This window comes from Salvelinus fontinalis, chromosome 2, assembly GCF_029448725.1.
Source record: "Salvelinus fontinalis isolate EN_2023a chromosome 2, ASM2944872v1, whole genome shotgun sequence".
In the NCBI taxonomy this organism is placed as follows: Eukaryota; Metazoa; Chordata; class Actinopteri; order Salmoniformes; family Salmonidae; genus Salvelinus; species Salvelinus fontinalis.
In genome coordinates, this window is record NC_074666.1 from 76,341,160 (window position 1) to 76,452,452 (window position 111,293).

At 43.7% G+C, this 111,293-nt stretch overlaps 5 protein-coding genes, 1 long non-coding RNA gene and 1 other non-coding gene across 9 annotated transcripts; 2 read left to right on the forward strand and 5 right to left on the reverse strand.

The window, feature by feature from the left end:
• Positions 1-22,970: 22,970 nt before the first annotated feature.
• On the reverse strand, positions 22,971-35,235 carry LOC129826456 (uncharacterized protein DDB_G0283357-like). The gene is made up of 2 exons (XM_055887199.1): positions 34,896-35,235; positions 22,971-27,201 (listed from the first exon to the last, which is right to left on the reverse strand). The coding sequence occupies exon 2, from the start codon at positions 26,698-26,700 to the stop codon at positions 24,976-24,978; it is 1,725 nt and encodes a 574-aa protein (XP_055743174.1). The 5' UTR covers positions 26,701-27,201; positions 34,896-35,235; the 3' UTR covers positions 22,971-24,975.
• Positions 35,236-43,673: 8,438 nt separating this feature from the next.
• Positions 43,674-47,959, reverse strand: LOC129826460 (uncharacterized). The gene is made up of 2 exons (XM_055887214.1): positions 47,457-47,959; positions 43,674-46,081 (listed from the first exon to the last, which is right to left on the reverse strand). The coding sequence occupies exon 2, from the start codon at positions 45,985-45,987 to the stop codon at positions 44,821-44,823; it is 1,167 nt and encodes a 388-aa protein (XP_055743189.1). The 5' UTR covers positions 45,988-46,081; positions 47,457-47,959; the 3' UTR covers positions 43,674-44,820.
• A 16,208-nt stretch (positions 47,960-64,167) lies between these two features.
• Positions 64,168-65,892, forward strand: LOC129826465 (uncharacterized). The gene is made up of 2 exons (XR_008755038.1): positions 64,168-64,204; positions 64,399-65,892. It is a non-coding gene; the product is annotated as an uncharacterized LOC129826465 (long non-coding RNA).
• A 406-nt stretch (positions 65,893-66,298) lies between these two features.
• On the forward strand, positions 66,299-68,557 carry LOC129867418 (anoctamin-10-like). The gene has a single exon (XM_055940811.1). It carries the CDS (start codon positions 66,299-66,301, stop codon positions 68,555-68,557), a length of 2,259 nt encoding a protein of 752 aa, XP_055796786.1.
• Positions 68,558-70,083: 1,526 nt separating this feature from the next.
• Positions 70,084-74,215, reverse strand: LOC129826470 (uncharacterized). Of its 2 annotated transcripts, none has more exons than XM_055887243.1 (3): positions 72,058-74,215; positions 70,900-70,988; positions 70,084-70,565 (listed from the first exon to the last, which is right to left on the reverse strand). In XM_055887243.1, the coding sequence occupies exons 1-3, from the start codon at positions 74,201-74,203 to the stop codon at positions 70,470-70,472; spliced, it is 2,331 nt and encodes a 776-aa protein (XP_055743218.1). In that variant the 5' UTR covers positions 74,204-74,215; the 3' UTR covers positions 70,084-70,469. The 2 variants fall into 2 exon arrangements, with proteins under 2 accessions (XP_055743218.1, XP_055743211.1); XM_055887236.1 differs by having other exon boundaries at positions 70,900-70,991.
• Positions 74,216-76,567: 2,352 nt separating this feature from the next.
• Positions 76,568-102,931, reverse strand: LOC129826480 (paralemmin-2-like). Of its 2 annotated transcripts, none has more exons than XM_055887265.1 (8): positions 102,686-102,931; positions 85,990-86,041; positions 84,025-84,105; positions 82,325-82,404; positions 82,002-82,080; positions 79,301-79,328; positions 78,949-79,032; positions 76,568-78,326 (listed from the first exon to the last, which is right to left on the reverse strand). In XM_055887265.1, the coding sequence occupies exons 2-8, from the start codon at positions 86,032-86,034 to the stop codon at positions 77,485-77,487; spliced, it is 1,239 nt and encodes a 412-aa protein (XP_055743240.1). In that variant the 5' UTR covers positions 86,035-86,041; positions 102,686-102,931; the 3' UTR covers positions 76,568-77,484. The 2 variants fall into 2 exon arrangements, with proteins under 2 accessions (XP_055743240.1, XP_055743230.1); XM_055887255.1 differs by lacking the exon at positions 102,686-102,931 and adding an exon at positions 89,418-89,527.
• On the reverse strand, positions 94,534-94,609 carry trnaa-ugc (transfer RNA alanine (anticodon UGC)). Its single transcript has one exon. It is a non-coding gene; the product is annotated as a tRNA-Ala (tRNA).
• Positions 102,932-111,293: the final 8,362 nt, after the last annotated feature.

The window sequence follows — 111,293 nt, forward strand, 5'->3', positions numbered from 1 at the left end:
GCTGTGTTGTCTGCTCTGTATGCTTCCGATTAGCAGAGGCTGGTTCCCTATTCTGAGAAGAGGAAGCTTGGGGTTTTAGAGAATAGCCAGACATGCACTGACCCAACCATGCACACATGAGCCTACACTCTTAGAAAAAAGTGTGTTATCTAGAACCTAAAAGTGTTCTTCAGCAATCTACATAGGAGAACCCTTGGAAGAACCCATTTTGGCTCCAGGGAGAACCTTTTCGGTTCCATGTAGAACCCTTTCCACAGAGGGTTCTACATGGAACCAAAAAGGTTTTCCTTTTTTCTAAGAGTGTAACATACATTACACACAATATGCACTACACTGTGCATGCAACCCCACTTTGATATGCACCCCTCATATATTGCCAGAAGATACCGACCCTACCCTTACGCTTGTTTACACTGAGCTGCACTGAGGTCGGAACGCAATCCTGGTTACATTAAAACACTGTTCCATTGAAGATTAAAATGTTGCTAGTTTTCCTGGAAAACTGCCCTTTTGTCCTCATGCTAGCTATCAGTAGCCACCGCAGACATTTTGGAATGGCAGTGTCAGCCAATCAGCTCCTTTGTTGTTCAACATGAAGTGTTATTCCAAAATGGCTGAGGTGGCTACTGCTTTTCTGGGAAAACTAAAAACTAAAGTATTTTAATCTTCTCGATGGAGCAGTGTGAATAAAGGTCAAATTTGGAGTACATTGGCATATTCTATCCGTGCATTGAGGTATGTTTTCCGACCCATATCTCGCGCCGGCTCCACGGTGTCTTAATGCAACCATGATTGTGTTCCAACTTCAGTGCAGCTCAGTGTAAACAAACATAACGGTAGGGTCGGTATCTTCTGGCAACGCTCATATAAAGCTTTGAATATGGATACATTTAGAATCCATATGTACATTAATACATACTATTCATATAGTGTACATAGTTACACACTAGCCAAATGTTCAGCCTTCCACACTCTCAACTAAGTTATTCCTTGTTTCTCCACTACCAGGTGAGCGATGATGATGTTTCTCAACTGAGCTCCTCCGTTTCTATCTCTGCCTCTCTGTTGTGGAGGCAGTGATGGAGCTCAGACTGACAGTAGTGAGGAGAATATAAATAGTTCTGTAGTGATGCAGGTATGGGGGCTTTGATGAGGAGCCACATCTGAGAAGACACAGGGGAACTGTCAATATTGGCACTGCACACACATCAGTAAATGTAAATTCCATAAAACCTCACCCTTTTGTTGTGTACATACAGGTAACTGCCAAAATAAAGGAAACACCACCAACATGAAGTGTCTTAATAGGGCTATCGGCCACCACGAGCCAGAACAGCTTCAATACACCTTGACATAGATTCTACAAATGTCTGGAACTCTATTGGAGCGACCCCATTCTTCCATGAGAAATTGGATCATTTGATGTTTTGTTGATGGGGGTGGAAAATGCTCTATCAGGCACTGCTCCAGAATCTCCCATAAGTGTTCAATTAGTTTGAGATCTGGTGACTGACACACACACACACATACACACACAAAACACATAATCCTACTCATTACTCCAACTGACTAACCTACGTCCCTTTTGTTTTGAGCCGACTTCGCCGTCGGACAGAATGGGGCATCTGGCTCACACCCGGTTACAAATTGAATGCAATTAACGCTAACCCGTTCACGCCCTGGGCATTAATAGAATCCCCTCATTGGCACACACACACCCTTTAAACCCCTTATGCTCCTTTGACACGCCCCTGTCAAAGTCAGATCTCTTCTTCTAGCCTTAGCATCCAAAATAATGGGCAACTGGGCATTTTTAAATATGACCCTAAGCATGATGGGATGTTAATTGCTTAATTAACTCAGGAACCACACCTGTGTGGAACCACCTGCTTTCAATAAACCTTCTTTCATTTACTCAAGTGTTTCCTTTATTTTGGCAGCTACCTGTACCTTTTACATTCACTTTTACACCTCAGTGGTGCAAAGAAGGTAAGACAAAGTGAGGCACTCAGTTGTCATAAGTGTTGGGAATTCTCATCCATATTTCCAAAGCAGTTTTGCTGCCATTGGGACTGTGCCTCCTTTACCATGGCGTAACTGCAGACCGTTAACTCACCCACTGTTCCTTTCTCAGCCAATGCATCTTTTGCCATTCAAGCCTCTGCTGCTGCCACTGGTTGTACAACCCCGCTGCTACATTTTGCCCTTCTGTGCACCGTTGTGAATTTTACCCCAGTGGCCTAAAGGAGGTCTTGCTGTTCCCGTGACAATGCTTCAAATCAGGCTATTCCCCTTCTCTAATCCAGTATAGAGCATGTTCCCTTTCCTCGGTTTTTGTCATTGAAGAGTTACATGGAAATGTTTCCTATCATTATTCTGTCATTTGGCCCGGTGTGTTAATGTTTTCCATTCCCTGACTTCTCTAACTGTGTGTGTGTGTGAATGGAGGTGCAGTGGCTCCTCCAGCATGACTCATGCTCTGATGTTCACAGCTCCACTTACTTAAAGGCTTGGCCTAAGCACATGGCTCCCAGACAACACACAATCTGACTTCATGTGCTGGCCTTCTCTCCTACTCACTCACTCTCTCTCTCTCTTTAGCTCCTTCTCTCTCTCTCTTTATTTTCTCCCTAGCAACCCACCCATATGCCCCTTTTTCTTTCTCTCTGTTGGTTTGAGGACAATAGCAGTCTTTTTCCCCCTGTAACTTATTAGTTCATAACCCATATTTGCTGAAACAGTGAACAAAGAGCAGGATTACTTTAAAGCTCCCTTCTGTCTTCTTTCTGTCACATTGTTTATCTCTCTCACACACACTTTGGAAGTATTTACAGTACAGAGGAAATATTTGTGGTTGAGATACTTTAACTTGGGATTCCTTACTTTTTTGCATCAAGATTTTCAGTAAAAATGCTTAGATACTATAAAGATTAAATCAATTTGAATGAAACAGTAAAGATAATATAATGGAACTAAAAAGATAGTATGGTGGTGTGGATTAGGATGCATTACTACGTCCCAGAAGAATAAGCCAGATGAGATAGGCCTATTAGTGGAAAGATGAATATCAAGTTATCGTTGGAAATGAATGAGTATGAGGACGAGCTTGGAGTCTAAAATACATCTACAGTGCAGTGAGTGTACTCAACTCAATCCAATAGCAACTCGGCAGCACAGCTACATAACACAGATCTGTTTACGACAGAGCATGTTAAAGTTGTCAACCTGAACTTCAGAAGCCATGCTCACTTTTCTCTTTCACTCTAATGGTGAGGACACCACATCCTCTCACCACAGAGATGGGCCTGATACGCTCCCAAGCGTTTACAAAATAATCTCTAGTTTTGCTTACTTGGTGTTTATTTGCCCATGGCTGAACCTTCACAAGGTCAAGTAAAAGCAGTGTGTTTTGACAAGAACTGAGATTATCATCTGAAGAACCTGGGTTTACAGGTTTAGTGGACCTCATACTCTCTGCCTTAACTCCTGCTTAACCCCTCTCCCTGACTTGTGAAAGCCCCCCAGAAATGTGTTGTGTGTTTCCCCTGTGCTGTTGACTCTGCCCTTCTGTGCACCATTGTGAACTTTACCCAGCGCAGATCCTCTCCCTGTCCTCACTGAACCCATGCCTCTGGAGCTGGAGGACAGAGGCTTTTCTAAAAATAGAAATGTTCAATGTTCAAGTTGAATGGTTTCAAAGGCCTTATTTTGCCTTATCTGTTATGGTTATTTATTGGCTTGTAAAGTCGCACAATATCTTAGCCTTATGTTGTACCACAGTAACAACCAGTGAAATATCCCTATGTAATTATTACCCTATAGTAAAGACTGGCAGTTATGCAGTACTTCCTACTTAAGCCTAAACCATAGTGTTTTCTTACCAAACAACATTGTTTAAGAATGCTACATAAGTTATTCATTTATAGTTACCTTGGACTCTTGCCTACCTACAGACAATTCCACAGTAACAGAGTGATGATGAGACGCCGATTCTTTTCCTTTAAAATGTATGCCAAACAAAAAAACAATGATTGCAAAGTTTAAAAAAAAACACAACTCTATGCAAAAGGACTACTTTTAACAATTTCCACAAAAAAAGTTTACAATTACTGGTTTTTGGTTGACATGCATTTTAAAGTGAAAGTTTGAGATTCACCATCGCTCTGTTACCATGGAATCCCCCTAAGTAATGTAACGTTTTCCTAGTCTTGCGTTTTATTTGTGTAAATATGATTTGTGAATATCACAAGTTAATGATTGATGCAGCTTATGATGGTGATCTGTATAACTAATTTCTACTCCTAGTTCCACAATCAGTCAGCAATGTCACTAACAAAATTATTACAAAGTTCAGCTAATGTACAGTACTACTATTTTTGAGAACACAAAGCAAGTTGTTTGATTCTTACAACCGAATATGGTGGCACACACCAGCTGATACATGACTTCTTTGACTTGATGTCACCCCACCAGCTGGCCCGCCGCCCCCTCCCGTGCCCTTGGCAGAGTGTGCCGAGCAGGCCCTGCTTTACTTAACCTCCCTGGCTCCAGTCAAGGTGTTACAGTAACACGTTGCGTAACGCTGCATGTGAGCTCCCAGTCACATGGGGCAGTCTCTTCCCCCTCCTCCCTGCCCTCCAGGTGTTTGGATTAGTGGAGTAAGGCAAGAGAAGAACAGAGGAGAGGGAGGAGGGCTGGCCTGTAAACTGGCTCTTCTCCTGTCCATTTATAGGCCCCTCCTCCCTCACTACTCAAAGGTCCTCACACTTTATTGCTCTGTTTTTGTTAATGTTAACTTTTTCTTCTCTGTCCAGCGATGAGAGTGGCTGTTTGCACTTGGGGCTGCTGTCTCTCTTAATGCAAGGTGAGACAGCTGCCGAGTCCTACTGACGATCTGTCAAAGCTAAAACTGGCGAGTATAGAGATATTGTTATCCACGTCGGCACCAACGATGTTAGGATGTAACAGTCAGAGGTCGCCAAGCGCAACATAGCTTCAGCGTGTAAATCAGCTAGAAAGATGTGTCGGCATCGAGTAATTGTCTCTGGCCCCCTCCCAGTTAGGGGGAGTAATGAGCTCTACAGCAGTCTCACAACTCAATCGCTGGTTGAAAACTGTTTTCTGCCCCTCCCAAAAGATAGAATTTGTAGATAATTGGCCTTCTTTCTGGGACTCACCCACAAACAGGACCAAGCCTGGCCTGTTGAGGAGTGATGGACTCCATCCTAGCTGGAGGGGTGCTCTCATCTTATCTACGAACATAGACAGGGCTCTAACTCCCCTAGCTCCACAATGAAATAGGGTGCAGACCAGGCAGCAGGCTGTTAGCCAGCCTGCCAGCTTAGTGGAGTCTGCCACTAGCACAGTCAGTGTAGTCAGCTCAGCTATCCCCATTGAGACCGTGTCTGTGCCTTGACCTAGGTTGGGCAAAACTAAACATGGCGGTGTTCGCCTTAGCAATCTCACTAGAATAAAGACCTCCTCCATTCCTGCCATTTTTGAAAGAGATCGTGATACCTCACATCTCAAAATAGGGCTACTTAATGTTAGATCTCTCACTTCAAAGGCAGTTATAGTCAATGAACTAATCACTGATCATAATCTTGATGTGATTGGCCTGACTGAAACATGGCTTAAGCCTGATGAATTTACTGTGTTAAATGAGGCCTCACCTCCTGGTTACACTAGTGACCATATCCCCCGTGCATCCCGCAAAGGCGGAGGTGTTGCGTTTTTGTCTTTTGAGCTTCTAGTCATGAAATCTATGTAGCCTACCCAATCACTTTTTATAGCTACTGTTTACAGGCCTCCTGGGCCATATACAGCGTTCCTCACTGAGTTCCCTGAATTCCTATCGGACCTTGTAGTCATAGCAGATAATATTCACATTTTTGGTGACTTTATTAATATTCACATGGAAAAGGCCACAGACCCACTCCAAAAGGCTTTCGGAGCCATCATCGACTCTGGGTTTTGTCCAACATGTTTCTGGACCTACTCCCTGTCACAGTCATACTCTGGACCTAGTTTTGTCTCATGGAATAAATGTTATGGATCTTAATGTTTTTCCTCATAACCCTGGACTATCGGACCACCATTTTATTACGTTTGCAATTGCAACAAATAATCTGCTCAGACCCCAACCAAGGAGCATCAAAAGTCGTGCCATAAATTCTCAGACTACCCAAAGATTCCTTGATGCCCTTCCAGAATCCCTCTGCCTACCCAAGGACTTCAGAGGACAAAAATCAGTTAACCACCTAACTGAGGAACTCAATTTAACCTTGCGCAATACCCTAGATGCAGTTGCACCCCTAAAAACTAAAAGCATTTGTCATAAGAAACTAGCTCCCTGGTATACAGAAAATACCCGAGCCTCTGAAGCAAGCTTCCAGAAAATTGGAACGGAAATGGAGCAACACCAAACTGGAAGTCTTCCGACTAGCTTGGAAAGACAGTACCGTGCAGTATCGAAGAGCCCTCACTGCTGCTCGATCATCCTATTTTTCCAACTTAATTGAGGAAAATAAGAACTTTTTTTTAATACTATCACAAAGCTAACTAAAAAGCAGCATTCCCCAAGAGAGGATGGCTTTCACTTCAGCAGTATTAATTTCATGAACTTCTTTGAGGAAAAGATCATGATCATTAGAAAGCAAATTACGGACTCCTCTTTAAATCTGCGTATTCCTCCAAACCTCAATTGTCCTGAGTCTGCACAACTCTGCCAGGACCTAGGATCAAGGGAGACAAGTGTTTTAGTACTATATTTCTTGACACAATGATGAAAATAATCATGGCCTCTAAACCTTCAAGCTGCATACTGGACCCTATTCCAACTAAACTACTGAAAGAGCTGCTTCCTGTGCTTGGCCCTCCTATGTTGAACATAATAAACGTCTCTCTGGTACACATCCGGTGGATATACTCAGTAAAAGTGGCAGTAATAAAGCCTCTCTTGAAAAAGCCAAACATTGACCCAGAAAAAAAAATAAATAATTTAATCTTCCATTCCTCTCTAAAATGTTAGAAAAAGCTGTTGCACTGCAACTCACTGCTTTCCTGAAGATGAACAATGTATACGAAATGCTTCAGTCTGGTTTTAGACCCCATCATAGCACTGAGACTGCACTTGTGAAGGTGGTAAATGACCGTTTAATAGCGTCCGATCGAGGCTCTGCATCTGTCCTCGTGCTCCTAGTCCTTAGTGCTGCTTTTGATACCATCGATCACCACATTTTTTGGGAGAGATTGGAAACCCAAATTGGTCTACACGGACAAGTTCTGGCCTGGTTTAGATCTTATCTGTCGGAAAGATATCAATTTGTCTCTGTGAATGGTTTGTCCTCTGACAAATCAACTGTAAATGTTGGTGTTCCTCAAGGTTCCGTTTTGGGACCACTATTGTTTTCACTATATATTTTACCTCTTGGGGATGTTATTTGAAAACATAATGTTAACTTTCACTGCTATGCGGATGACACACACCTGTACATTTCAATGAAACATGGTGAAGCCCCAAAATTGCCTCCCTAGAAGCCTGTGTTTCAGGCATTAGGAAGTGGATGGCTGCAAACTTTCTACTTTTAAACTCAGACAAAACAGAGATGCTTGTTCTAGGTCCCAAGAAACAAAGAGATCTTCTGTTGAATCTGACAATTAATCTTGATGGTTGTACAGTCGTCTTAAATAAAACTGAAGGACCTCGGCGTTACTCTGGACCCTGATCTCTCTTTTGACAAACATATCAAGACTGTTTCAAGGACAGCTTTTTTCCATCTACGTAATATTGCAAAAATCAAAAACTTTCTGTCCAAAAATGATGCAGAAAAATTAATCCATGCTTTTGTTACTTCTAGGTTAGACTACTGCAATGCTATACTTTCCGGCTACCCGGATAAAGCACGAAAGCACTTCAGTTAGTGCTAAATACGGCTGGTAGAATCCTGACTAGAACCAAAAAATTTGATCATATTACTCCAGTGCTAGCCTCCCTACACTGGCTTCCTGTTAAGGCAAGGGCTGATTTCAAGGTTTTACTGCTAACCTACAAAGCATTACATGGGCTTGCTACTACCTTTCTTTCTGATTTGGTCCTGCCGTACATACCTACACGTACACTACGGTCACAAGACGCAGGCCTCCTAATTGTCCCTGGAATTTCTAAGCAAACAGCTGGAGGCAGGGCTTTCTCCTATAGAGCTCCATTTTTATGGAATGGTCTGCCTACCCATGTGAGAGACGCAGACTCGGTCTCAACCTTTAAGTCTTTACTGAAGACTCATCTCTTCAGTAGGTCATATGATTGAGTGTAGTCTGGCCCAGGAGTGTGAAGGTGAACGGAAAGGCTCTGGAGCAACGAACCGACCTTGCTGTCTCTGCCTGGCCGGTTCCCCTCTCTCCACTGGGATTCTTTGCCTCTAACCCTATTCAAGGGGCTGAGTCACTGGCTTACTGGTGCTCTTCCATGCCGTTCCTAGGAGGGGTGCGTCACTTGAGTGGGTTGAGTCGCTGACTTGGTCTTCCTGTCTGGGTTGGCGCCCCCCCTTGGGTTGTGCCGTGGCGGAGATCTTTGTGGGCTATACTCGGCCTTGTCTCAGGATGGTAAGTTGGTGGTTGAAGTTATCCCTCTAGTGGTGTGGGGGCTGTGCTTTGGCAAAGTGGGTGGGGTTATACCCTGCCTGTTTGGCCCTGTCCGGGGGTGTGTCTCCTGACCCCTCCTGTCTCAGCCTCCAGTATTTATGCTGCAGTAGTTTGTGTCAGGGGGCTAGGGTCAGTCTGTTATATCTGGAGTATTTCTCCTGTCTTATCCGGTGTCCTGTGTGAATTGAAGTATGCTCTCTCTAATTCTCTCCTTTTTCTTTCTTTCTTTTTCTCTCTTCCTCGGAGGACCTGAGATCTTTGTGGGCTATACTCGGCCTTGTCTCAGGATGGTAAGTTGGTGGTTGAAGTTATCCCTCTAGTGGTGTGGGGGCTGTGCTTTGGCAAAGTGGGTGGGGTTATACCCTGCCTGTTTGGCCCTGTCCGGGGGTGTGTCTCCTGACCCCTCCTGTCTCAGCCTCCAGTATTTATGCTGCAGTAGTTTGTGTCAGGGGGCTAGGGTCAGTCTGTTATATCTGGAGTATTTCTCCTGTCTTATCCAGTGTCCTGTGTGAATTGAAGTATGCTCTCTCTAATTCTCTCCTTTTTCTTTCTTTCTTTCTTTTTCTCTCTCTCTCGGAGGACCTGAGCCCTAGGACCATGCCTCAGGACTACCTGGCATGATGACTCCTTGCTGTCCCCAGTCCACCTGGCCGTGCTGCTGCTCCAGTTTCAACTGTTCTGCCTGCGGCTATGGAACCCTGACCTGTTCACCGAACGTGCTACCTGTCCCAGACCTGCTGTTTTCAACTCTCTAGAGACAGCAGGAGCTGTAGAGATACTCTCAATGATTGGCTATGAAAAGCCAACTGAGGTGCTGACTTGTTGCACCCTCGACAACTACTGTGATTATTATTATTTCACCATGCTGGTCATTTATGAACATTTGACCATCTTGGCCATGTTCTGTTATAATCTCCATCCGGCACAGCCAGAAGAGGACTGGCCACCCCTCATAGCCTGGTTCCTCTCTAGGTTTCTTCCTAGGTTTTGGCCTTTCTAGGGAGTTTTTCCTAGCCACCATGCTTCTACACCTGCATTGCTTGCTGTTTGGGGTTTTAGGCTGGGTTTCTGAACAGCACTTTGATATATCAGCTGATGTAAGAAGGGCTTTATAAATACATTTGATTTGGCCTGTAATCTGTTGAGAATAACTGATATTTCACTATACAGCACAGTGAAGGGTCTCTCTGTGAATCAGGCTAGCTATAACTTGTCAAATCTTGTACGTGCACAGGGAAGCAAACTCTAGTCAGTGTTGTGTGACTGTTAGGGAGATGAATATACAGTGGTCCGGTGGAGTAGCTGCTCTGCTCCAGACAGAGATATTTGAAGTTGCAGTGACCTCTAACCTTTAGAGGAAATGGCAAAAGGTCTGTGTGGGTTTGTCCTGACATCTGACTCCTGTAATCAGACTAACACAAGGTTGAGTGCTCTGGAATTTCACCACTTTTTCTCAGGTCTCATTCACCTGCATGCATTTATTAATGTGCATGCACAGAGGCATTACGGAGAACACTTTGCTACTCATTTACAGATGTACAAGTTGTAGTAGTTACAACCGGTCTCTCCTCGGGCAGAAGTAGTGGACTGGTCACACTAACTAGATGTACAATGCCTGGTTGATTTGGTGGTGTTAAAGCACCAAGCTCTACTGTAATGACCATCTGCTGGATCAGTATAGGCTTCCTCTTTTCACACACAAAACATTTTAATTAAAAAAAAATATTACATAACATGAGATTGACTTTCAGTCAAGCCTCTCCAGTTTCATACTGGTATCTCACTATGGGATTATATTCTCCATTGAGGTAGGCCTATCTTGAGATCCTCCTTCTTCCCAGGGTATCGTATTCCATATGTAAACCACGGCTGTGCTGGTGTCTGCTGCTTTGTATGGCACTTCTGTCATCACTTCAATATGATTAATGCTTGTTTTTATTGCCATTTGGCTGAAATTAGACACTTTGTTTTGAGTGATGAACAGTACATCGATGAGCTCAGGTCCTAGACAGGTCCTAAATCACCCTCACGTGACTGAATCATAAAATATAGCTTTTGTTGCACCCTTCTGTTTTAAAAAAAAATACTGATCTCCTATGCCTCTGCCTTTGCTTTATCCTTGTCAATCTTGAACTGCAAGAATTATTTAGAATTTGAGAATCACATCACATCTCATTGAAATGCAAGTCATTTTTCACAATTCCTCAACTGTAAATATTTCAATATCTGATGAAGCATACTATCAGCAATGTGTTGCTTTCCTGATTTTGTGTGTGTGTGTGTGTGTGTGTGTGTGTGGACAATTGTGGTCAACTTCTGGTCCCCACAAGAATAGTAAACAAACAAAATTTTGATTAACTGGGGACATTTTGTTGGTCCCCACAAAGTCAAAAATCTATTTCTAGGAGGTTTAGGGTTAAGGTCAGAATTAGTGTTAGGATTGGCATTAGGTTTAGGAGCTAGGATTAGTTTTAGGGTTAGGATTAGGAGCTAGTGTTAGGGTTAAGATTAAGGTTTTGGGTTAGGGTAAGAGTACGGGCTAGTTTAGAGGTTAGGGAAAATAGGATTTTGAATGAGTCTGAATTGTGTGTCCCCACAAGGTTAGATGTACAAGACTGTGTGTGTTTGTGTATTTTATCAGTAAGATGGAGACAACCGTTGACCAGCGTATAGTCATACAGCATTTCTTGCGGCCTGCCATTTATATGATGGTGTGTGTGTTTTCCCAGTACCTATGATGGTCTGTGTCTGTATATGAAACTGTTTGACCTGGCCTCATAGTGGAAGTCATTCACCAACTCCGACAGTCAGCTGCCAGCAACCCAAAAGTGGCCTGCTCACATTCCACCCTTGGTGAGGGATGTTGATTTTCTCCTCTTCTGACTCACCCCTCCCCTTCAATAAACCAGACTCAAACGCCCCCTTTGTTTTTGTCTCCTTAAAAGGTTACCTTGTTTTACCACTTTCGCATTCCCAAAAGACAAACAGTTATGGCACAGTATCAACACAACGGAAAAATGAAACACTGTTGAGAGATAATGGGTGCCTTGCCTGAGAGAGGCCACGACAACACATTCTTCTAGTACACAGAACATGCATATCGTTAAGCCTGTAATCCGAGGGCTGTATATGGTCAGGGTTCCTGGAGAAGGGAGACAAGAGACCAGTTCCTCAGAAGTGAAGAAGACAAATCGGAGGGGGTGCAGGCATTGTGGGTAGTGTCTGTCGTGGCCTATTTTGCATGGAACTCTTCCCCCCCTCCTTTTACCCCCAGCTAGACAGCTGCATTGCCATGGGGAGCGGGTTCACTCAAGGTTCTGCTGGTGAAAACTTGTTTTGTGGTGGCATGAGAGGTGTGGCCTGGGACAGGGAGGGTGGGGCTGACCTACATTCTGCCTGGGCCTGCAGCAGCACTGTACTGTACTGTAGCAGATACTCAGAAAAACCCCAGAGAGAGCAGGGCTTCCCTTAACAGAAAGTCTCTGGAATATATGTGGACTTGACGTCTGTGCCCAGTGGGTCAACACTGTCAGAGCCAGGGATGGGCAAAAATGACAAAATACAATTACAAAATACAGAATACCATAAAGATCAATGTATCAAAATAACCACAAAATACTTGCAAGTAGCCGGCCCAAACAGCAACAATATTCTCAGTAATGGTTACAAAAAGTTTTATTGCTGTTAATGTTATATGTTGTTGTTTATCTACCTTAGTTGAGCAAGTCACTCTGGATAAGCGTTTCAGGTCGGAACTCATTAGAATAATACTCAGCATGCTTTGCAATTGTTAGTTTTTACATATACATTTATATTTCGTTCATTTGGCAGATGCTTTTATCACACCATAGTGCGATCAGACTTCTGATACCAACGCAGGGTGAAAGGGGGGCAACAAAATGTGAACCGCTATGAACAAATGTATGGAAAAGTTTTTTGTATTTTGAAAATACAAATTACAGTATTTTGAAAATACTAAATATATTGGAGTGTAGTTCAGCCCAGTGCAGTCTCTCTCTCTCTCTCTCTCTCTCTCTCTCTCTCTCTCTCTCTCTCTCTCTCTCTCTCTCTCTCTCTCTCTCTCTCTCTCTCTCTCTCTCTCTCTCTCTCTCTCTCTCTCTCTCTCTCATATACACATTACACATTACATTACACAGTACATCCTTAGAGCCCTTGTGAGACCATATGCTGACACATGCACATTTGTGGCCTGCTGGAGGTCATTTTGCAGGGCTCTGGCAGTGCTACTCCTTGCACAAAGGCGGAGGTAGCGGTCCTGCTGCTGGGTTGTTGCCCTCCTACGGCCTCCTCCACGTCTCCTGATGTACTGGCCTGTCCCCTGGTAGCGCCTCCATGCTCTGGACACTACGCTGACAGACACAACAAACCTTCTTGCCACAGCTCGCATTGATGTGCCATCCTGGATGAGCTGCACTACCTGAGCCACTTGTGTGGGTTGTAGACTCCGTCTCATGCTACCACTATAGTGAGAGCACCGACAGCATTCAAAAGTGACCAAAACAGCAGCCAGGAAGCATAGGAACTGAGAAGTGGTCTGTGGTCACCACCTGCAGAATCACTCCTTTATTGGGGGTGTCTCAGTGTTGCTTCCTAAGTGGACAGTTTAATTTCACAGAAGTGTGATTGACTAGGAGTTACATTGTGTTGTTTAAGTGTTCCCTTTATTTTTTTGAGCAGTGTATATCTACTTGAATATAAAATTGAATCCCCCTTCTCCTAAAATGTAATGTATTAAGACAATTATGACGATTTGTTATACGATAATTGTGTCGTTTGCTAATAGCAGTTGTTTTGCCTGTTAAACAAAGTTTAGCAATGTGTTGTGTAAAGATTTGCGCTGGAGGGGATGGCTGCTGTTTTATGGGCTCTTAATTTTGTTCGTTTTTTTCGCATTGTTTGTAACTTATTTTGTACATAATGTTGCTGCTAAATAACATACAGCTAGCGGGTTATACACTGTATCGGCAGGATAGAACAGCAGCCTCTCTTATGACCGAAAAGAGCTTCTGAACATCAGAACAGTGATTACTCACCTTGAACTGGACAAATCATTTTTCTTTAACTAGTCGGACGAGAGGGATTTACTCCAAACACCTGAACAGGCCCTCATCCCCGTCATTCGCAGGAGACGGCGGTATTGCCGGTAGACGCTGCTAGGTAAAGTCCCCCCTTATCTCAGCTCGCTGGTCACCATAGCAACGCCCACCCGTAGCACGCGCTCCAGCAGGTATATCTCTCTGGTCACCCCCAAAACCAATTCTTCCTTTGGCCGCCTCTCCTTCAAGTTCTCTGCTGCCAATGACTGGAACGAACTACAAAAATCTCTGAAACTGGAAACACTTATCTCCCTCACTAGCTTTAAGCACCAGCTGTCAGAGCAGCTCATAGATTACTGCACCTGTACATAGCCCATCTATAATTTAGCCCAAACAACTACCTCTTTACCTACTGTATTTATTTATTTTGCTCCTTTGCACCCCATTATTTCTATCTCTACTTTGCACCTTCTTCCACTGCAAACCAACCATTCCAGTGTTATTTTTTTTACTTGCTATATTGTATTTACTTCGCCACCATGGCCTTTTTATATATTTTTTTATTTATTTATATATATATTTTGTTTGCCTTCACCTCCCTTATCTCACCTCACTTGCTCATATTGTATATAGACTTATTTTCACTGTATTATTGACTGTATGTTTGTTTTACTCCATGTGTAACTATGTGTTGTTGTATGTGTCGAACTGCTTTGCTTTATCTTGGCCAGGTCGCAATTGTAAATGAGAACGTGTTCTCAATTTGCCTACCTGGTTAAATAAAGGTGAAATAAATAAAAAATAAAATTGCGGAAGGCGATCGGGGTGCCTTGTGAGGACCCGGCGATGAGTGGCTAATCTGCCTTTGCAATCGATACTATTGGCCAACGTACAATCGCTGGCTAATAAAGTGGACGAACTACAAGCACGTATATCCTACCAACGGGACAGAAAAAACTGTAATATCCTATGTTTCACCAAGTCGTGGCTGAACAACGACATGAATAACATACAGCTAGCGGGTTATACACTGTATCGGCAGGATAGAGCATCAGCCTCTGGTAAGACAAGGGATGGCGGTCTACGAATATTTCTAAATAACAGCTGGTCCACGATATCTAAGAAAGTCTTAAGGTTTTGCTCGCCTGAGGTAGAGTATCTCATGATAAGCTGTAGACCGCACTACCTAGGGCGTAGCTGTCTATTTACCACCACAAACCGATGCTGGCACTAAGACCACACTCAATTAGCTATATACAGCCATAAGCAAACAGGAAAACGTTTATCCAGAAGCGACGCTCCTAGTGGCCAGGGACTTTAATGCAAGAAAGAAAACTTAAATCCGTTTGACCTCATTTCTACCAGCATGTTAAATGTGCAACCAGAGGGGAAAAAAACTCTAGACCACCTTTACTCCACACACAGAGACACGTATAAAGCTCTCCCTCGCCCTCCATTTGGCAAATCTGACCATAATTCTATCCTCCTGAATCCTGCTTAAAAGCAAAAATTAAAGCTGGACGCATCAGTGACTCGGTCAAAAAAAGTGGTCAGATGAAGCAAATGCTAAGCTACAGGTCAGATGAAGCAAATGCTAAGCTTCTTCCGATGGCATTGAAGAGTACACCACATCAGTCACTGGCTTCATCAATAAGTGCATCGATGACGTCGTCCCCACAGTGACTGTACGTACATACCCCAACCAGAAGCGATGGATTACAGGCAACATCCGTACTGAGCTAAAGGGTAGAGCTGCTGCTTTCAAGGAGCGGGACTCTAACCCGGAAGCTTATGAGAAATCCCGCTATGCCCTCCGACAAACCATCAAACAGGCAAAGCGTCAATACAGGATTACGATCGAATCGTACTACATCGTCTCCAACGTTCGTTGGATGTGGCAGGGCTTGCAAACTATTACAGACTACAAAGGGAAGCACAGCCGAGAGCTGCCCAGTGACACGAGCCTATCAGACGAGCTAAACTACTTCTATGCTCGCTTCGAAGCAAATAACACTGAAACATGCATGATCGCACCAGCTGTTCCGGAAGACTGTGTGATCATGCTCTCTGCAGCCGATGTGAGTAAGACCTTTAAACAGGTCAACATTCACAAGGCCGCAGGGCCAGACGGATTACCAGGGCGTGTACTCCGAGCATGCGTTAACCAACTAGCAAGCGTCTTCACTGACATTTTCAACCTCTCCCTGTCCGAGTCTGTCATACCAACATGTTTCAAGCAGACCACCATAGTCCCTGTGCCCAAGAACACTAAGGTGACCTGCCTAAATGACTACCGACCCGTAGCACTCTAGTCTGTAGCCATGAAGTGCTTTGAAAGGCTAGTCATGGCTCACATCAACACTATTATGCCAGAAACCGTAGACCCACTCCAATTTGCATACCGCCCCAACAGATCCACAGATGATGCAATCTCTATTGCACTCCACAATGCCCTTTCACACCTGGACAAAATGAACACCTATATGAGAATGCTGTTCATTGACTACAGCCCAGTGTTCAACACTATTGTGCCCTCAAAGCTCATCACTAAGCTAAGGAGCCTGGGACTAAACACCTCCCTCTGCAACTGGATCCTGGACTTCCTGACGGGTTGCCCCCAGGTGGTAAGGATAGTTAACAACACATCCGCCACGCTGATCCTCAACACGGGGGCCCCTCAGGGGTGTGTGCTCAGTCCCGTCCTGTAGACAGGAGACAAAGGAGATGATTGTGGACTACAGGAAAAGGAGGACTGAGCATACCCCATTCTCATCGACGGGGCTGTAGTGGAGCAGGTTGAGAGCTTCAAGTTCCTTGGCGTCCACATCACCAACAAACTAACGTGGTCCAAGCACACCAAGACAGTCGTGAAGAGGGAACGACAAAATCTATTCCCCCTCAGGAGACTGAAAAGATTTGCCATGGGTTCTCAGATCCTCAAAAGGTTCTACAGCTACACCATCGAGAGCATCCTGACGGGTTGCATCACTGCCTGGTATGGCAACTGCTCAGCATCTGACTGTAAGGTGCTACAGAGGGTAGTGTGTACGGCCCAGTACATCACTGGGGCCAAGCTTCCTGCCATCCAGGACCTATATACTAGACGGTGTCAGAGAAAGGCCAAAAACTTTGTCATGTCAGACTCCAGTCACCGAAGTCATAAACTGTGGCAAGCGGTACCGGAGCGCCAAGTCTAGGTCCAAGAGGCTTCTCAACAGCTTCTACCCCCAAGCCATAAGACTCGTGAACATTTAATCAAATGGCTACCCAGACTATTTGCACCCCCCCCTATTTTACGCTGCTGCTACTCTCTGTTATTATTTATGCGTAGTCACTTTAATAACTACATATTACCTCAATTACCTCGACTAACCCCCGCACATTGACTCTGTACCGGTACCCCCTGTATATAGCCTCACTATTGTTATTTTACTGCTGCTCTTTAATTATTTGCTACTTTTATTTCTTATTTTTTTAGGTATTTTTCTTAACTTCATTGTTGGTTAAGGGCTTGTAAGTAAGCATTTCACTGTAAGGTCTGTTGTATTCGGCACATGTGACAAATAAAATTTGATTTGACAAAAGTTAATATCCAAGTCAAGAAAACTTGCCAGCAGCCAGAGTACTTGCGGTTACAGCAAGTGTAATTAGCTCCAATTAGTGTCATTTGCTCAATATTAGAAGATATGCCCTTATTTTCTACTAGTCTGTTATATTTGTATTTATTATGGATCCCCATTAGCTGCTACTCTTCCTCGGGTCTGGCCAGGACCAGAAGTCCCCACAAGAATAGTAAACAAACAAATCATTTGACAAACTGGGGACATTTCAGTGGTCCCCAGTTCGTCAAATGCTATTTCTATGGGGTTTAGGGTTAAGGTTAGTGTTAGGGTTAGAATTACATTAAGTGTTAGGAGCTAGGTTTAGTTTTAGGGTTAGGTTTAGGGTTAAGGTTAGGTTTTTGGGATAAGGTTGATGTCACCTGTTAAATCCACTTCAATCAATCAGTGTAGATGAAGTGGAGAAGACATTTGAGACATGGATTGTGTATGTGTGCCATCAGCAGGTGAATGGGCAAGACAAAATATTTAAGTGCTTCTGAGTTTTTCACGCTCAACAGTGTTCTGTGTGTATCCAGAATGGTCCACCACCCAAAGGACATCCAGTCAACTTGACACAACTGTGGGAAGCATTGGAATCAACATGGTCCAACATCCCTGTGGAACTCTTTATACACCTTGTAGAGTCCATGAATAGACAAATTGAGGCGGTTCTGAGAGCAACTCAATATTAGGAAGGTGTTCCTAATATAACCGGACCTCCGGTTGAATACCCATTTTCTAAAATCTACCAACCTTGCCAGCAAGCATGCCAGCTAAAATAGATAGACAAGCTAGCTACTGTAACTTGATTGATAGCAAAATGGAAATGGTTTCTTGGTAGCTAGTTATGAGGTTTGGAAATTGGGAAGCTATCTGGGCTAGCTAAAGCCAACTTCCTAAAATTGCTAAGTGGCTAGTAGCCTAGTATTACAGAGAGAAAAAAACAAAACGTGTCCTGTTTAAAACATTTTTTACACAGGACAAATCTTAAGGGGGTACGTGCCCCTGTGCCCCCTATGGGCATGACGCCTATGCACACATGCACACACACGCTGCACACATGCACACACACGCTGCACACATGCACACACACGCTGCACACATGCACATGCACACAACCATGACCAGGCTGAGGAACTATGCTCTGGGCTCCCAAACTGAGCCATATGAATGGAAAACAACACTATGTAACACTTCACACTGAAACACAGAGCCCTGTGTTACTCAGCACACAGTAGCAGGTTTTTTAATACTCCCGTAATGTTTTCTACACCAGATCAGTAATCCATTCATAAATTGCCTGTTCACAGGCATATTGCACACATTTGTGGAGGATTGCCAAGGCCCCACCTAAACTAGGTCTGGGCAATCAGTGACAAACTTCACATCTGATTGATTGCCAGTTGTTGTTGTTGTATCTGGTTACATAATAACCCATTCTACATTACCGGTTATTCCTGACATTTTAATGTGTATCATAAACTATTAAGATGACCATAAAGTATATGTTTGAATGAGATTATCAGAGTCCTGTTTATGACTTTGATTATTTTTATAGTGCTGCTTGCCTGCTTTTGTTTTTGTCAGTTGCAAATGATCACACTTTAGACTAGGACGTGATAGTGACAGTTTTAATATTGTCTCGGAAATGTCTACTAATGTACTAATAGTATCTATTAGTGCTTTTCAAGATAACTGTTGAATGTTTTCAACCTCACATTTGTTTTTGTTGTGCATTACAAGTTGCGTCATATTGACAATGCTGTACTAGTTTATGTAGCCAAGTGTTAAGCTAGCTATCGTTTTAATCTGTGATTTCATCACATTGAAAGTGTCTGTTTGCAGTGATAAGCACATCTCCTCTGTAATTCCTCCCCAGTATAAAATGAGGCCATGGAGGAGAGAAGCCCTGTCATGAGGCCCACAATATATCCATTGTCCCCTTGCTAAGGGTAACCCAAACAGCAGAGATCACCTGGCTGAGAGGGAGGGTTGTTTGGGTGGGGCACCACCACCTGTTACGTGACGCATGGCCTCTGAGCTCATGAAGCTCTCCTCTGGTCCAACAGGAAGGAAACTCAGGGGGAAGAAACACAGCCAGCTCTTTGTTGTTACTCAGATTTATGCTCTGCTCCATTACTGTCCCTCCTTTCCCTATTTCTCTCTCTCTTTCTCTCTCTCTCTCTCTCTCTCTCTTTCTCTCTCTCTCAATTGTTTAAACCATTTCTCTTTCTCTCAATTGTTTAAACCATTTCTATCTCTTCTCTCCCTTGCTTATCCCCTGATTCCCCATGTAGGCCTCTCTCTCACCCTCCGTTTCCCACATGTTCCCCCCTCTCTGTTACATATTCTGACCTACTTTCTAATAAGAGCTACATTATATGGTTACATAAGAGCAAGACTGTCTCTGCAGTTGATACCCTGATACCACAGCTCTGCTGTGTTCTGTCTCACAGAGGGGGTGCTGGCACCGGAAGACTCCCAGCACCACAATGCCTGAGGCTACAGATTTGGGAGCCCGTAGGTCTTTAGTGAGGAATGATAGTCGAGTGTGAGCTCTTATTCCTTTGTCATATCTCCAGCCCTCACCTGCCTACCATTCAATTCCAGGACTCCGGCACTCGACTAAAGTGAAATTAAATAAATGAACACCGCAACATATCGTTGAAATACTTTTGCCCTCAGAACAGCCTCAATTCGTGGGGCACCTACAAGGTGTCGAAAGCATTCTACAGGGATGCTGGCCCATGTTGACACCAATGCTTTCACCTGGATTCACCTGGTCAGTCTACGTCTTGGAAAGAACAGATCTTAATGCTTTGTATACTCAGTGTATAAACCACATCGTTTATCTTATTTACATTACGACACTCCTCTTTATATCACGTCAATAGACACACCAATGTAAGTGAAGCTTGTGATTGGAGGTTGGCTTGTAACTGGAGAGGAGTGGGTCTGAACGCAGGGAGGGAGGGGTTAGAAGTAGACCTTGAGATGGGCCACTCCCCAGGTCTATTCACTGAGCAGCTCGGGACCAGTTTGAGGGCTGTTATAATGCATAACCATTATGTACCAGAGTTTAATGGGACACACAGCCCCTCATTCCCTCCCCCCTGCCTCCCATCTACTCATGTTTTTTGCACAACTAGATGTATGTCTATTGCAAGGAATGTTTTGAATCTTTCCATTCAATTCCAATGCTCTTTTGATTTGATGCCTAGAGGCAACCAATACCAGGATATTAAAGCATGAGCCATGTAACCTTTGAGTACTATTTTCAAAACAGAGATTTGTATAAGTGTATGTTTATTAAATAGTGATGTTTATTCCATCCATGTATGATAACAGCCATGCTAAAGTTTTTTTTTCAAATAATGAACCGCAAGGAATTGCCCCTTTTAGGTCATGTCTTGTAAAAAAAATGTGGTCTTGTCAACAGCGGAGAGGCTGTTGCATGCCATTTTTGGACTGTGTGTGTGCATGGTAGGACCTGATGGCAGTGGATGGTTTTGAATCCGGGTTGTAATTGTCCCTTACCACAGCTGAGCAGGGGTTAAGTAGTGGTTTGGTCTCAAGTTCAATAACTGTATTTTCCGCACATAACCCCCCCCAATTAACCATTAAATACATGTCTTTCATCAAACAAGTAGGTCCATACGTACTGTAAGTATCATTGTCTTTCACAACCGCAGCGTGTGGTTCAGGTGTTGCGTGCTGTAGAAGCTGGGGGAATTCCACTCTATAACATTAATATCTGACTTTGATTTGCCCCTGCTGTGAAACCCAGAGGTGTCTGCAACCTGCCCCAGAAATGTGTGAAAAGGTTGCAGCGTGTCACACTGGACGTGAGACAGGCCTGTGTAATCTTGTGGCCCCCTCCCACTCTGGCTGCTCCACTGACCCTCGTCCCCAGGCTGGGAGGGACAGCCAGGTAGCTGGAGAGCCTTGTTTGTGCTCTGTTAGATTACTCGTTGGTTATTACTGCATTGTCAGAACTAGAAGCACAAGCATTTCGCTACACTCGCATTAACATCTGCTAACCATGTGTATGTGACAAATAACATTTGATTTTGATTTTTTTTATTTGATTTTTTTGTTTGCCAGGAGGTCTATTTTGCAGGAATCATTTTGTGACACGCACATCCAGTCCCCTCCAGCCCCAACCTCTCTCTCCTCCCTCCCTCCCTCTCATCTTCTCATGTCTTCCTCCTTCTCTCGTTCCACTCTCTCACGTTGACCTACTTTTCTCCTAACCTGTTTATGCAAGCGACCACGTGCGCCAATCAAATCAGGAAAAGGTCAAACACAGCAGAATCCAGTAGACGAGTGCTGCAGTTGTCAGGGAATGTCACCATGACACTATAGCAGGGTGACATCAGTCGCACCACCCAGACCAAGCATGGGCTGAACGCAAGGCAAAAATATTTTGTGTGCGTTTGTGAAGGGCATTGAGGTGTCAGCCCTCAAAGAGCTGCTTTGTTTGCAGGCTTAGTCCAGGTCACTCGCTCCCTTTGTCTTTGTGTTGTTATGAACATAAACTCGTTGTGTGTTTTGGGAGGGCGGCAGAGAAGATAGGATGAGAAAAAGACGCTGCCCCACTGGGCTCTGCCTTGATTTACAGCCCCATGTATTCTTCTCATGACAGGTCTGCTGTGACACTGAACTTGGGCCTGGAGAGTTGGCAGCAGGAACATACTATTTCTGCACTTACTTTGTAGGTCAAAGAGCCATGGACATGCCTGCTGAGTGAGAGCCTGAGAATAGGCTGTGAGGTATGTTAGGACTGGGCTTAGAGAAGGAGAGGACGCTTGTCCAGTTTTCCCTCTGGGTAAAGTGGTTTGTGTCAGGTTGAATGAGGACTTTATAAAGTGGACTAGGGCATAAGAGAGGTCCTCTGTTCCGTTGGGGGGGGGGGGGGGGGGGGGGGGTCATAATCTGTAGGTGTATGTGTGTGCGCATACATCTGAGGGCGTTTGTGTGTTTAGTGTGGTCATCCGGGTACATCTCTGCCCTGCGTGCGTAGGTCTGCGGGCTTATAGAGAGTTAGCGACAGGAAGTAGGCCACTGTTACATCAGGGAGGTCGGACAGGCGGTCTGTCTAGAAAATGTGTGTCAGTGTGTCACTCCAAAGCTCCTCTCATTTCAAATGAATCCTGTGTGTCAGGAAAGTAAGGAGCCCAGGGAGTGACTGTGACCAAGCTATTTGTGACGACTGGAAACAGGGTGTCCCCACACCTGCTAAAAGAGATGAGGACTCAAGAGTCTGTTAAACATGCCTGTGGTTACAAACACCTAGGTTAGGCCATCATTGTGTCTTGCCTTAATTTAGATTGTGTCTGTCTAATCATTGTACCTCGCGGCTCTGCTTTGTGGTTGTGTCCAATTAGTAGGCAGTGATTTAAATGACCATAGAAGAATGTTGGTTATCAGCAACTGCTCTGGTATAAATTATAGTTTGTTTATTATGCTAGCTAGCATATGGTTATTATTATTCTTTGCAGTGTTATAACTAACCTATGAACCAGTTTGTATTCAGTATCAAGTGATAACTACAGGGAGGTTTTGGTCTTTATCTGTCTGGCATATGCACAGCTGATTTTCAAACAGACCCATCATGAACTGTGTGTAACCCCCATAGACAAGAGTAAAGAAAGGAGAAATCTGACAATATTTTTACGATATGTTGAGAATTTCAACATCCTTTTTATTGTTTACAATCTTGAAATGCATCCATCTTCCATGATGAATATTAGTGTCTTTACATACACAGCCATGTCAAAAAGAAGGGGTGGTGGCGACCTAGACACCACCTACTGCTAAACACCACACTAGTCTCGTCTGCATCTTTTTTGTCCTTTTTTAATCTTTTTCATAAAACCATCAGCAAAAACACAAGCATCACTGATTTAAAACACATTGAAAAAAGGGTGGATGGGGGTATGGCGCAAATACATCATTACGGTCAATAGGAGAAAGACACACGAAGATAATAACAGAACAACACTTATCAGAAAATAAAACAATGACATTAACATTACAGTGTTGTCTGAGAGGGAAAGCTTTACAGTTATACACAAGTGGCAAAAAAGCTAAACATGGTACATATATTTTATAAACTGTGTGGTACGGTGCAGGCTTCTCATTGTCACCCAATACGAGGAGAATAAAGGCCGGGGGTGGATGCCCCATGTATTACACTACAGAGGCACATTAGAAAAAGGGGAAATCCCTATTTCATTAACAAAGTAGAGATTGTCCTTGGTTTTTACAAAACTTAATTGCAATAGCTCTGATTATTCTAAACCAGGTTTTTCTAATGTCATGGGCTATTTGTGTAATATAGTAAATTAGCCTCCGTTTCAGAGATCCAATTACCTAGTATCTGGGTTTAACTCTGTGTCTCTAGGGCAGTGGATCGACGTCAGGTCAGAAGCCTGAGGTTCTGAGCTCAGTGCATTGTGTAGTGTGTCGATTTGCAGAGGAGACTAGGTGGCCTCACTCAGAGTTCAAATATCATACAGATATCATTTAGATTATATTACTATATTTAAAATAACTCTCTCCCCTATATGTCCCCACTTTACGGTTTTAACTTGAGCTTTTATACCTTAAAGTTTATACACATTCATATTTTAGTCTATGTTCCTATTGGCTTTTCTGCAGATGTGGGCATAGGGATAAATACATTGGGCTAAGAGTTTGGAACAGTGGAAGTCTAGACTGTTGATGATGCTCAACTTTAGGCCAGCAGCCTAGTTTTGTCTCAGATTGACTTTGATTGAATGCTGTCTAAGATCTTAAAGATCTACTGTAATAACAGGTAAGCTGCATTTCAAAAGCTATTGGCCATGTTTCTGTAAACAGAGTTAAAGTGATTACATTAAAGGCTTTTTAACTTAAGTGGAGTTTGCAACAGTAGACACAATGTGACTGTACAGTAATTCTGACAAACAGGATGATAATGTCCAAGTCTTTTCTTGCCTCAACAGTTTGTCGCATTGTGACATTTTTGTTTGTTTTCTTCAAAAATATATATTTATAAATTATTGGTATATTTACAGTAATATACAAACCAAGTGCTTGAACAAGAAAGATATGGATGGGCTGTGTGAGATCATGGAGATGGGAAGGTAAATATGGATTGGTAGAGGTAGGGTTAGGGAAGAGGGATGGAACTTCTCATTGTGTTGCATGTTTGATCAAGGGAATGTTCCCAGAATGTCGCTGCTATGTTTGTCTAACGCCAGATGTGCACCATAGGAGGGGCACTGAAAGCTGACAGTATAGTTCCAATAATGGTCAACTTATATTCTCATTTGAAATGACCAACTGTGGTTTGACGAAAAATTATATGAAAGAGTTTCATCCCTCCTCTCATTTAAAAAACAGAAGCCCTTCTGTAATTATTGAGAAGATGCAAGAACTGAAAAGTGTATATACACATAGAATACTGTTCCCCCAGAAGTCCAGCCCTGTTTTGGGCTTCAGTCCAGCTTTTTAGTCCCAGGACATGAAGGTGAGGGAGGTATAGATGGGGTAAAGGGATGATAGTGGATTGAGATTGAGGAGGGGAAAGAGAAAGAGCATATTTTGATCTAAGGCAGCATCAGACACCCCTCACAATGTAAGGAACCTCAACCATTTTCTGTTGCCCTCAAGTGTTCTATAGGCACTTAGTCTCGTCTGTTGTTACGGCGTCCGCTTGACGACTCCTTTTTCCCACTCTCCTTCCTAGACTCAGCTGAGGACGGCTGCTTATAGAACCCTGAGGGGGGCTGGCTCTCACTCTCCCTCTCTTTGCCGATCTGCTGCTGCGTGAGGGCCAGGTAAGGGTGCTGGGGCAGGATAGAGGAAGGAGGAGGGGTGGTGGGAGAGTCCTGCTGGGAGCTCATGGCTTTGTGTTTGAGACGCAGTTTGTGAGGCAGGGCAGTGCCCTTAACCTCTGCCTGGGTGTCCCCGCTTTGGCATTGGGAGGAGCCCTGCGGGGAGGGCAGAGGGGACCCTGGCTGGTGTGAGACAGACAAGTGCTGGAGGTAACTCCCGGCGTCAGAGGAGGAGGAGGACGGGGACTCGTCGTCCGTGGAGGCATCCTTGTCAGAGCTGCGGGGGTCATTGTCACTAGAGGAGGTGTCTTTGCCTGAGGTTAAGTGTTCTTGGTAGTACCCCTCACTCCTGGCCCCACCCTCATAGGTCAGTTTGGGGGGCTCCTCGTTCTGGGTGCTAAGATAGCAGTGACTAGCCTGGTTGTGGTACAGGTGGGACGTGACTGCCTCCTGTTTTTGGAGGATGTCTGGAGCGAGGCCCGCCTGGGTCTTGTGCTCCTGTTGCAGAGCTCTGTACACCTGCCTCTCTCCTGCCTCGCTGTGGCAGTCTGAGTAGTGGTACGGAGGGGAGTCTAGTGTCTTCCTCTCCATCTGCTTGGTCACCTCTGCCAGTCTCTCTGAGCTCTCCATGTGGCTCTCTCGAGCCTGGGCCAGATGGCCGACCTGAGAACTCTGCTGTTGGGCTGTCTGTTGATCTATGTCCTGCTGCCTTTGGCTCTCCCCAGGGTAGCAGGCACTACTGGAGCGGTAGAGGATGACACTCCTCTGTTGGGTGGGTGGAGGGACCTGACTGGTCTGGCTTGTGATGCTCTCCTGGTGGTGGTAGGAGTGGTGCTGTTGGCTGTGGTAGACCGACTCCATCTCTTCCTGGTGATGTGTGGAGGACAGGCTATGGTGGACGTTGAACATGCTGCTTCCAATGTCCATCTCCAGGCTGCTATCCTCCTGCTTGATCCCGTAGACCGCAGGCTCTGGGCTGTCCCGGGAGGACCCATCTGACATGTCTGAAAGGGACCCATGGGGGGAGTATGTCACCAGTTGACTATGCCCCCCCCCACTGCCTGACTGCTCAGTCTCCGAGGAGTCAGAGTTCATCATCACCTGGGAGCTGCTGGAGTAGCCGCTGGAGTAGTAATTGGATGTGGAGGATCTCCCATTGCATCCATTGCTGCCTCCACTATTGAGCTGCTGGCTCTTCTCCATGTAGGAGGCAGTGGTGATAAGGCCAAAGCGCAGCTTCAGCTGCAGCAGCTCCGTCTTCAGGCGGCAGTTCTCGTCATTCAACACCATGACGCGGTTTTCCAACACCATGTCGTTCAGTCGTCGCTTCTCCCTGGAGCGTTTGGCCGCCTCGTTGTTCTTACGGCGCTTCTCCCAATAGAATGCATCCTTCTTTTCATCAGAGATGAACTCACGCTTGCGTCTGCAACTCATGCTGGGCTTGACGAGACGCCCCTGGCGAGAGGGGGTTCCTTGAGGTGATGGGAGAGACTCTTCGTAGTTAGAGTATGTCTCTAAGCTGTCTAGGTTATTTTCTGAGCTTGCTGATTGGAGTTGTGAATTCAGGCATTCCATTGTTGCTCAGTGGAGGACAGTTTGGAATATTGCTACAACCACTGGAAAGGAAACTCAAGGAATGGGGTGATAAGGAACAGTGAGATTCAGCTATTTCTCACTGAACGAATGAGCTTATAGTTCAAGTGTCTAAACTGGCCAAGAAGATCAAGAAACGGTGGAACTCTGCGTTAATTCCCCTCATTTATCCAATGTATGTTCAGCCTTTCTCTAGGCAAGTCTCTTCAGCTTTCTCACAAAAAAAAGTGGGTCAAAGCTGCCTTGTAGAGAGAAAAAAAGAGTTCCTGGAGTGGAGAATGTGACAAGCTTCACTGAGCAATTCTCTAACCTTCTTGTCTCTGTTTTGTTTTTGAATATTTTTGCGAGAGCGCTGTGCTGAGCAGACAGAGAAGTGCTCTACTGCTCCAGGCGTGTTGCAGGATGTAGGTCACTCAGTCTATCTCGGCTTGACAGTCTCTTGGGAGGGGCGCTGCCTCCTCCAGTAGGTTGCAAGATGAAAGGCTGAGGAGACAAAGAAAGAAAAGGCAAAACTCTTAATACTTGTGGACTGCTGTCGACCACTATGCATTCAGATTGAAGGAATAATATCTTCTTTATGTCATTGTTAATTAAGTCCATTTTAGTTTTTGGCATGCCTGGTGATCAAAGAATGTTGAGGAATAATTAATAATACGCTCCTTCTCACATCCTCCTGCTTTCATCTATGTTCTGCATGTCTGGCTTTGACTGAATTGTTACACCTGGCAACCACTAGACCCTAGTAACCACTGTCTGACCTCATGGCCCTTCTATAGAGCTTCTCTGTCAGTGGTCCATGACCCCTTAAGGTATCAGCATGCTTCAGTTCGGCTGGCGCCTTGCCGAACCGAACGAGTGTGCTCGCACACTCCTTTAAAATACCTTCGCTTGGAAAACTAGGAAAAAAAGCGCCAATAGTACTTTGTCCATTTTCAGATGCCGTAGCCAGTATACACTTTCTCAAAATAGTCAGAATGAATCTATGATAAATCAAGAAATCTGTCATTAATTTTGACGTTTTTGCAGAGGAGATGTTAGTCGCACAATTTTACATATAACTGAGGTGTTTGGTGCAGTATTTCTCAATGAGAAAATGTTCATGAAAACGATTCTGTACCCTTACACAATGTATGCACAAACTCTTCCGAACTGTTTTGGCTGGGAAGCATGTGGACGCGTTTAGCCCTGCATGTTGACTTCCATGGTGTAATAAACATGAGGCCAATATAGTAGTTTCTGAGTAAGACATTACACATTTGCTATTTGTGACATTATTCCTCCGCCTTTGTAATCATAACTGCGTGTCTGGCAACCAAGTCGAGAGCACATGATTACCATGTAAACTCAGAAACAGTAATACTACCTGAAATTACATCATTCGAACACATGGAATGATTGGAAATTGAATTTGTAAGCTTTAAACATCCATTATTGACTTATTTCATGGCTGTTATAAATAGTCTTTCAGGCAGATTTATTTTAAGAGCCAGAACAGTGAATCACCCAGGTGCAGTGGGTGTAGGGTTCCCCTCATTCCATTTTAGAATTCTAGGTCAGGAACAAAGATTCCAAAACAACCATATTAAGAAACAGCCCACTACGTTTACATAGAAATTATCATGAATTGGAGAATTTACTGTAAGTGTAATAACTGTAAAGATTCATATTCTATTTGCACAACCAGTTCCTGGCGGTGAATGAAGTCAAAGGTTCCCCGCAAAGGAAAATAGGTGGAGAGGGCATGGGATTTTAAGGTAAGGGCAGATAAGGTTATGGGGGGGGTAATTAATGAATATAGGTCAAGTCTCAGGAAGGAGGGGGTGGAGAATGTGCCAAGCTCTCTTGAATTATGAAATCAGGGTGGTCAGCCTCATAACTATGAAGTGTCTGGGAACCTGCTCAACAGGGACTCTCCTGGTAATGAGGTAAACAGAGATAGATGTGTCACTAGCCAAATCTCTTAAGTATGATTTTCATGAATGAGCCAAATGGCTTTTCCAGTGTCTCTTTTCATGTTTCCAATTTGTCTCTGCTGGTTGTGTACCAGTTAGCCTATTTTATCTGTGTTGCTGACTAACTGGTTCAATATCAATTACATTCCATACAGGTGACTTGAGGCAAGCAAAGGAATTCAACAGGCATCTGAGGATGAGTCTTCCTGGAACATTTCTGAGAACTCATTCAGACAGACTATGTTCCCTTGATCCATGGTTCCATTAAGCTGGCCTGGTAGGCTTTAAATCAAATTACTTAAATCAAATTAGTTGCTGGCCAACAGGAGTTGTTTCATCCCTGCCTCATTTACTCTCATTTTCTTACTGAACAACATGAGTTGAGACACATTGATTCTCTTTGCCTCTGTAATCTCATAATCTGTCTTTTCCATATTCTCCCTGGAGTCTGGGGCAAAATGATGTATCTACCAATTGCTCTACACTTTTCAAATGTGGATTCAACACCAATTTCTCTTTCCAGGCACAATTCAGCAACAAAACAAGCCAAATCTAGAAGGGATATTACACCCCTAGTTTTTAAATTCAAAATGCTTTGCTTCCCACAAAATGATGACAAGCCTTCTAGGTATGGGTCATTTGGGTCCCAGTAGAGACTAAATAGGGAATCAGGCTACGATTATGCCTGGGAAAACGGTTGAGACAGGGCCTGATAATGCACTGCTAAATGCAGTACTTTAAGGTCCTCATTCCCAAAAGCCATTTGTGTGTGGCTCAGGGGCAGGGGGGAAAGACCACAGAAACCCGGGACCACTCAGTAAATCCTGGCTGTGACTAGTGCCTACACGGCATGCTGGAATATAGGTCAGTGGAACCACGGGTGAGGCAGGGAAAGAGAAACAGAGAATTAGAGAGTACTCTATTTATAGAGGTGAAAGATGCATGGAGAGAGGAACAAAGAGATGGAGAGAAGGGAGACAAAAGAAAGGGGGAAATGAGCTCAGATGATAGCACCTCGCAGGATGTAAACAAACGGGGTACTGTACCAGCGTTAACAACATATCACCCATGGCAACAAAAGTTTTAAAAAAGGAGGAAACTAATCATGTCAACATCAATCCCTCAACAACACACTTCCACTGCGCAAACAGATTGACTTTAAAAAAACTAAGCTGCCCATCTCCTCTGCGGGCGGCTGGAATTAGCTGGAGACATGAATGGAGCTGGAGTGTTTGCTGATTAATGCATCACAAGCTCTTAGTCTCCCACTACTCCTACAGGAATAGAGCATCATAATAAGTGTGTATCCCACCGAAGCACAGCGTGCCACCCTTACCTGTTAATCAGAACGTCTAAGCATCAAACCTATCCACTTCAATAGTGTATCTTATAACTAACCGCAGGGTACTGAGATAGTGATTGCCAATGAAAGGTTCATGTGTTATGACAAATGTAGTGTGACCTGCCAGAACAAATTGTAAGAAATTCTACTGCTTCCCTTTTCACCCATCTACTATGCTTACGAGGCTCTGTGTTTCAATGGAACACTCCTACGCTTGTGGTAGACCATAATGAATTCTATGTCCAATTTCATGATAAAAGGTGAACAAAAAGCTGCATCTCATCAGAGTATGAACCTGTTACTGATAGCACTGTTTAACATGAGCACACATCCTTGTACTTAATAAATATAAAGTCCTTCTACCACAGGAAAGGCCTTGGCTACATTTGTGAAGTCATCAAAGAGAATCTAAATGTATGCCATTTACAATTATTGGGTCCAAACAACCACACAAAGCTATATTTGGTGGGGCTTGAGTGCAAAAGCTTGTTTTTGTTGAGCTCTTAAAGTAATGGGAGCAGGTGTAAAATAAGGAGGAGGCCCCCAGACCGGGGTGCCAATTTTCAATGAGACTGAGGAACTGAACTGCCCCCACTGGGGAAGAATGCAAATAGATGGCTTTTTCCAAAATTCCAAGTAGGTTTGGGCTGATATGAGTAAATAGAATAGTGACATTTGACATTGACGATATATCGTGATGTGCTGTATCAATATGTTGAAAATGAAGTCTAAATTAATTAACTAAGCCTTATTTTGTCCCAGTCAACACTAAGATTATTTAATGAGAATGTGACTATACCATTGTAAATAAGTAAAACAATTGCACAATCTAGAATTATTTAGTCAGTAACGGTGCAGAACTATTATATCGGATATCGCGATATTTGGAGTAGCACATCGTAGAATGGGTCTCCCCAAATATCGTACATCCCTGAGTCCAAGACTGGGTTTATCTTCCCAAGAAAAAGTACACATTCTTGTACATGCAGGCGGAGTTCCAAGCCAACTCCTTGTTCCATAAACACAGCCATATCAGCCTCCGTTAAACAGGAAAAAAAAGAGTGACCCAGTGCAGTCCATGTGTTTCCCAGTCACATGTGCTCCCTTGGCCTACTTCTCTGCCTCTCCCTCCCAGCCACAGCAGCACAATAACAAAGCACCTACTCTATCCTTCATTATCTTTCATTGTGCCAGGAAACCCTGAGAATGTCAGGCGGGTCAGGATAAACCCCACTCCACATTGTTTACCATCAACTACATTAGGAAAGAAACAAGACATTGTGCACGCTGCTCTAGTGAAACAAAGGTAATCTCATGATAACTATAACCATGTTATTACCATGTTTTTACCAATAGCCTACTAATACAATAAGGAATATAGTAGCTGATCACTGCATTGCAATTACAAGCAATTTATGGAAAGGTTCATGAATCCTACAGAAAAGGGGTGTGGCACAGAAAGTGAGGATTGAAGAAAATGTATAAAGGCTAAATGAATAAGTTTCTAATTGTGTATCACTATGATATGAAGGAAACCTAAATGTATAAAGGCTAAATGAATATGTTTCTAATTGTGTATCACTACGATATGAAGGAAACCTCAATGTTTATTAGGCGCGTTTATCTGCTGCCCATCAATGTTTCTGTTCTGCATGAATTGATTGGGTGTCTTTGTTAAGCCAGCTAGGATTTATTTTGGTAGGTTTATAGTCTGGTATTATAGGGGGCCCTGCAGCACATCCCCTCACCGTTATGACTAATGTGACCTACATTTGGAGCTGGCATAGCGTTCCACCTTATGCGCCAACCAATTAGCCCTCAGAAAAGCACAATAGAGGCTATGGGTTTCCACTGATTGCGTCATCTCCCCTACCCATATCTGTTATAATTACTTAAATAATTTATTATGCAACCCGCACCATTACTAGAGCCTTCAGTGCAATGTGTTACAAAAATTTAAAGCATAACCAAATGCTTTGCGTAATTTCCCATTGTGCACAGCGCACCTGTACCACAGCGCACCTGTCCCACAGCGCACCTGTACCACAGCGCACCTGTACCACAGCGCACCTGTACCACAGCGCACCTGTACCACAGCGCACCTGTACCACAGCGCACCTGTACCACAGCGCACCTGTACCACAGCGCACCTGTCCCATAGCGCACCTGTACCACAGCGCACCTGTACCACAGCGCACCTGTACCACAGCGCACCTGTACCACAGCGCACCTGTACCACAGCGCACCTGTACCACAGCGCACCTGTACCACAGCGCACCTGTACCACAGCGCACCTGTACCACAGCGCACATGTACCATAGCGCACATGTACCACAGCGCACCTGTACCACAGCGCACCTGTACCACAGCGCACCTGTACCACAGCGCACCTGTACCACAGCGCACCTGTACCACAGCGCACCTGTACCACAGCACACCTGTACCATAGGCTATATTCTGAACTATATGGTAGTGATTAACTTTTCGTGAAAACATGAATAGCGTGTGTAGTATTAATTCTTATATGCATGTAGCCTAATAACTGCATAGGTTATACGTTGAGCAACAGTGTTGCTGATACGGAATTGTAGACTATAATGCACGTTACATAGTTGCTGTAGAGCATTACATTGTCTAAAATTGTTTCCCAATATAACTAATAGCCTACACGGCAGGCACATATCCACGTCACATCTCACGTTTTTTAGCCCTCTTCAACATATGACTACTCTTTGTGGTGTCTCTGAACATACCACTACTCTTTGTGGTGTCTCTGAACATACCACTACTCTTTGTGGTGTCTCTGAACATACTACTACTCTTTGTGGTGTCTCTGAACATACCACTACTCTTTGTGGTGTCTCTGAACATACCACTACTCTTTGTGGTGTCTCTGAACATACCACTACTCTTTGTGGTGTCTCTGAACATACCACTACTCTTTGTGGTGTCTCTGAACATACCACTACTCTTTGTGGTGTCTCTGAACATACCACTACTCTTTGTGGTGTCTCTGAACATACCACTACTCTTTGTGGTGTCTCTGAACATACCACTACTCTTTGTGGTGTCTCTGAACATACCACTACTCTTTGTGGTGTCTCTGAACATACCACTACTCTTTGTGGTGTCTCTGAACATACCACTACTCTTTGTGGTGTCTCTGAACATACCACTACTCTTTGTGGTGTCTCTGATAAATGTACCATTTGCATATTATAACAGATCCCCAGGGAAGTCATTCAAGGCAAAAGCAAGTTTCTTGCACATAGCTTGTTGCCCTGTTGCATTCGCTACCCGTAGGCTAATCCAACAACTTGTCACGACTTTGAGATAAGCTCACATTTCACCCAGCAGCCTAAATAAGGACAGAAATAAACATGCCCAGTATATCCAGCTCACCTTACAGAAACAGCCAATACTTTAGATTATCATTCATATCCAAAACAATGTTTTCAGAGATGTAGGACAGCACAATATTCCAGTAGCCTTTACTCTAGATTCAGTTTGCCCCACTGAGCAGGGGAAGGGTTAACGGGTTGGCTAACCTTCCACAAATAACTACATGTGATGGAGAGAAGTGTGACCTCAGACCATCATTGCCTCAGACTAGACGTAACATAGTAAACGTAAATCCGGGACACTCAAATAAGTGCATGTTACGCTTGGTATGGTCACAAACACAGATGGTTACTTAAGGCAAAAACAAAAGTAGTGTGGATGGGTGGGCGTATAAGGCGAACGTCTAGCAACCCAAAGGCTGCGTGTTTGAATCTCATTATGGACAACTTTAGCATTTTAGCTAATTAGCAACTACTTTCAATACTTGTCAACTACTTAGCATATTAGCTAACCTTTCCCCTAACCTTTAACCTAAAGTTAACCTTATCCACCACCTTAGGCATAACCCCTAGCTAGCTAATGTTAGCCACTTAGCTAATGTTAGCATTAGCCACCTAGCTAACAGCCACAACTAACTGCAATTCGTAACATATCATACGAATTGGAATTGTAGCTTATCATACGAAATGGATGATTGATCCACAAATGAATACATACCATACGAAACACAACATACTAATTGAAGTGTTCTGAATTTAGATTGACTATGTTTACGTCTAACCCTGAGTCCAGGTGTAGACCGACAGGGAATTTTTTCCAGTTGCCTCACATGCACTCATAGCCTTACCCAAAAGACACGTTTCGTGCCATAATGGTGCCGTTCCAAGTCTTAACAGTGTCCTTTTAACTCACAAGCATTTAAATTACAATGTTAATATTATATATATATATAGAGAGAGAGAGAGAGAGAATTGTCTTTATATCATTTACAATTGGTAAATTAATTTATGTTGCTGAAATAAATGTCCATAATTGTTACTAAAGAATAGAGGAATTAATCCAAAGAATAATAATTTTAACGTATTTCAAGTTATTGTATCTTTCAATATTTTCAAAACTCTACTATGATGGGGGGTAAACGAAGCTACTCCAAATAAGTGTTTTCTGTGGCCCCTGCCACCCAGCGTTCCTTGATCTGAAGGAATTCCATGCACCCCCTTCTCCTTATCATCCTCCTATACATTCTGCCACTAAATAGGGGGGAAACGCCTCGCCTTGACAGAACATAGATAGGGTTCAGCGTCCGTCACCAACATTATAAACACTTCGCGTTGTGCCAAAATGTTTGCAACAATGTATCAGTGAACTTGAAATTCATGCAAAACAAAAATGATGAAAAGTCTAATCGAAGTGCCACTAAGTAACACTGGAATTTGTATTATTAAACAATTGGATTGAATTGTTTTCAATAATAATAAGTCACATTATACACATAAATCGACGGGACATTTAAAGGCAATCCATATCAAATAAATGCTTACCTTGTATGTGTAAATAAAAGCCCACAGTGCGAAGTCTAATATAACAGCCACGCTTCTGTTCAACAATTCCTATTTCTGACTACTATCGAATTCAAATATACGATCGTCCTTCAAGTACAGTGCGAGCTCTGTGATTAGTGCCTGTGTGTGAGCATGAATTCTGTGTCGCTTATTTTGAATCTGTTCTCTTATTACGTTAGGGACTTGCTACAATTTCCTCCTCGCTCTCTCAATGTCTCCAATTGTATGTTAGTAGGTCAGTAGTTGCATAATAGAAGTCTTTGGGTGCCTAGTCACGTTCTGTTTCTCGCTCGCGCGCTCCGTATCTGCCCCCTCCCCTTTCTTCTCCTTCGAATTCTGTTGCAGAGAGATGGGGAAGAGGAGAGAGGGGAGGGGAGGGACTAAGCCAGACTTGCTGAGATGTAGGGTGAGATACCCCTAATTAGGTTAATAGAGTGAGAGAGAGACTTGGAAAAATGGAATGGTGGGGAGACATTTTTAGAAACAAGCCTTCAGCAGAAGATATATAAAGAAACAATTGTATCCAACAGCTGTTGTTTGGGGGAGAAATGTGTGCCCCTTTATTGAATGGATAGGCCTAATTACTCCAGACGGCTCAGTTTCGCCCTTTTAAATATAGCTTTATTTTTTCAGCTTTATTCTAATGAGCAAGCCAACATCTATTCACATTGTCCCTCATTAGCACATGAGTAGTTCTTTCTTCATATTCAGAAGATTGAATGCATAGCCTGATAGCCTAGGTTTTAGCTTAACGTGGAGCAGGTGACATGGGTTTGAATCCAGTCGGACACATTTATCAGGAGCTACAATAGTCAGTTACAATTGTGACATGGCCACATACAATTGAGACATGCATATCGCTGCAACCTGGATTCAGGGGTAGACATAATATAGTAAACGAAAATCCAGGACACTCAAATTAGCTATGTTATGTTTGGTATGGTATGTATTCATTTGTGGATCATCAAATTTATCAAATTTATTTATATAGCCCTTCTTACATCAGTCCATCGTCCATTTCGTATGATGTGTTCCGAATTACATTTCGTATGATATGTTACCAATTGCAATTCGTACAATATGTTACGAATTTGCAATAGATTTGATATGTTACAAATTCCAATTTGTTGTGGCTAACATTAGCTAGGTGGCTAACGCTAACGTTAGCTAGGTGGCTAACGTAAGCTAGGCTAGGGGTTAGAGTTAGGGGTTAAGGTTAGGGTTAAGCACAGAAGGTTGGTGGCACCTTAATTGGGGAGGACGGGCTGATAGTAATATCTGGAACGGAATTAATTGAATGGTATCGAACTCATCAAACACATGGTTTGCATGAGATTCGAACACGCGTTACATATCCACCTATCCACCCTACAATAAAAGTATTAAAATGTATGCACTCACTACTGTAAGTCGCTCTGGATAAGAGCATCAGCTAAATGACTAAAATGTAAAAAATAAATAAAATGCAACCAATCCAAACGTAACATGTCATGCTAATTTGAGTGTTCCAGATTTCCGTTTACTATTTTACGTCTGGTCTGAGACCAGGTTGATCACTCATGCCAAGCAAGAACAGGATGAAAATTAGTTTTAGTAATTTGTAGACACATTGCAGTAAGTTGTCTGATTTTGTTGTGACATTGGCTCTCATTTCCAGCAGCTGTGGCCTTGTGGTTCGATGCATCTGGTTACAGTTTTTGCATAACCACTTGAATCTCAAGAGCTCAGTACCTCATTCTCATCTGATAAAGACATTGAAACCTCTTTATACTGTAGGCTACTTTATTGGCATCCTCCCTCTTATGACACACGATTTGTCATGTTTTGCATGAAATGTACAATGCACACCATTCAGTAAAGAAAGTCTTAGTTGATCATTAAAGCCCCCTGTCGTCTTACACCATATAGAAGGTAGCACTTTACATAGTTTTAAATACACAATTGTAACACATTGGTTGAATTTGTGTGTTTTTGGTACTTCCCAAATAGTGAACTAAAATATGACTGCAATTGTATTTACTGCTGTTATTGCCAGTTCAGTAATGTGTTACCTAGTACAGTAATGACAGGTTGAAATGATTGAAATGGAGTTTAGACTTTTGTAATGTAATCTGTGACCCTTGACAAATTATTTGTCTGAAATATCCATATCCTTTTGCTCATTTAATGCATATCTTGACTTGGAATGAGCAATATATGTTAGGCCTAGGCCTATGTCCTAGCTGGATATGAAGATGCCATGTAGTTACAGCAAGGGGAAGGTTGACTGCTCATTTTCACTCTCATTCTTATTTCTTTCTGGTAAATGAACTCCTGGTGGGACAGGTTCATGGTTAGGAGGTAGACTGTGACCTCCTGTGCTTTGTGATGATTACATCCTCTTCCTCTCTCCAGTCCATCTGCACTCCACTATCTGACCTTACAACCTGTGCCTGTTCTGTCTTGCGTCACAGAGAGCCATGGAAACAACTGGAGCGATAACGGTATTATTTCATGCATTTTGTTGTGTCCACGGCAGTTTTGATTGGAACAAAAGGACTGGCTGGATGCCTAGAGGGCTGTTTCCAATTGCAGATGCTTTTATTTGATCTCTCTCATTATCTCCAAGGCCCTGGTTCCTTCTCATGTGGCCGGAGAGAGCAGCAGGGCAGGGAGGGTTGAAGTCTGACTTCAGGCTTAGTCTTTATTCAGCATATGCTCTCTGTCTCTGTTTCTCTCTCTCTCTCTTTCTCTCTTTTTTCAACTGGCCCACTTGAGCTTTCAAATGCACTTTGTGGATCTACCTGCAATGCCATGCATTTTATTGTGTATCATTGTGCTATTGAACATAGAGTCACAGACATAAGTGCGCCTCCATATGCCTTATTTGTTTCACAAAGGAGCAGGCTGACTCACCATTCGTGATAGGTTTTCTTTGTGTTTCTTTGTATTGTGGATAATGAATGGAGGTAGCGAGCATGCAGCAATACCTTCCTCATATGTGTCAATGAAAGAAACAACCTTGAGTGCAAATGCATATAGATGTTTCATTAATTTGGGTCATATAGAGGCTTAGAGGATTGGTCCTCATTTTTCTATGTCTAGTAATTGCTGTTTACCTGAAGATGCCACTCATTGCCTATTCTATGTCCATCTCATCATCTGGAGAGAACCCCAAACATGAACCAAGCACCGCCATGCTTCCATTATACCCCTCTCTCTCCCATTCCTCTTTGTTCAGAGCTGAAGCATTGGCCGTGAACTTGACGCCCCCCCCCCCCTCCCACTCCCTCTGTACCCCACCCAACCACTCCCCCTCCTAGCTACGTATGCATGGGTTCCCATGGCAACTGTCGCACTTCCTGCCTAGCAACCGGCGTTATCTCCCGCTGAAAACTAGCGGGGACAGAATGGAGAGGGGAGTAGCAGGAGGGTTGCGGTTTAAGTGGTGTGTTATTGGTGGTGGCTGTGTAGTAGTGAGCTGATGCAGTAGTATCTTCATTAACTAGCCTCACACCTCTCCTCCACCCCCACCCTTCCTCCCACTCTCACTACAGGAATCCCCAATTTGACTGAGGAACCTGTGAATCCAGCTGCAGGTTGAGGAGAACATCTCCTTTGTAATGAGATTGGAACAGCACAGGGCTCAGTGAATGGAAGATGTTCTGCACTGCTCACGACCTCTACAGAGGTCTACTGTCGGCTTGTTTTCTCTTCATCTTGATTGATTTGACTTGTCCACATTGACACACGTGCTGGTTTAGATAGGCCTATCTTTGTCACGTTCCTGACCTGTTTTCTGTTGTTTGGTATGTGTTTAATTGGTCAGGGCGTGAGTTTGGGTGGGTAGTCTATGTTATGTGTTTTCTATGTTGGGTTAATGGGTTGCCTGGTATGGCTCTCAATTAGAGGCAGGTGGTTTTCATTTCCTCTGATTGAGAGTCATATTAAGGTAGGTTGTTCTCACTGTTTGTTTGTGGGTGATTGTTCCTGTGTCTGTGTAATCCACATGGGACTGTTTCGTTTGTTTGTTCGTTTTAGGTAGTCTGTTCCTGTCCGTGCGTTCTTCGTCTATATGTAAGTTCGTTGAGTGTTATTTAGTGACATAGAAATTAAACCTTTGTGTAATTTTGCCACTACACCTGCACCAAATAAAATCTGTGACACTGAAATAAACACACAGGCTACTATGTCACGATCTATAGTGCGTGCTCTGAATGACAACAATAGCACCATCAGCTAGCCTACTCAACAAATGGTAGTCTTTGCTGCCACTTAGTGGTTTCTAAAGTTATTATGCTATTATATTTATGACCGTGCTCTGATCTGCTTTGGTTTGTCAAGGGATTTCATATGGGAAATTAATACTGTTCAGACAAATTATAGGTTTAAAAGGTCATTGGTATGACACATCTGAGACTAAGTAGGTAAAGCTCTTAGTAAAGCATCTGCATGATGAGAGAACCTATGACACATCTGAGACTAAGTAGGTAAAGCTCTTAGTAAAGCATCTGCATGATGACTGAACCTATGGGTGCCGTGCAGGGAGTGTAATTCATTTTGTTATGATGAAATCTTATTTTGTTAATGTGAATGTGTCTTCAGGCCCAGTCTAGCTCATACCACCCACATCCCCTGAAATCCCCTGTAATGATTACAATTGCAGTTTCTCTGTAGCTGTGGCCTCTAATACACATTAGCTCATGACTGGCATGCAGACTCCACCCTTCAGGACTCGTTTGCTCCTGTCTGGATAGACAAAGCTCTATAGTCTCACCTGTCCAATCTGTCTGGCACTGCTGCTCTTCCTACATACTTAACTCTGTGTAAGTTAGGTCTCAGACAGGAGAAATATGTAACCGAGGATATTCATTTAGGTTGAATATTCTAAACAGTTTACTTTTTATTTATTTTTTATTTTTATTTTTCCGTTATTTTACCAGGTAAGTTGACTGAGAACACGTTCTCATTTACAGCAACGACCTGGGGAATAGTTACAGGGGAGAGGAGGGGGATGAATGAGCCAATTGTAAGCTGGGGATGATTAGGTGGCCATGATGGTTTGAGGGCCAGATTGGGAATTTAGCCAGGACACCGGGGTTAACACCCCTACTCCCTTGTGTTTACTGATGAAATATGTTCTCAAAGGCTGCTACTTAATCCCTGAAGAAATCTTTGAGTCATTGTAGAACAATTACTCCATCTGTTAGATAATGTGAGAAAAAGCAAAATTCATTATTTTTTTAAACAGGATACATATTTCCACAGTGTAAGTGTTGACATTTAGACTGCAACATGTTGTTTTCTCATTGCCTTAATACATGGAGGAAATCTATGATAATGCATGCTTTGGTGGATATAATGGTATTCTAACAGTGGGAGGATCAAGTGCAGGGGTGGGAAATCATTTTTGCTCGAGGGTCACATTGGGATTTCAAAATTCAGCAGAGGGTCGCACACGTTTTCTTTTTACTCAAACCTCCTGCGGGCCTATGCCCATCCCTGATACTGTATGTTGCCCATCCCTGATACTGTATGTTGCCCATCCCTGATACTGTATGTTGCCCATCCCTGATACTGTATGTTGCCCATCCCTGATACTGTATGTTGCCATCCCTGATACTGTATGTTGCCCATCCCTGATACTGTATGTTGCCCATCCCTGATACTGTATGTTGCCCATCCCTGATACTGTATGTTGCCATCCCTGATACTGTATGTTGCCCATCCCTGATACTGTATGTTGCCATCCCTGATACTGTATGTTGCCCATCCCTGATACTGTATGTTGCCATCCCTGATACTGTATGTTGCCCATCCCTGATACTGTATGTTGCCCATCCCTGATACTGTATGTTGCCCATCCCTGATACTGTATGTTGCCCATCCCTGATACTGTATGTTGCCCATCCCTGATACTGTATGTTGCCCATCCCTGATACTGTATGTTGTCATCCCTGATACTGTATGTTGCCCATCCCTGATACTGTATGTTGCCATCCCTGATACTGTATGTTGCCCATCCCTGATACTGTATGTTGCCCATCCCTGATACTGTATGTTGCCCATCCCTGATACTGTATGTTGCCCATCCCTGATACTGTATGTTGCCCATCCCTGATACTGTATGTTGCCCATCCCTGATACTGTATGTTGCCCATCCCTGATACTGTATGTTGCCATCCCTGATACTGTATGTTGCCCATCGATGATACTGTATGTTGCCATTCCTGATACTGTATGTTGCCCATCCCTGATACTGTATGTTGCCCATCCCTGATACTGTATGTTGCCCATCCCTGATACTGTATGTTGCCCATCCCTGATACTGTATGTTGCCCATCCCTGATACTGTATGTTGCCATCCCTGATACTGTATGTTGCCATCCCTGATACTGTATGTTGCCATCCCTGATACTGTATGTTGCCCATCGATGATACTGTATGTTGCCATCCCTGATACTGTATGTTGCCCATCCCTGATACTGTATGTTGCCATCCCTGATACTGTATGTTGCCATCCCTGATACTGTATGTTGCCCATCCCTGATACTGTATGTTGCCCATCCCTGATACTGTATGTTGCCCATCCCTGATACTGTATGTTGCCATCCCTGATACTGTATGTTGCCATCCCTGATACTGTATGTTGCCCATCCCTGATACTGTATGTTGCCATCCCTGATACTGTATGTTGCCATCCCTGATACTGTATGTTGCCCATCCCTGATACTGTATGTTGCCATCCCTGATACTGTATGTTGCCCATCCCTGATACTGTATGTTGCCCATCCCTGATACTGTATGTTGCCCATCCCTGATACTGTATGTTGCTATCCCTGATACTGTATGTTGCCATCCCTGATACTGTATGTTGCCATCCCTGATACTGTATGTTGCCCATCCCTGATACTGTATGTTGCCCATCCCTGATACTGTATGTTGCCCATCCCTGATACTGTATGTTGCTATCCCTGATACTGTATGTTGCCATCCCTGATACTGTATGTTGCCCATCACTGATACTGTATGTTGCCATCCCTGATACTGTATGTTGCCCATCCCTGATACTGTATGTTGCCCATCCCTGATACTGTATGTTGCCCATCCCTGATACTGTATGTTGCCCATCCCTGATACTGTATGTTGCCTATCCCTGATACTGTATGTTGCCATCCCTGATACTGTATGTTGCCATCCCTGATACTGTATGTTGCCCATCCCTGATACTGTATGTTGCCCATCCCTGATACTGTATGTTGCCCATCCCTGATACTGTATGTTGCCATCCCTGATACTGTATGTTGCCATCCCTGATACTGTATGTTGCCCATCCCTGATACTGTATGTTGCCATCCCTGATACTGTATGTTGCCATCCCTGATACTGTATGTTGCCCATCCCTGATACTGTATGTTGCCATCCCTGATACTGTATGTTGCCCATCCCTGATACTGTATGTTGCCCATCCCTGATACTGTATGTTGCCCATCCCTGATACTGTATGTTGCTATCCCTGATACTGTATGTTGCCATCCCTGATACTGTATGTTGCCCATCACTGATACTGTATGTTGCCATCCCTGATACTGTATGTTGCCCATCCCTGATACTGTATGTTGCCCATCCCTGATACTGTATGTTGCCCATCCCTGATACTGTATGTTGCCCATCCCTGATACTGTATGTTGCCTATCCCTGATACTGTATGTTGCCATCCCTGATACTGTATGTTGCCCATCCCTGATACTGTATGTTGCCATCCCTGATACTGTATGTTGCTATCCCTGATACTGTACGTTGCCATCCCTGATACTGTATGTTGCCCATCCCTGATACTGTATGTTGCCATCCCTGATACTGTATGTTGCCATCCCTGATACTGTATGTTGCCATCCCTGATACTGTATGTTGCCCATCCCTGATACTGTATGTTGCCCATCCCTGATACTGTATGTTGCCCATCCCTGATACTGTATGTTGCCATCCCTGATACTGTATGTTGCCCATCCCTGATACTGTATGTTGCCCATCCCTGATACTGTATGTTGCCATCCCTGATACTGTATGTTGCTATCCCTGATACTGTATGTTGCCATCCCTGATACTGTATGTTGCCCATCCCTGATACTGTATGTTGCCATCCCTGATACTGTATGTTGCCATCCCTGATACTGTATGTTGCCATCCCTGATACTGTATGTTGCCCATCCCTGATACTGTATGTTGCCATCCCTGATACTGTATGTTGCCCATCCCTGATACTGTATGTTGCCATCCCTGATACTGTATGTTGCCATCCCTGATACTCTATGTTGCCCATCCCTGATACTGTATGTTGCCCATCCCTGATACTGTATGTTGCCCATCCCTGATACTGTATGTTACCCATCCCTGATACTGTATGTTGCCCATCCCTGATACTGTATGTTGCCCATCCCTGATACTGTATGTTGCCCATCCCTGATACTGTATGTTGCCCATCCCTGATACTGTATGTTGCCCATCCCTGATACTGTATGTTGCCCATCCCTGATACTGTATGTTGCCCATCCCTGATACTGTATGTTGCCATCCCTGATACTGTATGTTGCCCATCCCTGATACTGTATGTTGCCCATCCCTGATACTGTATGTTGCCCATCCCTGATACTGTATGTTGCCCATCCCTGATACTGTATGTTGCCATCCCTGATACTGTATGTTGCCATCCCTGATCGAGTGGCTGCTTGACTTTTAGATTATTATAAATTGTATAATCAAAACGAGACAAAAATATTTATTTCAAAGATTTATTCACAAGTACAAAAATGTATTTTCATACAGATATTCACATAACAACAAATATTTTCATCACCTAAATACAGTTTACAGTGCATGTCTAGTAAATACACAGGCCATGTATTCTTTGGACAAGGCTAACGAAAAGTATTCAACTGAGACATGAAAACACTTTCACTAGTTGCCAGACACAGTGTGTTGTCCTACATGAAGCATATCACATTTCAATGATTGACATGGTGTGTGTCTGTCCTCACAGCTATGCTGTTGACTGTGCAATGGAATGATAGAGTATTAGTTGATTTCCAATTGTCATTATCCAAAATCCATTGTGTTGCAATACTTTAAAGAGATGACAATAGTTCAAAGTTCCCATTCAGGGACTGGAGACCATCACCTTTCAGGTTATCTGTCCTCAGTGTCCTTTCTATGGTTGTGTTTACAGTTTAAAAGAATGTGGTGTTCTTTCCTCATGCATATTCAAAACCAATTAGTGCCAATACCACAGCACTAATAATGAGTTTGTTGAAGCTCCAGTTGAATTACAGTGTACATTAGTTCAGCACCAGTTCACCTCAATGTCTCAATCACTGACATTGCTTTGTCTGTGGTTGTGAGACCTTGAGAAGCAGCATTGTTGTACATGCAGAGTGGAGATTACAGTCAATAATACAGTATCCTCTGGAGAGGTGAGGCAGTGTCCTCTTGTGTCAGAGTGTTTTTGAGGGTCTCACAGTGTATGAGGCAGAGGGCCACAAGTTAACCAACACATATAGCTTTGTGCTTTCATAAGGTGATGATGGGACTTGTTACAGAAACTGTTCTCAATTGAGGCGGAGATAAGGAGTCTTGGAGTTTAGGATTTAGGAGTAGAAAATCAGGACAACTCAAAAGTAGAGGGTAAAAATACAAAGGTAAAGTTGGAATTGAGGAGTTGGGGTGGCTCATAGTCCAGTTTGCCCAGGCCATTGGTTTGTCACCCTAGCAGCTCAGTGTGCCAAGGTACTGTTGTGTTTAGAGTCTCTGTTTCCCTCTATCTCATTTTCACCATGTGTATGTGCTTATGTTAGTATGCTAGCTCAGATTGAGCTTCCTCTTCTGGGATGGGACAGTTCACCGAGCATCCACTAACCCAGTCCTGGGCTCAGTTCACTTTAGCCAGCAGCTGCTCTGAGAACAGCTTCTTGAGCTGGGCCACCTCTTCACTGAGTGAGCTGAGGTGGGACTTGAGGACATTGTTCTCTGTATGATAATGAGACTCTGTCTGGCTCTGTGGGGGTGTAGGTTGGCCATACTGAGTGGACTCTTGCTGTTGTCGCCCCCTCCGGGTCTCCTCTCCCTCCTGCTTATGTGGCCAGACTCCTGCCCCCTCAGCTCCACCCAACATGATGTGTCCGCTGGCTGCCTCCCGGGGACCGTCTCTTGCTCCCATTGACTGTATGGGGCTGTGCCTGTTGTCCTCTCCACTGCTGAGGATCTTGAAGCGCATTTTGTGAGGAAAGTTCTTTATGCCCTCCCCAGACTCCACTTTCCCCATCATCACTCTGGAGAGCTCCCCAGGGAAGTGTCCACTGTGGTGCACCTGGGCCTCTGCAGGGGAGTGGTGGAGCTCGTAGCCCAGCTCCTCTGCTCTGTGTGGGGACAGTTTGCCATGATCACTCAGTCGGTCCTCAAAGGAGAGGGGGCTCCCTAAACTGGAGCTGCCAGGGGTGGAGAACCCAGAGTCCTCTGACATGCTGGCAGCGTCCCTGGAGCCTTGCATGCTGAACTGGCCCCCGGGGGCAGCAGGGTGGCTCCCTGGTCCACTGTTCAGATAGTAGTGTGGAGCCAAGGTCTGTGGAGCACAGGGGGCTGCGGGGAGGGGCAGGATGGGTGTGTTGGAGGGATCTTTGACCAGGCCGAAGCGGAACTTGAGAGCCAGCAGCTCGGCCCTGAGACGTGCGTTCTCCTCCAGCAGCGCCAGCACGCGATTCTCCACCACCATGTCGTTGACACGGCGCTTCTCCCTGGAGCGCTTGGCCGCCTCGTTGTTCTTCTTGCGCTTGTCCCAATAGCCGTCATCCTTCTTCTCGCTGGGGATGAACTCACGCTTCCGTCTGAGGGGGTTCCCAGAGGCGGGCGGGTCATTGGTGTGCTTCAGAGCAGAGGTGCGTCCTAGCAGAGAGCGGGCCAGCAGGCTGCTGGAGGTCAGGATGGACACAGCCTCGTCTGTGAAGGACAGGGTCCCACCAGGTGCAGCACTGGATTCCCCACCACTCTGCTCCCTCATGTCTTGAGAATCTTCTTCAAACATCTCACTGGTCACACTCATGGTTTGCTGTGTTGAGATTTTCTGTTCTTCAGATAGTGTCTCAAAATCCAGTGTCGTGGAATGGTATGGCGGGAAATTGTTGCAATAGCCCCACCTAGCGTTCAAAAGAGGAAGAAGAAATGGAGAGGAGGATTTAATTGTTATGCAAGACCAGTTACAACATAATGTTATGTAACCCCATTACATCTTTCCAGTTAAACTGGAGCTACTTGCACAACAACCCCACATGACTCTTGAATAAGAACCATGATGTACTAAGTGCTAGACAGACATTTCGATCTCTTTTGAAAATGTTTACAATATAATAATCAAAGTGGGCTCCTGTCAGTCTAAAGGTTAAACGGTTAATTATAAGATTATATATATATATATATATATATATATATATATATATATACATATATATATATATATACATATTCTATATTCGTATTTCTTAAATAAAAGATTTCTTTAGAATTGGGAGGAAAAAACAATAATATTTTAGCCTTATATTATATATATTATTATCCCTGTCCTGACCCAATGACTGGAACTGAAGTCGCTTCATCAGACTAAATCAGTGTTAGCGTACATGTAGGTTAACATAGTGTTATATAACACATCGTATCAATATATAGAAAAATTCGCACAATGACTGCTTTGTCTATTTTTTATTTCACTAAAACAAAATGGCTTAACAGTTTGAGTTAACGACCAGACGTTATATCTTTCAGGAATCGAATTGCCTCAAGGACATTTATAAGAGCACTAGCCTAGTTTGCAAGTTGATAATACTCCGCGCCCTACTGCTATTCCCACCGTTCATTTACAATTGGTTCGCTGTATAGATCGAACTGTTAATTAACCTATCTGCAGTACATCCCTAAACGAAGACTGAACTGGTTCTTCTCTAAACCGTTTAGTGGATGTCATTCTACATTTCAGTCAGATATACAAAGGGAACGAAATAACGTATTTAAACAGCAATGAAAGTTTCAACAAACTATTGCAACGAAGGTCCTGTTATGCACATTTGCATACCTGTTCCACTAAATCTATTCAGATCATCTCAATTCATCATCATTTTGTGACTGTAAAGTGATCTACTGAATAGATCACTGGCGAAGCCTAATAATGACATTTGTAGAGTAGTTGTTTGTGTGTATATATATATGTAAATAAATATATATATATATATATATATATATGTATATATATACACACACACACACACACAACTACTCCACAAGATATATATATCTTTAAATGTATTTTACATCTAAAGCTGATTCAAAAGTTGTCTATAGTTTCCTTTACTTGGTATATTCTATATTATTTAACCTCAAATCATCATAGCCTTCATAATTGATAGGCTTCTGTTGTAGGCAACATTGTCACATTTCTGCTCCTTATGCGATTGCCTATTCTCTGTAGTATAATGAAGGCACTGTTGAAATACACCGCATGCGTGAAAATTGTGAAATTACCTTGAGTTGGATTCTCGTTGTCTCAGAAAAGCACCGATCTTTCAGTTAAAGAAACGTGTCAGAATGTAACAGAGCGATCGTAATAATTCAGCAGCTTCGATTCAGCACTGGGTCATCGAATACACAGGATACTTTGTTTCCTGCACGGTGTAGGCTACAGTTAGCCTACTCAATATTAGGCTACTAGTCTCTCTGACACCTTGTGTCTCTCGTTTCTGCTCCACTTGGATTGCTGCAGCTCCTATTTGTTTCTTTCCCGGTGAAGTTCAGTCGAGGACGTTTCCTATCCTCACTTGAACCAATGGGCCGCGTATGTGTGGTGCGCTCACTGAGACCGCCTCTCTCCATGCCAAGACCCACCCCGCAAGGGAAAGCTCACAACATTATCCTGCTCATCAACTGAACTCGCTAGCCCATCCTTTCGTAACAATTAAGTAATATTGCCAGCTCTGGCTTCCTCTCACTCCCCCTGCAGATTTCCAATAGACCTATGCTCTTCAACCAAACATCAGCTTTATGGACGGCATGCTCGGTATCGCGTTAAAGTGAATGACAATCAGAGTCGTTGGAATAGAATTGAGAAAGAAAATACCAGCAGTCATTATGCAAGCACTTCACAGTTTTTAAGAATATGGTGATCTCCACTGAATCCATTCTCATTATAAAGGAGACATTCCCCCCCCCCCCAAAAAACTGTAGATGTCCGGAGGGAAATACTCTCTGTTTTCCATATTGCTTCTTATGCAATGATCTGTCTGTCACAGTGTCAATGAACTCCTTAACATAAACCAAGAGATTGACCCAGCCTTGTGAAATGTTCTCAGAATCTCAGAAAAACACAGTGGAGGCCTATTACGTAACATAATGGAACATATTAAAGAAGTGTTTCAGATTTACTTACAGAATAATACAACACGAGCTTTTAGAGTGGAACATACTGTATGCATCAGTCGAATGACCACCAAGCATCTTATGAAAATATATCCTGGGTTTAAAAAAGTCTCTCTTGAATTAGTTTCAAATCCAGACTATAGGCAACAGCTTGAGACTTCATGAAATTCTTTCCCCCATGTCAGTCTTGTTCCTATAGGATTAATACATTTTTAAACCATATTATTTTTATCTGGAAATAGATAAAGACAAAGTTTTCAAATCTAAATTGGTTAAACTACACACATACACAGAGTATACCAAACATGAAAATCTTCTTAGTATTAAGTTACACCCCTCCCTTTTGCCCTCAGAACAACCTCAATTCATCGGGCAAGTAGTATACAAGGTGTGGAAAGTGTTCCACAGGGATGCTGGCCCATGTTGACTCAAATGCTTCCCATAGTTGTGTCAAATAGTCCTGACGTCCTTTGGGTGGTGGAACATTCTTGAAACACACAGAAAACTGTTGAGCATGAAAAATCCAGCAGCATTGCAGTTCTTGACAAACCGGTGCGCCTGGCACCCAGTACCATACCCTGTTCAAAGGCACTTCAATATTTAGTCTTGTTCATTCACCCCCCGAATGGCACAAATACACAAACCATGTCTCAATTGTCTCAAGGTGTAAAAATCGTTCTTTAACCTGTCTCTTCCCCTTCATCTACACCAATTTGAAGTGGATTTAACAAGTGACATCAATAAGGGATCATAGCTTTCACCTTAATTCACCTGGTCAGTCTATATCATGGAAAGAGCAGGTGTCGTTAATGTTTTGTATGCTCTGTGTATAATACTCAATGAACTGGTTGCTGACTTCATAATATGTCATATCTGTTCTTTGGCAAAACAAGATGAAATTAATTACAATGATTAAATGGATAGTGACTCATCATGTACTTTTGATGTTCATCTGTTTATGTAGCGTGTTGTCCATTGACCTCTCGGCCTACAATAGCCAGGCGCTGCAAGGCACTAGTGATGTCATTTCCCAATTATCACCCACGCTGTCCACTTGGAATGACCACAGGCATTCCTCCAGCCCTCTCCACTAACTATGCAACCACTACGCACCCACCACAACTGGCACAGTGCCTGCCTTGGTCCTCTCCCCTTCAACAATCCCTTCAACAAAGCCTGCATGAGTGCTTGCTGTTTGCGTGGGTCTTGGTTGCAGAATTTATCATTTGTGTTGGATGCAAAGCAAAGATATAAACAAACACAAGATCACGTGAATCCCTCTTTAGTGGCGGTAGTCTGAGGCCCTCTTCAAGAAGTTTAAGTTGCAAATCAATCATTGTTTTTGAAAACAGTGGACAGTCAATTAAAAATGCACTCCTGCAACAGCCTATGGAAAAAAAGTGGGGCATTTATTGCGCAATCTAATTCATGCAGATAAAAAAAAATCCATAGGCCTAATGGACCCATACTCAAACTAGCACACTTTTGATAGACTTAAAGGGGCAATCTGTAGTTGTTACATCCATTTTGGACGTATAAATTATATAGTAATTATAATAGTAGTAATATAATAGTAATAGTAATATAAAGATTTAATTTAATCGTATTATTATATGTAGTAGAAAGAAATGGGTTAGAAAAATGTAACATCCATGTATGGCCAGCTATGTAAACTTTAACATTGATTTATCCTGCAATAGAAGTTGTTCAATTGGTAACAAACATTTTTGTCTTCTTCTAATGCCTCTTAAGGGGAAAGTAAACTAAAAGTAACTGAATGTAATCAGATTACGTTACTGAGTTTGGGTATTCTAAAAGTTATGTTACTTTGGACAGGTAACTAGTAACTGTAACGGATTACATTTAGAAAGTAACATACCCAACCCTGTATCGGGTCAGGGATTAGTTGGATAACCCATTTTCTCCGGTGTTCTTCTGTACAAAACTCAATGTACATGGTGAGGTCACTGTCCTCCTCACTGTGTTTGCCATGGCTATCACAGGCCAAAGGAGATCAAACCTCATGGGGCCAGGGGCTAGTATATCTATCTATCTTACTGCACGCTGGGGTGGGGTAGGTGGGAGATAGCTGGGATGCATGCATATATTCACAGACATAATTGAACAGGTCATACTCCAATTCATATAATGGTACTCAATATCAGTGTCTTCAATTGAGTTAAAGGAACACTTTGATGTAACTGTAACTACACTGTAACACAGCCTTCTTTTTTTGCCTTATTTGCCTGAAATACACATTCACTTGAGGCATTACACACTCACATCATACAGTGATCTCTAAACATATAAATATCTCTGTCCTGCCTGCCAAGTGGGTGGTACACAGTGGCACAAAGGGACTCACAGTTAGGCTGCTTTTATCCCAGCAAGACTGAATGACAGAATTGACCACTGGGAGAGGACAGGGAGGTTTAGTGAAAGATGGTGGTACAGGGATATTGTGTAACGTCCTCTGGGACACACTGGGATCATGCCTAAAATACCAACATGAGGAGTCCACTGAGGAAAACAAAGGCCATGATCTCTATACTATACTGTACTGTACATTCTGTTCTATTGACACACATGAATGATTGCTGCAACCTGGTCTCAGAGCATTTCATATTAATCTGTATGTAAATTCGAGAGACTCCATTTGGTATGATATTCTACGTTTCGTATGGTATGTATTAATTTGTCGATGTCCACCACCCATTTTGTATGATATGTTACGAATTACATTTCGTATGATATGTTATGAATTAGAAAATCGAACAATATGTTACGAATTTGCAAAACTTACAATATGTTAGGAATTCTAGTTAGGTGGCTAACGTTAGCTAGCTGGCTAATATTACCTAGGTTAGGGGTTAGGGTTCATTTTAGGAGTTAGGTTAAAGGGTTAAGGTTAGGGTTAGGGGAAGGGGAAGGATTAGCTAAAAGGGTTAAGGTTAGGGTTAGGTGAAGGGTTAGCTAAAAGGGTTAAGGGGAAGGGTTAGTTAACATGTTAAGTAGTTGCAAAGTAGCTAAAAGTAGTAAGTAGTTGAAAGTTGCTAATTAGCTAAAATGCTATAGTTGTCCGTAATGAGATTTGAACTCGATTTGAACCTAGATGTTCGTGTTGTACGCCTACTCACTACAACCAACCACCTTAGCCTTAAGTAACCATCTGTCTTATGTAACCATATCAAATGTAACATGTCATACTAATACCAGATTTACGTTTACTATGCTACGTCTAGTCTATGAGACCAGGCTGGATTACTGCAGGAAAAGATTTCACAACACTTCCTGCACACCTGGACCACACCTTGTCAAAGTTTCTCTCTCTTTCTTTCTTTCTTTCTTTCTTTCTTTCTTTGGGTCTCTATTTTGTTGTGCCTTTCTCCCCCCTCGCACTCTCTATCTCTCGTCAAACTCCTTCAACCCTGTTGGCCTGTCTCAGATCATATCACAGCCTCATTCCAGAAGCTGAGGTTATTGTGTCTCAGTTTAGATAATGGGCTGTAACACATTGACACGTTGCACCACTTATCTGCCCTGCACTCTACAGTTAGGAATGCTCAACACCATGCTGTAGTTTCTAGTAAAACTACAACATATCAGTTATTGCCATTGAAGACACACCAACCTGAAATAAAACTGTCATGTCCCCATTTGACCCTCCTTTATAGGCTCAGCACCATCTATCCCTCCACTATCCCCTCCATACAGAGTCACATGTGTACTGTGCTGTAAAATGCTATTTTAATTCTATATAGAATTATTCCACAATCTTGCAACATTTAATTTTCCTGAATTAAAAATTAACGTCAAGCTCTGAATCAATGTCTGGAACGAATTGCAAAAATCCCTGAAGTTGGAGACATATATCTCCCTCACTAACTTTAAGCATCAGCTATCTAAGCAGCTTACCGATCGCTGCAGCTGTACACAGCCCATCTGTAAATAGCCCATCCAATCTACCTACCTCATCCCCATATTGTTTTTATTGACTTTTTTGCTCTTTTGCACACCAGTATTTCTACTTGCACATCAACCTTCACACCTATCACTCCAGTGTTTAATTTGCTAAATTGTAATTACTTCGCTACTATGGCCTATTTATTGCCTTACCTCCTCACTCCATTTGTACACACTATATATAGACTTTTCTATTGTGTTATTGACTGTACGCTTGTTTATTCCATGTGTAACTGTGTTGTTGTTTGTGTCGCACTGCTTTGCTTTATCTTGGCCAGGTCGCAGTTGCAAATGAGAACTTGTTCTCAACTGGCCTACCTGGTTAAATAAAGGTTAAATATTTTATTTTTTAAATGCTCCTCTGAGCGTTCCACACAGAAACACATTCATGTAACTCCCATTGAATCATCTATACACACAGTCACATCCACTGCTTCATAATCATAAGAATATGAGATGTATTGCGGCTCCTAAAAATAGAACACGACTCATTTTGTGTAACTTGGGGGTCTGTTTCATAACAGGGGGACTTAGCCCCCCCCTCCTCCTTAAAACTTCTCTAGGGGATTCGGAATTTTGGATGAAAAGCATGTCCAAATTAAACTGCCAGCTACTCACCCCCAGAAGATAAGATATGCATATTATTAGTCGATTTGGATAGAAAACACTCTGAAGTTTCTAAAACTGTTTGAATCATGTCTGTGAGTATAACATAACTTATTTAGCAGGCGAAACCCAGAGGACAAACCATTCAGATTTTTTTTTTTGAGGTCACTCTCTTTTCAATGGATTTTCATTGGGAATCCAGATTTCTAAGGGACCTTCTTGCAGTTCCTGCCGCTTCCACTGGATGTCAACAGTCTTTAGAAATTGGTTGAGGTTATTCCTTTGTGTAATGAAGAAGTACGGCCATCTTGAACAAGAGTCACTCGAAGTGTCCAGAATGCTAGCTACAGTTTGTTTTAATCCTGTATTGAACACAGATCATCCCGTCTTCAATTTTATCGATTATTTACGTAAAAAAATACCTAAAGTTGTATTACAAAAGTAGTTTGAAATGTTTTGCAAAGTTTACAGGTAACCTTTGAGATATTTTGTAGTCACGTTTCACAAGTTGGAACCTGTGTTCTTCTGGATCATACGCGCCAAATAAATGGACATTTTGGATATCTATTGACGGAATTATTCGAACAAAATGACTATTTGTGATGTTTATGGGACATATTGGAGTGCCAACAACAGAAGCTCATCAAAGGTAAGGCATGAATTATATTTTTATTTCTGCGTTTTGTGTCACGCCTGCAGGGTTGAAATATGCTTCTCTCTCTTTGTTTACTATGGTGCTATCCTCAGATAATAGCATCATTTGCTTTCACCGAAAAGCCTATTTGAATTCTGACATGTTGGCTGGATTCACAACCAGTGTACCTTTAATTTGGTATCTTTCATGTGTGATTTAATGAAAGTTTGATTTTTATAGTAATTTATTTGAATTTGGCGCTCTGCATTTTCTCTGGCTTTTGGCCAAGTGAGACAGTAGCGTCCCGACTAAACTCAGATTTTTGGATATAAATATGAACTTTACCGAACAAAACATACATGTATTGTGTAACATGAAGTCCTATGAGTGTCATCTGATGAAGATCATCAAAGGTCAGTGATTAATTTTATCTCTATTTCTGCTTTTTGTTACTCCTCTCTTTGGCTGGAAAAATGGCTGTCTTTTTCTGTGACTTGGCTCTGACCTAACATAATCGTTTGGTGTGCTTTCGTCGTACAACCTTTTTGAAATCGGACACGGTGGCTGGATTTGCAACAAGTGTATCTTTAAAATGGTGTAAAATACTTGTATGTTTGAGGAATTTAAATTATGGGATTTCTGTTGTTTTGAATTTGGCGCCCTGCAGTTTCACTGGCTGTTGACGACCTAGCGTCCCACATACCCTAGAGAAGTTTTAAAGGGGCAATATGCAATTGCTACATACATTTTTTGACAAATTAATTATATAAACCTGTTGAATCTTATAAATGCCTTATGAGCATATTTTAACTGCCATACCTCATTAGAACCCAAATTACAAGCTTATTTTACTCCATTGTTTGTAAACAATGCAATTGTAAACTAACACTGTATATCCTCAAAACATGGTTAAAACTATAATTTTGATATCATGGATGGTCAGTCCTTGCATCCATAGCTTTGTCTATGAATTTGAGAGTGAGTTAAATTTCTCCATCCCCCTCCCTCAGCTGTTTACCAGAACAGCAGCAGTGTTGTTATAGTTTGAACTGCAGATTGCCCCTTTAACTCTATACTGTATGTCTATCACTCTCCATCTACTAAATCCAAAGCACATGCACTAACTCACAATGAACACTCAATGAACACACAGAACTTACTCTGTGTTAACATTTTGCTTTGAGGCAAAACCGTATGCGTTTCAGTATTAACCTCTGATATACACATCAGAAAAACATGAGAAAAACAGAGCATTGTGACGAGGAACACAAGACCTCAGAACCCTTCCTTCCACATGCTTCTATTCCTGGATTCTAAAATACGTCACACAGTTGCCACAGCAACCACTGCTGGTTGCAGAGAGGAGGGGATGTGATGAAATAATCATAAAATGGGCGGGTAACAAATGGAAAATCATGTTTTCACATCCAGATCAGACCAATAAACCAGAAAAATACTTTCAGCCTAAAGTTATTTTCTTCACAATATGTTGAAAAGCACAATTGTTAATGATGCAGATGCAGACAGAGTATGAACGCCATGTCTGGTAGTTCTTATTTTAGGTTGAGCTCCGTAAGCAGTTCTCTAGCTCAGTGCCAGGTCAGCTCCAGGAAGGAGCGCAATCTGCATTATTTCCTGTAACTGGGAGGTAATGACCTTGTCACCTAATGCCATTATGTGACTCAATGTGTCACCAATCCATGTGTTGTTCAATGGGCACACTTTGACCTACAATCCTGGCTAGCTGCAGAGCGGATGTGACAGCTGTCTAGTGTGCAATTGTAAGAGGCAGTGCTCATTGAAAGTAGTCCTTTTTTCTTTGAACATAGACTCTGATAAACACTTGTATTAGTTTCAAAGAGCATAAAAGCATATGGAATATAGCCTATTAGGCAATAGAATATGTTATTGCCTTCTTCCACTCTATTGAAATACAAATTGACAAGGAACTGAATGTATTTATATTTGTTGTGCAACTACTCTACTATGACATCTGTCATGAAGTCAAACGCATTGTTAAGTTGTCATGAAATAAGATATAAATCCTCAGAGCTTGTGACGGAGGGAGTTGTGTGTGGGAGGGGGGTCTGAGTTGTATTATTATTACTGCTGGGTTGGTGTTGTTGAACAAACTACAGCACAGAGGGGTGGGGGTAGAATGAGTGCATGACTAGGGTTATGTAACCCATGCTGTGCACTTACATAATACATTCATAATCAGCCTCAAGGACAGATATAGATGGCCTAGTTTCCACCTTGTGCCTGCCAGCATACCAGTGGCACAGTGTCCTGAACACTAATTTCACTGCTGGCTGCAGAGAGGAAAGGCTTGGGATTGTTCAGCATACGTATGGTTTTACAGATTTTTTATGTCAGATACAGTGATATGTGTCTAAAGAAGACAAAAAATGCATTTGCAGTATAAATGTTGAGACAAATATGGCCACAGATGTTTTGGTGTGAGGCTGATAGACATACTTTTTTGGTTTGCTAATCCCTCCTGTAGTTGACAACACTTAGACATGACACATGTAGGCCTAACACACCGCAAGGCCCTGAGCCATGTCAAACAGATTATTTTCCAAGTGTGCATGCAAGAGCCACCCTGTCATTACTCTATTTATACTTTCACAGCTCCAGACTCTTTCAGTATGCCATGCTCGAGACATTTTGGAATGTTCCTCTACTTGTGTCACCTCTGCTCTTCCACCAACATTGCTGAGCTAATGACCAGTTCCAATACTGATTCCACCACACTACCAAAGCTAAAACAAAACTCCCTTTTTTTCCCCACTGCTAACATGACCATATCCTCACAGCCTGGCTCAGTGTAACTCTGTGTATTGCGAAACCGTTAAATGACCTGTCAATCAATATCAGTTGGTCTAGGTTTGAAATAGTTGTTGCATCATCCTCAGATAGCCGCCTCCCTCTCATTAATTTGAAGTTGAAACATGTTGTACTATCCACATTAGTTCTGTAGTGTTTGAGTGAATCCACTCAAATAAAGGAACTAGGTTACGGTTGTTATCAGAGAGGACTTCCTCCATCATACTCACTTATTCAGTTGCCAGAGACAACTAAGTACACTTCATAACACCCTCTGATGTAACATGTTTGGATCAACACTGCCAGGCACATGTTCAGATAGACAGGGGTCTTTCTATCACTGTAATTACACCAATTCATTTTCAGAGTTAGTTAGCAGAATTGACTGATTTGTGATTATTGGTTAGTTGCATGACTGGGAGTGAACCCATTAGACTCACATGGTCCTATTCTCCTCAGTTTGTCATGTCCTAAACAGCACATGTCCCCCATTTGCAGAACCTCTGAGTACAAATAGCTTTTAGGACATACTTAGGAGGAAAGGGGGGGGGGGGGGGAGTTAAAGTTAGAAGGAATGTACAAATCCCAGAGAGCACTAATAGAGGTATGTAGAGAAGCACTTTGTTACAGCCTATTCAATAGACTGCATGTAGTTTCCTGTTCCTTACTCTGTTGCTGGGCAGATTATCGAGCTAATGTAATGAAGAAAAGAGAGAGATATAAAAGCATGTAATATGCATTTAGATAAGGTAGAGTGAAAATACATCGCAATTATTAATTACAAAAATGTAAATTAAAAAACATAGACAAGGAAACTCATCTGAAACTTTGCTCCATCATTTTTTTTATAGGGCTTCACTTTAGCCTACGTTTTCAGACAAACCCTTTCGAGATTCATCAACGTGTACCAGTATTGACTTCAGTTCACATCCATGTTGTAGCTGTAATGGAAAACAGTGACTTTCACGCTGAAACTACAGCATGTCAGCTGTGTGCATGCTTTGGTCTGTATATCTAGAGAGATATGCAGCCAATACAAGTATCTGCATGTCAAACATATCTTTCCCCCTGAAAACTAAACTGGGTATTCACAGCTTCAGTGATGGAAACTCCTTGTTGGACTAATGTGTTTGTGATGTTGAGGTTTATGTAATGTCTATTGGTGTTCCAGAAAAAGATCCAAAGGCTTTCTCAAGTAAAAGTACTGCACGTACAGTCTTTCCACTAACTCCATAAATAGAGTAATGGCAGTACAGAGGAAGAACAGTGAAAAAAGGCTTTGAACAGTTGGCTGTATGAGCTTAACCCAAAGTTACTTCAGCCCCTGATCCTCTGAACAAACCCCATGCCAGAGCTAGCCGCTAAGGCTAATAACACATTCTGATTGGTCAGTGATGGGAACTGTCATCTACTGTCATCAGATATAGGCTATGTTATTGTGACATGGGGACAATAGGTTGAGCTGGGCCTCACTTGCTATCATTCTTTTCCTGGATTGAGAAACTCTGGGGTTTTTCTATTGCTCCATGCTGCTACTTTGACAATTGATAAAGGATTTATTGTGGAAGTGTACAATAATGCATACTGGTGTTGAATCACCACAGAGAAAAGATTCACAGCTGGTGGAGTGTAACTAGCCTGGTGTACACCCGACTGATTCACTGCTGTAACGATCCAGTCATGGGTCGTTCCATGTCATTTCAGCAAGCCATGACACCCACCGTCTCAGATCTGTTCTGAAATCATTTCTATAGTAAGAAGCAGATAAGATAAGCATTCCGTAAGCATTATTTTGATAAAATATAATTTGATCTCTGAGGAATTAAGCTGATTGATTGCACCCAAATTGGCAATTTTAATATATAGGATTCATATAGTCAATTATTATAGTACCTAACAGCCAATTTGGACCAAACCTTTTTGACGAGTATATAGTGTCAGTTCTCTATGGTTGACAAGTAGTATGGAGCTGTGGCTGAGAGTTTTGTTTCTTCATCCTATGTAATGTACTCTCAGTAAATTTGTGTCTCCCTGTTTTCCCCACCATCTAGTGGTCAGAACCAGGTAATATCAGGATATTGGATGGGACATAAACCCAACAACTTCAATGACAACTTTCTCTGAACATACTACACTGAACAAAAATATAAAGGCAACATCTACAGTGTTGGTTTCATGAGCTGAAATAAAAGATCCCAGAAATGTCCATACGTACAAAAAGCTTATTTCTCTCAAATGTTGTGCACAAATTTGGTTACATCCCTGTTAGTGAGCATTTCTCCTTTGCCAAGATAATCCATTCACCTGACAGGTGTGGCATATCAAGAAGCTGATTAAACAGCATGATCATTACACAGGTGCACCTTGTGCTGGGGACAATAAAATGCCACTCTAAATTGTGCAGTTTTGTCTCACAACACAATGCCACAGATGTCTCAAGTTTTGAGGGAGTATGCAATTGGCATGCTGGTTGCAGGATTGTCCACCAGAGATGTTGCTAGAGAATTTAATGTTTATATCTCTACCATAAGCCGCCCCCAACGTAATTTTAGAGTATTTGGCAGTACATTCAACCGTCCTCACAACAGCAGACAACCTGTATGGTGTCGTGTGGGTGAGCGGTTTGCTGATGTCAACATTGTGAACAGAGGGCCCTATAGCGGCGGTGGCGTTACGGTATGGGCAGGCATAAGCTACGGACAACGATCACAATTGCATTTTATCAATGGCAATTTGAAGGCACAGAGATACCGTGACAGGATCCTGAGGCCCATTGTCGTGCCATTCATCCCCGCCATCACCTTATGTCTTCCATGGCCTGCATACTTACCAGACATGTCACCCATTGAGCATGTTTGGAATGCTCACGATTGATGAGTACGAAAGCTTGTTCCAGTTCCCGACAATATTCAGCAACTTCGCACAACCATTGAAGAGGAGTGGGACAACATTCCACAGGCCACAATCAACAGCCTGATCAACTCTATGCGAAGGAGAGATGTTGGCCTGTGTGAGGTAAATGGTGAGCACACCAGATACTGACTGGTTTTCTGATCCATGCCCCTACTTTTAACTCAGGTTAACTTTAACTCAGTAAAATCTTAGAAATGTAAATATTTGTATTCATTGTTGGCGTGGGATGTGGGGGGTCTGTGGGATGTGGGGGTCCGTGGGATGTGGGGGGATCCTGGGATGTGGGTGTCCGTGGGATGTGGTGGGATCCTGGGATGTGGGGATTGTGGGATGTGGGGGGATCGTGGTATGTGGGGGTCCGTGGGATGTGGGGGGTCCGTGGGATGTGGGGGTCCGTGGGATGTGGGGTGATCTTGGGATGTGGGGGGATCCTGGGATGTGGGTGTCCGTGGGATGTGGTGGGATCCTGGGATGTGGGGATTGTGGGATGTGGGGGGATCGTGGTATGTGGGGGTCCGTGGGATGTGGGGGGTCCGTGGGATGTGGGGGTCCGTGGGATGTGGGGTGATCCTGGGATGTGGGGGGATCCTGGGATGTGGGGGGTCCGTGGGATGTGGGGGGCCGTGGGATCGTGGGTGGATCCTGGGATGTGGGGATCGTGGGATGTGGGGGGTCCGTGGGTGGTTTTTGACCATTTCTTTAATTACTCAAATCTAACTCATTGTTAGAATCAGATGTTAGGTACTATATTTAATAAATAATATATGAATCCTATAAATGAAATTGGAAAATTTGGGTGCAATTAATTAGGTAAATCTTTTAGAGATTAAGTTGTTTTCAACAAAATAATGTTGCAGTAATGCTGCAACATGATCTGTTTCTAACAATAGAAACGATTTCAGAACAATCTGAGATGGTGGGTGTTGAAATCCTCTTTCTTGGGCTTTTTGAGGTGGAACGACCCTCATGCAAGCTTGTGGGATCAGGCTAGAGTCCAACTATTCATCATCCAATTGTGACAACCTTGTCTTTGTTGTTGACCCTTGTAATGTTGTGTTATTGAATTAGACAATAGTTTTTTTTAGGGGGGGGGGGGGGAACAGGGTTTAGTGAGGACAATGGCATACCATAGTTGGGCCATTTGAGGACTGTTGGTTGTTATTACACCATGGACCCTCTTCCAATGTTGGTTTATTCATTTCAATTAATTTATTCAGATGGCAGAACAGGCAAGTCAGAATCTCCTGTAAACAGAGGTTATATATATCTTATAGTGGTGTGTAGAACAAAAAAGGTCTGCCCTCCTGGAAGTAAGGTCAAATATTTGTGCTTCCATGAATTTACATTTCAAGTTTTACAGAATATTTTCTTCTTTGAGATGCAAATGCACTAAAACTGTTTTCCAAACATAAACCTTGGACTCATTCATTACCTATGCAAAAAAAGTGATTTATTCCCTCATCAACCATTCTTCTTTTCATCCACCTCAAAGGACCTCGTAGATGTCAGTTACATTATATTGAAAGAAGAAAACAGGCTTTTAGTGGTCATGAAGTATTCATCGTTGCATATCTGTTCCGTGGAAGAAAACTTGTACACATCTATCTGGCAGACGGGCAGAGCCTGTGAGCTTCCTGGTGGACTCTGTATGATGGGGTGAGGTGAGAGTCATCCTATAGGCTTGTCTCTGCTGGCAGTTTGTTGGGCCCCATCTCATCTCAGGGTATTTGAAGGAGTGGTGATGTCAGAGCTGTCACAGCTACACTCTGCCTGAGCCCACACAGACTGCTCCTCATATTGACGAACACTGGGAGATTGAGACTGGAATGAATGGACTGTACTGTCTCTCTCTTTCACTCCTGCATCTTACCTTCCTCTCTCTCACCCTCTTCCTTCCCCACTCCCTGTTTTCTCTGCTGTTTTCTGGCTGGAGGCATGCATATTCATTTTCCTGGAAGAAATTACAAAAGTCAGCCAATGGGTTTCCAAGAAATGCTGGAACACTGTGTCAGGCTTGGCATCGCTCCAATGGCTTTTGTTAGACTCAACTGTATCAATTGCATAATAAACACTACACTGCAGGCTTTGTATACAAGCCTATGAGTCAGAGAGGGACTCATATTTCAATGGTATTTCAGAAATAGAAAAACGAATCAGTTTCGCAGGTTTGTTGAGCTGTTCTTTTTTCTTGGTGTTAACTGGTGCACATCACAGGTAGCAGTGTTCTATCACTAAGTAGGATATTAGTGACTCATAGCTGGATGAGTCACATAAATTGCATAAATTATTTTCAGTCGTCAGCAACACCCTGATTCATATTACCCTTGTAGTGACTTTGTGGAACTACTGTACTGTATAGGAAATGCTTCCTCGATTTGTAAGGGTGATATTACCATCTTCTGGTCAAAGATGGTATTACATGTCCGAATCCACCCACAGAGCCTCCTTGCTGTGCTAATTCATTAGGCCTACTTATTACGGTTAATTGGATCAACTATTTTTTACTTTTTGAAGGGGAATTGACCACTCATTTTCAGGTTAGTAAATGAATGATATTGTATGTTCTGATTACGAGAGTATGAAAACCACAGTGCCTATAGAAAGTTTACTACCCCTTGAACTTTTTCTCACATTTTGTCGTGTTACCATGTGGGATTGAAATAGATGTAATTGTAATTTTTTGCCATTAATTCGACACAAAATACTCCATAATGTCAAAGTGAAAAGAAAATTCTACACATTTTTACAACTTAATAAAACATTTATAACTAAAATATAGTCGATGCATAAGTGTTCACTCCCTTTGTTTAGGGAAGCCTAAATTAGTTCTGAAGTAAAATGTTTGCTTAACAAATCACATAGTAAGTTATATGGACTCTGTGTGAAATAATAGGGGTTGACATGACTTTTAAATGACTACCCCTTCCTCTGTCCCACAAACATTTAACATCTGTAAGGTCTCAGGCAAGTATTGAATTTCAAGAACAGATTCAACTACAAAGACCAGGGAGCTTTTCAAAAGCAGTAATTGGTAGATGGGTAACAATAACACATCAGGAATTGAATATATTGTGGTGGTTAATTTCTTTACTATCAAATGAGGAGAGACAAACATATCACACAAGTCAGAATTATACTTAAACAAAATCTTTAATCACTTATTAATAAGGGAGCAGGTCAATACAACGCACACATATAAATGTAATCAATTGAGTGCTCTACGATAATGATGGCTGGTCATGGTTGGTCGACGATTCACGCTCAGATGACTCGTTGAGAGCCCCGAGACAAAAGTACAAAGGTCTTTTATAGCCAAGATACACCCCTTTCAACCTACATGACGAACAACAGATATGTAGAATGGGTCACAAGGTTAAGATGTGTATGAAAGATACCTCTAATACATAGCAGACAGTATCTGCTGTGTCAACAGTTTTCATTGTATAGAGACCAGTGTCTGTCTCTCCGACTCCAAACTGGAACCATCTCTCCCTGGTACGGTATAGAAAAGGAACATTAACTCATGCTCTGGAATGCTCTTCAGGTTTTATCACCCAAAATACATGGTAAATCTCCTGTCAGTGTTATCTCCCAGAGGCCCATCCTCAGTAGAACACACACACAATAGTTAACAATACTCTATTCTGTTACATAAAACAACCATTTGATGCAATAAAAGTATTATAACATAGTCTTGCAATTTTTCACCATAATATCTTTAAGCATGGTCAAGTTAATAATTATGGGGTGGATGAAGCATTAAACCACCCAGACACATCAAAGATGCAGTTGTCCTTCTGAACTGAGCTGCAGGAAAGGAAGGAAACTGCTTAGGGATGTCACCATGAGGCCATTGGGCTACACAGTTCAATGGCTGTGACGCGAGAAAACTGAGGATGGATCAGCAACATTGTAGTGACTCCACGATAATGACTTACATCACAGAGTGATAAGAAGAATACAAATATAAATATATATATATATATATATTTTTTTTTAAATTTTATCCCATTTTCGTGGTATCCAATCGCTAGTAATTACTACCTTGTCTCATCGCTACAACTCCCGTACGGGCTCGGGAGAGACGAAGGTCGAAAGCCATGCGTCCTCCGAAGCACAACCCAACCAGCCGTACTGCTTCTTAACTCCAACCCGGAAGCCAGCCGCACCAATGTGTCGGAGGAAACACCGTGTACCTGGCCCCCTTGGTTGGCGCGCACTGCGCCCGGCCCGCCACAGGAGTCGCTGGAGCGCGATGAGACAAGGATATCCCTACCGGCCAAACCCTCCCCAACCCGGACGACGCTATGCCAATTGTGCATCGCCCCACGGACCTCCCGGTCACGGCCGGCTGCGACAGAGCCTGGGCGCGAACCCAGAGACTCTGATGGCGCAGTTAGCACTGCGATGCAGTGCCCTAGACCACTGCGCCACCCGGGAGGCTAAATATATATATTTTTTTATATGCATGTGTATGTAACAGGGTTGGTTATGTTTCCACTTGCCTCTAAAGAAATGTGTATTTAATGTTCAAGCATTCTTATTGGTTGGTTCAACTCTGATGACAATAAGGTGTGTTGTGATTGGCCCCGCTTGCAGATAGGGGGAGATCGCGAACGTCAGGTCTTCCCAGTATGAAAATGCGATGCAAGGGGTAGGTCACGTTCTGAATATTGTTTCATATTTTATATTTTACAATGTTTACAAGTTTGCTGTACGTTACTGATTTATACATGTGTGGGTATATGGTACTTGTTAGGGATTGAGGGGCTTTCTGGGATGTGCTTTGGCATATGATTGCTGTAAATAAGTGTGTTAGCTAGCATACACCGATGTAATGGTCACATAAGCCCACTGCTAACACAGTTGTTCTTCATGCTACAGATTTTGCCATCAACAGCCATCAATATCGGTAAGCCCTAGCCCTAAGCCCAACAACTAACGTGCTGTTTCCCATTTAACAACAGGTATTTACACATGTTATATTTTGTATTGTATTTTTGTATTTTGTTCGCCCAGTATGAAAATGCAATGCAAGGGATTTTGCCATCGACAGCCATCAATATCGTTAAGCCCTGCACAACTAACGTGCTGTTTCATCAACAGAAATAAATTATGCTCAACTGGGACCACTGGCGGATTGGAGACAACACAATGCAAGGAGAGTACGATTTCCATCTGTTACATGTATGCAACAAGGCAGTAAAGTAATACTGAAGAAAAAAAAAACATGGCAAAGGAATACTCTTTTTGGCCTAAATGCAAAGCCTTATGTTTAGAGCAAATCCAACACAACACATCACTGAATAGCTGCCTTCGTATTTTCAAGCATGGTGGTGGCTGCATCATGGTATGAGGGTAGCCTAGTGGTTAGAGTGTTGGGCCAGTAACCGAAAGGTTGCTGGATTGAATCCCTGAGCTGACAAGGTAAACCTCTGTTGTTCTGCCCCTGAACAAAGCAGTTAACCCCTGTTCCCCTTTAGGCTGTCATTGTAAATAAGACTTTTTTCTTAACTGACTTGCCTAGTTAAATAAAATAAAAAAATGCTTTACGTTGACAAAGACTGGGGTGTTTTTCAGGATGAAAAGAAATTGGATGCAGCTAATCACAGCCAAAATCCTAGAGGAAAACCACAGCAATTGACCTTTCAGCAGGACAATAACCTACAACATCAAGCCAAATCTACACTGGAGTTGCTTACTAAGAAGACAGTCAATGTTCCTGAGCGGCCAAGTTACAGTTTTGACTTAAATCTGCTTGTCAAGGTTGTGCGCTACTGGTGTAGAAGTCAGGTGCAGGAGAGCAAAAAGTTGTGATCCGGCGCACACTTTATTAGGCAGAAGCAAACAACAGCCGGACGCAACTGCGTCAAACAAATCTCCAGCCAAAACGAAAGTGTAAAGCGCGACAAAGTCACAATGAAGGAAAAGAGTTTAACAATAAACATACTACGGGTGAAATACGGTACCCGGGAAACACCGGCCTGGCGTGTCACACAAAAACACGTAACAAATAACAATTCCACACAAAGACATGGGGGGAACAGAGGGAATATATATGTAGTGTGATTAGGGAATGTAAACCAGGTGTGCGGGGAAACAAGACAAAACAAATGGAACAATAAACAGTGGAGCGGCGATGGCTAGAAGACCGGTGACGCCGAACGCCGCCCGAACAAGGAGAGGAGCCGACTTCGGCGGAAGTCGTGACACTGCTTGAAAATCTAAGACTTGAAAATGGCTGTCTAGCCATGATTCCCTACACCTTGACAGAGCTTGAAGAATTTTGAAAAGAATAATGGGCCAATACTGCACAATACAGGTGTGCAAAGTTCTTCTGAGACTTACCCAAGAAGACTCACATCTGTAATCACTGCCAAAGGTGTTTCTAACATGTATTGAATCAGAGGGTTGAATACTTATCTAATCAAGGTATATTAGTGTTATATTTAGTATTTAGTATTCTTGACATTGTCTTTCACTTTGACATAACAGAGTATTTTGTGTAGATTGTTGACAAAAAAAGACAATTAAATCCATTTCAATCCCACTTTGTAACACAATAAAATGTGAAGAAATAAAAAAAGACAATTAAATCCATTTCAATCCCACTTTGTAACACAATAAAATGTGAAGAAATCCAAGGAGGCTGTAGACTTTAAAAAAAAAGTTTTATAAAAAGGTATGCAAAATATTTTCCAGCCATCTCGATGGCATCACCTCAGTGCCAAGAATGAGATGAATGCTAATTTCATTATAGCTCAGTGTATGAGAAAACAGGACATTCTTCTAGGTTGTCACTAGTTATCACAGCCACAAAGTCAGAATTATGGTTAAACCCCACCTATTTCTACAATTTATCTTCTTAAAATCTATTTTTTAACCTAACCTTATCCCTAACCACATTGCTAACCTTATGCCTAACCCTAACCTTAAATTAAGACCAGAAAGCTCATTTTGACTTTGTGGCTGTGCTAACTAGTGACAACCATTCTTCTATGACATTATGCTGATGTCACAATGCAACCGCACTGTGTGGCCCCACTGTCAGACATTCTCACAGCTACAGCTAGTGTCATCATACATCCCTGTGGCACTGTGTGCTGAGACAATCTTGTCCATCAAAGCCCTGTCCCTGTACCCTGTGAAGAGAAGAGAGGAGGTAGGGGGCTGGCGAACACTACGCAGAACCCCCTGTCAACACCAGGAAAAAGGAACCATGACCGCCTTCCGGGACAGCATGTTTTTAGGAGGAGGGAACACACGGAGGAAAGGACTCACCAACATCACCATGGCAGCCTTCATGCTCCCCGTGCAGCACCTCAATGAGATTACCCCTCTGATTCTGCTGGAGTTCCACCCTGAGGTGGAGGCTGACACTGTGGACTGGCTTCTGGGGAAGATCCTTACACCTGAGCCCCTGGGGGGACTAGACCTTTTGGCCAGAGTGATCAGCCGGACCAGGGCCGGGGGTGCCATCATGGTGGTGGGGGCCACGCCAGAGCGGTTGCTCCTGGAGGCTGACGAGGATCTTCTGTTCAGACACAAGTCCTGCTGCCCTATAGGAGGTCAGGCACGGGAGGTGGGGGACCTGGGGAGGACGCGCCCCACGGAGGGGGTGTATGGGATGCTGTCATCGGCTGAGTGTGTGACCCTGGTGCAGCGGATCCTAGACAGGCTGAGAGTGGAGGAGGGGGAGGAAATTCAGGTGCTCCAGCGGATTACCCTCCTCCCAGGAGAACCAGTGATGGCCAGTCTGTCCCGCTTAAGAGTCCTAACTAGCATCTACCCCCTACATGAAGCCCCACTGCTTCAGAGCCTCCAGGGGAGGTGGTGGGCTGGCTGGTGTGGCCTCAAACCCTTCAGCCAGAGAGAGCATTGGCAGCTGCTGGAAGATATCAGGGCTTATTTCGGCGAGGTGGTGGCCCTCTACTTTGGGTTTGAGAGTTCGCTCGTCAGTGCTCTCCTCCTGAAATCCACCTTGTCCATGTTTCTCTCCTTCTACCCGCTCATGTTGGGGAACAACCTGGTCTTTTTCACCCTCTCTAGTGTGGTGTGGTCAGAGCTGTTCCTGCAGGGCTGGGGGGAGAATAGCAAAGCCCTGCAGAGGGACTGGGGGACTGTGGTCACTCATCCGTCACACAGTCACTCATCAACAGCAGCAGCGGTGCCCAGGGTGGCACAGGGCACAGCACCACCACAGCCCCAGATCGATGCCCACCCTTTTGGAAAGATGAGCGTGAGGAGACTGCAACACTCCGTTGCCTTCCTAACCTTCACCTTCTGCCTCTCCTCCATCCTGATCCTGATGTATTTACACCTAGATGGACTAGTGGGGGACTTCCTCCTGAGAGAAGAGCTCAGTTTCCTCTTTCACAACATCCTTGTCTACCTCCCCAAAATCGCCCTCACGGTTGCCATGGCAGGGATGGACTGTGTTACATTCCAATTGTCCCAAGGCCTCAGCCCTGATCCCGAGCCACCAGGGCAACAGTCACCAAGGCAACAGCCCCTGCTCCCTGAGGTTATCCTCTCCTGCCTCTTCAACCACTTTTCCGTCCACCTCTACAGGGCTCTGATCTTGAATGACCTCACAATGGTGCGCTTCCACCTGTCTGTGCAGCTGGCCACCCACCTGGGCATCAAGCTACTGTCCGCCACACTATTGCCCCGCCTGAGGAGGATGAGGATGCCCCCTGGCCGCGCCCACCAGGAACGTCAGTCTCCCGTTCTTAGACAGATCACAGAGCAGAACAACAGACCACCGTGTGACACCCAGACCTGGAGCTACCTGGAGCTCCTCATCTCCTACTGTTATGTCATGTTCTTCTCAGGCATCTACCCCCAGTGTGCCCTCTGGTGCCTGTTGACCATCATAGCTAAATCCTGCATGGACTTGTGGCACCTGTGTTCAGGCGCACGCCGCCCCTTCCCTAGAACATCCCCCGGGGATAACGTTTTGTGGCAGCGGGTCTTCTGTGGCTTTGAGGCCCTGGCTGTCCTGCTCAACTCCCTCCTGCTGTGGTCCTCTCTGGAGTTCAGGCTTCTCTTCCTGAGCTATACTGGGTGGGAAATGTTCAGGGCCTTCCTCCTGCTGCAGCTGTCGCTGCTGAGCCTGAGAGGGGCGGTCACCTTCCTGCTCTTCCACCTGGCCTGGTTTGTTGGCAGTAAGGCAGAGCAGCCTGAGACTCGTCAACCCCACCTCCACAGGCTCCATCGCCACCAGCACCATCAACAGCAGAAGCAGCACTCTCACATACAGTAGAGATGCAGCAGCCACTCAGCTTTAGGCTTAGTGGGAGGATCATTGTGTCCTGCAAATAAAGTGAGGAGTGAGGATTGACATACTGTAGGTGTGCTGTTTGTGTGTGTGTGTAGGGATATCATTTTTCTTTTACAGAGTCTATCAACTTTGGCATTAGAGTACAGAAATCTTTCTCAAACAAATCAAGCTCACACATCTATATCTGGGATCTTTAGAGGGTCATTTTTAACCGTTGTCCCATCTACTGTAGGCTATGCCCAGGCTTTGGCCTACGTTGAATGGTGATAACAGTCAGACAATTAACACTGTGACTGGAGTCCTTCCGCCCTGGCAGTGGGACTGACAGATGGTGCTAAGCAAGGCTAAACTCAGTGGTCATGTCTGTGACCTCACAGATTAGACACTCTCCACTGAGTCTGATCACAGACCGGAGAAAGTCCTAGTAGGAGAAAGTCCTCCTGTTTTAATGATCAGCTTTTTGAGACTGATATATGTTTGGTAAACACATGACCTAGCTACAGTAGGTATCAAATGTGTCTGTCTAATAAAGATACTGCACATTACTAGATTACAGGGGCATTATACAGTGTTTATGGACTTCCACCCAGGCCTTCCATTGCCATAAGAGGGTGCTGCTAGCCTTTGATTGTTCAAACACTGCTATTGCTTTCTAAATTGAAACTCAGAAATAGCAGGTAGTCTCCTGGGTTCTTTCTTCTACATTTGTAAGATATAACTTAAAAATAATATAAATGTGAAATTAGAAATTATTGTAGTTCTATACTTTGGCCTAAATTAATCTGCTGATGATAAGACGCATAGTATTGAGCAATATAGACTGTTCTGTTTTGTCATTCTATATTACCTGCCAACAGGAAAGTAGTGAACCCTCGACTCAAACATTTCTGGTGTTAAAACAAAACCATGTTTCCACTATTCATCTGAGTCACATCATGACAGTGTTTTATATGTGGATGGACTGAACTTTGGTTATTCCATGTCATTAAGGACAAAAATGTTAATAATGAATTGTCAGTGGTACAGTATCTGAGATGGGAAGGGCTGATCCCAGCCAATCATTGAGAGGCCAGAAAGCTGTCTGTCTCACCTCTAACTTGTGACTTATGGCAGATAGAGAGACCCCCAGTGAGACCTTAGCTTTAGCCACAGAGGCCCGAGCTCATGTACACTGGGTGGGTTATGGTCAGCTAACTATGCTTGCTGAGTCAAACATGGTTGCACCCAGGATAATAGTCATCTGGCTTTCAAAATGCATCTGGGTCCAAGCATATAACAAAGAAAATGTAAATGCCAATTACTGTAGGTCCTTGTTTGTTCACTGTCACACGTGACTATAACATGAAGGACAGGAACTTTCCTGTAGCAAGATAAATTAGACAGAGTTGATTTGAAAAGGATATTTAATGTATGCACTTCCTTTCTCCTCACTGGATTGTATTAACAAACTGTACAATACTGATAAGCAGAGCCTGATGGGACAAAACGGACATATGTACGGACTGAGATATGATTACGGCATTTGTACGTTTATTGAAACATTGATAGTAGTTTTGATTACCTTCACATTTATGCACTTCTTGATGATGACATTTCTCTGAATTGTGGAAGTGACATTTGTCATTTTGATCGAACACTGAACAGTAGTTAAACCTTTACAAGCAGAGCAGTTAAATGAGAGAGGATGTCTTTTGTACATTGTGAATATTTGTAATGAAATTGCAATGTTATATACGGAACAGATTTTAGTCTTACAAAGCATGGAATGTTCAAGCTAATACTAATTCAAGTTTCTGCCATCGTAGTGAATTATGCAGTTCTACCATCCCAGTTCCTTATTTATACATTTTAAATGTTAATGTTATCGAAGTCCTGGTATTGGTAACCGCCAGTATCAGTCCTGTTCCCGTGGCAGTGGCCCGTTCACCATACCTGCTTCCCAACGCTGCCACAGAGTTTTCTGGCCGCCTGCCTTGTAAACCTTGGGCTCCTGGAGAGATAATGCAGGACACAGGAAATGGATTTAGCTAGTCTGATTAGCAGTTTAGGTTTTCTTACATTTCAGTCAATCTCCATTTAGCCACACACAGAACTTGAATATAACCACATCCATTGTCAGATGTCAAATATTATAGCGCAGTTATTTCTGAAAATAAATGTTGAGGTCAGCTTTGCCAGCGAAATACACGATTCTAAACAGAACCCCTACTGTTAACTTGCTAGCAGAGACAGACATACAGTATAATTGCAATCAAAGCTTGTGAGTGAATGACATGTTGTGTTCCTGTCACAGGGAGGAAACTTTTAGGAAAGCAGAGCTGTACCTGTGTTTGTCCAGGGTTCACCCTAGCACTCTTAGGATTGGGAGGAGGCCAGGTTCGATCCAACTTCCCCTTGGATTGTCGGCAATCAACTGCTGAGAGGCAGGATAAGGAATAATGAAATGGGATAAGGAAAGGATTTACAGACTGATCAAGCAGGCTCCAAAACACTGCTAAGTAAAAATACAAACTCCTTCTAGACTCTGTACCATTTGAAAATGTATCCATTGCAGTTACAATAATTCATATTGTAATTCCTCCGATGGCTATTTTTGGAACTAGTTCATTTTATTTGAATCATGCTAGAAGTCAAGGAAATGATCTTCTTCCGTCTGTCCCCCCAGACCCCTAATATCAATGGTCACAGGTCACAGCCATATATATATATATCCCCATGCCCACAAGTTTATCAATCTAGAATATACACTCATATGATTCTACATTACATGACAGGAATAAGCTGTGACTGCACTGTGCTCACAGAACCCTAACCCCTTGCTGCCCCCCAAGACATATCTGCCATCTCAAACATGCAGATGCCCAGAACACCCTTGATCTGATCTTTCTGGCCATTGCACTGCTGTGGTAACTTTGGTTACATCCTACAAAGTCCCCCTGTGGCATGTGCTGCTGATTCAGATAAGTGTTAGGGCAGAGTGATCTTGCCCTAACCCCTGGTGACAGGGATGACACTAAGTTGACGACAATACTGTGCCCATAATAACATTATCTGATGCTAATGCAAATAGGCAGACATTAAAGTGCCTGGGCTGAGATGAATGTGTACTGTGGAATGAATGTGTTTGGGGCGGCAGGGTATCCTAGTGGTTAGAGCGTTGGACTAAGAACCGAAAGGTTGCAAGTTCAAATCCCTGAGCTGACAAGGTACAAATCTGTTGCTCTGCCCCTGAACAGGCAGTTAACCCACTGTTCCTAGGCAGTCATTGAAAATAAGAATTTGTTCTTAACTGTCTTGCCTAGTTAAATAAATAAATAACTGGTGTATCCACTTTCCCTCAGCTAGGTGTGTTTATGATGGCACTAGGTGTGTTCATGATGGCACAAACAAATACTTTTTGCAAAAATTCTGCTCTCCCCCTCACTTTGCCCCAATTCAAACACAAAGGAATTCTACATGTAATACAGGACATGTCCACTGACCTGATGCTGTGAAAGAGGAGATGGATGAGGGAATGAGTGTGGTAGGTGAGTCTGGGCTGGGGTCCTCTGTGTCGTCTGGCCTGCCCCCACTGACTCCTGCCTCTCCGTACAGACTACACCTCTGCCTGCGCAGCTCCTCCTCCCTCTCCCTGGCTTCCCGGATGTCTTTCTCCACCTCCGACTTCATGGCCAGTGAGGGACGCAGCTTAAAGAAGGGGTTCTCCCTGAGGATGTCGTCCTCATCTCCTGGCTGTTCTCCCCTCACCTCATCCGTAGCCTCCTCCTCTGTAGAGACAGTGTCCCCTATACTTAGGCAGTCTAGGCTTCTGTAGAGGCGCTGAGCTCCTCTGTCTCGGTTTGGATAGTGGGCTATGATTGTGTTGTCACTTTCCAGAATAACCACCTTCCTTGCTGCTCCTTTACCGGCAGGTTGGTTCTCTGCACTTGGGTTTTGGCCTGAGCTAGCCTCCTTTTGGCCCTTTAAGTCAAACATCTGGTGGGAGTGGGCTCTTGAGAGAGGGCAGCCTTTAAAAGAGACAAGCTCCATGCTACGCGTCCTCTCCAGCACAGAGGGGTAGACATGACCTCTCATCCCCAGGCCTGCTGTGGTGGGGGGTCTCCTGTGCCTGGTGGGTCCTTCTGCATTGCCTTGTTGGAAGGCTTCAAACAGCAGCTTCCTCTCCCTCATCTGGCGTACTGTTCCCTTGCTGTAGACTCCAGGGATCTTCCCCATGTTCACCAGGACAAGCTCCCTCTGGATCTCCTGGCTGATTTCCTTCTGCATCTTCTTCTCTGAGAACTGCCAGTCAGCGCCCTGCCCCGGCCCTGCCTTAGAGGACAGTGTCTTAGCCAGTAGGGGAGTCTTCATCAGGGGGATGTCTACCACCTCCTGACCTTCCTGGGTGTTTGACATGCACCTGGACCGCCGCAGGCTCTGCTCCCTTTCAGCAGATCGCCGGATCTCCCTCTCGATGGGAGTCTCCTTCTGGGTTGGGGGAGCCTTGTTGTCTATGATGGGGGCTGTGGTCGTGTGGATCTCGTGTGTGCTGACAGGGGAGAAGTCAGTGGACACCCCGCTGTCACTCTGGTCATCATCACTGCATTCCATCTCAATCCTGACCATAGGTTGGACACTGAGCTGGGCAGAAGGACGAGACTGGACCTCCTCCGCTTTCTCTCCTGCCACTGTTTCAATATCTTCTTTCTCTGGAATCTCTGTGTCTTCCTCACTTACCGCTGCACTCTCTTCCACCTCAACAGTCTGTACTCTCTCTCCCTGCTCTATGTCTTCACCGCTTCCCTCACTCCCTCCTTCCTCTTCCTTCCTACACTCGATTCGCTCTACCTCCTGGTAGCCTGCATCCTGATTGGTTGTCTTCATGGCTACCTGGTGTGAGGGTGGAGGCTCCTGTGGCACCTGTTGTCCGTCCTGTCTCTGTTGCACCAGATGCAGGCGATGCAGCAGCTGCTCCCCCTGCTGGATGTCTTCAGCTACTGTCAGGCTGCCAACCTCCTGCTGCTCCTGCTCAGAGGCAGGTGACTGAGGCGAGGGCACTGATACTTGTTCTCTGGATAAGCCTCTTGAAATAGATAGGTGAGGCTGGAGGCACTGGACGTCACTGCTAGCACTGTCTCTCCTGACCCACTTGTTACTCTCGTCTGTGTGTTCTGGCTCTATGATGGTCCCTTCATGGGTTGGATGACTATTGTTGTCAAGGCAGTGCTCTGGCTCAGACTCTCTTGTCTGTGATGATTGGACAGGATCTGTCTCTTTCAGAATGCTGGCTTCCATGTTCGGATGTGGCTGCTCAGGGCTACTGGCACCCACTGCTTTATATCCGTCTGTTGGTGGTGGCGTGGCGGAGCCAGGTCTTTCAGTCAGCATTGTGATATCCACAGATGCTCCCTTCTTCAGTTCAGTCAGCTGCTCCTCTTCCACTGTTACTGTAGCCTTGTCCATGACTGGAGTGCTGCTAGGCTGCTCAGATTGAACTCCATCTAAGCTCCTGGGATTTTCTTTAGCCTCTGTGACGCTTATGGCCCCTACTGAGACTTTTACATTGGGCTCCATAGTGCTGCCCTCTTCTGGACAAGAGGGGTCTTTGCATGTTGGGGGAAGGATGAAGACGTGCTCATCCTCCTCCATCCTATCGGGGTGGCCTGCGCTGACCAAAGGGGGAGGTGGTATGACAGCCTGCCAGGCCTCACAGGGCTTTTCCCCAGAAGTCAGGGAGGAGTTGTCTTTGGCCATATCTGTGTCCTCTGCCGGTTTACAGCCAACCTCCATCCAGAGACCACAATCCTCCTGGGAGACTGGACTCTTAGGAGATTGGGGGCTGACCATGGGCTCTGTTTCCATAGTGATGGGGTATAATTCCGTAACTTGAACTTCACACCTTTTAATATTTTATTCTTCTCCTTTCACTGCCTTTGGTTTCAGTCTCACAATCTGAAAAATAATGTTAATGACTTTGCAATTAGGGGCATGTCATTTGAGCCCCTTCAAAAAACATACACCACTAGGCTTAGGTGGTCTACCATTCAGTAAACCAAATAATTACAAAATGTGTTGAAGTCTTTCAAGTGTATACTAAAAATGGCAATTTTTATAACAATGTCATAGATGTCAGGTAATACCAGCAGAAATAGGACAATAAAGTAAATGTTTGTGAATCTGCTGTTGTCCAAGTTTATTTTGAGGATTGCTGTCATATCAGTTGAAAGAAAGGTTGACTGTCATTATGCCAGCTGTGGCCTGGCATAATGTGACTTTATGGGAATTGATTACAGTATGAGAGTTTCATGTCACTAAAACATGGAACTTGGATAAAAAAATATATACAAAAAAATTGCAACTTCACCTTTTAAGCTTTAAAATTCAATTACCTGACATATTTACTTGCTGACACTACAATGCTGATGCAGTTGACCTGAGCAGAGTTCTGCTTACTAGGGGGAAGAGTAATCAGCTTTTCACTGTCTTGCACATCCACTATGCATCTGCTACAGGAGCCTCCTTCACAGCCTTCTCCTCCAGAGCCATATCACTTTCAGCCTTAAGCTCAAAACATTGACTTCATGACAACATACTCATTTAAACTCCAGCCAATTTAGAGAGCTCTACCTGTGAGAACCAGTAAACCACATGATGAAAATTCATGTTTACTCTATGTCGTTTGCATGAATGTCTCCAGACACCACACCTGATAAGATGACTCCAGATCTTTTACGATGCATAATGGCAAACTGATCAGAACTGTCATTGTCATTGAGGTTGTGCAGTTCTGTCTGTCATTATGTCTAATTACCAATGCTCCCATGTAATCTACAGATGCAGGATCTTAATTTTAAGACAGTTTGATACAGCAGGAAAATAATCATGCAGCAACAGGAAATGGGAATTATTGTCTGGATTATAATTAATGGCCATTTTTATATGGGTTGATACATTTTTTGTTAGGGCAAATCAAGTCTGAAATTTCAAAGTGGAAATTACAAACTTTAGAAGCCTTTTAAAAACACTACAAGTTTGCGTTTTCTGCTGTGCAGGACAATTCTCAGCAACAAAAGAGTGATGAAATTAAATTCCTACATCTGTAGTCACCTCAGGTGCAGGTGAGATTTATATGTCTATATTTACCCTCAGGCTTATAGCCATACTCCAGCCCTGGATTATCAAAAAGCCAGCCACACAATGTATGAAGTGATTGCATCGCAGCACAACATGTTAATGATATTTCATGAGCTTATATCCTCCATTAAGGGGAAGTCAGCCAAACATTTCTCAGTGATACAAATACAAGCTCTTCCTTGAAAACCACAATTAATTATACATATTACCTCATGAAATATCAAATATCCTGAATTCTCAAATATTTAAAGCCTTTTTGTGGGAATAAACTGTAGGCTATATACATTTATTTTAAAGTAAAGCTAGACGCTTGTTTCAAAGAGTATGAGTTGTTACTTTGTGATCAATAATAACAGCCATACTGTTCTAAAACTTTATTATTCGTTTATGAAAACTAAATAGGTTATGGAAATTAAATGTAAATTAATCATATGCATCTGTGAGTGCTATTAATGACAAAACGTTGGTAACTAACAGTATAATATCAGAATACGGCAAGGTACTGTAAAATGAATAATAAGAAAGAGACCCACCTGTTTGCAGTGTCGTGGCTGTGTCCAGGCTTCTGTCTGAATGATGCTGCTAGGCTGCTGCTGAGACCCGTGAGAGGTGAGACTGCCTGTCACTCAAAAGGCGAAGGGGCTGAAGCTCATTGACTACACCTCGAATTGCTACAGGGCTGGCCCACGTGGGGAAAATCTTAGGGAAAATGGCATAGCACATCTTCCAGAAAAATAGTATCTCTTTTAAACTCGGGATTTCGTGGCTAATTGTGGTAAGAGAGTAATTCTGCTCATATATTAAGTATGTATGAACTACACATTGACACATCCAGCCCAAAGCGAGAGGTAAAAAAAAATACTTTAGTAGTCGACAAAGTTCCGTAGCGTGTCTTTAATGGTATGTCACAGCTCATTTGCAATAAAGAGTCCTATACATGAACGTCCTGACAGGAATGTTGCTACTGCTGATCAAAAGGAAAGAACGAGACAAACAAAAATCTTAAGAATATGAAATATATTTTGTTTTGATAATCACACACACATTCCATTTTTTTTAAAATCCACCTTCATTAACAGACATGGCTAAATCAAAATTCAACTATCAAACACACTTACACATACAAACCGCACTGAATAGATTTAATGGCATCCAACCCTTCTTTAACAGACTGTTTTGGTCACTGACGGAATACAGTATCATATTCATAACCATTACATTTGTATTATTGATGAGGACACTCTAAAAGTAGAGAACAAAATGGTTATTTGCCATTGAAATTGAAATAGGCACATCAGGCATTTCTGAGATTAATATTTAAAAATCTATTTCCAAAAAGAAACAGATCAGTGGTTGTTGTATTCTTCATCTATTCTTTATATTCTTCATTCCTAGAGGACATAGTGCTGAGTACTTTTTTTTGGCTGATACAACCAATCACAAAGGCAGAGGAGCGGGAGATGAGTGCTGCTGGGATTTTGGCAGTAAAACCTAGTTGCATTACTGAACTGTGTCCAGCAGGAGGCAGAAGGGCTTTGTAACAGTCACACTGGAGTCTGTTCACAGAGCTGTTTGAAGAGAGGAGGATAACAGTAAACACTCCATGACACAAGCCATGTGGGACTGTAGTCTCAGGATACCAGTGACATTTTAGATGAGGAGCAAAGGCACGCCTCTCTGGAGCACATCCTGTGCAATTTAGACAATGTTGTAGATTTAGGCCAAGCATACAGTCCATTCATCATGAGTGGCATAGCTTAGAGGAATGGGGGGGTGATGCTCTATCATGTGCAGAATCACATGATAGAGCAGCACTTGGTATTGTGTTTGGATGCCCTCTTTCCTGTTTCCTCGGCTCTGTGGCGTGGGGTTGGTCTGGGGGGATCATCCTCATGTCCCAGATCCTCAACCTCTTCCTGAGTGTAGCCCAGGATGACAGGTGGAACAGGGCCCTCCACAAAGACAACCAATCCACTCACGTCCTCCTCATCATCCTCATGCCCCACAGCCTCAACCTTTTGCTCAGTGCAGCCCAGGAAGGGTTCAGTCTCAGACCCAAGAACAGGAGACTGAAGAACAATCTCCTCCTCACCCGCGTCAGAAATGATCACCCGCTCTACCTCCACCAACTCTCTATCATCCTCATGGCCCAGACCCTCGCTCTCTGACTTTACCTCAGTGTAGCCCAGGAAGGTCAGTGTGACAGTGCCCTCCACAAGGTCTACCTGACCTACTCCTGTCTCCTTGTCCATCTCATCATCCTCACAGACCAGATCCTCAACCTTTTCCTCAGTGTAGCCCAGGGATGTAGGTGTGGCAGGGTCCTCCACATTGTCCACCTCCTCTTCCATCCCACCACCAACCTCTATCTTCTCCTCTGCCTTCTGTTGTGGTACAACTGGGATCTCATCCAGCAGCACTTGCATCCCGACATCGTTGATGACACTAAGGAGCTGTCCCAGCTCCTCAGCAGAAGGCTGTCCTTCTGCCCTGCCGACGTGGTGGACGCTCTTCCTGCTGTCATTGAACACCGTCTCCCCCAAGGCCCTGGGTGCTCCAGACACGGGCACCACAGACCTGATCTTGGTGACCCCTGTCTTTGAATCCCTCTCCACCTGCACTGCAACCATCCCCAGCACTGTAATACAGAGATAGAAATTATACAGGGCAATATAACAGTCAAGTCACTATATTTGGAATCATGGTCAGAGCACGGATTACCTGGGCTACAGAAACATAAAATATTAATGTTATATTCTACCCATACCACCACTCAAATACTATCAATTTAGCCTTTCCCCTAAAGGATGGCCTACATTACCAGTAGGTGAAGGGCGAGGAGGCACATTTTTGTGGCATATGTCAGAGCCTTCTTTGCTAATGTCAGCCTGCACAACATGAGTAAACAACACAAGGTCAATGTGCAGACTCACAGTGCACAACCCAGTACCCTTTCCACTCTCCATAGCCCCCAGCATGCATAAGAAATGTACCAAGAGAAACAAAGTGGGCTAAATATAACTATCGCCTGCATTCTGCTCCAGCCCTTCAACCCAGCCAGCCACATCGTTAAGCCTTACCCTGGAGGCAAAACCCAGCCACAGGAACAGATATAGAGAGAAATATGGAGAGAAATATGGTTTCCCTCATAGCAAAGGTATGTATAGATTTTTACTGTGGCTGGGCCCGTCCCAAATCAAAGGTGTGGATGATGATGAGCACTATCACATTTCTGTGGTGGAATCCTCCCCAAACAGTACCTGATCGACCTTCCAGTCCATTCTCATGGAGAACCCTCTCCATTACTGGCCCAGGGAGCTGACCCCCAGCAGCTCTGATGATGTCTAAAAGATAAAGATACAGTGAGCTAATTCAAAACCATTGTACTTTCCATACACAAATGCTAATGTGCTGCGCGACAATCATGCGTTTGAGTTATATCATATCAATTATAAAACAATCACAGCTGTGGCTTCATTCTGTCACCCTGATTACATTAGTGTCAGTCAGAAAGAGATGAAAGAACAGTCACATACAGGATGGTCTAAGAGAAAGTGAGAACAAATGAGATATCCAGGCCTAGGGCTAAAGGACCATGCAGGTGAAGCTTACCTTGTATCCCACCCTCTTCAATGTCAGCCTATGGGAAACAGAGGAGACCATTTTAAGTGGAACCCCTGGTCCTAACAGTCCTACAGTCACTGTCTCCCCCAAACACTTTCCTCTTCATCCCTGATCTCTCCCAGGCCCTGCGCACTGCCATAAATATGTCACAGTAACCATTAGAGCAGTGTGGCGCTGGGCTCAGCTTCGTCACACCATGAGTGTTAGAGATGAATACACACAGAACTTCCTTACTAAGTGTTAGTGTGAGCTAAATATGGACCATACATGAACCTGAATGTAAAAGTTCAAGTAATGGCCAGTATATTATATACACTGAGTGTGCCAAACACACCTGCTTTTTCCATGACATAGACTGACTAGGTGAATCCAGGTAAATGTTATCTCATTGATCCCTTATTGATGTTACCTTTCCTAAATGAGTCATGGATGGAGATAAGGATTTGGACTTGTGGTTTGACTTAATTCTCCGTACTGGACAATGATTATAACGGCGATTCTGATCCAACCATAAATTCATACATTGTGTCCCTGAACTGAGAGGATGGAAGTTCAATATGTAGCTAGGTGTAGTAGGCTAATGTTAAATAGCTAACGTTGCCCATGAAAGGAAGTTGGGCTAGCGAGCAAGCATTTTAGCCACGTAGCCTAAGGCAATTAAAAATACAAGTGTGTACTGTATGACAGAGTCATAGACCGTTTCGTCAACAGGAAAGAGCAGGATGACATTGGCGTTTCTCTACAGGTAGGGTGAGTCAACATGTTTCTTCCACTTTTGTGCACACACACACACACACACACACACACACACACACACACACACACACACACACACACACACACACACACACACACACACACACACACACACACACACACACACACACACACACACACACACACACACACACACACGCACACATCAGTACCATGGACAGCCACATCATGTTTGGCGTATGTTGATTGGACTAAATTGTTTTTGGTATATTTTAGTTGTCCCTGTATTAGACTAAACATAGGTGATTTGATGGTGTTGAAATGTTGAAGTTGAAATGGTGCTGAAATAGTGGAGGCAGCTCCTGTTTTCTTTGCGACTTGCGGTAACTCTACGTGGTTCTAAATCAATAGTTGTTTACTAGTCCAAAAACGTCAGAAACATTAACTTGCTTGAGCATGCTGTAGGTCATGTAACTGTTTGTCACATTCAATATGCTTTGTGGACTTCACCGGACAGATGTTGCTCTCCGGTTTTGTGATGATACAAAGGTGTGGTTGAATTTTTCTGCCACTGTATCATCTTATTGTCTCGGCCTTCGGCCTATATATCACAGTGGCAAGGCATATGAACTAACAGGTTATAGAGCAAACAACGCAATTAGCACTTTTTTCTGGCTTGGCTTCACAAGTGATTTTACCCACACACCGCTACTGGTGGAATGCTTTCAACACCTTGTTGTCCATGCCCTGACAGATTGAGGCTGTTCTGAGGGGAAAAGGGGGTGCAACTCAATATTAGGAAGGTGTTCCTAATGTTTTGTAGACTCAGTGTATGTTCCCCTGTAGAGTTCACAGTTGGTACGAGGTCAAAGTCCTGTCAGTCAATAGCCAGACACCCTTTAGGGCTCCCCCAATGTCTAGGGCTATAATGTCACTAAATGTCAGAGTCGGTTTTCCATAGGGTAGCATACATACACTCCTACTTTGAAACACGGGATCGGCACTTGCAATGTACTGTGGTTTGATTACCAAAGGGAGGCAAAAACCAATCTGCTGAAAAGGTCATAACTGCATGAACAAGGGGATACTTTACTATAGAGAAGAGTGGTTTCTGCTGAACATCAATCTGTAGAATCAGAGGCTTAGTGAGGGAAAAGATCTTGAATTGCTGTAGTTGTGAAATATCGAAGCTATTTATATTACACAGTTCCAAACTGAATCAGCTGTTATTAATGTAAAAACATTGAGACTATTGAGTAAAACAGACCATTGGGGTAAAAAAGTATACCGAACATAAATATAAACGCAACATGCAACAATTTCAACGTTTTTACTGAGTTACAGTTTATAGAAGGAAATCTGTCAGTTGAAATAAATTAATTAGGCCCTAATCTACAGTATGTATTTCACATGACTGGGCAGGGGCGCCACCATGCATGGGCCTGGGAGGGCACAGGCACACCCACTTCGGAGCCAGGTCCACCCACTGGGGAGTGGAGGTCCTGGACTGGCGTGGTTACGTGTGGTCTGCGGTTGTGAGGCCTGTTGGATGTACTGCCAAATTCTCTAAAACGATGTTGAAGGCGGCTTAAGGTAACAGCTCTGGTGGACATTCCAGCAGTCAGCATGCCAATTGCATGTTTTCTCGAAACTTGAGACATCTGTGGCATTGTGTTGTGTGACACAATTGCACAATTTAGTGGCCTTTTCTTGTCCCCAGCAAGGTTCACCTGTGTAATGATCATGCTGTTTAATCAGCTTTTTGATATGCCACACCTGTCAGGTGGATGGATTATCTTGGCAAAGGAGAAATGCTCACTTTCCATGTTGCGTTTATATTTTTTGTTCAGTATATAATGGGGAAAATCTGATAAGATATTTAATATGGCACAGAGGTATTTTAATTGATAAAGTATATTAAAAATCATATTGAAACTCAGGTTCTCAGAATGTCTCTGCTTTCTCCACTTGCCTGATTGTGACTCTGGGCATTGGTGACTGTGTAGCTTGTGGATTCAATGACCTCCACTATATCCTCACCAGTTGGCAACCTAATACACACACATTCCCACAATGATGACCGTAACACCCCATGACACATGGAACCAACACATTAATATACAAAGCCATTCACAAATACAATACATACATACAGAGGCATGAGTACAGTTCAGGGGAGGGTCAGTATCAAGTGCTTTATGTAAGAGATATTTAAACATCTGAGCATATCAACTCCCTCAGCCAACAGGCATGGGGAGTGATAGATTGTGTGTGTATGTGCCGTGGGTGTCTCACTCCTCTGTGTAGTCCTCAGCGCTGCGCCCAGGGACAGGCTGAGGGTTCTCGCTCAGCCACTGGTCCCTCAAGGACTTCCGCTGTGAGGAGAGATTTGGAGAGAGAGAGAGGGATGGAGAGAGAGAGAGAGGGTTGTTGACTATAACTAGGGTCTGCTATGTCCTGTGCAGTTAGCATATGCATGAAACGGCCTATGCTCTGAGCCATCTCTCTCAGCATGCAGCTCCCCCACCTGCCAGCTCATCCTTTCAAAACAAGCCTATTCTCTCAAATTCCCCATAGCAAAAGAAGCTAACAAAAACAAAAGCCGTCTGTCTCTATGAATACTGCTATGGTTATCCAGCATCCAGTAACCAAAACAAACAGCCCCTAGGCACAGAGCTCTGGCTGCCATTTTGGATCTCCAGCAGGATGAGTGAGGCCAAGAGCCTGGTGTTGTCTGTGAGGGAGAAACTGCCCCCAACTCCAGATCCCTCACAGGGAGGGCTCAGAGAGCCACACGTCCTCGAACCCGGGTGTAGGCTTGATAACAAGGGGTCTGATTGCGACTGACAATAATAAACCTGACCATGTTAATTTTGAGAGTGTTTGTAAATGGACCAACCTGCATTGGCTGCGGCTCAGTTAGATCCCTTTCAACCTGTGAAGCAGAAACCTTCCAGAGCCCAGAGGTACAGTAAAGGTATCCTCCTTTCATTCTAACTCAGGTATGACAACACCAAGCCGAGGGGTGAACATAGTCCTACCTAGCTCCAAGCCTCATCAATTAGTCATACGACAATGTGGGGAGTGTGATAGCAAGCTAAGCCACCACAACAGACAGACAGTGGTGAAAATGACACAACATTATATAGGAGTGGTGGTGACACTAAGTGGGCCTTGTTCACAACTATTTGCCAAGACAACCTTTTGGATGGAATGTATGTGACCGCTCCATGTGGACCAGTCTCTTACTGTGCTCAGAGTCAGAAAAGAAATGTAAGACAGGAGGGGAAGTGAGCTGTGCATACAGAGATGCTCTAACTGCTGGGCTGACTGGGAACAAGAGACTGTTCTCACACTTCACACGGAGGAAGAAGAAGGACGCCCCGTGGCTTCAGACAACTCTCATTCCTCTGCCATGTGTAAGGCTAGTGCCGCCAGCACAGCACACATCCTCAGGCAAACCCAGTAATGTAGAGTAGACTGTTTGTGTGGGCGGCTGCCTGAGTCATATGTGTTGATGGAGCGGCTCTAGCCACTCCACCACTGATCTGACGTGAAGGAGTTAATGGGGTCCAACAGGGATCAGTGCTGGTGGTCCCAGTGGAGGAGAGAGTTACTGACAAAGATCAACACAATGCACAGCTCTCTCTCTCTCACTCTGACTCACTCCCTCCCTATTTCTCTACAACCACCTCATCATTTCAGTTAATTTCTCTCTCTGCTACAGAGGTCATGCTAGCAGAGGTCATGGTAGCAGAGGTCATGGTAAGTTGATGAGCAGAAGAGAGGTGAACAGGAAGGAGGGAGAAAAATGCTGTTATACAGAGGAATAGAAGATGCCTTAGGACACCTCATGGTGTTGGGGATGTTGTCTGGTGTTATGGAGCTAATTGAGTTTATCATCACACAGGAGGGCTCCACCCTGGGCATGCGAACCAGCTGCCAGACATGTGGCTCCCTGCAACAGGACAACAGGGAAGGACAGACAGACAGACCTTGTGCTGGGCCTGCATCAGCCACTCCTCCTCCATCTCCCTCTTTGCTTTCTCGTCGTCCTGCTGCTTACGTCGCTTGTCCTGGTGATGGGAGAAGAAGAGAAAGAGACCAACAAAAAGAGAGAGATTTAGGGTTGAGTGGAGGTAGAGATATACTTATGTTTCTGAACCTAATGAGGAGCACTTCCTGTTATTAAGCATCTCAGACGTGTGTCACCAGAGAGACAGAGTCCCACAGCTCACACTGCTTTCAAGCTCTATTGAGATAGTCATAGTTGTCATTTGAATGATGCTGGAGAAGATAACAGCACAACTACAGTACTGTATATCTTACTACAGTATAACTGAAAAGCGGTGACAGTGGATTACAGTGACAAGCCCCATAGACACATATGCTGTTGACCGGTGGAACAGCTGGTTCTTTAAGGTCAAAGTGCAGAGAAATGGAGGCAAGGCTAGGAGCACGTGGGCATGCTAGCACTCCATCTTCATGAGCTAGTCTGACAGTAACACACATATCACACATACTGCACATTCATGTTCTGTTAGGAGGAGCGGTTCACTCCCATACACTAGCACCAATCCAGGCCTGAGACAGGAAACTACCACTGCTATCCCTTTGGACTTCTCATAGTTTCCCCAACATCCCTCCTTTCAAAAGCAACTGCAATTAGATTACGCTAAACAGAAGGGCTAATTTAGATCAGAATTTAATTAACGATTTTGGTCTAACCTAATTCAATAAGAACTGTGTTGGGGCATAACATGTGGGAGTTGGCTAGACCCCACTGCATCAAAGAAAGACAGGATAAAGCATGGATGGAAGGCATGAGCATTGTGTGTGTGTGTGTGTGTGTATGTGTGTGTGTGTGTGTGTGTGTGTGTGTGTGTGTGTGTGTGTGTGTGTGTGTGTGTGTGTGTGTGTGTGTGTGTGTGTGTGTGTGTGTGTGTGTGTGTGTGTGTGTGTGTGTGTGTGTGTGTGTGTGTGTGTGTGTGTGTGTGTGTGTATTTCTACTGTCTCTTAATGCTCAAGGTCCCTGTAGTGTTTAACCCTGCTGGTGAGGTCAGTAGTGGCCCTGAAGCAAACGCCATGCAACCCAATTGAATTATTCAAACATGGACAGACCTGGGGAGAGCATGGATGTACATGGCTGAGGGAGAGCAGGCATGTGATGTGGATGTACATGGCTGAGGGAGAGCAGGCATGTGATGTGGATGTACATGGCTGAGGGAGCGCAGGCATGTGATGTGGATGTACATGGCTGGGGGAGAGCAGGCATGTGATGTGGATGTACATGGCTGAGGGAGCGCAGGCATGTGATGTGGATGTACATGGCTGAGGGAGAGCAGGCATGTGGTGTGGATGTACATGGCTAAGGGAGCGCAGGCATGTGATGTGGATGTACATGGCTGAGGGAGAGCAGGCATGTGATGTGGATGTACATGGCTGAGGGAGCGCAGGCATGTGATGTGGATGTACATGGCTGAGGGAGAGCAGGCATGTGATGTGGATGTACATGGCTGAGGGAGAGCAGGCATGTGATGTGGATGTACATGGCTGGGGGAGAGCAGGCATGTGGTGTGGATGTACATGGCTGAGGGAGCGCAGGCATGTGATGTGGATGTACATGGCTGAGGGAGAGCAGGCATGTGGTGTGGATGTACATGGCTGAGGGAGCGCAGGCATGTGATGTGGATGTACATGGCTGGGGGAAATATCCATCATATAAGCATAATGTATAGTTAGTACATGTCAATGTGCTCTGTGTGGGTTGTGTGCCTAATGTTAGAATGCCTTTAATTGTGTTGACTTCTGCAGAATGTGAGGTTAAAAAGGGTAACTATTTACAGATCACTGCCTTGATGCAGAGTAAACGTCTCACTGCCCTGACCGTTGTTGGGCGTCTTTATCAATGCACAAGTTCAAATCAATTCGTAAGGTGGAAGTAAAACCCTGAGACTCACCTCTATAGCCTGCACTCTCTGCTGGTACTTCTCTGCCTCGTCCATGTTGGGTCTACAACACAAGAACACAGAGGAGAGTTATAGTTACTTTACTCAATTATTAAAAGTTATTCCACACATATTTGGCGAAAGCGCATAACTGATTTTCAATTCCCTTCGCTGTGGGACAGTGGATGAGAGAGTGTGATGATGTGATGCCAGATCCTAGATCAGTCATATATCAAAGCAGTGCAGAGGCTTCTCATGGAGAGACTGCTACACTACTGTATTCTGTCATGTACTGGGTCCTTTGGGTGTTGTCCTGTCATACTTCAAACCACCAACTACATGCTCATATTATTATACACTTTCCACAGAGGTGACTGGAAAACTGCCTGTTAGCAATATCTGCACTAGAGATGATTACTACATAATTCTTATATCATTATTTAAACCCTAAATGGGAGAGCAGAGAGGAACTGGGAGAAGGGAGAGCACATAGCAGCACATGATGCTGAGTTGCTGAGCTCCCAACAGTAATAAGTCTGACTGAAATTAAAGGAATGATTGATTCCTGGAGCAGCAACCTCACACACAGGGATAAAGTGTATGAGGAGAGGGAGTAAAACAGAGGCTGTGGAGAGGACTATGGATCCGTTTGGCTTACAGTAAGAGTGGGAGGGCAGAGCTGCTCTCAGAAGATATATTAGGTTCACACTGCCTTTCCCCTATGTTATCATTAACTGTAAATAAAATGCTATAAACCAACCTGTCGCAGCTTTGATCACTGACATGATAATGCCACTAGTCCAGAGTGTAATACACAGTGTACTACAGTACAGAGTGTACTACAGAGTGTACTACACTACAGAGTGTACTACAGTACAGAGTGTACTACAGTACAGAGTGTACTACAGAGTATACAACACTACAGAGTGTACTACACAGTGTACTACAGGACAGAGCATACTACAGAGTGTACTACACGACAGAATGTACTAGAGTGTACTACAGAGTGTACTACAGTACAGAGTGTACAACACTAGAGTGTACTACACTACAGAGTGTACTACAGTGTACTACAGTACAGAGTGTACTACAGAGTGTACTACAGTACAGTGTGTACTACAGTACAGGGTGTACTACAGAGTGTACTACAATACAGAGTGTACTACAGAGTGTACCACATAATGTACTACAGTGTACATAGTGTACTACAGAGTGTACTACAGTACAGAGTGTACTACAGTACAGTGTATTACTACATAGTGTACTACAGTACAGTGTATTACTACAGAGTATACTACACTACAGCGTATTACTACAGAGTGTACTACACTGCAGCATATTACTACAGAGTGTACTACACACAGCGTATTACTACATAGTGTACTACACTACAGCGTATTAGAATGTACTACACTACAGAGTATTACTACAGAGTGTACTACAAAACACAGTATACAACAGAGTGTACTACACTATAGAGTGTACTACACCACAGAGTGTACTACAGAGTGTACTACACTACATAGTGTACTACAGAGTGTACTACACTACAGCGTATTGTTACAGAGTGTACTACACTACATCGTATTACTACATAGTGTACTACACTACATCGTGTTACTACAGAGTGTACTAAACTACAGCGTATTACTACATAGTGTACTACACTACAGCGTATTACTACATAGTGTACTACACTACAGCGTATTACTACAGAGTGTACTACACTACATCGTATTACTGCATAGTGTACTTACACTACAGTGTATTATTACAGAGTGTACTACACTACAGCGTATTACTACAGAGTGTACTACACTACAGTGTATTACTACATAGTGTACTACACTACAGCGTATTACTACAGAGTGTATTTACACTACAGCGTATTACTACATAGTGTACTACACTACAGCGTATTACTACAGAGTGTACTACAGTATCTCATCCTGTCGTCTATTTAAACACACTTAGAAGTTTTGACATAAGAAGAGCTGGAAGATGCCGATTGAGTCAAACTCCAACAACTGTCAGAAGGGCTACACACACACACACACACACACACACACACACACACACACACACACACACACACACGAGCACCCACACACACACACACAAGCACACATGCGCACAAACACACACACACACACACACACACACACACACACACACACACACACACACACACACACACACACACACACACACACACACACACACACACACACACACACACACACACACACACACACACACACACACACACACACCTCATATCAAAGCTCACTCTGGGAGATGGCTGCTTGATTGAAGTTGCAAATGTGTTAACCAATAGAGATCTATAATGATTCACAGCCAATGCCAGCCATTTCATGAGAGCAGATTATATTATAATTATACAGTATTATAATTATACAGGTTATAATTCAACCTCAGATATTTACCTTATATCTTTAAATTAGGGCTGCACAGCTACAGTGTGATATAAACATAGTCAGCCACACAGGGCTATTGTTAGTCTCAGGCGGGCATTGTAGTGAGGGTGACAGACGGCTCTAGAGGTAAAGGGGGTGTTGTATTGACGGCAGGGCTGTGATGAAGAAGGAGGGGCTGTGACGTCTCACACCCAACACGGGGGTCATTAGTGGCCATTGTCACGGTGATGGAGTGCCACAGGCAGAGGTTCATTAGAAGAGGCACAAGGGCGCTGCCAACCCGGGGGACTCTCCTTGTCCAGATGATGGACGTCTTACACACTGCCAACCGCCAGCCAGCCCAGAGCCCCCCCACTCACTTGGACACCCCAGTCCTTCTGTGTCTGTCTGTGTATGACTGGCTGCTGCTGCTACCCTGGAGAGAGTATACCACTTTGTTTGTACAGTCTGGAGGTGACTGAGATGAGCTATGGTTTGGGGGGGGGGGGGGGGCTGTGTTGCTTTGGCAGTCGAGCTGCTGTTTCTAGACACCATTTGTCGCATGGTATTCTCCTGGGAATCAGCAAATGTGACGTGTGCTGCTTATCATATGAGCCCACACTTCTTAGAGAGAGAGAGATTTCCTGGGAGGACGTCAGGGGACCGGATCTTCCAGGGAGCTTCCCAAGGATCCTGCTTAACTTAAATGTAACTTCCCAGGAGAAATGACTAGGGCCAAAGGGACAGAAACTTTCCATGCATCAAATGTCCCTGTACACTGTACTGTAACTCAGCCCCTTGAGAGACCCTGACCTGAAAGAGAGAGATAGAGGAAAGAGAGACACCTGGGTCCTCTGTGACCTGACCTGGACTGAGGGGAAAACACAATGTACTTCCGACAGCTACAAATCGAGCACTTAAGCCAGAGTCCCTGCAACCCTTTTCCACTGAGTGGAGTCTTGGAGCGGGACCAAAATGGAATGTAAGCACAGACACTGAGGCTGGCGTGTGGGTGTCCCTCACCTGTCCCCACTGAGCTCTCTCTCTCTCTCTCTCTCTCTCATCCATCCGTCAGCAGAGAGAGAAGTGCTCTCACGGAACATGGAGTGCCCACTCAGGCTGAACTGATTTCTCTCCAGCTGTGGGTGAGATCCAGGGACGGAGTGAGTGTGTTGTGTGTGTCACATTGAGTGTCTCACAGGGGGACACAGATAGTATGTACAGAAAGGTGGGGGATGTAAATGGGTGGGTGATGTGTGTGTGGGAGAGCGATAGATCTGACCTGTGTTTCTCAGCCACAAACAACTGCAAGACGTCTGACAGTCAGCGCCTTATCTTCTCCAAGGGGGTTGGAAATCTCCTCTGTCTTTTCCCGCTTAAGGCACGGCTCACTGAATGTGACTGTGAGACTGGAGGGGGGAGGAACACTGGGAGATATTTACACCAGTAGCACAGCAGGAGACACATTCTGTAGCCTGACACCATACAGTACAGTATGCATTACTGATACATACAGAACTATTTGTGTACAAGAAAGAACGGCTTTACACATTCAGTATTACTGTAAATACTCTGCTGTATGAACAACACTCAAGAGGAGCACTGCCCATAATCTTGGAATGGTGGGTGGAAACGTATGGGAAAAAGCAACATGTAAATGTTGCTCCTCAATAGGGAACCCAGTTTCTCACTGTGTGGAGGATCGGGATAACCTCACCCTGGAATCCTAACTATGTGGAATGGATCTCTCCCTGGAGCTCCCCATGAACTCACTGTGGGGGAGACCAGCCCAGGGATGGAGGTCAAATGTTCTCCAGGAGTTCTGGTATACATTATTTTGAGTGCCAGGAGTTTTTCCTGGCTGTGTGATCTGACCAGGAAAGACTTGGCCTTAGTTGTGACTATAACTAGGGCCCAGATTTTTTTCTGGCCAGGTCCCATGGTCTGGAAATAACTCCTGGCCCTAAATGCATTGTAATCGCAATTGTTAGTGTAAAAACAAGAAATGGCCAATCTGTTCTGGCCACTGGTCTTCATGGCACATCCAGTCCACAGAGTGAGACAAACTCAGACCCTGCCACTTAGCCATATTCTACATGGGGGTGAGAGTCAGCCAGTCCAGAGAGAAAGCGATTCTCTGTCCCAGAAACTAGTCATGTACAAAAGTTACGCTGCTCCGCTCCCTAATGTATAATTCAGCACTAGGAAGGCATTCTCTCTGTCCTCCGGAACCGACTCGGTTTTTAAAGTTACTTTCTGTGTTTTCCAAGTCCTCCTCTACTTCCTGTTGCTGAAAGCATGGATTCAATTGTTTATACTTTTGGTTTTTAATAAAGTGCAAGTGCTTTAAGTCCTTGTGGGTGTGCATGTCTGCATGCATTTGTTTGTTTCTGTGAATCTGTGTACGTGCGTGTGTTTGGTAGATTGAGTGCTGAAAGTATAGGGAGCCGTAAAAGTGACAGAATATGAGTGGAATCAGACATATTTGATTTGAATGCCACAGAAGTATAACTCACAGAACATTCTTCCCCAAAAGCAAAAGCAGGTCTGGAGGAGGAAGCTCACAGCTCTGTGACTGACGTGATGGTGGGAACTCTGGAGGTGTGAGAACAGTATAAGCTCCCAGTGAGATTCTGGAGGTTATCAGGAAGATACACATCTCCCCTGCAAGGTCACAGCTGTAGTTTTATTCACATCCAAAACATCTCTAAATGGAATGTAAGGCAGGGATCAGGGAGATAATTGGGCCTTAGCAGAGGTGTTCACCCAGCAACAATATTCATACACCAGTAACTATGGGATTTCCTGAACTCTGTAACCAACACCACCATTTCCAGGAACAGAGGTGCAGCTAACATTCCAGTACAATGAAGTCAACCAGAGAATACAGCACGTTCCATCGGAATCACTGTTGTCCAGACATACTGTAGACTGTGGTACTGTACTAGGCTGAGTCAGGACAGGAGAGCCCCAAACCTCCTCAGCCTGGCACAGGATGGGCTGCTAGGAGCCAGGACTTCCAGGACTGGTAGGCTTTACTCAGCTGAAAGCACACAGCTTAGCAGGAAAGACTGACTCACATGGTCTCTCTGTCAGGGACTTCCACCTGGGCCACGCACGCACGCACGCACGCACGCACGCGCGCGCGCGCGCACACACACACACACACACACACACACACACACACACACACACACACACACACACACACACACACACACACACACACACACACACACACACACACACACACACACACACACACAAGGAAGCAAGGAAGCTCCTGCCATGTTGAGGCCCAGATTGCAGGACATGTGTCTGTTGCCTACCAAGCATTTGCATTGTCATTGTGGGTTACTTCATCATTGGGTTCAATCACCATCAGAGCTGTGCTTGGGGGCACAGATGGCTCCTGTGTGCTCTGTTTGTTTGTCTGAGCCTCTTTGTCAACGTCTCTAATTAGAATAAGGAGAAACAGTATGCTGCTTCCCAACAGGAAGTAAGATGCAGCATTACACTCCATTTAACTTCACAAGAGCTCACACAGGAGCTCCGCCTATCACGTGCACATGCACACACACCGACGGTCAAACGTGCATGCGCACGAACACACACCCACACTCACTAACACACACACTTCACCTTTCCCTGGCAAACACACTTGGATGGATATGCTCTCTCACTTCGTAACGGTTTTCCTAGAAAGAGTACCGAACTGTGTGCCGTTTAAATGTGTGCCGTTTATACTGAACTAAAATATAAACGCAACTTGTAAAGTGTTGGTCCCATGTTTCATGAGTTGAAACATGGGACCAATTGTGACGGTGGGGTTATGGTATGGGCAGCCATAAGCTACTGACAACAAACACAATTGCATTTTATCGATGGCAATTTGAATGAACAGAGATACCGTGACAAGATCCTGGGGCCCATTGTCGTGCCATTCATCCGCCGCAATTAACTCATGTTTCACCATGATAATGCACAGCCCCATGTCACAAGGATCTGTACACAATTCCTGGAAGCTGAACATTTCCCAGTTGTTTCATGGCCTGCATACCAGACATGTCACCCATTGAGCATGTTTGGGATGCTCTGGATCAATGTGTACAACAAAGTGTTCCAGTTCCTGTCAATATCTAGTAACTTCAAACAGCTATTTAAGAGTTGTGGGATAACATTCCACAGGCCACAATCAACAGCCTGATCAACTCTATGCAAAGGAGATGCAAAGTGTCACGCTGCATGAGGCATATGATACTGACTTTTTCTGATCCACAACACAATTGTTTTTAAAGGTATTTGTGACCAACAGATGCATATCTATATTCCCAGTCATGTGAAATTCATAGATTAGGGCCTAATTAATTAATTTAAATTGACTGATTTCCTTATATGAACTGTAAGTCGATAAAATCTTTGAAATTGTTGCATGTTGTGTTAATATTTTTGTTCAGTATAAATGCCTGTCCTATTGTCATGGAATAAAATAGGGTGGGACCATGAGACGTGACAGTGTGGTTGTGTTGAGCATAAACTGTTCAAGTATTCAGTTACTACGTGATCCAAACTCAGGTGTTCCCAAAACTTTTTGGCCCGTGACCCCAATTTGATATAAAAAATGTTTTGTGACCCCACCATGTAAAAAAAGTAATGCAATCAACAGCCATTGTATAGTTTTTATTATTATTGGGGCTATGACAGTTTATTACAAATCAGTCTGCCTGTACTTTTGACAGTATTTCGGTCTGAAGGGAGTATGGTTTGAAGTAAATGAAATGCATCAGAAAGGTATTGGGAAGTTCAGAAGATCAGGGCCTGGTCTTGTCTACTCTGTTTTAATGAGTCATGCGTGGCTTGTGGGCATGGTAGAAGGAAACAGAAGACACATACAGTACATGTTTCAGAAGACACATACATGTTTCAGGGTACTGGCATAACCCCAGTTCTATGAACCAAGTTACTCTCCCGACCTCATTTTCAAACCAGGTGACCTCTAGTTTAGGAAACGCTGTCCCAACTGCTGTGTATGTACAGTATGTCAGGCTGCTGTAACGCTCGTCTAATGCCTCCTCGTCGGATGAGGAGAGGCGAGAAGGATCAGACCAAAATGCAGCGCAGGTGGAATACATGATGAATTTAATAACAAGACGAAACACGAAAAACACTTGAAAAGATTACAAAACAATAAACAAAGTCAACAGACCTGAACAAACGAACTTACATAAACACGAAGAACGCACAAACAGGAACAGACTACATACACAAACGAAAACGAAACAGTCCCGTGTGGTGCGACATACACAGACACAGAAGACAATCACCCACAAACAAACAATGTGAACAGCCTACCTTTATATGGTTCTCAATCAGAGGAAACGTCAAACACCTGTCCCTGATTGAGAACCATATAAGGCTAATTACCAATGAACCTAAACATAGAAACACATAACATAGACTACCCACCCAGCTCACGTCCTGACCAACTAAACAAAGTAAAACAAAGGCAAATAAGGTCAGGAACGTGACAGCTGCATTCTCTTCCCTGCCGTACCTACCGTGCCAAATCAAAGCAATGACATGAGGAGGTGACTGAGCCTAGCTATAGTTAATGGGAACAGACCAGGGTACAAATCAGATGATCAGATGCAGCCAACGCTTGCACCCCACCCCCATCCTCCACTGATATACTGTCCATACACATGGATACACATGGACACATGCACACTTGGCTGCATAAACAAGCAGGCAGAAACAATGTGCTCTAGATTGCATGAAGTGTTACTGTAGTCTCTGCAGCAGCACATTGTGTGAATGGAATATTCTGCACAATGAGGGCCGAGAATACACAGTGTTGACTCAGGAAAAGTTCATATCTCATAAATAGTTAAAAAGCTGGACTTTTAAAAGAATTGGTTAACCTGTGCCCTGCAAGTTTGGCGGTCTACAAAATATGCATTCAGGGAGGTGGAAATTTGCTTTTCTGGGCTGCCTAGTACTTAATAACTATGGCTCTGGCCTGGAGAATGTGGCCTATAAGCATTACATTTTACATTTACATTTAAGTCATTTAGCAGACTTATCCAGAGCGAATTACAAGTTACAAGACATACATTCATACTTTTTTTTTTTTTTGTACTGGCCCCCCGTGGGAATCGAACCCACAACCCTGGCGTTGCAAGCACCATGCTCTACCAACTGAGCCACACGGGGCCTGGAGCATGCCTGGTTAACTTTGAGATGAACCTGCTCTGAACCTACACTGAACCTGCTCTGCTCACATAGACTTCTCTCTACCTCTACCCAACACACACAACACCTCATCCTTTACACTGTTGACCATTATCATCACGTTATACAGTTCCATTAAAACAGCAGAGTTGTCATCATTATGGAGAGAAAAGCCATAGCACAATGAGTTAAAGCTGGTGAACCTTACCTTACTTTCAGTGATTCAGCCGTTCTAGTCCATGATCAGAATGAAACTATCCACAATGATCAATCAACATTACCGCATTACAGCAATTATTGTCTGACCGGCAACATCGAATTTGAAAGGCCTAATCCTCATTCAGTAATAAACACTCTAGAAATATAAGTAATGAGCAATATAACTACTGACCTTTCATTTACTGCTGCTTAAAATGACAGCTAGGTCACACTGCAATGACAGCTAGGTCACACTTTGAGCTGAGGCTGGGGTCCTATGTGGCTCAGTTGGTAGAGTATGGCGCTTGCAATGCCAGGGTTGTGGGTTTGATTCCCACGGGGCACCAGCAAGAAAATGTATGCACTCTCTACAGTAAGTCGCTCTATATAAGAGCATCTGCTAATGACTAACATGTCAAGAAAAGAAAAGAATGTAAGGCCAGAGTGTGCTTGTTGAGGAAGTTTGAGCTATAGCTGTCAGTACCTGTGCCCTGCAGGAGGCCACGTTTAGGTTTGGTGTGGAGCAAACCAAAATTGGTTCTGTAAAGGTTCCCAGTACATTTGTTAGGTTGTGGCAAATATTCTCTTAACACAAAAACTGTCTCGTTGTGATGATTATAGAATGTTTGTATAAAACATTTGCCTGATGTTCCTAGTACACATTTAATCTGTTCCCAGAATGTTTCATGTTGTGTGGACATTATAAGAGTTCCCAAAACACAAAAACTGTCCACTTGTGATGATTATTTAAATGTTTCTATTAGGTTGCAAAAAAACAACATTTGCCTGATGTTGCAATATCATTCCCAGAACAACTACTTTGTTTCTTTAAAAGTTCTTAAAACATTTATTTAGGTTGTGGGAACATTGTGGGGATATGACAAGAGATAGGTTCCTAAAACACAAAAACTGTCCATTTGTGCTGACATTCAGATAATGTTTGTATCCGGGTGCACAAAACATTCCTTTGATGTTGCAAGAATGTTGACAGAACAGCCTTTCTGAGTTCTTTAAAGGTTCCCAGAAAAGAGAGATAGGTTCCCAAAACACAACATATGCATGGTTGTGATGAAATTCATACAATGTTTAAGTTAGGTTGCACAGGACATTCCCTTAATGTTGTAAGAATTAAATTAGACCGTTTTTATGACGTTCGTGGACTATTCCATTGATTTTAACGAACGTCATAAATACAGCCTCATTGTTGCAACTCCCCAACGGGCTCGGGAGGCAATGGTCGAGTCATGAGTCCGTGCCTTAGACTGCTGCACCACTCGGGGGGCCCTTTCCAAGGATACCCCCCCCCCCCCCCCACACACACACACTCCTAAATATGAGCATTTTTGCAGACAAGCTGATATTCAGTCCCATAGACACTCAGATCCCCTATGTACTTGAACACCAGTAAATAGTTTACTGTTCTGACTGGTTCTTTCATTCAGCTGACAGCAGCACTGATCTCTGACCCTTTCACGATGAAGGTCATTGAAAAGCCTGCTCACGTCTCGTCTTCACACATTCCAGGCAGTGAGAACACATTTACTGTACACACAGAGACAGTAAGGCTGCAGAGAGCAGAGTGTACACAATGTAATCTCCTGTAATCTCCTAGTCTAGTAAAGTCACATGTCTTGCTGTTATTCCCTCTGTAGGCTTTCCACCTCCTTCATAGAAACAGGCTGCTCGTCGAACATCTTATTCCACAATGATGGGCATTAATATGGAGTTGGTCCCCACTTTGCTGCTATAACAGCCTCCACTCTTCTGGGAAGTGTAATGTGGTGCGTGCTGGTGGCAGGGAAGTCAGGCGCAGGAGAATGAACTTGGTAAAAACGGAGCTGTTTAATAAACATCAAAACCTCCAAAAACCAAAGTATACAAAATAACAAATAGAGGGTGCAAAATCCATCGCACACCAGAAATAACAATAAACACCTACATACAACAAACAATCTCCGACAAGGACATGAGGAGAAACAGAGGGTTAAATACACAACATGTAATTGATGGGATTGGAACCAGGTGTTTAGGAAGACAAGACAAAACCAATGGAAAATGAAAAAGGGATCAATGATGAATAGAAGGTCGCTGACGTCGACCGCCGAACACCACCCGAACAAGGAGAGGGACCGACTTCGGCGGAAGTCATGACAGGAAGGCTTCCACTAGATGTTGGAACATTTCTGCGGGGACTTGCTTCCATTCAGCCACAAGAGCATTAGTAAACTGATGTTGGGCGATTAGGCCTGGCTTCCAGTCTGCATTCCAATTAATCTCAAAGGTGTTCGATGGAGTTGAGGTCAGGGTTCAGTGCAGGCCAGGCAAGTTCTTCCACACCGATCTCAACAAACCATTTCAGTATGGACCTGCTTTTGTGCATTGGATTGTCATGCTGAAACAGGAAAGGGCCTTCCCCAAACTGTTGCCACAAAGTTGGAAGCACAAAATCATCTAGAATATCATTGTATGCTGTAGAGTTAAGATTTCCCCTCACTGGAACTAATAGCCTTGCCCGAACCATGAAAAACACCCCCAGACCATTATTCATCCTCCATCAACTTTACAGTTGGCACTAAGCATTCGGGCAGGTAGCGTTCTCCTGGCATCCACCAAACCCAGATTCGTCCGTGGGACAGCCAGATGGTGAAGCGGGATTCATCACTCCAGAGGACGCGTTTCCACTGCTCCAGAGTCCAACGGTGGTGAGCTTTACACCACTCCAGCCGATGCTTGGCATTGCACATGGTAATTTTATGCTTGTGTGTGGCTGCTTGGCCATGGAAACCCATTTCATGAAGCTCTTGACGAACAGTTATTGTGCTGACATTGCTTCCAGAGGCAGTTTGGAACTCGGTAATGAGTGTTGCAACATAAGAGAGATAATTTTTACGTGCTACACGCTTCAGCAGTCCCATTCTGTGAGATTGTGTGGCCTACCACTTCGTGGCTGAGCCGTTGTTGCTCCTAGACATTTCCACTTCACAATAACAGCACTTACAGTTGACTAGGGCAATTCTAGCAGGGCAGAAATTATACGAACTGACTAGTTGGAAAAGTGGCATCCTATGACGGTGCCACAATGAAAGTCACTGAGCTCTTCAGTACGGAGCATTCTACTGCCAATGTTTGTCTATGGAAACTGCATGGCTATGTGCTCAATTTTATACACCTGTCAGCAACGGGTGTGGCTGAAATAGTCGAATGCACTAATTTGACGGGTGTCCACATACTTTTGTACATATAGTGTATGAACTGAACATAGACCAGCCTAAACACTACATTTAAACAAATGCATGCAATCATTTACACATGTGAACCTGACCCAAACGCAGATATCCTGTACATGATAGCACAAACCAACCATGCACACAACCACATAAGGACAAGGCCTGCTGTCATGCACATAGTCTAGAACTCAAATGCAGAACTATACACATATGAGGACCACATATACAAATACATTACGCAACACTAGTATGTCCTCATTCTGTCCTCCCCAACAGTCTGTAAATCGTATCTCATTCTATCTATGCAGATCATATTCCACTTAATCCTTGTTTATTCTGTGTAGGCTAAGGCTCACGCACATCTGATAAATCATGGCGTCCAGTTCATCACACCGTGTGCTCCTCCACAGCACCCTGATCCAGTTGGAGGACCAAACAGAAGACATAAGCTGTTGTTGTTCCCTAGCTACGTTGTTTTTAGCCATCGACCCTGCAGCCTCTCTCCTCTGCCTTAACACCATTACATCGTTAGGGAGGGAGGATTACATCATTTGGGCGGAATATGCGGAATATATTAATGGTTATGTCTTTTCAAGTCAGATTAGAGATGAGGTCATGTTGTTAACCTCAGCGTTATGGTATGCATGGCTTTGTCATGTGAGGATGTCTACCGAGGTTCCTTGACACAGCTTGGATTATGAAAAACAGATTGTCCATTCAAATGTGTAAACCCTTTGGAAAATAGTGTGTTCAGCCTGTCACAAGTATTTTACACTCAATATACTCTTTGGAAAAGGGTATTCAATGCACAATTCATATACTTTCCTTCTACACCTCACTTGACAAGTGTTTTCACTGATTCAAATTCAGCATAAAAATGGCAAAGGAGAAAAAACATTTCAAACCATTTTTAGATGTTTCCAGAGCATTCTAATGCAGCTTCCTGAAATAGCTCAATGTCTCTTGGTAGAAGTTACAATTTAAGCACTTTAATAAAAACAATTGGCCTTGTCAATGTACAGTGCAAGTCTAATGAGTTCATGGCTCCATAACGGGAAAGAGCATTCATCAAGCACTTTGCCTCACTTGCCAGGCTTATATTTTAACTCCGCATTGTTGGAATAGGACCCGTACGTTATTTATGAGGCAGCACTAGAGGGAAAGGGGCCCAACTATAGTCTTATTGAAGGGTAATTAGATCCATGTTTTCTCCCACTCTACACTCAAAGACTCGATCATGGACACTGTTACTGACACTTGTGGCTGCTTCGCGTGATGTATTGTAGTCTCTACCTTTTTGCCCTTTGTGCTGTTGTCTTTGCCTAACAATGTTTGTACCGTGTTTGTGCTCCTACCATGTTGTGCTGCTGCCATGTTGCTACCTTGTTGTTGTTGTGTTGCTACCATGATGTGCTACTATGCTGTTGTTGTCTTAGGTCTCTCTTTATGTAGTGTTGTCTCTCTTGTCATGATGTGTGTGTTGTCCTAAAAAAATGATATCCCAGCCCCCGTCCCCGCAGGAGGCCTTTTGCCTCTTGTTAGGCTGCCATTGTAAATAACAATTTGTTCTTATTTGACTTGCCTAGTTAAATAAAGGTTAAATAAAAACTAAAAATAGATTAGATTGAGGCAGAATGAACAGCCATTGTCTGATGAGCCTCCAAATGTCAATTCAAATCCTACACATCTGTCCTCATATCCCTTGGGCGTACTTTGAATGAATTTGTGTACAGTATAAATATGTATTCAAAATCTGAAGTATCGCATATTGAATTTTGTGGCAGTCGAGGTCCTTAGATGTTACATAGTCATTGTAACAACACGTTGTCCAATCCATAACGCTCAGCTGTGTCATTTAGGCGGAGGTTCCTTTCAACAGAACACCACCCAACATAGGACGGCCGACGTCATGTCAGAGTTGGATGGTAAATGTTCCAATAAATGTTGATTTATGGTCCCCTACCAGCCATTTCCCCGGCAGTGGCATCCATCCCCTCAAAAGTGGGTCACATGTGAAAGTAATGGGGGCTGTGAAACAGGACAGAGCAACCCCATAAATAATGGAGAAGGGAAAGCAAGGCGGTGTTAGCCGCAGCGGCCATATTCCTTTGTCTGTAATCACATTTCTCGGCCCAGCTTTGTCAGGCAAATCCGTCGAGGTTTTGTGTCTAATGGTGTCTTTCCATCAAGGCGTAAGTCTGATTCACGACTCTGGAGTGACAGCCCATTGTCTCCTCCCTGAACCCAGAATCCTCAGGGTTTTCTCAAGCTGTCAGCGTGTGTATCCACGGGCTCATTAAGCTGATGACGGGATGGAGATTTTGTGGGGAGAAGGAGAGCGGGCATGGCTGAAAACAAACAGCTCAAAGCTCTCCATCAATCTAATTGTGTGAGAGACTGTGCTGCTGATATCACCAAGGAGATATCACGGAGAGCAGCGCTCAAATGTGTTAATTGAGTTGACTCTCGATTTCCAAATCCACGGGCAGGATTTTAGTTTTGCCTCATCTAAGGAACAGTGCTGTACATTTCCACATCCATTCGATCTACAGTAACAATCATAAAAACTACAGTACACAAGTATTTTGCACAGTAAGCTAATTCCTCCATATCTCAGAACATCTGATCAAGACCAGAACTACCTGAGGTTACGGAGCAGCAGATATTCAGTATCAAACTGCATGGTTAACGTTCCTCTCTCCGGAATCCATTTTCCTTCCTGTGACTGAAGCTCTGACATTTAACTGTAATGGCTCGGAAGAACATGAACCACAGCTATATTTTCAGGAAACAGCGCTGCTTCTCTTTGAGATGACTGACAATAAGTTAGCCATGTGGCAAGAGCTTCTGAAGTAAGTCTCTTACCTGACGTGATGTGAAACATCAAATATTCAAGAGAGCAAAATTCACCTGCCTTTACAAGAGCAGCGCACCCCACCACTGAAAATTGTTGGCTCTGGACAGGTGCAAAGCCCTTGTTACAACCTAATCTCGGTTAACCAAGAACTAAAATCTCACATAATTTTGTTATGTTTATGTAGTCTGTCCACGAAAGATTAGTTCCAACCAAACAACCAATACTCTGAATGTTTAAGGGGGCACAACCTTTTGGCACTATCATATGGTTTCTCGCAATCTCTTCAACGGGAATTTTAGATTGCTGCTTTGACCTTAGTGCTTGAGATTTTACACATCGACAAGAAGTCAGGTTGCGAACCGGCTGTAAAGGCTTGACACCATAGGAGCGTAATGTATTTCAAGATTCTGACCAGATGGAGCCACGAGAACCATCCCTTCATCTCCCTCCTCCCCCTCCCCCTCCCCCGGTGTTCCTCCCTCTGTGTTCTACCTAATGAAGCACTTTGCTGGAGCATGTGGGTGTCTTTAAGTGAGTCTCACCCGCCTCAGGCCCAATCTGGATGCTCATAACACTGGCAGACACTCTACACACTGCATATTTCCCTCTCTTACAGAGAGCAGAGCGATGGCTTCAGACGCCGTCCACCCTAGCACCAACACTACCACTCTGATGATGTGAAATCAATATGAACATTAGTGCCCTAATCACTGCTAATGTTCTTTATGATCGTTACCCATTTACTAATTAATTACAAGACATTTCTTTGATATTCATATTCACATGAATATCATTATTCACATGACTATCATTATGGTAATGGGTGATATTTTGCCTAACAACAAGCTCTATATTTGGTAGGTGGAGCCTGTTTCAATTCTAGACTAGTTATCTCCTATGAAGATCCTCAGCCTGATGCTGATATGTGTTTAAGCTCTGTTGCAGAAGACGTCATTGAGTAATGAGGGACTGTCTCTGTACTGCAGCATAGAGGCCAAGAGCTGGAGTGGTGGTGTTGGGATGGTGCGGTGTGGCTGGAATATAGAAGCACTTAATTCCAATTAGACTAAATTTGATTATTGTGCCCTGGCTGAGAATCCCAAAGCAATTTGTCTCCTTAAGCATTGAATCCATTTTCGGGGATCTTTGTTGCCATGGAGTAGGTTAGTTAATGAAGTGCTCACTGTTAGAGGTGTGTCAGTCGTCTATGACTGACAGGTTGTTTATCAGTATTGAGTGGGTCACAAAAGCAGCTATTTTAAATGCACAGCTTATATTAATGTGCACCAAGTCACAGTCATCTCTCCTATACCAAAGGCAGGGATTTGTGTCTTAAACTTTGCCAATAGAGTGAGGTGACAAAGTTCTTCAGTTCAGGAATGCCCAAAAATGACCATTTATTATTTAACATCAGGCAGTCTATTGTGAAATGATGCAGGTACTTGGTTTTTACACTTTGAACAGGAATACAGTGAAAGCTGAAGAGATTAATTTCACATGATATTCATACAAATGTGTCATTATATTGAACCAGCCCAGTTCTAACATTATAATAAGCAATGTTGCAAAACAAAATCTTTTTTTTTTAAGATCTGTGGCACAACCTCAATGTTGAATAATATTGCAAAATGGGATCCAACTTGGTACAACTTCATGGGATACGATAATACGAAGTTGACCCGTAGAGTGGACTTTTAAAAGAGATGATGAGCTACAATAATTTACATACAACTGAAATGACGTGTAAAGCATTTGAACAAATAGGTAAATAGCCTTACCTTGCGTAACTTTCACTCGCAGTTGGAATGTAGAACAAGCGCACAGAAAGATATGGTTCAAGGACTCAGGTTGAAAAAGTGATGAACTCTTCAATCAGATTTGACTGTATTTTCCACCTCTACGATGTGTAACGTTTGGTATGAAAACTGCTGGGAAGTTAGTAAGAAAACACGAATTCGTTTGTGGGAGTGACCACAAAGTTCAGTGAGACGTAAGAGGAGGCTAGAGTAGCCCACTCCATAAGGAACACTTCGGCGCGCCTCTCGTTCAGGGAAGGTACCAGGGAAGAAGAATAGCATGCTCCAGAAGAATGATCGAGACCGTTAACTACCGCAGTAGTCTTAGCGTTTTATTTTCTAAAAACAGTTTTAGAATATGTCTTGCTGCCAGGATAGGTAGCTAAAAAAAAAGTGAAACGTTAACTTGAGGTCGGCTGTTCTTGGTTATCTCATCCGTTTTCATGGGGGTCGGTTAAGTTAAGATAACAAGGTACAGCCTATGGCCAGATACCAGATACCGTATGGGCCATATGCCACACAGTAGACATGTTAGGGACCCTTCCATGGTATGTGCTCTATTGTAAACGTCATTGTCACATGTCTGGAAAAGGCCTCAATATGTATAAGCATACCTATACATTTAAAAAATATATTTAAACCATTGAAAACCCATTGATTATTACTTGATAATTCAGGAGAGGGAAGCCATTTAATCCACTAATAGTGTCTGCTTGGCTGACTGCATGGTCTATCACCAAGGCAGAGTGGAGTCATTATGGGAGTGCTCTTTTGATAGTGTACACATGAGACAGTGATTAATAATCAGCTCTGTAGGAGCTGCACTTCTTGTCATTATAATGAGCTTGTGTCCCCAGCCAAATTTGACAAATGGGATATTTTCTGCATGCAGGTTTTCTACCTGTCATTTGGGATGCCAGCCTGCTCCAACCTGAGTAACCTTGCAGCTTCATCCATTAAAATGAGCCCTGTGCTACCTACATTTCCATCTCATTAACACCCTAAACCTCAGTGTACTCTGCCTCGGGACCCCATCTGGTGTGTTCACAATAACATGCATCATTTCCCCCATGCCTGAAGGCTTTTCTGGGTCTTTCTTACATGAACAAGAAGCTCCATCAGAACCTGTAAAAATAACTGAAGCGCGTAAAACAAAACAGCATCAAAACATTTCACCTAGTCCCTGTCGCTTGCATGGCCAGCCCACTCATTGTATCCATTCCGTCCATATTTATTACACCAACCCGAAGCAGCCCAACACAAAGTATAGACTACAGTACAGCTCCAGCACTGCGAGCGCAAGTATGGAGACCACTCTAGCAGACATTTGCATAAGGTTAAGAGAGGTCAGTCAGGCATTTGCGAGGCTGACTGAACATTGTGTCACACCTTTTGTCGCTCTGAGCACCCTCTCCTCTCACATCTGTGTTACCTAACTGCTCATTGGGTTAGGGTTAACGCTAACTGATCATTTGATAAGGGTTAACTCTAACTGATCATTTGGTTAGGGTTAGGGTTAACGCTAACTGGTAATTTGGTTAGGGTTAGGGTTAACGCTAACTGATCATTTGGTAAGGTTTAGGGTTAATGCTAACTTATCCTTGGGTTAGGGTTAACGCTAACTGATCATATGGTTAGGGTTAAGGCTAACTGATCATTTGGTTAGGGTTAACGCTAACTGATCATTTGGTAAGGTTTAGGGTTAAGGCTAACTGCTCATTGGGTTAGGGTTAGGGTTAATGCTAACTGATCATTTGGTAAGGGTTAGAGTTAACGCTAACTGCTCATTGGGTTAGGGTTAACTCTAACTGATCATTTGGTTAGGGTTACTGTTAACGCTAACTGCTCATTGGGTTAGGGTTAACTCTAACTGGTCATTTGGTTAGGGTTAGGGTTAACTCTAACTGATCATTTGGTTAGGGTTAGGGTTAACGCTAACTGGTCATTGGGTTAGGGTTAGGGTTAACTCTAACTGGTCATTTGGTTAGGGTTAGGGTTAACACTAACTGATCATTTGGTTAGGGTTAGGGTTAACGCTAACTGCTCATTGGGTTAGGGTTAACTCTAACTGATCATTTGGTTAGGGTTACTGTTAACACTAACTGATCATTTGGTTAGGGTTAGGGTTAACTCTAACTGGTCATTTGGTTAGGGTTAGGGTTAACTCTAACTGGTCATTTGGTTAGGGTTAGGGTTAACTCTAACTGGTCATTTGGTTAGGGTTAGGGTTAACTCTAACTGGTCATTTGGTTAGGGTTAGGGTTAACTCTAACTGGTCATTTGGTTAGGGTTAGGGTTAACTCTAACTGGTCATTTGGTTAGGGTTAGGGTTAACTCTAACTGGTCATTTGGTTAGGGTTAGGGTTAACTCTAACTGGTCATTTGGTTAGGGTTAGGGTTAACTCTAACTGGTCATTTGGTTAGGGTTAGGGTTAACTCTAACTGGTCATTTGGTTAGGGTTAGGGTTAACACTAACTGGTCATTTGGTTAGGGTTAGGGTTAACACTAACTGAACATTTGGTTAGGGTTAGGGTTAACTCTAACTGATCATTTGGTTAGGGTTAACTCTAACTGATCATTTGGTTAGGGTTACTGTTAACACTAACGGATCATTTGGTTAGGGTTAGGGTTAACGCTAAGTGCTCATTGGGTTAGGGTTAACTCTAACTGATCATTTGGTTAGGGTTACTGTTAACACTAACTGATCATTTGGTTAGGGTTAACTCTAACTGATCATTTGGTTAGGGTTACTGTTAACACTAACTGATCATTTGGTTAGGGTTAGGGTTAACTCTAACTGGTCATTTGGTTAGGGTTAGGGTTAACTCTAACTGGTCATTTGGTTAGGGTTAGGGTTAACTCTAACTGGTCATTTGGTTAGGGTTAGGGTTAACTCTAACTGGTCATTTGGTTAGGGTTAACTCTAACTGGTCATTTGGTTAGGGTTAACACTAAGTGCTCCTTTTTTTTTTTTTTACCTTTATTTAACTAGGCAAGTCAGTTAAGAACAAATTCTTATTTTCAATGACGGCCTAGGAACAGTGGGTTAACTGCCTGTTCAGGGGCAGAACGACAGATTTGTACCTTGTCAGCTCGGGGATTTGAACTTGCAACCTTCCGGTTACTAGTCCAACGCTCTAACCACTAGGCTACCCTGCCGCCCCATTGGGTTAGGGTTAACTCTAACTGATCATTTAGTTAGGGTTAACTCTAACTGGTCAATTCGTTAGGGTTAACTCTAACTGATCATTTGGTTAGGGTTGGGGTTAATGCTAACTGCTCATTGGGTTAGGGTTACTATTAACGCTAACTGCTCATTGGGTTAGGCTTAACTCTAACTGATCATTTGGTTAGGGTTGGGGTTAACTCTAACTGGTCAATTCGTTAGGGTTAACTCTAACTGAACATTGTTTTGTTTCTCAGTGAGTCGAGCAAGGCAGACCAAGGCCAAGAGTATGAGGCTGTTTAGACAGCAGACCAAGCAGAGGAATGTACAGATGTAGGATTTTCATTTAACCTATATTGTCACAGCAAAATAATCCTGCAGCAACAGGATTTGAACGTTTATTCCATAATGTTGCTTGATCGGTGGTCAGGCTATTAGCTGGACAAAAGTAGGCTACATGAAAAGTGCATTACTGTTAATATACCGTGTGTATTGTGTGTTTTCAGTGAATCTATATTAATCACAAAGCTTATCTGCATTTTCTGCGGTCAGAAAGATTCTCACCAACAAAAGACTGATCATATTAAGATCCTACATCTGTTGTCTATTGTTGTGTGTCTGATTAATGAGTTACCCCTATGCACCACAGCTGGAGGCTTGGCTTGGCATTGTATGTGTGCACATATGTGTATATGCGTAGGCATGCACATGCGTCCTATTTTCCAGTCTTTCTGCAGACTGATCTTCCTGAGTGGAGGGTGTCCATGTAGGAAATGTGTTATGCCATTACATTGTTAAAAGAAATATGCAGTCATTTCTGCAATTAAATCCAAACCTCTGGATTTGTACTGCTATTTGTTCAGTTCTCTGACAGCCCATCAGACTGACAGCCCAATACTGAAGGATCATCACATTCTTTATATTGCATGGATGCCCATCAAATGTCAGACTCTCACAAAATCAATCACGTAAATAATTCAAACTGGTCAGTATGCAGGTGTTACAGGCAGTACAACCGGACCGGAGGTGCTTACGTATTCACATACATGTACAACATATATGAATATTAGTTTGGTGTATGTTCGTGCAAAGTGCATGTGTAATTGTATGTGTACATCCCATAAAGTCCACCCATGTTGGGTTTGTCTTTTTGTGTCTCGGTGTGCAGTGTAGAGACATGGTTACCATGGTAACCACACATCCACATCTCCCACAGTGAGAATACCCGGCCCCCTCCACCTCCCTCTCTCCTTACCGCCCTCTATCCCTCCCTCTTTTCCCCATTCCTCCTCTGTCTGTATTGATCAGTCGGTAAGGCAGCTCAGTTATGTTCTCACCGGGCAGGGCAGGGGAGGGAAGGGGAGGAGAGGAGACCCATGGGACAGACATCCAATGTGCTGTAACCCTAACGGCCTAATAATGGGCGGATTCCTCATTTCCACAATGCCGTAGCCATATCTCATCCCCACTCTGACAATCCCACCGAGCCAGAACAGCAATGCATGCTCAGCGCCTGAGTGGTAGTGAGGGGAGAGCTGGGCCTGTGTCTGGTGCTAGGGCTAGGGCTGGGGCTAGGTGAGTGAGCCAAACACATAGAAATATAACAACAGAACAAAACATAGAAAAACAACATAGAATGCCCACCCCAACTCACGCCCTGACCAACTAAAATAAAGACATAAAAAAAGGAACTAAAGTCAGAACGTGACACTAGGGCTATAGAGCTGGGCAACTATCCTTTTAGCTCAGCCCTAACCTCCACATAATAGTCCCCATTTATTTTTGACCATTGACTGACTTACTACGGCTATGATTAAATCAAATGTTATTTTATTTATCACATGCTTACAAGCCCTTCCTAACGAGTTTAAAAACAATAATAAAAAGAAAAAAATGTTAACACAATTATGATAATTGTTTGTATACAGGCCATGCACAACTACAAATAGAAGTATAAACAGTCTTGCATTGCTTTATGCTTGCCTAGAGGGGTTACCCCCAGTGGCTGTGTTGATTTATGCTGTAGGTACATATTTATATACTGTATGTGTATAGGTCAGATACTATACAGAGAGCACTGTGTGTTAGCTAATGTGGCTAATGCCTATCAGCCTCCCAGTGGTAATGCTATATTAATGAAGGTGAGTGAGTCATTGTGGAGTTACCCGTGGATGACCTGCTGATTCATTTAACACCTCAGGGTGGAATGGGGAGCACTTAGAGGTCCTCTGCTCATATAAACACTCCCACTAAAACTCAAGAGCTTTTCTGGCCACAAGGCATTTGGGCTCCTGAGTGGTGCGGTGGTCTAAGGCACTGCATCTCAGTGCCAGAGGCATCATTACAGACTCTGGTTCGATTCCAGGCTGTATCACAACCAGCCATGATTGAGAGGTCCATAGGGTGATGCACAATTGGCCCAGCGTTGTTTGCCCTTGGGTAGGCTGCCATTGTAAATAAGAATTTGTTCTTATCTGACTTGCCTAGTTAAATAAAGGTTAAATAAAAGATGCTCCTCACTACTGTCCAATCAATGTTTCAAAGTGCTAATGAGCATGTGTGAGAAGCTGGGGTTTTGAGACTAGACAGAATTGGGTGGGCATAATGGGGTCTATTAAGAAGACGTGTACTATGATTCAGATGTGAGCTGACTGCGGCTGCATTAAAACCCCGCTGGCTACCGAATGAGGACATTCTTCATGCGGTGAAACTGTGAGCCCCAGATCTTTGCAGTGTGATCACATAGCAAAGTTTGATGCGTACTTTCATCAATAGCCTGAGCCCACAGTCCCTTCCCCTGGAATGTTACACACACATTAATAATAGGCCAGACTGCCCCCATCAAGAATATCAGAGCGTGGCATTGATATTGTTAATGTGATAAGCCTTGGCATGCACATGTATGTCGGGCGGCAGCGTAGCCTAGTGGTTAAAGTGTTGGTCAAGTAACCAGAAAGGTTGCAAGATCGAATCCTCGAGCTGACAAGGTACAAACCTGTCGTTCTGCCCCTGAACAAGGCAGTTAACCCACTGTTCCTAGCCCGTCATTGAAAATAAGAATTTGTTCTTAACTTGTGATCACACTGCAAAGATCTGGGGCTCTGGGGCTTGCCTAGTTAAATAAAGTTAAATAAAGGTACGTTTAAAAGAAAATTGTCGACCCCCCTCAATTTAAGGGCTTTATTGGCATGAGAAACATACGTTAGTATTGCAGAAGCAGATAATACACAAAAATGAAATAAACAATAAAAATTAACAGTAAACATTACACGCACAAGAGTTCCAAAAGAAGAAGAATAAAGACACTACAAATGTCATTATGTGCAAATAGTTAAAGTACAAAAGGGAGAATAAATAAACATAAATACAAACATAAATATGGGTTGTATTTACAATGGTGTTTGTTCTTCACTGGTTGCCCTTTTCATGTGGCAACAGGTCACAAATATTTCTGCTGTGTGGTATTTCACACAATAGATATGGTAGTTTATCAAAATGTGGTTTGTTTTCGAATTCTTTGTGGATCTGTGTAATCTGAGGGAAATATGTGTCTCTAATATGGTCATACATTTGGCAGAAGGTTAGGAAGTGCAGCTTAGTTTCCACCTCATTTTGTGGGCAGTGTGCACATAGCCTGTCTTCTCTTGAAAGCCAGGTCTGCCTACGGCGGCCTTTCTCAATAGCAAGGCTATGCTCACTGAGTCTGTACATAGTCAAAGCTTTCCTTAAGTTTGGGCCAGTCACAGTGGTCAGGTATTCTACCTCTGTGTAGTCTCTGTTTAGGGCCAAATAGCATTCTAGTTTGTGCAGTTTTTTTTACTTCTTTCCAATGTGTCAAGTAATTATCTTTATGTTTTCTCATGATTTGGTTGGGTCTAATTGTGTTGCTCTCTCTCTCTCTCTCTCTCTCTCTCTCTCTCTCTCTCTCTCTCTCTCTCTCTCTCTCTCTCTCTCTCTCTCTCTCTCTCTCTCTCTCTCTCTCCCACTCTCCCACTCTCACTCTCACTCTCATTCTCTACACACACTCTGATTCTCCCTTCCACTATAACAGTTCCCCTCTGGCTGTTGACCCTGTCCTGTTTAACAGTTGCAAGCAGGCAGCCAGCCCCTATCTCTTATCAGTCCTGACCTGCAGTATTAAACCCGCACCAGCACTAGATCAATAGCCATGTATTCATTGGATTGTGTGCCCTGAGGAAGGCAGGCTGCAGCCCGACACAGAGGCACACCTGAGCCCCCCCCCCCCCTCCATCCCTCCCTCTCTCACACACCACTCTGTTTGGGTTTTACACCCCCCCCCCCCCCTCCATCCCTCTCTCCCTCTCTCTCTCACACACCACTCTGTTTGGGTTTTACATCCCCTCCCTCCCTCCCTCCCTCCATCCCTCTCTCCCTCTCTCTCTCACACACCACTCTGTTTGGGTTTTACATCCCCCCCCCCCCCTCCATCCCTCTCTCCCTCTCTCTCTCACACACCACTCTGTTTGGGTTTTACATCCCCTCCCTCCCTCCCTCCCTCCATCCCTCTCTCCCTCTCTCTCTCACACACCACTCTGTTTGGGTTTTACATCCCCCCCCCCTCCATCCCTCTCTCCCTCTCTCTCTCACACACCACTCTGTTTGGGTTTTACATCCCCTCCCTCCCTCCCTCCCTCCGTCCCTCTCTCCCTCTCTCAAACACACACACCACTCTGTTTGGGTTTTACATCCCCTCCCTCCCTCCCTCCCTCCATCCCTCTCTCTCTCACACACCACTCTGTTTGGGTTTTACATCCCCTCCCTCCATCCATCCCTCTCTCTCACACACACACCACTCTGTTTGGGTTTTACATCCCCTCCCTCCCTCCATCCATCCCTCTCTCTCTCTCACACACCACTCTGTTTGGGTTTTACATCCCCTCCCTCCATCCATCCCTCTCTCTCACACACACATACCACTCTGTTTAGGTTTTACATCCCCTCCCTCCATCCCTCCATCCCTCTCTCTCTCTCACACACACACCACTCTGTTTGGGTTTTACATCCCCTCCCTCCCTCCATCCCTCCCTCCATCCCTCCCTCTCTCTCTCACACACACACACCACTCTGTTTAGGTTTTACATCCCCTCCCTCCCTCCATCCCTCCCTCCATCCATCCCTCTCTCTCACACACACACCACTCTGTTTGGGTTTTACATCCCCTCCCTCCCTCCATCCCTCCCTCCATCCCTCCCTCTCTCTCTCACACACACACCACTCTGTTTGGGTTTTACATCCCCTCCCTCCCTCCATCCCTCCCTCCATCCCTCCCTCTCTCTCTCACACACCACTCTGTTTGGGTTTTACATCCCCTCCCTCCCTCCCTCCATCCATCCCTCTCTCTCACACACACACCACTCTGTTTGGGTTTTACATCCCCTCCCTCCCTCCCTCCATCCATCCCT

Bases quoted from the DNA above. Each gene is read 5' to 3' on its own strand.
- LOC129826456 (XM_055887199.1), bottom strand. From the start codon at position 26,700: ATGGAATGCCTGAATTCACAACTCCAATCAGCAAGCTCAGAAAATAAC.
- LOC129826460 (XM_055887214.1), bottom strand. From the start codon at position 45,987: ATGAGTGTGACCAGTGAGATGTTTGAAGAAGATTCTCAAGACATGAGG.
- LOC129867418 (XM_055940811.1), top strand. From the start codon at position 66,299: ATGCTGATGTCACAATGCAACCGCACTGTGTGGCCCCACTGTCAGACA.
- LOC129826470 (XM_055887236.1), bottom strand. From the start codon at position 74,203: ATGGAGGAGGATGAGCACGTCTTCATCCTTCCCCCAACATGCAAAGAC. The intron at 70,992-72,057 runs GTCAGTGGACAT...CCTGCCTCTCAG, and splicing joins CTCCTCTTTCACAGCATCAG to CAGTTGATTGCCGACAATCC. The intron at 70,566-70,899 runs GTACAGCTCTGC...TTATCTCTCCAG, and splicing joins TGAACCCTGGACAAACACAG to GAGCCCAAGGTTTACAAGGC.
- LOC129826480 (XM_055887255.1), bottom strand. From the start codon at position 89,497: ATGTTCCGTGAGAGCACTTCTCTCTCTGCTGACGGATGGATGAGAGAG. The intron at 82,405-84,024 runs GTCTGTCTGTCT...CTCTCCTCACAG, and splicing joins TGATGCAGGCCCAGCACAAG to CGGAAGTCCTTGAGGGACCA. The intron at 78,327-78,948 runs GTACTGTTTGGG...TCTGTATTACAG, and splicing joins TGGACTGGAAGGTCGATCAG to TGCTGGGGATGGTTGCAGTG.